Genomic DNA, 144,179 nt, shown 5'->3' with positions numbered 1-144,179 from the left:
GAAATGTTCGCAGATGTAACCACGCTTGTGCACAGACGGATGAAGAGGCGAAAGAATGGATAGATGAACCGACGGAGGGACGCATAGATGAGCGCATGGAAGAACGCATGGAAGAACGCATGGAAGAAGATTTGATTGAGCGAGCGTGCATGGTAATTACCGGGGCGCCTTTATAATGCTTGAGCAGAATGTCGATTTTGGTTCCCTTGATAGCAAACCCTCTAATAAGTCCCTCCTTCTGAAGCAACTCAAGTATCTGAACATTCAGAACGTGGAATGGGCACTTTTGTGTCATGGCATCAGTTCGTAGCAAAGATACTACCATTTCACATGCTCTCTGCATTTTCTCTTTTTCATGTATTATTAGCCAGAAATGAATGATAAAAATATGTTATTTGGCATATTTAAAAATAGTCTTAATTAAAATTCATTTTAAAGCGGTGTCTCTGTGTTGTGTGTGTGTATTTTGGGTAATCGTGAAGACCATGTATACATTAATATGGACCTAAAAGTGGTCTTGATGTGTTCATATAATTTAGTAGCACATGAAAAAAAAATAAAGAAAAAAAAATTGTGGCTCGGGATAAAATTTTAAAGATTCACAAAAATAAAGTAAAAGTTTATTCCAATTTTTTTTTTAAATTAACCCTTTGTCATAAAAAAAAAAAAAAAAAAAAAAAAAAAAAAAAAACTATATGTATTTCTGCTAGGTTCAGTTCAATTCAACATGTTTTAGCTTTTTTTTTTTTTTTTTCTTTTTCCACTTTCCTCGCACTTTTTTTGGGGAGGGCCATGTTCTATACAGAATAAAAATAAAAAGCGTGGAGTGTACTCCTCCCCCTTTCAGCACTTGATCTGTGGTTAACACTCTTTTCTTTACATATACTTATTTCGGACTTTAGATTTACACACGTGATGATGAATACACGAGGTTTGTTATAATTTGCATATAAATCCCATCTTTTTTATATTTCAAAAATGCCTTTTTTTTTTTTTTTTTTTTTTTCTACATATATGATATGAGCACAAGTTGGTCATTTTTATGTAATTTTATATCTACCTTACTTTCCTTGGGTTTTTTAATTTGTTCATTCCTTGGCTTGTTTTTATCAATGAGAAATAAAATGAGAATATTTTTTTTTCATACATATAATCAACCCACCACCACCATTTTCCCCCTACTAGCTGCTCCCCCAAAAAATAAAATAAAAAAGTACACGTGCATATACACAATGATTATGAACAGGATGAGAGAAAACAATTTAGGTACGTGTCAGACAGCGCGTTTACATGTAGCAACACATATAGTGGTAAAAATTAACTGCACCATCATGCTTGAAATTTCTACAATATAAATTTCAATACTGTTTGAAAAGTTCCGTTCCAATGGATTTGTTTTTCCATTGGGTTAGATACATCACCTTTTAATGACAACATGGTGATTTTTACATTGTTGAAGCTGTTAAAAGAGAGCGTTTAAAAAAAGGGTGACATATTCATCCCACTGAAGCGAAATTCATATCCTTCATATCGATTTCCTTGAAAGAAAAAAGAAAAAAAAAAAAGGGTTTTTTTTCATGCTCAAAAATGTGTTGTCTTTCATTGCAAAATTATGGATTTATACACATTGAGGATAATCCCGATGGTGCATTGATGGCAAAATATGTTTCCTATGTGTGTGCATGTTACCATGAAGTGTACCCCGCTCGTCTATATCCTTAACATAAGGAAAGGGTCTGAATGAATTACTGGTACTTATGGAACATATTTATTTCTCAATTTATATAACCTCTTCCCTGCCTTTCTTTACTAAACTTGAAAAAAAAAAAAAGTTTAAATTTGTTCACCAGGGAAAATATAAGTCCTTATTTTCTTTTCAGCGCTCTTTGCTGTCATACTTTCTGGCATTTTTCCTGGCGCCCTTCTATGCATGTTTTTTTTTCTTGAATTCTTTCTACTATAATTTCCCTGGCACTATTTCCCTGTATTTTCTCTTTTTGCTTTTTTCACATAAAAGTTAACTCATCAATAAAAATAAGCATTATTTTTCACAAAAATGTTAAGGCTTATTTATTTTTCATGATCATGTCACTATAATACCACACCGTTGCATGCAGAATAAAATTGCTAAAAAGGTGTCAACAAAATTTTATATATATATATATATATATATGTCTTTTTTTTTATTTTTACATTTTTTTATGTATACACATTTCTTCCCTTTTCCTGCGCACAATTTTGTTTACTCTAATTTTACAACATATATTGTAATATATTTTAAAATAAAATTTGTCTTTTTGTGGAAAATATAATTTTTTTTTTTTTTTTTTTTTTCTTCTCTTTTTAATTGCTCTTTTTTAATATTCTCAAAAATGATTTCCCAAATATTGCCTACAAAATGGTGAACCCGAGCAAGTTTTTCTTTTTTTCTTCTGTGTTGATTACTTATTTATTGAAGGTACAAACTCGTGTAGGTGAATTCTAGATCGAATTCAATTTATCTACTATATGTGTATGTAAATATATAAATACATGTATATGTATGTATGTCAGGCATATGAAAACTTATTTGTGCTGCTATTCTTTTTTTTTTTTTTCGTTTTTCATCAGAATAAAGCAGAAGCAAATGGAAAAGCGGAATATGGAAAAAATCCAAGGGTCGTCCCCTCTATGAAAAGTACAGAGTGAATGAAAAGTGATATACTTTTCATACTGAAACGAATGAATAAATGAATCAAAAAAAAATTTACTTTCTGAATGCATTAGCTCGATACACTGCAAAAATAATAAAAAGGGTTAATATGAGCAGTGGAAATGTACACACTTGTTCATTTATACAAATGTGTGGCTCTCACAAATAGGTGATAATGAGATAATGTAATAATGAGATAATGTGATAATGAGAAAACGAAAATTGTTACCACCCTTTTTTTTCCTTCCTGCCAGTAAATAATAACCCTCAAGTTAGCAAGAGCACAACTGTAAAATTAGACAACTCGAAATTTAAAAGAACCCATAAAAATATCCTCAAAGCGAGGAAAAGGGGAATTAATTTTGTCGCTTTGAATTTACAAAACATTCTGGAATTAAAATCGAATGACCCGTTAAGCCGAATAAACAACATTTACTCCAGAAAAAAAGAAAATTGTAAAATTTAAAAAAGCCATCTATAATTGTACCCCCAGTATATGTTTTCCCCTCTTTTTACCTCTGTTTTTTTTTTTTTTTTTTTTTTTTTTTTGTTTGCTTCGTTAGTTTCATAAATATATATCCATTTTTCTCCCCCCCTTTTAATCAGTCCTTTCCGCTTGTTACGAACATGGAAAAATCAAAAATGCGAGTGCCTGTAACAGAATTACTGCTACTAAGCAAATTTGTGATATGCCTCTTGACTTTAACCTGAACTATGTCTTTTCTGTCAAGGAGAACAACGACCTGCTTTCCAAATGCCTTGTAGACAATATTCCTGAGCATCGAATAAGAAGTTAAAAATTTTCCGCTGCTCTGAACCATTAACTGATCTATACCACTTCATGGAAAACCACGTTATGTCTTTTTCTCTTCCTTTCTTTTCTCACTTCCAATTTTCTAAGATAATAACCACGCGATAGTCGAGTCAGAAGATTTTTTCGATTTGAAGATTCTAAACGAAACGGTTCTCTTGAGAAATTCGATTATCATTACGGAAGATGCATGCACGAATAAAATAAAGGTGCGTAGTCCTTATTTTACATTTGAAAGTTCCCCTAACCCTTTTGGTAGTCCAATATTATACAAAGGCGAAGTAATTGGTACCGAGTTTAAAAACATAAAAGTGGAAAAGAATGTTGAAGGATTATTTAACGTATGTTCATGCCAAGTTGACAATGTATATAAGAATTATAATAATTGTGAACTAGCCAATAAGCATTACACACATATTTATACTCTTCGGGTTATTATGAAACCTACACATATTATTAATGTCTCCACAGGAGAAAAACTTGATATTACTTTTAAAGAGTATTATACACCATTCCCTATTAAAATGGCCTTTATTATTGATATGATAAGTGGTTACAATTGCAACAATATTAACGACAAATCTTTTGCTCAAGTCCAGGAAGATTTCTACAAAAACAAAAAAAAAATCAACTTTTATGATATTTTTTTGTACGAAATTGCTCCAAATGAAATAAATGAAGACATAGTTTTTGAAAATCCAGGAAAATATTTACTATGTTACACCTCCAGTGACAACGGGACTGTGTTCTCGGCTCTACTAGCCAATATACATGTTGATGGTTAATTTTTTGCCCATCTTTCACAATCTTCCACATCTAAACATTACATTTTCGTTGTTCATTTAGAAGCACGCGGTATATTTGTGTACTTGACTCTACCCGTGTGAAATCGCCTATGCATATACACCTACAAATACGAGTAGACATATACATGTACATTTGTACTTACCATTTATATTTATAATTATATCTACTATATATTTATGCTATATTGATACATATATATTTGCATTTGTAACAATGGTTTGGCCCCCCCCACCCCCATGCTCGCATCCCCAGGGTACAACTTAAGGGAAGTCAAATATTTGTATGCAGATCTTCATTCTGTGAAATTAAACCTGGGACATTTTGTTATCCTTGAAAGAAAAGGATTAAAAGAACCATTTGAAGTTGTTTTTAAAAGAAAAGAGGAAAAGAAATGCTCAGGAGAAACTGTAATTCAATCAAATATTATATCGAATTTTTGGCAAGACGAAGATGAAGAAGTAGCTATGTATGCAATACATGTATTAAATGAAAAATTAAATGAATATAATGAATTACTGGATATTTGTGCTAAAGAACATGATGAATATAGCTTAATTGGGCATGCAAAAGTAAAACCGTATATTTTACACACGTACAGAGATATCTCTTATTTGTATAATTTTAATGTTGTACCTGAGGATGTTAGAACATATGTAATACAAAAAGAATCAAGTTTCTTCAAATTCTATCCTTATATGTTAGAACACATAGAGGATCATAATATAGATGAGTTATACATATCCTTTTTATGCTATCCAACAAAAAATGAAATAGTTGCAACATATAACTTTGATAAAAACATGACACCCACATATTTTGCACATTTTAAAATATCTCATGCTTCTGGTTCTATATTGTATATTTCAGATGATGAACTGAAATTATACGTTTTAAAAAAAAATTCTCAATCCTTATTTGTATATGATATTAACCCTGAAAATGTAATGACAAAAGTAGAGGCTATAGATAAGCCTGTAGATGATTTATTTATGAATAATTTATTAGCATACTTTTGGGATTATGCTGATTTTGAAAAATGTGAAAATTGCTTTTCACCTATTATGATGGAACCATTGTATGATGAAAACAAAAATGTACAACTTATTTTTTTAGTAACATCAGATCCAGATCACAAATTAGTGATAATAGACCTAAAGTTTCATCCTGTTTACGTGCATGATTCTAATGCCGTAAAAGATACATTTGCAGAAATTGATGCATTAAAATTTAGTCTAGATGTTTTAAAAGATTCATCATACCTTATCACTAATATTTCTTGTGGAATTTTAAAAAATGAATCTTTTGATTGTTTCTTAATTGATCAAATGAATAATTCTGTAATAGCAGTACAGTATGTGAAAAAACAAAATGTGCTAATTCTCATAGATACTTTTCAAGGAGAAGGTAAAAGTGACATAAAGGACGAAAATGTTCACTTCCATGATTTTGTCTTTAGTCAGTTTAACACTTATTTGCAGAGACCCAAAAATGTAGTACCCTTTCCTTATGAAGACTCTTACATTCTATTCATTGATGAGGTTAATAGCATCTATGGCAGTATTTTCGAATTGTGCCAGAAAAAGAGGGAAACAATTGAATATTCCCAAAAGAGGAGTGTGAATGTATGCACAGGCGTGCTTTTTTAGCATATTATTAATTCTGTTAAAAATGTAAATTTTTTCTTTATGACTTAGTATGCACATCTATATGTGTATACATACTTCAATTTTTGTGCTTTTTTCACGTCCTGCCATTCCCCATGATTACAAACATACAGGATGAATCCAATGAAATAAACCTAATAGTGTACAGAAAAAACAAACCGAATAACAACTTTTCCTATATATCCAAAATAAATAACACATATATTGATGATGGAAAGGTGCACAAAATATATAAATTTTATGATCATAAAGAACTTTTTAATAGAAATGCACTTTTAATAGTAAAAGAGCACGAAGGAAATGTAGAATTAGTATACGGTCCCATACGAAATATCAGCAATATGACAGAATTAAAATATAATTATCCATACATTATACAAGATAATGGAATTCCATATGTATTAAAAATAAAATCAAATGAAATTAAAAAAATTAAATTGCTTCATAATTTTGAAATTGTTGTGCATAACGTTAATAAATCACAATATGTTACAATAGACAAATACGATGGAACTATTAATATAAAATTATCAGAATTTATTGGAGATCCAGTTAATTTAAGTGTTAAGGTCTATGGAGTTTTTATAGAATTAAAAATAGACATAAGTTTTAATGTAATTTGCGCCGATGGGATGAAAGCACTAAATGGAAATTGTATCCCTTGCCCAGTAGACTCATATAACAACATTAATGAATATACGAAAAATAAGAATATCTACGAATGTAGCAAGTGTCGAGAGAATTCAATTACTAAAAGTGAAGCGTCCACTTCTATGGCTCAGTGTTTATGCTTACCAGGATATGAATTAAAAAGCAATGGTATATGTGTTCCTTGTGCTGTGGGGACATGGAAATCAGAGCTTTCTAATAGCCCTTGTATTTTTCATTGTTATCCCAATTCGTATAGTTTAGTAAGGGGTAGTCGCAGTGAAGAAGAAAGTGAATGTAAATGCTTAAAAGGTTATTATTTTGTTTCTAAAGATGGAGTAAACTTTTGTGAACAGTGTGATATAGGTTACTTTTGCCCTGGTGAATACAAAGGCAATCAAAAAAAATGTCCAGAAAATACAACTAATGTAAAACAACAGAATTTTTCTATAAAAAGTTGTAAATGTGATATTGGTTTTGAGCCCTTTGATTCTTCAAATTTAAATGATTACGATTTTAGGAAAAATCCTATTTTTGATGATTACAAAGACTTCGAAAAAGAAATAAAAGGTTCTCAAGTGTGTGTGCCGTGTAAAATAGGATCATATAAAGATACAGTTTCAGAAAATAATTGTAAAAGTTGTTCTGCGCACGTATTTACAGATGCAACGAAGTCTACTTCTATATCTGAATGTAAAAAATGTGAAAAGGGATACTATTTGCATGCACAAGATTCTTGCTTGCTATGTCCAGATAATCATTATTGCCCAGGTTCTAATATAGAAGACCCAAAATATACAATTTATGAAAATCAGAAAGTTCCCTGCGATAGTAAAAGTTTGACAAAACCTCCAAATGAATTAAATGTATCACACTTAAGCTGTCTATGTAAAAAGGGATTTGAATATATAAAAGCAGAAGATAATGAATTTGACTGTTTAGAAGTACCGAAAAATTACTACAAATCTAATTTAAGCAACACAGAAAAGATCCCCTGCCCAGAAAACAGTATCACATTATACACACAAACACAAAGTAAGATTAAATGTATATGTATAGAAGGGCATTATTGGGATATTAATGAAAAGAAATGCATTAAGTGTCCTAAGGGATATTATTGTCCCGGTGGACATCTGAAAAACTGTTTTTTGAAGGACACTTTACATCTTTGCATACCTAAAAAAATAAAATGCCCTATAAAAAATACAACAACGAAAGCTGAGGGATCTTTAAGTGAATCCAGTTGTCTTTGTGATAAAGGATATACTTTAAGTAAAGAAGTACTCCGTGAATGCGTTCTCTGCCCAGTTAACACTTATAAAGATGTTGTATCAAATGCAGAATGCACTATGTGCTTAACTCCTTACACAACAGATGGACAAATGGGAAGTGCAAAGGAGGAAGATTGTACATGTTCAGGTGGTTACTATTTTTTTAATCACTGTTTGCCATGTAGTGATAAGAATACTTATTGCAAAGGGGGGAAAATGATAGTTAATAACAAAAGTAAAACTATTCATTATGCTCCATCAAAATGTCCGCCAAATACAGTCGTTTCATTTGAGACAGAGAGACCATATAACCAAAGTTTTTGTGTTTGCAAAAAAGGATATAAACATGTTTATACAGCAAATAATTATACAAAAATATGTGCACCATGTGAACCCGGATTTTTTAAGACCGTGATCGGGGATTTTTCTTGCGAATCGAAATGTAAACCTAATTCGACAAGTCTCATTGGAACGACGCATGAAACACATTGCTTTTGCTTAAAAAATTATTATTTCAAATATGGCATTTGTGTAAACTGCCCCGATGGTGCATATTGTGAAGGTGGCTTCCATGAAGAGACCTTGTTAAGCATGAAAAAAAATGAAACTTCATTGGACCACTCAAAAATAAAGCATGTAATGCCTGTTCCTAAAGAAAATTATGCACTTTACAAATTAAAGACTAATATATACAACATGGACTGGTTCATTGTAGAATGTCCAATTAAAGAAGCTTGCTTATATAATGAGAAATGCCATGAATCTATGACAAATTTTTTATGTGGGGAGTGCAAAAAAGGATACACAAATAATTTTTCTAAACTAAATTTATGCATAAAATGCAGTGGTAATATTACGAATGTTCTTCACATTATTTTCGTCAGTATTTTTATCTTATTGTTTACAGTTATTATGGCATATTTAAATGTCTTTACAGGAGACAACAGAAAATCTGTTCATTCTATAGTTATTAAAATCGCTGTTAATTATTTTTCTTGTATGAAAATTTTTTATGTCGTGGGAACAAGCGAATTATATTTTCCATCAAATTTTTCATCCCATATTAATTATATAATTCAAAATATTAAAAGATTGCTAAAAGCAAAAAAAAATTCTGGTCTTTACTGTATATTAACAAGTTATTTCGATATATCGCATTCAGATGCTTATTTTTATGGTATGCTTTTTTATGCCTTTAGGCCCATTTTGCTTGCAATAACACTAACAATTTTAGTGTATCTTATGGTAGAAATATATAAATTTAAAGTTAGGGATGAAACAAGAATAAAGTTAAATGTAATAGACAAAATCAAAGAATTAGGAAAAACGGAACTGTATGAAGAAATCATGAAAGAGCTAGCATCAGAAAGGGCTTTGGTGTTGTTTAGATATATACCCATACCTGGAGATTCCAAATTTAAAAGAATAAGAAATTTTCTTGAGGATATGATTCCAATGTATGTCACATTATTATTTTTTATTCACACGAAAACTACTCATTTTATGTTAACGCTGTTAGATTGTAAAGGAATTTACTACAATGATAAATTTGTAGAGCACTATATGAGCTATGTCCCTAGTGTGAAATGTGATTTGTCCAGGACTTATGCAAAATTCTTTATATTAGGCATGGGGGGTATAGTTGTGTGGGGAATTGGTATTCCATTAATGTCATATTTAGTGTTGTATAAAAATAGAAAACATTTACATTCAGAAAATATTTTGTTTAAATATGGATTCTTAAATAATGGTTTTAATTTTCAATTTTGGTATTGGGAGTCTATTTTCTTTTTAAGAAAAATTTTGATTTTGTTAATATCATCAGTTCCTGTTTTTAAAACAGCTAGAATATTTGGCACAACTATGTGGCTATTTACCGTTATTTCATTTTTTTTTCTTACAGTGCAGATGATACTTCAACCTTTTGACTCTAGAAATTACCACATCTTAAATAAATTTGAAACTTATAGCATGTTTACCTGGACCATGACTCTAATGATTTTTGTTTTTCTAACGGTGTCTAATGCTAATGCAGCTATAAATTTCTATGTCTTGTTATTTTTGCTATTTTTTAATTTTATATTTGTAGCTAGAGTTTTGATGGCTCTATGTTATTCATATATAGAAAATTTAAGGCACATAAAAAAACATGTTAAAATTCCATTCTTAAGTAAATTCTTTGAGAAAATGTCAAAGATTGCTGAAGAAAAATATTACAAGGAACCTATGGTCTCCCTGAACACACGTGACAACTCAGTTGAATTTATGAAAAAATATAAAAGATATCCTTTACGCAAGTATCGCTTATTAACGAATGAAGAAAAAGACTATTTTCTCAATGTTTTATCCAATTTTATATATTTTGGTGTGTCCAATTTAAATTTTACGGTTTTTCATTCTTATTTTATGGAATTTGTGTTAAGGTTATCAGTAATTAACAATGAAATACTTCACAAAAAGGAAAAAATCGGAATTTTAAAATTAATAGCCAAAGACCCCCAAAATATAAATGAGTGGATAAAAATTAAGGAATCAGAGTTGAGTAAAAGAACATTTTTCGAAAGACATAAAAAAATATTAAATTTATTTACAAAAAACATGTTTATTATTCAAAATAACATCAAAAGAATTATTTACAAAGGAGACAAGCACACTATTGTTTCTGATTATGAGGTGTTGATTAATGTCTTAAAATACGACGAAGATTTTATAACTGACTTTAAATTCTTATATGATGAAAGTACGGTGAAATCAGGATTAACTCTTTCTGACTTACAGTTATCCTTTACTAAAATTAAAATGAAAGATAAGAAGTTGATTATGCAGTTATTTTCACTATTTATTGCTAAAAAGAATATTGTACAGTTTGAAAGAGATATTCACCTTAAGAATAAAATTGAACAACTTAAATCTTTATACGACATGCTCATAAAGTCAAACGAAAAGAAAGAAATTACATTTAGAAAAAATTTTGAAAATGCTGTTAAAGCAGACCCAATGGATTATAGGACATTACAAAATGAATTAGAAATACTAAATGATAGAATAAATAACCTAATTGACAGTTATCAAAGGCTAACAGATGCCAGTCATAATGAATCCAATTCAAATGATGATATAATTATAAAAAATGACTCAGAATTTTTTGATAATAATTTAAAAGAACTCAGTTTTAAAGAACTTACTAGTGATGATGAACAGAAAATGGGAAATACCGAAGAAGGGGATATTATGCAAAATGATGAAAATACAGAAAATTTGAATTGTATAGATGAGGAAAAAAAAAATAAGATGGAAGAAGAATAATGAAGCTAACAATAAAAAATCCTCAATCAAATTAAAGGGTAAAATATTTAGACACAAAATGCGAAAAATTTTTATAAAATAAAAATTTTCCATTTTATAACAATTATGTTTTTAACAAATTTATAATTAAAGCGTATTTTTGCATTTGCGAATATGGATTTATAGCTCTTTTTGTGGAAAAGAGATTTCATATTTCCCTTTTTTTCATTTCCTTAAACTTGAAAGTTTTGTTCTTAAGCATGTTTCAACGTACATATTGCTATTTTGCTTTTTCATGATCATTGTTTTTGTTATCAATAAAAGGCTTCTTTCGAAATTATAGTGTGTTTTCGTAATTTAGTAAACTATATCTATACATAATAGTTACTGATTCTTACAGTACATATATAAAGGAAATTTTAAAGTATAGAATTTTGTTCAAACTACCCTTTTTTGAAATGTCTATAAGTTAAATAACATTTCAGCTCTCTAACATGTACATAAGGTTAGCTTCACCTCAACACTGCGTAATAAATATAATACATTTTTCAATTAGACAGTACATTTAATAAATTTTTTAATAAAGGTCAATTCTAACAAAGCAAAATGCTCAGTAATTAAAAATATTACAATTAAGGAAATTCGCACATGAATAATAAAATTTCAATATAAACTTCTTCGTCTTACATTTTTAAAAGTTATATTTGCTTCTTCTCTTTAACATGAATAATGCAAAAATAAAATTCTTAAACCTTAATTAAAGCACTAGAAGGCGAACGTCAGAAACAAGTATACGAATTAACGCTATTTATAATCGCATATACTTTGCAAATGTAAATGCTATATTTTTAATATAAGTTAGTGTGTGTACCGTTACATGCAACGTTTTTATCTGTAGCAAAAATAACTATACACGTATGGTCGTGTGTATTTAAAACCCTTTTTAAGTAAAAAAATTTATATTCTCTATTAAAAAAAAAAAGAAGTGTCATAAGGTTTTATTCTTGCTTATATTTACCTTTTCCCCTGCCATAATGTTCGTATTCCTTTAAAAAATTAAAAATAAAAGTATGTCAGATATGCAAAATTATCTATACAAAAAAATAAATTATTTTCCCTTTGTTGCTTATGTCAAATAATTTTTTCACTAAATATAATATTAATTTTATTTTCCCAAAAGAAAAAAGTTAAAATCTCATTTGTTTAAAAATATATATATATATTACAGTAAACTTCAAATTACATATTAATATAAACAACGTTTATTAAATAAAATTAAAATATATCTTAAAAAAGCTAAATAAAATAAATTATGTGTAAATATAAATAAAAAAGTTTTACAATTAAATATAAATATATGCAATAGTAATAAAATATAATTATTTAGAAATAAATATAATTACTGAATTAAATATATTATAAAAAATTAAAAATATAATTTATTAAAATGATATTAAAATAAATAGTTTAAAATTATATTATTATATTAAATTTAAATAAATAAAAAATAGTTTAATTAAAATTAATTAAATAATTAATTAAAACAAAATATGTTTAATTTAATAAATAAATAAATAATAATAATAATATATATATATATATATATATATATATATATATATATATATATTTTTTTATTAAAAAAACATTTATTATTCATTAAATTAAATATATTAACTAATAAAAATTATATTATAAGAAAATAATTGTGTATAATTAAAAAAGGATAATAATATCAATAAATAAATATAAAATAAAATATATGAAAAATTATAATAAACCATTAATTAATAAAATTAAATAAAAAATATCCATAAAAGTAAATAATTAATAAAAAATACTTATATATATGATTACATTTCATAAATATAAGACTAATAAAATATATTTATTTTTTTGTAATATAAACAAAATAGTAATATATATATTTATTTATTTAAATTTTAATTAATTAAAATAATATTTATTTTTTTTGTGAATTATATATATAATATATCTTCCTTTTTTTTTTTTTTTTTTTTTACTAATAAATAATATCATAAAAATATAATATTTATTTTAACAAATATATAATTAAATTAATTTAAATAATAACACGTTATACTAAATGGTAATTCTTAACTAAAATACATTTTATTATTGTAATTCTTAAATAATAATTTAATTGTGTATATAAAATAAAAAATATGCGTAATTAATAATTTTATTAAATAAATATAAAATTATATTAAAAAATTAATTAAATAAAATAATTAATAAAAGTAATTTAATTATTTTTATATTATTATATATATTATAATTTATGTATATTACATTTAATTGAAATATTAATTTATTATAAATTAACTAAAGTATGTAAGTATATGTATTTAATTTAATAATTATTTATTGATTTATTAGTAAAACGTTTTAAATTATTTAAATTAATTTAATATATTAAACCTTTAAATTAAATTAATATAATAAAATTATATATTTATATATTTATTTTGATGAATATATAAAATAATTTAATAAGTACAATAATTATATATTTAATTTATAATTAACATAATAAAATAAATAATAATGATATTATCACAAATTATTTTTTTTATTTTATTAAAAATTGTTATTATAAATTAAATATATATGTTTTTTAATTCAATTATGTTTATTTATATGTTAATTTTTTATAGTAATTATATTAATTTTATAAATAATTAAATTAATTAATATATTATTATATTTAATTAAAACAATTATTTAAATATATAATAAAAAATTAATTAATAAAGATATTTTGTTCAATTAAAATAATTTTTAATTATTTAATAATTAATATATAATAGAATTTTAATTTGTAAAATATATTTTAATTAAAATAATTTATTTAATTGAATAATTAAAAAAAAAAAAAAAAAAGGAATAATTGTTTATTTTTTTTGTTGTTAAAATATTGATTTTATTAAATTATCCATTTTAATAATAAATAAATTAATTTATTTAATATATATAATTTGATTAAATTAAAATTAAGATATAAATTTATATATTCTTTATTTGAAATTAAAATATTAAATACATTATTTAAATAATTATGTGGATATTATAAATTGCATTTATATATTAAAATATAAATTTTATAATAAATAAATTGAAAATATAATAATATTAATTAATATTATTTAATTTAATAATATAAAAATTAAATATTAAAATAAAAAATAAAAGAAATGAAATAACATTGCAAAATCCTTTATATAATATTTATAATTTTATTTGTTTTTGATATATTTCTGCAACATTATATTTATTCAATAATAGTCAAAACATATAAACAAATTATTATGTAACATATTTAATACAGATTCATATTATATATATTTTATTACATAATAAGAATTTTAATACAAAGAATGGATGTATTTTTGCATATCATTATTGTGATAACTGTAAAAACTATACAAAGAAATTAATGTTGCAAATAGACAATTATACTATACAAAAAGGAAAATAATTACACTAGAATATTATTTATTTTATGAATTATTTGATAATTTTTTTTTTTTATTCATGTGAGGATGATTAAATATGAAAGAAATAATTCCTAATATATATATATATGATATAAATATGGACGAACAATTTAAAAGTATCAATGAATTAGCATTATATAACGTGAAGATTCTACATACGTATTAAATTTTGTAAGAAAATATTGTCTAAAAAAAAAGACTTCTGCAAAAGCCTAATTCGGTACCTCACAGCGAATATTTGGTATATTAGTGTCTTGTAAATTTTGCTATACACGCGCATATTTAAACGTTTCTGTTTATATATTGTAAATGTTTAATATAGGTGAATTTTTATATTTTACTCATTCTCCTTTATAACATTTGTGGATTAAATATGCAAATTTTTAGAAAATGAATAATTTACAGTGCTGTGTAAATATCTATGCCTTTGATACACATAGAGCAAAAAGATTAACATTAGAAAGAAAAACAATAAACAGCTTTAAGATAGAGTAGGCCTTACTCGTTTACTTCCTTTACGCACTAGAAAATGATGCTGTACTACAATAAAGACTATTTTTGAAAATGAAATCTAATGATATTTCACAGAAAAGCCTTTCATATAAACATTATTCCTTGTATAACACATCCGAAAGAATAATTAATGTTAGTTTTGATTAAAAAAAGCATAATATTAAAAAAAAAAACTTTAAGGAAAAAAGTGAACACCTTTAAAAGTACATTGTCTTTGCTAACTTGAAATACAAGTCTTTTTTTACGCTTATATAACTTAAGACTTCAAAAATAAAGTATGATGTATTAAAATTTTATGAATCTTTGCTTGTTTATTTTATAACATGAAAGTTGTAAAATTAAAGATGTGGGACATTAGATTCATGTGGTCTTCTTCCATTAAAAAATCACCAACAAAATTGAAAGAATATGCAGATTATTCCCAGTAGTAACATGATAACGATCTCATTAAATGAAAGCATTTTTAACATTTTATTTTTTTATGCAAACATGAAAAGTATTGTAGAAAAACATAATTTCAAACATATTAACACATGAAATTTTGTGAAATTCTTTTATAGACTTTTTTGAATGTATATACTTAAAAAAAAAGGGAAGTGGAAAGATGTGGCAAAAAGGTTCATTTTTTTAGACACCACTATAATGAAAAAGGCATTTTTATAAAATAACTCATATTAGAAAAATCTTGTTTTCATATATTTCTATTTTTTTAATTTACAAAGGTAATATTAATTGCCATTTACCACCATTTTTAAATGCGTGTTTTTTTTCACCTACTCTCAATGGTATTAATCTAAGGCTATGCCCAAACAATTCATTGAGCTTTTGAAAGAATTATAGTTCTATTTGCAACAATAAGAAATATAAGTAAACACGTGAGTATATTACACAAATACATTTTATAAAAATCTCCATTTTTCATTGTCTCATAAAACCTTTGTAAGCCTTAAACAACCCCAGAGTTGAAACAATAAAATCTTATTTGTCAAGGAGATAAAAGAAGTAACACACAAAAGTGTTGTTTGCCTACTCTGAAAAATGCGACGTACACATGATACTTTAAAAAAAAAAATGTGGGGAATATGAAAATATCATTCTATTCTAAACACTATGTAAATCGAGTTATATAAGCACATGGTTATAAGAGCTAAAAAATATAAATATCTATGGTCTAAATATGGGGCATAATGCTTAAATTATGAAATCGGGTTATATAATTGTTTAATATTTTCAACTACTAAAAATGGACGAAAAAGGTAAGGATTTTCTTTTTTTTAGGTTAATGCCTATCCAAAACTTAGATTTACCATTCCAGAGTGATAGTAGTTCAAAAATAGGTGCATAAAAATAAGTATTTCAGCTATGTTAAATGTGATTTTCAAACATTTTTAAGAATTATGTTATGTGTCAAACTACGCACAAAGACAGTTTCATGCATATACTTTTTACATATATACTAGAGATGCAAAATATACAAATAAAGGTTAATATATCTTTCATGAGTGGTAAAACATTCGTTTCATAAATTGATGTGTTCGTGAAATATACCAATTTTGTGCTTACATAATCCTTTTTTTTATTTTATTCTGCTACTGTTCACAAGTTTGTGTAAATCTACAAAATTTGATCGTACACACAATACATGCTTATGTTGTATTCCCTAGGCAACATTAATAATCCTGTGAAGGAGGAACTCATAATTCCATAGTGTGGAAACAAATGAATAAAAAAAGCTCTGTTTAGTTTTTACTAGCCATGATCTCAGGTATTAAGTAATAATTCAAGATATGATGATAGAACGTCTGCCAGCAACAAAATGGTAAAATTGTCATTTTAGCATGAAAAAAAGTTAAAATATAGATGCAACCCCACACGAAATATATTAAAAGAGTTTTAAAAAAATTTGAATATTCAGAACATGAAAGAATTATTAAATCTGTTTTTTTTCTTAAGCAATTTATACATAAAACACTTTTTAAGTACTGAATTTTAAAATTTAATTAAGATTGTTGTTTTCGTTATAAGCAATGCAACAATGTAAAGTGAAATTTATAAAATTTGTACCTAAATGTTTCGTTAGATATATAGAACAAGTATATATATTAAATGATGTTGCTTCTTTATTAAAAAAAAGGAACAAAAGTAGTGGACGAAATAAAAATTTTAATAAAGAAAGGAACAATATTTTTTAGTTTTATGTCCTTCACAAATAATGAGAAAAATGCAACACTTTTCAACATGTTCGTTATATGTGCCATTTCAACATAAACAAACATTTGTAATTTTGTACATTCCTATAATTATAAAACAAAAATAGTAATTTGAAAAAATCATTTTTAGAACAAAAGAAAACCCAGAAACATTCAAAAGCATACAAAATTCAGAATTGAGTATTTTTTTCATCAATTTTAAGGACGCAAAATTTTACACCTTTTTTTCTTCCTCTAAAATTTAACAAATTGTGAAGAGCAAAAACAATGTGAAATAGAAGCAAAGATAATGGTAAATACTTCGATAGTTATGTGATTCTCTTACCTGTGCATACAGCACTTTTTGTGCCTTTATATATACATATACATTGTACTTTTTTTTGACAATGATGTTTCATTATTTAAAAAAATTATAACATTTGCTTGTGTTTTTATCATCATAAATCTAAACGTCTGTCACAATTGTTTTTCTATGTTTACATTTTTGTACTATGAATAGGAGACATTGTGCATTCTATTTGTGCTTTTTTTGATATGTATTTTTAAAGGAATAAAAGAGCATTAGCAAAAAAAGAAAAAAGTAAAGCTAATAAAAAATAATAATTAAAATGTGCAAATTCAGACATCGTTTTAGTGAATTCATTACTTTTCAATGACATTATCATTTTGTGCGTTGCTTCCATTAAGAACCCCCTTGTGCAACATTTCTTTTATAATAGTAAAATAAATTAAATAATTTTCTTACTGTTTTCATGCAAAAGAAAAATTTGCAATCTATTTATTAAATAATGTCTATTTGTTTATTTAATTTTCATTATTGTTACACATGGCATTCTTTGATACTTTAACATTTTCCTTGGCATGAGTGTAACTTTATTTTAAAAACGATAACAAATATGTATAATTTTAATTAGATCTTGGTGAAGCACGTATCTATGAATTGTAGGAAACACACACCATGCCACTTATTACTACACAAAACACGTCTACGGCTATTTTGACGATAATTCAAAAATAGAGAAATACATGTATTCGAAGTAATTCCAATTTTCTGAAGTGCATTATGGGAGATTTGCTAATTGTGAGTTATAATGAAGAATCAGGGATTCATAATTAAAATATCAGTATATAGTAAAATACACCTTTATGTTTGTTTTTACATTAATCCCATTCATAATGTTGTGTTTGAATACCCCTCTTATTTGGATAGCACAGATAACAAGAATCCATTAAGACAGCTAAGAGCTCAATTACGTTTTGAACAATTCATGTTTTTTCTTTTTCTGTTGAAGGATTTTCTATAAATTTAGTATTTTTGTTTTAAAAATTTATAAATTTGTTGATTATTTATTTATTTATTTTTTTTTTTTCTTTTAGAGCAATGCTAAAATGCACTACAAAAGAAAAGTTCTAATAAATTTCTTTTGGTGCAAAGAACCACACATTTTGCCATCTGTAACACCCAAACTACTTAACATAATAAGCAGCTGGTTTAAGGGTGCACAAATTTTAATATTTTAAAATTGTGATACCATTTTTTTGCATTACTTTTTGTACAAACAGATAAATACTAAATTAATTGAAAACTTCTGTATAATCGCAGTATTAAGAGTTAGTATTAAATTGGTCGGATTTTTACATAAAAAATGGTGAACTGTCTAAAATATTAAAAGGATTAAGTTAATAACGTCTTTCTTTTGCAGTGCAATCGAAGAGAACATTTCAAAGAATACTCGTAAAACACATATGATAGCACATGCGTAAAAATTATATATTATAAGTTAAAAGTACTAAACACGTAACATATTTACCTTTTAGAATAAAAAGGAGAATGCATGAAATTGCAAATTTTTTTACACGGAAAAAATGACATAATGTATTGGGATTTATGAGGAGAAAATAAGGATTATCAATGAAAGTTTAGAAAAAAATAGTAAATTGAATCTTCACACTTTTATTACGGAAAATATGTAATAACTACACAAATGTATTCTAATAAACATGTGTTATAGAAAAATACTTATAAAGTATAGCTCTAGTATGAATTCTCTTTAGCTTTCTTTTTTTTTTTTTTTTTTGCCAATATATATGTATCATTTTATGTGTAAGCGTGAAACAAATTTACTGGGAGCAGAGCTCTCCTATCCTACCACTTCTGTTAAAAATAGATATAAAACATGTGAAAGGTTTGATTCCCCCCTTTTTTATGTTACATATATTTCTCTCATAAAAGTAGCACTAAAATGTAATAATAAGTTGATGAAGAAAAGGTAAAAAAAAAAAAATCTTGTGCTTTAAAAAACTGCAAACATGTTAAAAAGCTGGGCACAACATTTTAAAACAAAACCAATTCAATAGACATTTTGTTTGTGCTACTCGCGTTGGTACTGTTTCAATAAAAAATATGTATAATAAATAAAAGACAAATAATTCATATGCTTTTTTATAAACACTGTGAAGATTAAAAAGAATGTTTTCACCTTATGCTTCATTTCAAGGGAAAGCAAAATGCATTTCCATGTCTACATATAGTGAACATTGCTCATTAAAAAAATTTATAACAAAATTTCACACTTTTAAAAGAGTAATAACAAAAGCTGTGATAATCTTTAGAAGAAATGTGTTCATTTAAAAAGTAAAAAAATGACGATATATGAAAAAACATCTCGTAAGGGCATTTTCAATGCATAACGTCTTTTGGGTATAAAGCGGTTACTTCTATTTTAAAAGAAATTAACGTTCAAATGGGTATTTTATTTTTGCAATAATTGTACTATATATGCAAGTAATAATTTTAATGTGGTAGAAAAAGTGTAAGCACAAAATGAAAAAGTGCTTTTTAGAAACATGTGATTTTTTTTTTTTTTTCCCCATTTTTCTTGAATTTCTGTGCAAGGGAAAAATAGGAATATGGAAATAAATAAAATATTTATAGATATATAGGCATATATTTATATGCTTGTAAATTTTATTGTATTTACTGAAAGAGAAATACGTACAAGTTTAATTTTAAAAACATTTAGACGAAACATCAAGAGCGTTAATATCTATATAAGGAGAATTACTAATTATAGAGCATAGAACATTGTTTTATTAAAATATTTTTTCATATCACATGAAAGTATTGAAGATAAATATTTTGATACTAGTTTCCTTTCTAAAAAATAAGTGCACACTGTAAAAGTAATATGTGCCCTAAAGGAGTTATATCATTATATAAAAATATGTATATATACATGCACTTATATATATACTGGAAATGACTTGTTGTACACACGCAAGGACAAGGAAAAAAAAAAAAAAAAAGTACATGTACTATTAAAGCTATTATTTTATTTTTTTTTTTATTTTGAAAATCTGAGCAAATTAAAATGTCTCAATTGTGCCAATTTCTCTGAATTGTGCTGTACTTATTTTTTAATTACGTTACCAGGTGTACCAAAACATCCTTTGTGAGCTCTAAAATTGTAAATTAGCGAGGAAATTTTTTTATTTTTAAAGACGTCCACTCAACATTTTTTCTTTTTTTTTTTTTTTTTTTAAACCTTTAATTAAAACTTTTATTAGGGAAATTATTTTAAAAGATATAAAAAACAAAATTATTTTAAATGTGCAAAGTTACAGAAGACGAGTTTTTTTTAATAGTCGTCTTAAAAGTAAAGCGTAATTTTCATTTTTAATAATGTTTAACTTTTTTAAAGTATAAAGATACCATAAAATAATTCATATTCAATTATATGTATTTTTTAACACATCACATGGAATTGTTTTTAAATGATTTAACTTGTTATACACATGTGTTAATGTGTTAGTGCATATACATATAAATATATGCATACACAGCACACGCAATTATACCTTAGTAAATCTTGTAAGCAAATAAAAAAATATTATATATTTATGCACATCTTTATGTATGCATATGTGTATATATGTATACACGAATGCATGTGTGCTCATGTCACTGAGAAAACGAAGCGGTTTTAGGTATTCTCTTGGAAAGTGTACTTAGTGAAAAATGCGTGTGTTACACATGCATTTTAATAACCTATGTTGTTTTGAAAATATTGTCCCCTATGATCCCTTCTGCATTTTTTTTGCATTGAGCAATAATCCGATATACTTGTGAATACACATCTTCAAATGAAAAGAACAAAATAGCATAAAAAATATATAAAAAAGAAAAGAAAAAAAAAAGTATATATTTTTCTTTAATTTACTACATGATAACTAAGCGTTTGTATTACCAAAAAGGTGTCATAGGCCAAATATAAGAGGAGAAAACAAAAGATATAAACAATTAAAAACGAATAATAAACGTTTAACACGTAAAAAAAAATAAAAAATAAAAAATAAAATATGCGAAACGATAATAAACACAGAGGACAGGAAGTTCCCCCCTATTTTTAAATACAGTGGGAGTGTCCACAAAATCTGATGCTTTTTGAAGTCTTTTTCCTTTTTCAAATAGTTTCCACTGTTGATACTAAATGTGTTTATTTGTAAGACTCTTTGCCTTTTGCATAAATTAATATACACAAGTTGGATGTTTTAATGATGTCCTCCTGGCGTCAAAATGGAAAGAGACACAAGTGATGAAAATAAAGAAGACAATATGAAAGATAATAGTAACAACAGTAATAACGGAAGCAACAGAAGCAGTGGTAACGACAACACTAAAAGTAATAATAGCGAAAGCAGAAAAAGCAGTAGTAACGAAAACAGTAAAAGCAGTAGTAGCGGAAGAAGCAAAAGCAGTAGTAACGGAAGCAGCAATAGTTGTAGTAACGGAAGCAGTAAAAACAGCAGTAACGACAAAATAGACGGAAATTATTTCTGTGATAGATCCCCCTCAAATTGCAATGAGGGGGATGTTTTAGATTCAAGAAACGAGTTCAATATAAACAATGCAGACCCAGGAAATTGCGAAAAAATACAAAGAGACAATATAAAGTGCACATACGCAAATAATCCACAATGGAGCTACGATAACAAGGTATTTAGACAAAACTATGACGTTATTTCATCTAATGAAATTAACGCGAATAATGTGAACATGTGTTTCCCCAATAATGGCATTATGAATTATCAACATAAAATGAACGATGGTAATAACAATTTAATAATACAAAGCCATATGGGTTACTTAGATTCGAATACACCAAATTCTAACAATGTCTATAATCTAAGTAAAGTTTATAATGAGCTTAATTCATTCGCTATCAGGACAAGCACAACAGATAACAATTTACTAAACATGAATTCCACTTATTTTAATAATGCAATGAAGTGCTCAGATTATAACAATTATAACAATTGCATATATCACAGTGGCATGCTAAATACTAGTGCATCAGAAAATCAGAAAAATAATTCGAACAATTCAAGTCCATATAAAAGTGATTATTTGAAATTTAATTTGAATTCTCTAAATTCTATATATAATAATCTGAATTTTTCTAATATATCTAACTCCAATAACGTAAATTACAATATATTTAATAGTAATGTAACAACACCAGTCTTGGATCCAATGAATTATAACATGGTAAACAACTCGTGCAATGTAAAATACACATCTAATATGTTCGATTTTACACCAACAGAAAATGTCAACTCATTAAAAGCAAAGGATTTTAATATTAACCATTCCAATAAGGCGTTTTTTCAGGAATCTGATTTATCCAATTATTCCTACAGAAATTTAAAAAATGGAAACTTATTATCAAACTATCCAACTCCCGTATATAATGTAGTCTCAAACAATGTTGATCCTGGTAGATACATTTCTTCCAATAATAGCAAATATTCAAATAAAAACAATTTAAACATTAATGTTTTAAATTGCAAGGATTCTAATTTACCTAAAGAACAAATGAATGCGTTAGTTTTATCTGATCCTGGCATCTTTTGCAAATATAAGGCGGAAATGTTAGCTAGGGGAAATGCAAATTATGAAGAAGGGATGACGAGGAAAAGAGTGGACAAATCGAATAGAGAGGGGACATTTGTTAGAGATGAAAAATTGGAGCAAATCGAAAAATCAGAACGAGAACAGGAAAGAGAAAATGACTTAAACATAAGGAAAGATGAACGGAGGGATAAAAAAAAGAAAATTGCACATTTAATGAGAAATCATTCTAGTACTCAAAAAAAAAAGCATAAAAGCAAAGGAAATTCACTGAATAGAGACACAGAATGTGTAAATTCAAAAGAAGTGTTTTTTCATCAAAACAAAGAGGATTGTTATGGTGGGGACAAATTAAGAGAAAATTACCATATAAGTGGAAGGAAAAAAGACTCAAAGAAGGACAATTTCGGCGTGCTTATAACAAAAAATCACAATAGTAGAAAAAGCCTAACAAATGAAAATCAGCTATTGATGGGTAAAGAACAGAAATTCGATTTTAAGAAAGATAAAAACGAATGCAGTTACAAAAAAGTTGAGAAGGAAATATCGTCAAAAAATAGCAGTAAAAACCAAATAGTTGTGAACAAAAGAAATAGTCAAGTTTTGACAAATATAATGAATTTCCAAGGTCCAGAAAAATATATAGAAGATGATATGGATCCCCATAAAAAGAAAAATAGCGCAAAGTACATAAAAGATGATAAAAATCCCGACATAACTAAATCAAACACGATAAAAGATAGATTGAGATCACGCACAGGAAAAGAACATATAGAAAAAAATAAATTATTACACGAGAATTTAAATGGGAAAAATCTGTCGAAATATGATTTCCTCATGAGCCGAAATATCCATATTAATAATGTTACTATAGAAAATAAAAAAGAGGGGAAAAAAAAAGTAACACTCATGAAAAACTGTGAAGAAAAGAATCACAATTCTACACAAATCCAGAACAATAATTTAACTGAAAAAAAAAGAAAGCATAAAGACATAAACCAAAACAAAAACACTGTAAAAGATGATCAAATTGCAATAGTGCTTCGAAAAAGTGAGAAAAAAATGAAAAAATTTGAGGACACCCCAAAATTGGATAATAACAGAATGTTAAATATTGTCGAGAATGGCGCCAAGAAGGGTGATTATAAAAGCAAAAAAAATGAAAAACTTAGGGAAAATGAAGCACAGGTTGATAAAGAAAAAACAGGGGAAAACAGAAATTGCACCAAATCACTAAAAAGGGAACAAGAAAATGTTAGCAATCAAGTAAAAGGAGAAGTAGAAAAAGAAGTGGATCACGTTGGAAAGAGAGAATATGACAAAAAAAACGAAACAGATGTGCTAAAAATGGAAAATCACAAACAGGATGATAAGAATACTGAACAGATGAAAATAAATGAAAAAGAGAAAAAGATTAGGAAGGAGAAAAACGACACACATGTTCCTGAACAGAAAAATTCATTATTTCATAAAATGAAAAAAAAGAACAGTGTAGAAGGAACAGACAAAACAAAAGAGGGAGAAAGTATAGGAAGTAATTTGGATAAGGAAGATAAAAATAAAGAGTTCTTGCAAGGAAATTTCTCAGAAAAACAGACAACTGATGCAGAAGAAATTATTCCCATTAAAGAGATCAATACAACGATTAGCAGTAGTGAAGGTGCTCATGAACAAAAGGAGGATCCTCTTCAAGCAAATTTTCCACAGAAGGAAATTTCCATACTGAAAGAATCTAACAACGAAACAGATAAACCAGTTAACCACACAAGGCACGAAAATAAAATAATTATCCAAATGAAAGAGTCAAGTAAGGGTGAAGACGAAATGATTGCAAATGATAAGAAAATGCTCACGAAAGAAGGAGATGCCTTTTTAGGAAGTGCAGAAGAAGATATTTTTCTAGATGTACTCGAAGAGAATAGCACAAAGGAGGATATAATAATAAAAAAAAAAGAGGAATTAAATGATAATAAACCATGTGACATAAAAAAAAGTTTCATCGATGAAGAGAAGAAAAAAAGAGTAAAGGACATTATGAATTTAAGACTAAATGCATATGCTAGTGATGAAAATCCTGTAAACAATGTGGCAGAATATGTAGAGATACAGAATAATGAGGATGCAGATATAAAAAAAAAAATTAGTGATGAGAAAACAAATATAATGGATGAAAAGGAGGATGCCATTGATAAAGACAGCTATAAAATTACTAAATCAGTGATTTATCCAAATGATACTAGTAATGCACATGTAAATTATAAAAAAAAAAACAGTGTGAAAGATGTAGCAATAGATTTAAATTCATCGTCAGCAGAAAAGGATTATTTAATAAATAATGAGAAAAAAAAACTGTGGTCAAACTTAGGATACATTAGCTATGTAGATAATTTTGTCGGGAAGGGTTCCTATGGAAGCGTAAGAAAGGCTTTGTATAATGTTGACCATAACAGTAAGGATTTAAAATTTTACATTGACAAAATAAATAGTTTAGAATTTGTGAATCTATTAATACAGTGCACTGCCAACGGTAGTAGTACTACTAGTGGTAGCAGTAGTAGTAGTAATAGCACCACTGGTAGCAAGCTGAAAAATTTTTTAGAACAACACAAGGAAAAAGGAACAACTAACTTGGACCCAAAAGAGGCATATAATAACTCTCACAATATGAAAAAACTGAGACCAATTTCTTTCTCCATAAAAAATGCAAGCTCTTCCATCAACGGTGTAAAAGAAGAAAAAAGTAGTGCTCAAATTGATAACAATAATTTTACAATGAACGGGAAAGAACAATTGACAAATAATTCAGAACACACATTAGTGGGAAATAATAAAAAAGAAGGCCAATGTTTTTGTTGCAACCATAAAGGCCATTTCGAATTAGCCATAAAAGAAATTGATGTCAATCGAAAAGGGAATGAATTTCAATTTGTAAGGGAACAGGAATTGCTATGTCATTTTAATAGCAATGTTATTAAACCTATAAGCACAAAGGATGGAAATTTAAAAGAAAAACGAAATTATGAAATATTAATGCATTGCGCTAATGGTGATTTAAGAAAATTACTTCAAAATTTAATATTTCATAGAAAAAAGGAATATGAAAAAAGAAAAAGAGTTAACAAAATTTTAAAACTAATACATATAATTTTTGGGAAAAAATACAAATGTTACAAAAATGAAGATGAACACACTTGTGTAGGTTTATGTCATCAAAAATTAAAAAAAATAAAAATGAAATTAAATAATAATGTAGTTGAAATAGAACACCCCACCTTTGATTTTATATATGATAACATAAAAGTATATAATTGTGGACTGACCGAATCAGAATGTAAATTCCTCTTCTTCCAAATAGTAAATGGAATTAGCTTCCTACAGACATGTTATCAATCTAACATGATACGTTTGACAGATATTAAATTGCAAAATATTTTGGTGTATACAAATGTACATAATATATATAATCCTTTGAAGTGGCATTTGTGTATATCGGACTTTGGCTGTTCAGCAATGGAATATGCAACTTTTCATTTAGAAAATTCTAAACATTCTACAGAAAATTATAAAAACATACTAAATCAATGGAAACATCAGTTTATTAATCAGTTGTCTTCTTACTTTCAAGGAACGGTATATACCATGGCACCGGAGGGATTATGTTATGACTACAAGGGAAATTTTAGACAATCAAAATATAATAAGCTGGTTCATTTTTATGAACAAAATTTTGGCAATATTGATGACAGATTTCAGGAACTTCAAAAGTCTTCAGTATGTGTTAAGAACTCATTAAATAATTTTAATATTGTAAATATAAACTCATCCACAAATTTCTGTTTTCTGAGCAAAGAGGGAGAAGAAGAACAAGAAGAAGAAGATGAACAACAACAGGAACAACAACAAAAACAAGAAGGAAAAGGTAATAGTATTAACGATTCTAAAAAAGAAAAGGAGAAAAAGAATGGCCAGAATAAGAAAGATATTTCAAAAAGAAAAAATTTAAATCATCAAAGAACCAATGTGAAAAACAAAAACAACGATGGAGTTAGTAACGAGAAATATGTGAATAACGAAAGAAACAAATCAAATGGGAAAATAAACTCTAATGAAAACAACAAAAAGACAAATAACAATTCAACAGAATATCTTCCTTTCGATGTAAGATGTGACAGCTGGTCTTTAGGTATCATTCTAGCGGATTTAGGGAAATGTGGGATCGGCTCTTATGAATATATTATATCAGAAAAATCGAGCGAAAATTGTATTAACAATGTGTGGAAAAACCAAAATGTAGACTTGAATAGCATAATACTGGCTGATTTGAATTTATCAAAAGGTGAAGAAGTTTTTTATTTAAAGTGCATAATGAATTACTATGACATTGTCACTTTGGAATGGGATAACGAATGCTTGGAGAATGAGAATTTAAAAAAGAATGGAGAAACAAAGGACACAGGAAATAGTTCGAAGGGTGAGGATGCAAATAACGAGATGAGTGATGATGCAGATGTTAATGTGAATGATCAGCACAATGATTTCAAGAGTGACAACATAAATGAAAATACAAACATTTGCAATAATAACAAATGTACGGATAAAGGACAAATAAAAAAAATAAGCACCTCCAAACAGTCGGGTGGTAGAGATATCGGCTCGAGACGCTGTTCTAAGGACCTGAAAGAAAAGGAAACATTACATGCAGACAATTCTAATGATTCAGGGAAGCAAAATAATAGAGGAAATAATTCATCAAGAAAAAATCATCATAATAAGGACGAAGAAAAGAATCATATGGAGAGTAACAACCGTGGATATGGGAAGAAAAATAAAAGAAATGACAATAATTTTAATAACCTAGAATTGTTTACATCCCATTATAAGTTATTCATTTTAAAATTCAAAGACTACATAAAAATTGACAAAGTTGCATATATAAAAAATGAGTTTGTGAAGTATTATAAAATGAATAAACACTTGATGAATAAAAAAAATATAGAAAAAAAAATTTTGTTTTTGTTTTTAATAATTAATAACAACTTGACATACAATTTTTACTATGAACTTCAGTCTTTTTTTAGAATTGAATTAACAGTAAAGAACATTGGTTCGGGTATATTCAAATTTAGAAATAAAAAAGAAAAGGAAAAATATTTACAGGACTTTAAATTAAATATACAAAAAGAACATATGAATGGAAATAAGGAATATTGGCATAGCAGATTAACAAATAAATATTTGGCTATTATTTTAAAAGATGTATGCCATGAAAATTTTTCTAATAGAAAAAAAAATATAAAAAAGTGTTATAATAAATTTGAATATCCCCTAAATTATAGTGATGATTACTGGAACTTATTGACAGATCTTTTGAATTATGTTCCATATGAAAGACTATTAGCCTGTGAAATTATTGGCCATGACTTTTTTTCAGAACCAAATGAAAAAATTAAAAATATCCCAATTGCTGAAAATGCCGAAGATTATGTGGACCTGCTTGACAAAAAGGAGTTTATGAGTACCATATGGAAGAATTATATACGAGAAAGGAAGGAGAAGAAATATATCTGCAACCCCTTCCACGAAGAATTCGAAACAGAAAAGGAAATTGAAGCAGGCATAGACTCCTCTGATAAGGAAACGAAATTGTATGAATTGGGTGGAGATAAAATGAACTCGCGCAATTGTGTAGCAAATGGAGGAGAAAAACGAGGTAGTACAGAAAAAGGAAAAGAAAAAGACATGTCAAAAACAAATAGAATGTCAGCAAATGAAAAAAATTTCAATCAACAAAAGAGATTTATAATGACCCTATATGATATTATCCTTAAAAATGTGAAAAATAGGTGCGATTTTTGCGATAGCATAAGTGACTGTTTAAATTATAAAAACATTTTAAAGAAGATCGACAAACTGGAAAGTTGCGTTTTAAATGTTAAAGACAAATGTGAGAAAAATATAAAAAATGGACTTATAAAAAAGGATGATATAAAAAAAAAAAAATTTCTGTATCCAAGTAACGTTTGTAATAACGTGTATTATTTTCTAAATGAAGCTTCCATTTTTCTTGAGTTCACAAATTTAGATGTATTTATGAACATGCATTTACCATTTGAGCATTTGTACCTACCACTATGTGATGAAAAAACAGATAAAAACAAATTCCAAGTAAACTTTTTTTTCAAGCCAATATACTTTTATTCATTCCCATATAAAATTATACATGCATGGTATACAGGCCCATTGCATATCTATTTGAAACACCCGAGTATTCCTGATTACATAAATCGTATATGTTTAAGGGAATCAAATATTTTAAGAAGAAAAGAAATTATCTTTTGGTTTTGTGAAGACATTATTCTGAAAAGTGTATCAAAAATTAAAAAACTTTTAAATTGTTCCAATGATTTTTTATGCACACCATATGTGTCACATATAATAGGAAAGCAGTTAATAATTAGAAAGCAATACCTTTTAAAATTACTTAATGGGAAAAGTGCTATTTAATTTTTTTCTTTTTAATTCAAGCTATTTAATAGTAAAATTTTTTACGTAACCCTAATGTTTCTGATTCAGTCTTTTTTTTTTTTTTTTTTCTTTTTTTTTCTTTTGAATTTAAACATTTTTGAAGTTATGAAGTTTTGAATATTTGCCTTTTTATTTAATGAACATTGTGCATCATATATTTATGTTTTAAAAAAAAGGATATATATATATATATATATATATATATATATTTTTGCGTAAAGTGCATATACATACATACACACACAATAAAACACACATATGCATGCATACATATGTGATATGGTGTCATCGTTTTGTGTATTTTTTAGTTTTTCCTCATATGTAGTCCCCTTTTATGTATGTTTTTCATTTTTTTTGATTTTTTTTAAAATGACATCATTGTGTAGATATACATAAAAGGCATTTTTAATTATCCTATGGGTATGCTTACTAACCGTAGTATATATATTCGTGAAGTGCATATTTAATGCATACATATGCGCACAATACACACCTTTTTAATTAAGTAGTTTCCGTAGTTTAACTATTCTTAATTTCATGAACAGCATTTATTTCCTTTTTTTTCTTTTTTTTGTTCACAATGTGTACATTTTTATGCAATTTTCTTTATGATACCCAAAGTAGTCATTAAAATGTTTTTCTTTAAAACTATGAAAAGTTAAAATTTCTTAACAAAAAGTATTGCTGCAATAATAAGGGGAAAAAAACAAAAAAAAAACAAAAACAAATGGGGAAGGAGCAAAAAATCATATTTATTGTTTAGTAAAATAACATCATATAAAGACCTAAAATTTTTATTTAAAATTGTGCGTTTTGAAAAATGAAAATTATAGACTTAATTTTTGAGTTCATTTTTTTTCTCCATTAAGTGTTAAAACTGCAATATTACTCCATATAAAATGTCCAAATGTCAAAGTTACGAAATAAATGTCACTGTCCCTAGCATGACTAAGCTATTTTTCCCATAAGCAGGTGTATATATATTTTTAAGCTTGTCACAAGCCATAAAAGAGATATGCGAGGAATATACACTTGTCTTAGCATTTTTTATTTAAAACAAATCCGCATTTTTGAAAAGAAGGGGATATATAAAGAAATGCTTGGAGGGGCATATCATTCTTTCCTCTATTTTCCATTTTGTTATTTAGTCATTTCTCTACCTAGCTATATATTATATATATATATATATATATATAAATATATATAATTATATTTTATTATTACCTTAATTGTTCAGGCAAAAAATTGCCCTTTTAACAGACCACGAGTTCTGCTGAAAGAAATGCTTCAAAAGGGAGGGGGAAAAAAAAAAAAAAAAGGTTTATATAGAAAAAAATTTACACACTTTTTATTTTACAATTGTGGTATATAATTTCTCCTTTTCTTTCCAAGTCTAAATTAAGACAAAATCTGCTTAAAAATGAGAAAAAAATGAATGCAAAAAATATTGAGATTAAGCAAAATGTTTTCTTATCGGACATTTTTTGCGACTCGGATAATTTAAAAGTAACTAAAAGAGGGTATATATGTACATGCACATATATAAAACACATATATATACAACATTTTTCATAAAATACAAATGCCGGAAAGAAAGAGCAAAGAGCGCTATAAGTACTGCAATTAGAAATACTTACATTGGGAATGTTTGTATTCATGCTTTGTTCTTTTTTTCTCCCTGTTCCATTTCCTATGAGATTTTTACATAAGTGTCAAAACATGAAAATGAAACTGAAACTTCTCACCCACAAATGCAGAATTTAATAAGAGTAAACCCTAAAAAAAGGGTACGGGAAAAAAACAAAGAAAAGAATTACTTGCCGGCCCAGCATTTTTCCTACGACAAAGAGGGTGATGATGGTGAGGGGAAAAAAGAAGGAAAAGTAGATAAATACATAGATAGACAAATATGTAGCTAAATAGGTGCCTAAATAGATATCTAAATAGGTGTCTAAATAGATAGCTAAAGAGATAGAGAGACAAGTAGGCAATGCAAAGCAGTAGATAATGAAACAGGTATATATCGCCGATAGCGGATAAGACCATTTTGCAATCACTCTTGTTTGCGCATCTCACTGAAAATAATACGCCATTTGTAAACTGTGCGAATGCAGACATTTTTAAAATAGAAGAAAATTACGATAGGGACTTTTCATCAAAGGAAAAAAAATGCAAGCTGTTCGTGCCATTCAAAAATAAAAGGGAAAGAGAACCTAGATTTATTACCATAGAAAAGGTAAAAAAGAAATACAAAAGTATCAATATATACGATGTATTGAATGATAAAATCAGCTGTCTCCATTCGGATGAAGTTAATTACAAGTGGGAAGACATAATAAACTACGAGGATTCTTCTTTTGATATATTCACAATTGACGAAATAGTAAAAGAATTGAAAGAAGAAGAGAATTCAGAGGAAGAAATAAGCGAAAAAGGTGAAGAAATAGAAAAAGACAAAGCGTCAAAAGAAGTAGATAATGATAATATAAAAAAAAAAAAAAGTATAATTCCATTTAAGGCAAAAGGAGTAATTTCACAAGAAATGAAAATTTTCCAAAGTGTTTTTGATGACATATATATATATGACTATGATTATGATTCGAATTTATTTACGGTAAAAAAGAAAACATCTAATGAATTTTTTGAAATTCATAGAATGCAATTTTTTTTTACAAGCGAAAACCCAATATTATATGTAGAAAAAATATTTAATGCTATTAAGAATAGATCTGCTAATTTGAAGAGAAAGGCGTACTATGCAGAAATTGATAACAAGTTTACAAACTTCAATTGCATAATGAATGATGTCCATGAAATTACAGAAAACAATTTAATCATAAAAAATTCAAATGATATTCAAAATATTGCAAACAATTTAAATAATTTCTGTAATATATGGCTAGGAAGAAGAATTTGCAATAATAAAATTTTTCAGTTTTCCGACAAATTAAACAAAAGGGGAAAAAAGGACATAAAATATTACAATTACGATTTTGAGAATAAAAAGAATATTATTAAGCAGTGTGTTCTCCTGGAAAACAAAAAAGTCATTAAAACCTTTTTGGATATAATAAAGAAATGTGCCTTGATTAAAATTCCTATATTTGACACTACTATTTCCAGTCCCTTCGAGATTAACGACTTTTTCCAAGCACAAAATACATCCGTTTTGAAGGTACATTTGGAGAAAAGAGCAAAAAATGAAAAAACAAAAAAAAAAAAAAAAAAAAATGAAGCAAAATTTAGATGAAGTAACTTTTGCAGTGAGATTCTAAGGGAGATGGGATTGTACTACACCACCAACATACCCCTACCCCAAATCACTAGTATCCTTTTATCTCACGTTTATAAACTCCCCATATATCCATCTTCTCACCCTCTTCGCTACCACCTCATAGTCCTTCGAGCAGGTTAACAACACCTGGATGGATGACATAAAATCGATCATAGAAGAGAACCTAAAAAATTGCACAAAAGGGAACTACAACTTGAAGGATATATCTGTAGAGACATTCAAATACACAAAAATAAGAATTTTTTTCAACATATTAAAATTAATTATTGAAAAAAAAATAAATGAAATACTGATTAGCAACGTGGACGAATTTGTAAATATATTTGTGCAAAATATCACAAGTTATAAGAACAACAAGAATTACATACCAATATTCGTAATTAATGTAACAAAAAAATTTGATTACTCCAGATTTATATTAGATAACAGTCCTATTTCTTTTTTTGAAAAAATTGAAGATCTCCTATTTTCAACATTGATAAAATATCAACAAATAGAAAAAATTGAAAAGTTAGTAATACCACAAGTATTTAAAAATGACAAATTTATTTTTTATAAATCCATGAAGGAGAGTGATAAATTCATATGTGAAAAGTTATTGCAAATAAAGCATATTTTTGACGAATCTAAAAACATCATAGATAATTATTTATCCAAAATTAACAAGCATTCAGACATTTTAAATTTTAATGTTAATGAAGCTATTAAAAACATTGACATAAATACAAGTGTTGAGCATATTCAAAATATTATAAACAAAAATGTAGACAAGATACAGAACATCAATGAGACCATTGAGGATAACATCAATTTGGGTATCTTCCGTGTTAAATGTAAAGATATTAAGCTTTTTATTATAAGTGAAATTAATAATTACATTAAGGCCTTGATCAATATTATTGTTCAGAGGTAATGTTCACGCAAAGTAATCTAAGTAAATGGGATTGAAGCGGGATGCCCATTAGAATACATTTCCTTTTGAAATATACTTCCTTTCAACGTTTACATAAAGGGGTAGTATATTCTATAAATACAGGTGGAGGGGGAAGGGATAGAGAACAAAAAAAAAAAAAAAAAAAAAAAAAAAAAAAAAAAAAAAAAAAAAAAAAAAAAAAAAAAAAAAAAAAAAATTTAAAAAAAAACTTATTTTAAAATTTAAAAAAAAGGGGGAGAAAATTCAAAAAAAAAAGGGGGGGGGGGAAGGGAAAAAAAAAAAAAAAAAAAAAAAAAAAAAAAAAAAAAAAAAAAAAAAGAAAAAAAAAACTAATTTATAATGCATATCCTAGTTTTCCTACCTATGCAATCTTTCCTCTTCACCATTATTTGTACTATTATCCCACTCCTGCAGATACAAAGAAAAATATACTTCAAATCTAATGTTTTACAATTCTATCATTGTGAGACTAAAAAAAAAGACAAACATAATTCAAGACATATACGAAAAAGAGGAGTATATAAAAGACATGAAAAAAAGTCTTGATTTTGTTTCACATGACATTAAAGAAATAAACATACTCTTTAACTGTTTGGATAAATTAAATTACAAATTTTCAAGCGATGATTATTTGTCCTATTGGAAGATAATAAACAGACCCAGCAAAATAGAAAAGATGGTGAAAGAAGTTAATGAACATATAATTAAACAAAAAAATGTTTTATTAGAAGAACTAATAAATGACGAATCGAAATTTCAGAGCAGCATTGTTGACATGAAAGAAAATGTACAATCCATTAAAAGTTTCAACGATGAAACTAACTATTTAAGTATTAATAAATTTATCTTGACAGTACAGAATCAGCTAGCTGTTTTGATAAAAGAGTCCAAGGAAATTAATTATCGAGAAAAACTCTTCAATATAGAAATATCCGATTTTTCGATACTTCTAAGAATTCAAAATGTAAGGGAGAGAATGGAAAGGGGGAGGGAGAGAAGGAGAGAGAAATCAACGCACGTTATTTTGTGTGTGTACAGTAAAAACTTTTGTGCATACCGAGGGATGACGAGTCAAATAAAGTCAGGTGATCACACATATCCCTAACAGTTCAACGACTGTCGATTCTGTTACCATAGTAGTTCACCTAGATTAAAGAACGAAACATAATAAAAAAAAAATAAAAACCACAAATACACACTCATCATAAGCCGCAAACACACACCCATCATAAACCACAAACACACACCCATCATACCATAAAATTTCTCTCCTTTCCCAGGAATTAAACCTATACTACACCTTTTGGCTGGTATACAAAAGCATAAAATCTATGGATGAACGATTTGACAAAAAAATAAATTCCTTGAATCATAAAAAAATAGAAGATGATTTTAACTTGATTCTTAAAAATATGAACAAAATTAACAAGCATGCCAATGAATATTATAAAAACAAAAACAGTTTAATAAAAAAAATGAACGAGAAATTAACATTCTTTAATTCATACGTTTCGCTGTTAATTTCTTTGAGAAATCCAAGTATAAAAGACAGACACAAAGATCAGGTAAGCCATTGAACAAGTTAAAGCTGACTTTTTTTTTTTTTTTTTTTTTTTTTTTTTTTTTATGCACAGTTCATGTAAATATACAGGAACAATGAACATAACCAGAAAAGTGTATATAATGAAGACTAATGAACACATATACATTCATTATACCCCTATTTCCATTTTCAGATAGCTCAAATTATTGATGAAAAAAACAGCATTGATTTCAACACGATAACATTTAACGAATTGTTGAAGTTGAATATAAAGAACAAAATAACTAGTATTATTAATATTTGCGAAAAGGCAAACAAAGAAAATTCTATTGAGAAGGTAAAACAAACAATAAACATTTATAGAGGAATTTGACAAAGGGGGATAAATATTTCTCATCTCGCGTCTAACCATAGAAAGAGAATATTCTTTCTCTCCATTTCCATTACATATAAACATATCTGTGGCTTTTTTTTTTTTTTTTTTTTTCTCAGTTTTTGGGGAAAATAAAAAACAATTTCAACAAAATTGAGTTTCAAATGAAACAGGAAGAAAACAACAAGATATACATAATATCCAACATGAATGAAATATTAACAAAAATAGAGGAAAATCTGGTCTTAAATCAGAATCTTCTCATAATAAACATTTACGAGATTTATCACATCGACATAATTAATAACCAAAACATGATGATAAATGCAAACAATATTATAAACACACTGAAGAAAAGCCAGAACCTGTTTTTGTATCTCAGCAGAATTTTTGTACTGACAGACATATCAAAACAACTGGCAAATGAATCCAAAAAGTGAGAACATCTAAATTGTGCTTATCGATTGTGTTGCCCGAAGATAATATGTGGCACCATCTTGATATGCAATTTTTTTTTTTTTTTTTTTTTTAATTCCATATTGAACGTGTAATCTAACTAGAGTTTGTTTTTTTTTTTTTTTTTTTTTTCCCCCTCTCCCCGCACAAAACGGTCTCTCCCTCAGGTACAAGCTAATTTACAGCAATTTTCTTAACTTGTACAAATTAATCGAAGAAGACAAAAAGTTAGAGAAATTTTGCGCAAGAAAAGATACGAAAGAAAAGCTAGCTGAGTTATATAACAATTTAAACCTACTTCTAAAGAGTATAAATGAGTATCTAGACCTGAAAAGGGAAATTTTTAACAGATTCTATTTCCTAAGCACAGATGACTTAATCAATTTGATATCATCAAATATAAATGATCAAATTAATACTTACCTATTTAAAATATTTAACAGTATATACAAACTCGTAATCATAAATGGACACATCGTAGCTTTTCAATCACAGAGAGGTGAACAGCTGAACCTATGTAATGAAATTCAAATAGAAAAAAAAGAGATTACACAAATATTGGTGCAAGTGGAGAAAGAAATGTTTTTTAGTGTGAAAAAACAAATATATGATAGTATATTAGAATATAAAAATTTGATAGACATAAAGGAAGATGATTTTTTAAAGAGTAATAATGAAATTAAGAATTACGCAAAATGTAATTCAGATGATTACAATTCTGCTGATTCTTCCAGTACCTTTTCCTCTTGTGACAGTTTGTTGAATGAAGCTTCCTTTACTTGGGGGGAGGATGCACGAATGCACCCCAATATAGAGAGAGGAACCATCCATGATAGGAACGAGACACATAATCGAAATGCATCATGTGAGAAAGCTACAGAACATAATAAGACAAACACGGAAAGGAGACAAGCCCTAGCACATTCATATGAACACGTGAATCCCCAAATTATGTTTTCTCTTAACAAGAATAGTCAATTCGTACTGATAATAAAAAACTTGTTTTGGTCTAACTTAGTAGAAATGTTCTTAAAATATAATAACTTAGGAAAATATAAAAAGATCTTGAATGAAGAACTGTATGAATATATAAATATAATAAACAAAGTAGACAAAAAAAAAAGTGTTCTCCTCCACACGTTAATTATATCATTAGTCCACAATAGAGATATATTAGAAGAATTAATTAAAAAAAGAGTAACAGATGTTAATAACTTTAATTGGTTAATTCAATTGAAATATTTTTATTATAATAAAAATTTATATATAAAATATTTAAACGAGTCCTACATTTATGGATATGAATATATTCATAATGATAATAAAATCATCTTGACAAATTTAATAAATAAGTACTTTATTTCTATATTACATTCGTATAGCTCCAAATTGGGAATATGTTCTGTAGGATTAGCAGGAACTGGGAAAACAGAGACCACCAAATATTTTTCAAAATTTGTAGGGAAATTTTACTTTGTATATAACTGTAGTTGTAATATAAATTTTGATTTTTTGAAAAATTTATTTTTTGGAATTGCAACAAATGGAATATTCTTCTGCTTCGATGAATTTAACAGAATATCCATTGAGGCACTCAGTGTCCTCGCTCAGCAGTTATGTAATTTGTTCAGTGCCAAATCTAAGAAGTTTGTTATGAACAGCTTTACGAGGGGGGCACAGAGCGGAAGCTTTGGACAGGATCTCGAACAGATTGGAAATTCTGAAAACACCGTGGGTGTTAATAATAACAATGATGATGCCGATGATGACGATGCTGATGATGATGATGTCGATGATGACGATGATGACGATGATGACGATGACGATGTCGATGTCGATGATGACGATGCTGATGCTGATGTGGATGAGAATAACCATAGTAACAATGAAAACAGTGAGTTTGGAGAACAAGGAAAAATACCTAAAACACACAATTTAAAAAAAAAAAAACAAGAAGATACTGAACCCAGGAAGATGTTGTCCCATCGAACAGGAGGAAGAAAGTACGCCAAAAAAAACTTGCTTTTTTTTGAAGGCAAATATATAAAAGTTAACGAAGAATTTAACATTTTTATTATAATAAATCCTTTTTATAAAGGTAGAAGTGCACTGCCAAACAATATCAAAGCCTTGTTTCGATTTTTTAATTTTATTAAACCAGACTTTTTTACTATTGTAGAAGTTATGTTATACTCCAAAGGGTATAAATATAGTAAAATATTGTCCAAAAAAATTATCCTATTATTTGAATTTTGTGAACATAATTTAAGCTATCAAAAACATTATAAATACGACTTGAGAACTGTTAAAAAAATTACCTATGTTATGGGGAAAATTATTGTAGATAAAGACAACAATAATCACAATAAAAACATTTTCTATGAATATAAATTTTTATTCATTGCTATTATTGAATGCATAATGCCTTCTATAGTAAAAAATGACATTTATATTTTCCTTACTATACTCAAAAATATTTTCTATGAATTGTATGCCTACAATCAGTCTCTCAACCCATCGAAAAAGATTCACACTCCTATTGATTTAAAGCATATCTTGTCTAGTAAGAGAAACAATGATAACAGTATTCTCATGTATTTGAAAAGCTTTTACTGTAATATGACGAATGATCAAAGGGAAGTTACAAATAAATCTAACAGGGGAATCAATGGAAACGAGAATGGAGAAGCAAAGTTCACACAATACAATGATGGTGATGCAATGGAAGAATGTCAGACTATGCAAAATAGAAGAGATGATGTAAATGGATTCGGGATGGAAATATCAAATGAAGTGTCCATCTATACTGAGAAGGGAGAAAATGAAAATGATTGTAATAACAAAAATAGGATAGCAAAAACAGCTCTTGAAGATAATGATCGTAAAAGCGAAAGGACCCTTTTGGGAAACACAAGGAAGGAAGAAAATTACAAATTGAGCAAATCATTTTTAAGCAAAAAAGAAATAGTTGAAGATTACTTAAAGAGAATGATAAAAAAGAAAATGTTAGAACTGAATTATGTATGCACAGATAGATATGTAAGTAAACTAATTCAGCTATATAATATGATAAAATTTCATACAGGGATATTATTTCTTTCATATCCCTTATCCAAGACAACATCGTATAAAATTTTAAAGAGAACAATAAATACCATCAACGATAGAGAAATAATAAAAAGGAAAATGCATGACTATGTTATAAATGCAAATGTTATGCGAGAAATGGACATGCTTGGATTTTATGAAGAAGTTTCAAATAAATGGGTTCATGGAATTTTAACAAAAAAAATATTAGAAATAAATTCAGAATATGATAGTAACGATTATCTTAACATTATATATTTTGATTGTTATTTACATTCCCTATGGATAGAAAATTTAAATTCTGTATTAGATGAATCAAAAATTTTATGCTTGTCCAAATGTGATATTATCCCCATTTATGAGCATACCAGGTTTATAATGGAAACATATGATTTGAAAGACATAACAATGGCGACAATAAGTAGATGTGGTTTAATAATTTTAAATAATTATGATTTGAATATTGCTTCGTATATCTGTTCATATATAAATTCGTTAACAAACAACTTTGATGTCATTCATAAGCATATTTTATTAAATTTGTTTATAGTATTTTTTTACAAGGCTTTACTATTCATAAGTATTAATAATTTGTTTATTTACACATTTAATGAATACTATTATTGTATTTCTTTCATCAAATGTATCGACAGTTTGTTTTCCTATTGTTCATTTGAAATTAACGATTCAAGTAGGAATGAGAGCTTTCAAAAGTACATCACATCTATTTTTATATATTCTCTTATTTGGAGCGTGGGTTCTAATACCTACAAAAGAGGCAGAAAAATTTTTAATGAATTTTTGTGCAAACATATTTTAAGACATAATTTGAAACTAACTTTCGAAACACTGGAGGGAAAACTTATACATATTCGCGAATTCAATGAAAGCAATAGTATCAACTCACCGCATTCATCTCAGAACACCAAAACAGCTCAGTCTTATCTGAATAATACCTTGTCTACATCTATCAAAGAAGCAGGAAATACCAAAGCTATGAATGGGGAAAATTCCAAATTTCTCAAATTTATCGAGACTAATGGTGCAGATGGTGGAGGAATCACGGGTACTATAAAAACAAATACCATCAAGAGTGATGTCACAAATGAAAGGGGACAAGACGAGACTCACAATTTACATGCACATGAGAACGATGGTAGTAGAATTGGAAATTGCAGCATAAATGATAGTAGTGATAGCAATAGTGATAATGAATCTGATATAGACATATACAACGAGAAGAATGAATGCGTGGACAAATACTATGAAAATATCAATAACATATATGACTACTACCTACGAACTTATAGAAAATGCAGGAACTTGTTTAAGAACTATGATTTACGTATAGAAGGGGAAAATGATTATATGTTTTCCAAGTGTTATGGAAATTGCAGCTCAGATTCTAACTCAAGCAACGATGAGAGATACATGAAAAGGAAGAGAAAGAAAAAGAGAAAAACTTGCAATAACGAACATGCCTCAGGAAATGTGGATGACATAATGAACAATGTAAGTTACTACAATGATGTGTACAGATTAACAGAAACAGTAAGTGAGAGTAGAAGTGGATATATTTGCGAATCTCCAAGTGGGAATAGAGAAGCGAAACTAGGATTGAACTTATTTGATTTTTACTTCAAATATGAAAAGAACGTCTTGAGTCATCTGAACAGCAAGGAAAATAAATTTACCATGATAGAGGAATACATGAATAACACAGAGATAATGATCAAACAGAAGAAACACATGTCGATGCTGTACAATATTGATATATTCATGAAAAACAAGAAGAATGTTATAATATCTGGTTGTAGCAATATCGGGAAATCTCTAACTGTGGATTATTACCTAAATAAGGTAATGCAAAAAGATAGGTTTTTTACTGTTGATTTTTATTTTTCCAATAGCACCACGAGTAAACATGTGAGAAATTATATCGAATCAAAATTGACAAAGAGAAGAAGTAATTTCTACGGAACGACCAATAACAGAATTTGTGTTTTTTACATTGATGATATAAATATCGAAACAGAAGTAGGATCTATAGAGAGAAGTCATTATTTATCTTCTCATGAATTTTTAAGAATGTTATTTAATTATAAATTTTTCATTGATCAAAATTTGAACGTAAAATATGTAGAAGATTTAACATGTCTAGCTACTATGAATAATGCATACACAAATACCACCCCCAGTAGTAGACTGTATAACAACTTTAATATTATTTACTATAATAATTATAATTATAAAGAAATATATCACATATTTTTTAGTTATTTGAATAGCTTATTTAGCGCATACGACATTAGCATTAAAAGTTTAGCGAACCATTTAATAGGAATGCAAATAGATATTTATAAACTTGTGAAAGACATGAAATATAATTATTACTACTACAATGTGGAAGAAAATAATGGAAAAGAAATTTTTTTACATTCTTTTAGTATAAATAATATTAAAAATATTTTCAAATACATTAACTATTTATCTAAAAATATAAATACACGAAAAGAACAAATGTTACTTTATTTTCTGTATGAAAATAAATCTCTTTACGTGGAAAGTTTTAAGTCCAAAAATGCTAAAAAAAAATGTGAAGAAATTATTAAAACAATTTTTAAAAAATATTTTTATGAAGATGAATATGAAAATTTATTTAAAGAGTATGATAATAATCTCCTTTTTTGTAATTTTCTCAATCTATACCAAAGTGTGTATGAACAAGTGTACGATTTAAATGATCTTTACAACTGTGTGCATTCTTATATATCTGAATATGGCAATAGTGAAAAAATAAACCTCATTCTATTCGATAATATACTCACATACATATGCAAAATCACCAAAACATTTATGACAGAAAATTCGCATATACTATCCATTGGTATAAATGACTCTATTAAAAAAAGTGTGAACAAAATTTGTGCCTTCATAATTAATAAAACGTTGGTCTTGTCAGAGTTAAATAAAACTAGTAAATCTGTAGCGTTTATAGAAGAAATTAAAAGATGCTTATTCGATTGTGGTATTTATGAAAAGCAATGTATTTACTACCTGAGCGATGAAAATAGTATCCTAAATTTCATGTTAGAAAATTTGAACAATATTTACAATTATGGAGATAGCTACCTCCTATACAATGAAGACAATTTAAAAAAAATTTACAGTGAATGTAAAAACAAATGTGAAGAAGAACACCTCGTTAGAAACTTAACAAATATTTATAGCATTTACAAAAAAAAAATTCGAAAATGTTTTCACGTAAGCTTAAATATTTCCACCAATAGCTCAGATCAAATTCTCAAGTACCCCTACATTCTCAAAAATTCTAGTATCATTTATTTTGAGGAAGATAACAATGAAGGGCTACACATTATTACAAAAAATTTCTTCAAAAATGCTGAGGAGGTGAAGAAGGGCCAATTGCAAAATGAAGATAAGCCCATGGAGAGGGTGGAGAAAGAAGCAGTGGTGGAGTGTGAGGAGGGAACTGATAGAACAGACCCAACTGATGGAATGCACAAATCAATTGGCGAGGGGAGAATCGAGGCGTGTGAGAAACATCGCCTTGAGGGTTGTAATAGGGATTCAGGAAGCAACATGCTGCAAGAAATCGATCTGGAAATGGTTAACCACGACAAAGAACTCAAGTGTGTCGAAGGAATAATAGAGAGTAAAGTATTTATCCGAATCCATAAGGAAATAATTAATTTGGCAAAGAAATATGAGGAGGAAAAGAAAGTACGAATGTGCATAAATTCGAACAAGTATGTTCATTTTTTGCACTACTTTGACTATTTCTATAATTTAAAGAAAATGGAATTCGATAAGAATATTGACCTGTACAGTAAGGCATTAAAAAAACTACACAAGTGCGAGCAAGATATAAAGACAATGAAAAATTATTTATTAAACATGCAACCTGTGTTGAATAGCACAAATATCGAAATGAAAAAAAAGGTAAACGAAATAGAAAGAAAATCAAAGGATGCATATATAAAACAAACAGAAATTAAAAAGAAAGAAAATGAAATGAAAACAAAAATAATAAGTATTACAGACTTAAAAAATGAAGTAAATGAAGAAATATCAAAAAGTTTTGCCTTGCTAAATGATTCATTAAACAATTTAAATAAATTAAAAGTTGAACATTTAAGAGAGTTGAAAGCATTTGTTAATCCACCTGCAATTGTCGTTATGGTCATACAATGCATTTTAACATTCCTAAAAGAAGATGAAAAATATTTACAAGGAAAATTAATCAGACCTAAGACACTAAACTATTGGGTTCTAGCACAAAAAACTATTTTCAGAGATTCTAAAGTTTTCCTAGATAATCTGAAACATTACGACAAAAATTTAATCGAAGAAGAAATGATAACCAAGATTTCTCCACTAATTAAAAATAAAAACTTTAATCCCAAGTTTGTACGAAAGGCATCAAAAGCCTGTGAAACGATGTGTCAATGGATTTTGGCCATCTATCATTATTTTATTATTAATAAAGATTTACAACCAAAGAAAGATGAAGTTGTTACATTAGAAAAAGAAATAAATAAGGAACTAAACTACCTAGAAATTTGTAAAGAGGAACTGAGCATTGTCAACAACAATTTAAATATTATCGAAAAAGAGAAAGAAGAAATTATGATAAAACAAAATGAATTAGTAAATAAGATAGAAAATATAAAACAGAAAATTACAAGATCAAAAATTATTCTCTCTTACCTTCTAGAACAAGAAATAAAATGGAATAATAAAAAAAAAAATTTCATAAAAAAAAGGGATCTACTTGTTGGAGATTGCATAATTGTATCGTCTCTCATCAATTACATGTCTTATTTTTCTTATGAATACAGAGCAATTATTAAATTAAAAGTTCAAAAAGTTCTAAACATGCATAACGTTGAATATACAAAAGGAATTTCCATTTACAAATTTCTAGAATCCAAAATTAATATAGAAAAATGGATATCTTATGGATTAACTAATAGCAAGTTTTATTTCGAAAATATTGTCATAATGAATAATAGTATCAAGTACAATTTGTTAATAGATCCACATTTCATAGTTACCAATTTTTTAAAAAAATTTTATTATAAAAAAAAAGATGTACAAATTTTGAGAAATAATAGTTCTAATTTTATTGAAAAAATAGAAAGATGCATGCAGTTCGGGAATATCATCCTTTTTACACATTACGACGATGACTCCAGCGTTCTCTTTAGTTCCCTCTTTAATTACAAAATTAACAAAAGTTTAAAATGTTTTCAAAGCGAGAGCAATGGAGGAGAAGGAAGGGGAGACGAAAAGTACTTAGGCAAGCGTACCACTTTTGTCAGTTCTCTCCAACCAAATGTGATGAGAGCAGAATGTTTAGACACATCAAACGGAAAAATCAATAATGCAGAGGTTGTAGGATGCACAAACGAGACAGTTGAACCGCACATGAACCTCACTAACAAATCTCCACCAGAGAAGAACAAGGAAAAAAGGAACAAGAGTGCAAAAGACAATTGCATAAATTTTAACAATAAAATAATAACAGTAGATAGCTCCTTTAACATTTATTTTATCGTTTATGGAAACAGCTGTTTTGATGAAAACACACAGAATCATTTAAACATAATCGATTTTAACATTAACTTAAGAATATTAGAAGAATATTTCTTGGAAAATTTAATAGAGAAATTATTTAAAAGTTCCAATGAAAATAAAAGTGCATTAATTCATCAGATTCATGATTTAAATAATGAAATGATAAATAAAGAAAACGAAATTTTACACATTTTAAATTATAAAGAAGACATCCTAAGTGACGATGATATTGTCATTAGTTTCGAAAATGCAAATAAAATATTCCATGAAAATGAAAAAAAAATTAAAGAGTATAAAATCAACAAGAAGGAAATTATGAAAATAAGAAAAAATTACATTAGTATATCAGAACATATATCTGTCATATATCATTGTATAAACAATTTAGTTACACTAAATACTTTATACAATTTTTCAATTATAACCTTTGTGGAATTACTAAACATTTGTATTGACAAATCGGAAGAAAACAAACTCCTCGATAAGAGAAAAAAAGACATATTAAACATTTTTACGAAAAAAATACATTATGAAATTTCTAGAACCTTATCTGAAAAGCATCAGCAAATTTTCTTTTTCTACCTCGTGTGCATGATAAACATATATAAGGGAGAAATCGAGTATGATGATTATTTTTTCTTTGTGTATGATGATTATCCACAAGAGTCTGGTGTCAGAAATGAGGTAGTCCTAATGGTGCAAACAAAATGGAATGAAAAATGTAAGGGAAAAAATGATTTAGGAAATACAGCTGTAGTGGATCCTTCCATTTTGAAGGATCCATGTGATAGTACTATTAGAGGGGAAGAAGAACCCAGCTCTGACGAAGATATGGAATCAATGAGTGAAAATGAAAATGATATTCTGCTGGACAATGTGTCTATACATAGTCTCGAGTCCAATGTATACAATTTTGAGGAGGAGGAGGAGGAAAAATTGAAAAAATGCAAAACAGGAATCGGATACAAGAGTAAAAGGAAAATAATAACAGAGATGAATCCTGGTGATCTCAAAAATAGTGTCATGGAGGAGTACCTTTTACTTCCGAAGAAAAATTCAAAAGATGATTTCCTAAACTTGTGCGAAGATAATATATTACTTGAGAAAGGAGCAAATGTACACAATAATGAATCAGATGAACGGTTTGAGGGAAGATTAGATGCTGAGGGAGGAGAGGTAGCAAAATTTACTTTCAATTTCGAAACGAAAAATTTGTCTTGGTTAAATGCGAAAGAATATATGAGCGTGAAGAAATTAATAAAAAAGGAAAAATATTTTTTATTTTTTAAAAAGGTTTTTAACGAATATGAACATATTTTTAGAAATATCAAAACAGATCACACAATATTGCAACACAAGGATATCAAAAATTTACTAACAAATTTCGAAAAACTAATTATTTATAAAATTTTTCGCTTTGATATACTCAAACTGAATATGAATAATTATGTAGACACATGTTTGAACATAGGTTCACAAAGTAATCCAAAAGATTTGTACAAATGCTATGAACATTCATCTAAAAATAAATTAATTTTAATTTTGTCTGAACATCGTTTAAACACAGCTAGCGAAGTTATGCTACTAAGTGAAAAAATTACTGGAAAGAATAACCTAATAATTTATAACAAAAATGACAAAAATTATTTGCTTCAGATATTAAACGATGCTATTAAAAATGGATTCTGGGTTCTAATCGAAAATGCACATCTGAACATTCACCTCATATTAGAAATTGAAAAATATATAGAAGTATGCAACATTCAGTATTCCAACCCAGACTTTAGGATATGGATAAGTACTAGCTCTGTCAAACATTTCCCAGATTATCTGCTCAAGCTATGTGTAAAAGTTACCTTTGAAAATGTGCACAATTTAAAGTCCGGTTTGTTGAATATTTACACGAACGTGGCGCAAGAGCTAGAGATGGACGATGAGGTGGAGGAAGAAGAAGAAGAAGAAGAGGAAGAGAGAGAAGTTGAAAACGAGCAGAATGATGAGGAGTATCATGGAGAGGAGAAAAACTATATACAAGAGGATCAGTTAGAGGTAGAACGGTGCGATGGGGAATCTTCGCAAAGTAATAACGACAACGAAAATAATGTTAATGTGGAAACATCGTGGAAGAAAAAAGATGAAAGAGAAAAATTCGTAAACCATGGAGGAAGGAAAAAGGAAAAAGGGGTAGTTCCTAGAAGAAAAATCAAAAGGAACACAAAAAGAAGCGAAAATGAAAACATCTTGATGAATAAGCTAAATTTCAGTTTGTGTTTTTTCCACGCATTAATACAAGAAAGGAGTAAATTTAAAAGCAAAGGATTCAACAATTGTTACGAATTTACAGACATAGAATTAAAATTATCTAAAGAAAATATAAGCAAATTTTTTAATAATAAAAACCTAGACATAAATCTGTTAATATATTTAATTGGAAATATTATTTATGGTGGAATAATAATAGATGTAACAGATCAAAGATGTTTTAATATTATTTTGAAAAAATATATAAATGAAAAAGTTATATATTCAAATAATGAATATAAATACAATAACTACTACTACTGTCCTCACAGTTCAAACAAAAGTATTTTTTTAAGGTATATAAAGTCATTAAATTTTATCACTGATTTTTCTATTTTTAATTTACATTCATCTCTAAACTCTTTATATTTACAAAATTATAATTTAAAAATCCTAAAAAATCTAGAAAAATTAGAATATAATGTAACAAAGGAGAAAACAGATATCCATATATTTTCCATTATTGATGTGTTAAGACAGATTCTACCTCCTTTCATAGATTCGAATACATTAAATGATTCTTTCTTAAACAATTTAAATTGTTCTATTATTACATTTTTAAAAATGGAAACAGATAAATATAACAGTTTACTCAGAATAATTTACGATGATTTGACTAGTATAATTAATTTTGTAAAAGGAAAAATTAATTTCAAAAACATTTCTCACACGTACAATTCTATATCCAATTTGTGCGTACCTAAGAGATGGATTGATAGTTCCTTTTTTACCAACCTGCAGTTATTTCATTACGCAAAATTGATTAGACAGAAAGTTTCCTACGTAAGCAGATACATAAGCAACTTGGACAACCGGATCTTTAACTTGGCTGCCTTCATGTCCCCTAGGGTGAGCACAGCGATAGATTTAGCAATAGGTGTAGCGACCCGTTTAGCAATAGGTGTAGCGACCCGTTTAGCAATAGGTGTAGCGACCCGTTTAGCAATAGGTGCAGTTACCCGTTTAGCAATAGGTGCAGTTACCCGTTTAGCAATAGGTGCAGCTACCCGTTTAGCAATAGGTGTAGAGACCCGTTTAGCAATAGGTGTAGCGACCCGTTTAGCAATGCGTTAATAAACGTGTTTCACGTGTTCAGCAATATACTTTCTCGTGTGGAGGGTTGACAACCTCGTCGAGGTCTTGCATGCCCCTCTCTCTTAACGCTGGTGTAACGGATATGTAACAAGTGTGCACACGAGGCCGTATACATGCTAAATTACACACTCTGTTACACACCATTTCACTTTAGAGCCTAATGCTAGCCATTCGACAAAAAATTTGCAATGAAATAAAGATGGATGCAAATAAAGTAAAACTAAAGTACGAAATTTCTTCATACTACAACGAGGAAGATATAAAGGAGGAAGGGTATTTTGTTGGTGGATTATTCATAGAAGGAGCAATGTTTGATGTCACTAATATGATCATTAAAGAGTCTACAAACAAACACCTCTACTGTCCCATGCCTTATATCAAAATATATTTCCTCACGAGAAAGTCGTCTATCCTTATGCCTGTCACCAGGTACATTCACAAGCCTGCCGCGAAGTCTGCTAATAAACTTTGTGTTAAAAACAGAAACCACAGTTCCAATTTCCACATTTTCAAGTGCCCCATATATAAGAATATACATAAAACGGGTAAGTAAAAGCTCATTGCATGTTCGTCTTCTCTCTCTCTCGTTCCATCCCCACCATTATCTCCAACTATTTATTAATGTTAAAAAATGGGTGTTTTATTACTACATATCCACAAATGCTTATATATACGTGTGTACTTTACAGATATATACTACACCCCCTTTGCCTTACTCTTCAGACAATCACCTAAATAACAGCGACCCTGTATTCTACTTAAAATTAAATTCGAAGGAGAGAAAGGAAAAATGGATCGAACGAAATGTATCCGGTGTTTTAATATTAAAATGAGAGATGTGCTGAAAAAAAGAAAAAAAAAAAAAAAACACATGTGGAGATAGGTAGATTTAATAATGTGACAATTCTAAATATCAAGTAATGTGGATCATTTTGCATTGTGTCCCAGTTATTTTCCTCGTCTTGTAAACCTTGCGGGTGCCGCAATGCAGTTATGTAGTGGTGTAGTAACTATTTTTTTTTTTTTTTTTTTCCATTTCTCCACCCTCCATTATGTATCCCACAGTATGAACTTAACCCTTCTCCATGAAATATAAGTATAAATTTTATTCACGAATGTGTATCTTTCTGTATTTTCGAGATATTGGAAAAAAAGGGGAATTTTTCTTCACTGTTGTGCCTTTAAAAAACATATGCACTGATTTTACAAATTCTCGTTACAATGATTAAATATACACTTATTGGACTAGTGACACAAAAATGGTCAATTCTCCAACTATACAATCGAAATAAACTTTCTTAATTTATATCTCTTCACTTTTTGGAAAGCATAACAAATTGTGTAAATCATTACAACACAGCGCTTCACGTTTTATGCAAAGTAAAAAGACCTACAACGGTGATACCATTTGATAATTTCATCAAAATATTGACTACTATTAAAAAATTTCCAAAAATGAAACAAAATTGCAGAAATATTCACATGCACTGGTTTTGAAAAGTACCTTTTTGTAGGACTTATCACCCGTTGGGTTTTTCAAGCGCTAAACCCTGAAAGAGGAAAACAAAAAAAAAAAAAAAATATATGTAAATGAAAGCCTCAGCAGGTGGCACAAATAAATCCTAGTAAATTACGAACCAAAATAGGTAAAAAAAAAAAAAAAAAAAAAATTCATACATGTTGATATGCATTATCCCGTAGCAAGAATACTCGAATTGGAATAATATACCCATGCTTAAGTGTAAAAAAATTTCCTTTTTCTTTTTTATTCTTCACAAAAAAAAAAAAAAAAAAAAAAAAAAAAAAAAGCAAAAAAAAACTTGGATTGACGAATTTAGCAAAATTACCAGGTCTCATATTATACCAAAATAACACCACGAATGGAAAACAAATTTTATGCAATGACATTGTGATATCGTGAAAATGTTTTCCCTTTAAGAATTAACCATATGTTATTTACTTAACTGCACAGAATTTTACCGAAATATACAATGTATATGAACAGTAGATGCATAGCACGTAGGCCACATGTAGGTCCCAAATACATGTACGAAAGAGGTAGAGCACCCTTAGTTACACTACAACTTTCCTTACAGAGCAAAGAAATGAATAAAATACCTAAGCTGAACAAGGGAAAACTTACATTGGTTAATAGTAAAAGAGAGTTATCCCATTTTAACAGTGTGCTTGAAATAGGTGGTTGCTATTATTATGACCCCTTTACCAAATATAGCAAAAATGAACAAATAAAATGTTACAAAAATATAAAGAGAAATATAGGAAGTTGTGTAGAGCATCAGAACAATATTTTATCAAATAAAAGGAAAAAATATATATACCTTTATGCCTTAATTTTTACTGGTATGTTTGGATATGCTACCCTAAAATGGAACGAAAAAAGAGACATTAAATATTTCCTGAACGAAATGAAAGAAATATCAGATGACATTTTTGATAAACTAGATAACATTGTGTTATTCGTGTTAGATAAAAATAAATTAGCTGAAGAAAAAAAAAAAATTCAAGAAATTAAAACTGAAATTGAAAAACTAAACATTAAAAATATTAATTTCCTCTACACACATCATGAGGAAAGCAAAGATTATGCATGCTATTTGTACAAAGGAAGACGCAGGAGAAACATAACTAAGGACGAGTTTAGTGTCACCTCCATTAAGGACATTGTTGAGCCCTTTTTTACACCACTTAGTGAAGACTACGAAAAGGTGAATGAGGGAAACAATGACAATTTTCCAGTATGCGTAACACATGATACGTTTGAAAAGGAGGTAGGTAGAGAAGAAGCACTTGAACTTGGAAAGAACCATTTAAAAAGGAAAAAAACAATGTCAAGTGGGGGAATTACGTTTTATGCGCTATCCCTTCCCTCGTATCTTTAACTTTGCACATGTATAGATATATTTAAATTGTTCTTTCCACCCCGCAGATCATTGAAGACTCGAAGAAAAATGAAATACTTCTGGTTATGTTTGAAAATACCTGCTTCTTATGCTTTCTATACAAGCCATTTATAAATACTCTACACAAATTGTTTAAGGAGAACAATGTAAAGTTTTTTTATGATTAAATGTTTTTTTCGGAGTTCTGTTTTTTCCCCAATTATGAAACATTTTATTTTTTTTTTCCATTATTTTATTATTATTTTTTTCTTTTTCCTTTTTTTTATTTTATTTTATTTTTTCTTTTTTTTTACTTGGCTGTTTGTAGATTGAGCTAAAGCTGAAGAAGTATAATATAGAGAAGAATGATTATGCGCCCAATATGATAATCTGTAGGGGGACTCCAACGTTTTTGCATTATCACAAGTATTAAGCTTTACCATTAATCCATCTTCACGTTATGCTCACCAGCTTGCACAATGCACGTATTTATGCAAGTGTGCATATGCATATTCATATGTATTGCACGCACAATTGTTTATTTGCGTGCCCCATTGCTTAACTCGTTTTCATTACACCTACTCTGCAGCGGAAAGGGGAAAAAATTGGATGAGTACAAACCAAATGATTTAATCAACAAAATAGACCAAGTAAGTTCTCCCGTCTTCGCATACACTTTTCTTTTACGTATACAAATTGAATTACGTTATTTTAAACTTATATCCATTATTTGCAGATTATTAAATCCCCACAAAACATTAAAGAACAAATGATTGCGAAGGCAGAGTTAATACATGCAAGGATGCATCAGTTTGGTTATCTAACTATGTGGTATGTTTTTGTCACAACGTAGTTATTAACTTTTTTCTTTAAAAGTAGCACACACATGTTCAGTGCGTATATTTATATACATTCATACATGTTCAACGTCTTTTTTTTTTTTTTTTTTTTTCCCATCTTTTTGATAGGATGACCGAGTCGAAAATTATAGAAAATATGCTTATAAGAAGACACATAAAGGATATGCCAAATGTATAAACTATCTCTAATAGAGAACATGCATATACCATGTATTTCTATATATATATGTGTGTATATGCTCATTTGGAAGGTGGTGTCCCATTGGGGAGGTCGCGCAGCACGAATTTATATTCATTAAGTTAGCGAAAAAACATAATCTCATGCGTTACAAGCATTACATAGTTGTGAAATTTTCTTTTCTCTCGCAGAACAATGATGATGATATCGTTTACAATGAAATACTAACGGCCCTTATAGAAGAAGATATACAAAGAAATGATTTAATTGAAGATAGCTTGGATTATACCAAGGAGAAAATAAAAGCAGCTGAGAAAAGTTGCTTTGTAGCAGCTATGGTAAGTTTTGTTAGCACGCTTCATATGTGATTGAACTTATATGTATACAGATAGGGTGCATATACACATAAGTATACTTATATAAATCTGTGCAACTGATGAGGTCACAAATAAACAATGTACATGTATATGATAATTAATACACTTGTATGGGGACAATTTTTTTAATTTTTATTTTAGATGATGGCCAATGAATTAATTGATGAAGAAAAAAAGAATTATAATGTGAATTAAATGGTTTTATCTGTTCAGAATTTTTTTTTTTTTTTTTAACAGAAATTATGCACAAAAAAAAAAAAAAAAAAAGATAGGTAATAATAAAAAATGATCACAAAAAATAGAACATTAACACTCGAAATAGTGCCCCCCCCCAAATTAAATGTACCAGTTACAACTATAGATTTGGCATTTTTTTTTTTTCTTTGTTAATTCAGTAGCAAGGCTACACACATTTAAAAATATAAAAAAAAAAAAAAAAAAAAAAAGGATAAAATGCATGTACATTCAGAAGGTTATTTAAATATTAAATAGCTATTTTGCTATATTTAAAATTTTTTAAAGTGTGTAAAAAAAAAAAAAAAAAAAAAAAAAAAAAGCAGCTTAATTAGCTTGTTTTGTAGAGTGTAAATATAGAACAAGTTTGAAGTCTTAGATCAAATAGTTTGCGTTAGTTCCAAGTATGTTTGTCAAGAAGCAAAAGGTCTTATTATTGCTTGCATGTATACAGACACATGTGGAACCTATGAGGGGGTTATTTTTAGAATTTTGAACAAGATATATGTATGTATATATATACATGTTTATATTTTACTCATCCACCAATTTTAAATTCCCGTTTTGCTTTTCTAACAACGTAGCATTTATTCGTTATTTAGACAGAGGTGGGGAAAAAGGAAAATATATATTTTCATGTTTAAAATTTTTTTTTGCGTTTTTTATTTTTTGAGTAGATTTAAATTTAGTATACTTTGTTCCCCTTTTCAGTCTCTATGTTTTAAACGTAGTTTTTTTTTTTTTTTTTTTTCTTTTTTTTTGTTGTTTTAGTTTTTAGTTTTATATCAATTTTTCCTTTTATTATTGTCCCCATATTTTTATATTTTTATGCCTTTTATTATTTCGTTTTCATCGTGCTATGGTGCGCAGATGCTTTGCATTTACCACCTTTTGAATTTTACACGTAGATATAGCTAAACAAACGTTTAAATTTCTTTTGTCATTTTGAAGCCGGACATATTCCTGTACGAACCTTTGTTTTACAACGCTCTTAACTGCCAATGCAAATGAGAAACGTTTGATATTTTTCTTCTTTTTAATTACATAACTGATTTTGTTTAATTAAGAGGTGTTTTTCTTTTTTTATTAACGCAAATCCATGTTTTATTGGTGATGTTCCAGAAGATTTTTGATCGAATGAATTACTTTTGGGCATACCATAGTTGGAGTTAAACTGGACAATCAATGATGTTACATGCGCAATGCGTGAATATATATGCATAGCACACACATGTATGCACAGTACACACATATACATAGTACTCCAACACACATTCACAAAAGCACTCCAACACATATTCACAAAGCGCGCACGCGTACTCCCAGAGCTATTGAGACCATCTACAAAATGGGGAAGTCCAAAAAACTAAAGGACCTAGTAAAGAATGTTCAGTTTTTCGTCAAAAAATGCAGAGAAAAAAATAAGAAATTGCTATCCATGAGTAGTCTGGATGAAAAAGATGAAGAACAAAATTCTGGAATTTTTACGGATGACAAAGCAAATGCTAATAAAAGTTATAGGGAAAATTCAACTGAAAATATTTCCAAAGGATCAAGCGAATCGAAGTTTGATATGCACACAAAATTAGGCAGTTTGTATAGCAGGGACTTGAGAAGAACACAGACACAAGGCAATTTTCATAGCTTATTTGACTATTTAGACAAAACAAATTGTAATAAAATCATCAAGTTGAAAGCAGATGGAGGAAAAAATGGAGTCGAAAAAAGTGAAGAGAATGTTTTTAAAGGTTTACCAACCAAAGATGAAGAACAATTACAGGGGGAAAAAAGTGATATCAGCAGCGTAGAAAGTAAAAAAGAAAAATCAAAAGACAAAAAAATGGAAGATGTAAAAAATGAAATCATGGAATATGATTTACACCTTTTGAATATATACAAAAAGTTAGAAAGGGGGTCGAAAAATGGAAAACTATTTGGAAAAAACGGAACAAAGAAATCAAAAAAGAATACGAAAATGAAGACGAAAATAAAAACAAAAACGAAGAAGAAAACGAAAACAAAAACACTGAGGACCTACGATTCGGAAATTTTGAATATAAAGAATGAATTTAATTTGACAAGGGGCACGTCCCATGGGAAGGGGAAAACGATGAAACTGGCTAGTGGAGGGAATGAAGATCAAGATATGGACAAGGAAGAGATGGCCCGTAAGAGCATAACCCTAAACGGACGAAAAAGCAGAGGTTTGAAAAAAAAAAGTCACGAACAACTAATTGAAATAAAGAACAGTTTCTCAGGAAATAGCGTAAAATTCGACTCTAGATGCTCCTCTTTAGCACATGGAGAAGAAACCTTTTCCAAATATCTTCAGATAGGTTCTTCCAAAAAAGCGTCCGATGATTTTTATTTTTTTCAAGGATTATCAAACAGATTAAACAAAAGGAGTAATACGTCCTCGTATGATATTGGGTGTATGTATATGAACAATGCTGCAAGTACAAAAAGTTCTAAAGAGTTGGGTAAAAAAAGACATCCTAGAGAAGTTACTACATTGCTGAATAGCTCGAAAAGTCTTCATCGTTTTAAATTTTTAAATGATAATAAAAAGAACATTGAATATTATAAAAAGATGATCGATAGTTTAGAAGGAACAGTTGCGAAATCGAAGAAGAGAAGTAAGAATAAAATCAATAGTGCTACCACTAGTGGTACCAGTTCCATAGACAGCATTATTAAAATAATAAATTGTTTGCTTCATGATTATGTACCAAAACTGATTGATAGGTATGAATACTATATGAATACCCTGGATGACAGAAATAAATTATTGAAACAGAAAATTAAAGAATCCTTAGATTTTGGGGATATTCAATATGAAGAAATTCGAGAGTTAAAATCTCAAGTAATGCAAAAAAATCATGAAAATAAAAAATTAAGTGATAAAGTGGAATTATTAAAAGATAAATTGACATACATTAACGAACTGGAATTAAAAAATGCAGAATACCTCGACGAAATTGTGCTCATGAGGAATAGAGTAACCTATTTGGAAAAATTAATAGAAGAAAATGATCAGTCAAAGGAGTCACATGAACTTCGAAAGATGCGTCGTAATTTAAAAAATATATATGATAGAATGAGGACCGAAATGAGACACATGCATACATTAAAATCGAAATATTTTAAGAGGTACAAGAGGAGGAAATTTTCTATTAATAAGTGGATGCGCTTGAAGGCAAAAATAAGCAAACAGGATTTGTGTTTCTTCACGAGTGATGAAGGGGTTAATTCAACCATTACTATCCTTACATCGAAGGAGGGTGAGAAGTGTACCACTTCTGAACTTGTTGAAAAGGATACTCATACTGAGGGGGAAGAGGAGAAGAAGAAGAAGGACGACGAATCATCAGAAAAAAAGAAAGACACTCAAAAACAGTACGCAGATAAAAATGTAGACACCAGTGATATGCAGAACATAGTTACTTCGACAGATGGAGTAAACTGCAATGTGCTATGTATGCATACCCAAGAGGCAATAAAACTTAAGAAAAGCAAAGTCAAAACAAAGAATAAGAAAATAAACACCATTTTAAGCAACTACACATTTATGGAATTACTAATGAGGGAAAAAAAAATGGAAGCGGAGAAAAGAAATAATAGAAGTAATAATATTTACACCTTAATACCAAGTGAAAGTTATCCTTACTATCATTACTTCTACAGCAACGTTTTATCTGCTTCGAAGGTTAGCGGTAATGCTGATAAATATATCAAAATGTTCCCTAGTTATGATGAAAAAAGATTCAAGTTTGTTTCTCCTGATAGGGTGACACTTTCACAGGAAAATTATTTGTCCCTTTGTGATAAATTGAAAGAGTGTTTCTATGAGACATATTTTCATCAGTGTACCAATGAACCATGTAATAGTGGAAATATTAATAGTGTACTACTGAACGAGGATGATCCGGACATTTTTGAGAAGAGCCTCCTCCATTCATGCGATGTTTCACCTGACCAGGAAAGGGAAAATAGAAAAAAGGAGAAACCAGGAAATGATTACTACGTTGGAGATCAAAGTCAAATGATGATGAGGCCAAACAAATGGAGAAGCCTTTTCTGGAGTGAAGGGGTAAGTAAAAGCGATGATAGTTCCATATACTCAAGGAGGAACATAGGGAAGAATAAATGTTATAAACTACCTTTCGATTGTTGTGTCAGATTGAATAAAATGTTGATAAGGAAAATGAAATGCTCCCCTTGGGGATATAACAATTTAACGGAAAATGAACGTAGTAACAGTTCAAATAAAAAACATAGTGCTAGGAAAAAATCGAACATATCAAATAATTCCTCCTCAGAAAAAAATGATAAATTTAAAATGACAAAAATTGTAAGAAAAAACAATTTATTCTTACATAAAGATAGTAAGTTTAGATCCAAGAATAAATATTATTATTCCCAGATTGGTAGTATGAATGGTGGTGTAATAGGAAAGATTATACAAAGTGTTAAAGGTGGCAACGGTAATCATAGAACTGAGAAAGAGAATGAAAAATTTTGCTGGAAATTATGTAAAAACGGGGAGTTTCCCACTGACGAGATGCATCTTGTATGCGATAATCATATTGACAATGGACAGGAACACACTAATGCAGAATCTGTCAAGGAAGGAAATACAAATAATTTATACATACCTAAGGAGTACATTATGGAGAAATGCAACAGAAATGTTGAAGTGGAGAGAAAAAACATTATAAAAGACAAATTGTGTCGGAATATATATGAAAAAGAAAGGATAGATAATTTTAAAAGATTCTTAAATATTTACAATTTACACTTTGAACGAGATAAGGACAAACAACTAGTTGAAAAATTTGAAAATGAACAAAATTATTCCACGTCTAACATAGTTAAGTACGAGAAAAAACTGTTTGCATGTGTAGGGGGAGAAGGTACTGATAAAAAATATACAGAGGGTAATAAATGCAATGACAACACTGCGTCGTGTAAAAACGAGCAATGGTTAACAAATGATAACCCTAATGGAGCGAACAAGGAGAATAGCAACCATAGCAACCATAGCAGCGTCTATCAAATTAACAACTATTACAACTACTGCAGTGTGAGTCCTCATTACAGGGTATGTCGTTCGAATGAAGTTTATAATGCGAGTAACAATTTAGTAATCGATGTGCGGGGTAAAAGGACGCGTGCCGGTAGCACTTGCAATGGCATCAACGTCGGTACTAATGGTATGAACTTTGGCACTAATGGAGTGAACTCTGGTACTAAATGCAACAACTTCGACACTCGTGGCAACAACTGTGTTGTAAAAAATACAGAACAAGCGGATTCATGTAATATTCCGAATTGTAATAAACGTGTAAGGATTGTCAGCAAAATGTCTCAAAATAAAAATATCTCCCCCGAGCAGTGGAATCCGCATCTTCATAGAGTCCAGGAAGATTTTTCATATACCCACCATGACGATTTTTTTCAAAATAAAATTATAGCCAAAGATAGCGAAACACTTAGATATAAAAATTCATTCAATCAATGTTTTGACATAAATACGAAGAATTTTGAAACCATTAATAAATACCTGCATGGTCATGTTTTATACACATGGGACGTATAAACGGAAAAAAACAGGGAATGAAGCGAGCGTGTGTGTGTGTGTGTATGTCTTGGTATATCTTAGTCCCCTGAGGAAGAAAGAAAAGTAGGAAACAGTGCATCCAAAAAGGGTGTGCATATGTAAATATGTACACATACGCATGCATGAATATACATATACATACACATATACATGTATACACCTTCTTAGCTGCCGTTTTACAGTAGCACCTTGGCTATGATACATGTTCGGGGAATTGTACCACGTATATATTAAGGGGAACATGACACAGCGACGTGACTATTTTTCTTCTTCGATTGGGGTAATGGTGATGACGGCATGGTTAGTGAGCGATGCGAATCACACAAATGTTCGAGTTATATGATTGTCTATTTTGTAAATTTCGGATTTTCTTCCTTTTCCTAATTGCAATGTGCTTCGTGAAAAGGGTGCGATCGATGATGGGTGATGGTGGTGAAACCTTGGAGGATACACAACCACAAACGGAGTTCTCTATGTTCAGTTGCAGTACTTATGTAAAACTGGCAAAACTAGTGAAGTAATAGAAGCAGTGACGTAATAGAACTAGTGACGTAATAAAACCGGTGAAGCCAATAAACTGGTGGAACTTCTTTTGGCTTTGCATATACTTCAAATGGATCAGTTTATGCATTCATTTCGCATCACATGGAACCTGAACACATTTTTTCCGAGTTACCCACTTGAGCAATTCTAACTGAGTATGCTATATATGTTTTATCGTTTATGTACTCTATCCTGCTTAATATGTAGAGGGGTGTAAAATCGATATGAGCTTCTAGCAGTGGTATATTTCTCTTTGAATACACTTTTTTTTTTTTTTTTTTTTTTGTTTTATTAACAATTCCATATGTTCTTACAGTTAAGAAACATCTGTCTCATACATTTCGAATGAGCTTTAATATTAAATAAAAAGATCATTTGTTTATGCCTTACATAAATGCGAAGCATTTAAAAAGTCTTTCGCCTCAGTTTATCAAAATTTATAAATTCTTCTTGAGGAAGTGGTAAGAATGTTAATTTCGTGTGTAACGGAGAAGGAGCTAAGGAGAAAAATGGGAAAAACTAAAGATTTTTTTTTTTTTATTTTATAAGTGTAACATCATACAAACAAGTACAGATTTGTGCACCAAAGACAAAAGTGGGGGAAAAAGGAAGGGACGTTGTGTATAACAAGGGCACACATAACAGTTTAGGCAGGAATGTTCAACACAACTATATAAGAATTTCGCAAAATATAAGAAAAGAATTCGTTTTGCTTGAAGATCATAGTGACAACGTTTTTTCAGATAGTCTGACGTGCGAACAGAGATTATACACTAATGATGAACTCAAAGGTTTATCCCATTTCCTCCCCACCCCCCTCCCTTTCCATGTTCCTTTTATATTTTGAGTCAAGTATTTTTTTTTTATTTTCATTTTTTCTATTAGGGGAGAATCGTCACGACATATATGCGGCCTGTGTGAAGATAATGCTTTTTTCTCTTAACTCAAAAATGTATGTTTTTCTGAATAGACCCAAAAAAATGATTTAGAGGGATCCTTGTTTTTAATTTTTTTGAGCCATCAATTTGTTAACATGTGCACAAGCACATGGGTTGTCACTCGACCCAAGATATCACACATACAGGTTATTTATACAGCATATATATGTACACATGCGTATTAACGCATGAAAAGGGGAAGACGATTATTATTTTTTCAATTGTGCATGGATAATTTCCCGGTGCCCTTATGAAGTACAGGGTTACCCACACCAATTGGGGGAATTAAAAAAAAAAAAAAAAAAAAAAATAAGTGAATCATCTATTTTTATATTTAACTACTTAGCAGCTTTTAGAAGTAGTTGTATGAAACAGTTAGAAGGAGAAAATATTTGGGCACTTTCTTCTCACGTTTTATTTTGTGTTTATTTTTATTTATTTATTATTTTTTTTTTTTTTGCATTTATTTTGAATAAAGTATAAGAGGGGAAGAAAAGAAGGCAAAACAAAAATAATATTGAATACAAAAAAAAAAAAAAAAAAAAAAAAAAAAAAATTAATAAATAAATTCTTTCCGTGAAGGGTTCATTTTGAAGTATCCTAGTTTTGAAAAACGAGATTCTACTCGATTAAGAAGTTCATTAGATTTTTTTTTTTTTTTCCATTTTCGAAAAGGAAAAGAAATCGTAAGAGAGGTTGGAGAAAGTACTTACATGTACATGCATACGTGCATACATACACCAGGTAGGAATATACATAAAACATTGATAGCACATTGTATATCTGTCAGTAAATCAAGAGGCGTGTACTGGAGCAGACGAGAAATGGTGCTTGATATAAACCTGTTTAGAAAGGAGAAAGGGGGAAACCCTGAAAAAATAAAGGAATCAGAAAGGAAGAGGTTCCATGATGAAACAATCGTAGACAAAGTGATCGAATATGATGAGAAGTGGAGGAAATGCATATTCAGGTTGGAAGAATTGAAAAAAAACATAAATATAGTGAATAAAGAAATAGGGAATAGAAAAAAAGTAGATAAAAATGCAAATGTTGATGATTTAAAAAAAAAATCCTTAACAATGAAGGAAGAAATACCTCATTTACAGAATGAGGAGAGAAATATGTTAAGGCAGAGAAATATATATTTGAATAAGGTGGGAAATCTAGTTAATAAAAATGTGGTTACTTCAAATGATGAAGAGAACAACAAGGTTATAACCACATGGGGTGTGTGTAAAAGGCTTGAAGTAACTACGGATGACGTGATTGAATGTGATAAAAATAGTAGTACTTTTCTTAACAAGAATGATGGAAAGCAAAAGAGAGAAGTGGAAACCGACAATGTGAACAACTCTGATGGAATAACCAGCGGAGATACTGGAACTCTTCCCAATGAACCCAAAAAGATAAGCAATAGTAACAGCAGCAATGGAAAAAAGAAATATTATTATCACTTCGATTTGCTAAGAAAAATTGGAGGAGCTAATTTCAAAAAGGGAATCCAAGTGGCCGGCCATAGAGGGTATTACCTGACGAGTGCAGGGTTTTTATTGCACAATGCAATTTTACAATATGCCATAAACTTTTTAGTGGGAAAAAATTATACTCCTGTATATCCACCACTTTTTATGAAGAAAAGCATAATGGAAGAATGTGCTGAATTGGATGATTTTCAAGAAACATTATACAAAATTGCTTCATCTGGAAGTGCAGGTGCTGAAGTGGGAACAGGTGCTGAAGTGGGAACAGGTGCTGGAGTGGGAACAGGTGCTGGAGTGGGAACAGGTGCTGGAGTGGGAACAGGTGCTGGAGTGGGAACAGGTGCTGGAGTGGCAACTGCTACCGCTGTAAGTGTTCATACGAGAGAAAACAAATCAGACAAAACAAACCCCATCTCCCATGATCAACTTAACAGGGATGATTTGTTTCTCATTGCTACATCTGAGCAGCCATTGTGTGCTTTGCACAAAGATGAAACTATAGAATCGAAACATCTTCCATTGAAGTATGCAGGAGTTTCTTCTTGTTTTAGAAAAGAAGCAGGAGCACATGGAAAAGACATCAGAGGAATATTACGAGTTCATCAATTTGATAAAATTGAACAGTTTTGTGTGGCCCTACCACATAAAAGTAGTGAAGTTCATAAAGAAATGATAAAAACATGTGAAGAATTTTATCAATCATTAAATATACCATACAGAATTGTAAGCATAGTGTCGGGTGCACTTAACAATGCTGCCTCTATCAAGTACGATTTGGAAGGGTATTTTCCCTCAAGTAATCAATACAGAGAATTGGTATCCTGTAGTAATTGCACAGATTACCAGAGTATAAATTTAAATGTGAAGTATGTAGATTCAAGTGTCAAAATGACTGAAATAAAACAAGATGGAAAGAAAAATATAAATAATCAAGATGATGAAATTGGAAGTGATTATGAACAATTTTTACAAGACTTTCAAACAGAAAATAGAAATCATGTTCATTTGCTTAATGGCACTATGGTTGCTGCTCAACGATTTTTGTGTTGCCTTCTGGAAAATTACCAAAATGGATATGGTATTGTCGTTCCAGAGAAGCTTCGCCCTTATATGAACAATACTGAGTTCATCCCATTCATTGAATGAGCAAGTGGAAGTTGCATATGGTGGTATATTAACCGTATTGTTTATAGGTTTGTTTCACATGCACGTCACTATCGCACGTTGACACACTTGCATGATCACCCATACTCGTATTATTATGGAACTTCATTTTCGATATGTCTATTTTATTACGTCTTATATAGCATTGTGTATGCACACGGTGAGCACGTGGGTGGGGAATATTTTTAAACGAGAAAGCCTTTTTCATAAAAGAAGCAAAAAGAAGCAAAAAAAAAAAAAAAAAAAGTGATCTGTATAACGGTTACATATACGCACTTATATGTACATATATATATTCATGTTCGTTCTTTATTTCCCATGTTAATATTTTCCATGTCAGTAGTTCCCATGTCAGTAGTTCCCATGTCAGTAGTTCCCATCGTCAAAGTACCCATCGTCAAAGTACCCATCGTCAAAGTACCCATCTTATGGCATCAGCCTTGAAAAAAAGAGGCCCTTACCTGAAGCATATGTGTGTGTCCCCTATCTAAGTTTTAGGCTATCCTCAGAAAAAAAAAAAAAAAAAACACACACACACACGTGCATATATGGATGTTAATGCACATAAAGACAATCACATTCATAATTCCAATCAGAAGGAATATATATTTGTGCATATGTAAGAAGGGGCATAGACAGTTAGGCTTATATATAACGCCATTATTTCATGATAGCGCAGCAGATTACATTTTTGCAAATATATGTATATTATTCCCTACTGTGGTTATATGTGGGTGTAAAAGGGAGGGTGTAAACTTTGGCTTTTTTACTCGTTCCCACATTTTCCCATACCTGATTTATTCTCGTACCTACGTATGTAGCTTTCCATTTAGATGTCTGTTTATCTATCCATGTTGCTATTCATTACTGTTGTCATTTTTTGGGCCCCTAGAAAAGGGTAGAAAAGAACATGAACTGATAAACCTAACAAGTTAAAAAACAACAACAAAAAAAAAAAAAAAAAAAAAAAATTGTGGCATAAGTTTTATTATAGAAATTTACCAATAAAAAAACCAAAAAAAAAAAAAAAAAAAAACGGCATGTTTAATTCAATCCATAGAATACAGAAAATAAATGTGTGTAATAGCATACCTTTTATGCAAAATAAATAGATGGAAATGATTGTTCCTTCCATTTAACCATTTGAGTACCTGTTCATGCATCCTTGTTGATACACACATATGCGCAAGTATGTACCATTTTGTGTCATTCTGTTAATATATACAATACATATATCCGTGCATGTGTTTACTTGGTTGTGCAGTGTTGGCTTGGGGTAGCATACATGGTACATATGCACACGCACACTATTTATTTATTTAATTATTTAATTATTTATTTATTTAATTATTTATTTATTTATTTAATTAATTATTTATTTATTTTATTTTTATTTTATTTTTTTCTTGCGCGCACTTGTGTTAACAGGAAGAGAAGTAACCAAGGCACTTCATTTATTTGCGTTCTTGAGGGGTTGAAACATTTCCGTTTTTGTGTATTTTCTTGGGGGTGATCATAATTACAACTAATAGTGTCGCATGATTGTAGCAGGTGATTATATAACATAATTGTAACGCATGGTTGTAATGCATGATTGTAACGCATGGTTGTAACGCATGATTGTAACTCATAATTGTTGCACATAATTGTTGCACATAATTGTTGCACATAATTGTTGCACATAATTGTTGCACATAATTGTTGCACATAATTGTCACATTGAATTGCCACATGGAATTGCCACATGGAATCGCTACACAGAGTTGCCACGCCGAATTGTCCTCAAAACTGGTCATGGCCATCTCAATTTTAACTGTAAAAATTAAAACATTTTTTAAAAATTGAAAAAAAAAAAAAAAATTTCTAGCCTGACGTTTTTTCACGTGATTATTTTTTTTTTTTTTTTTTTTTCACACTTTTTTTAAAAAGAGCAAGAACAGAAGAAATACATTTCTCATTGTTTGTGAAGTGGATTTTTTTTTTTTTTTTTTTTTTTTTTTTTTTTTTTTTTTTTTTTTTTTTTTTTTTTTTTTTTTGTTTTTTTTTTTTTTTTTTTTTTTTTTTTTTTTCTGCTTCATCTCCTTAAGGGTCTACTTTTCGTATGAACATGATATAAGCACACACACTCACAAACCTCCCCTCTTGTGTATGCTGTTTATATATCTTGCATACTCTGTTAAAGTTCTTGTTTCCATGTATGTGTATGTCGTAAAAGTCAAAAATCGGTACGCACCCACCTTCACACATACACACAGGTATATATATATACATATGTATACATATATATATGTATATATAATGGGGTAGATGCCTTTGTAGATATCTCCTATTTGTGCCATTACATGTGCTTTCCACACCTCCTTAGGCATATTTTCCAGTTACCTTCCACACATGTCACCTCGCCCATTTTCTCTCATTTCTTTATTTGCTCACGTTTCTCCATTTGTGGAGTATCCAAATTCCCGAATTACACAGTTCTATCTTTGACTTCCAAATTCTCGTGCCCATATCCACTTTGTTAACAATTCCCTTTTACGCTACTAACATATATGCTTGGAACTAACTCATTCATACATCTTACAAAACTTACAAAAAAAAAAAAAAAAAAAAAAAAAAACATGTGCTCGCAGTGTTAGGGATGTAAAAATGATCAATTCAAGTGAGTGCAACAAGTGCACCAAAATTTCCGAGTATAAAGGTACGAAAGGAAGAAAGGGAAGTAAATATTCCAATTTGGAGTCGAAGTTGGAGTCGAAGTTGGAGCCAAAACTGAAGTTCAAAGTGGAGCCTCAACTGGAGCCGAAGTCGAAGCCCAAATCCAAGGGGCGTGTAAACACCGGTCAAAATGACCATTATGAAAATAAAACACAAGTGATAAAATTAAAAGAAAGAAAAAGTTCTACAAATAAGGGAGTTATGATACTACCCAGCGAAACCAAGGAAGAAAAAAACAATTCCTTCATAACACATATAAAAAGTAATTCAACAAATAAGAATAATATTTTTATGAACAATGAAAATGGGAAAAAAGATATACAAAATTGTGAAAATCATAATTTGAAAAAAATGTTTAATGGTATTATAGGTAACCAAATGAAACATGCAAAAAATGTCATCGAAGGAATGAAAGAACATTTAAAATGTACAGCAAAAGAAGCTACGAAAAATATGAATTATCCATTTTGCAAAGCTCCATGTAACATTGACAATTTTAAAAATACCATTTATATAAATGAAGGAGAAATAGTTATTAACAAAAAGTTTTATGAAAATCTATTTAATAACAAAAAGGGTAATGACAATGATGATAAGACTATGGATAAAGCGAAAAATTCAAATCAAGACATTTTTACATGCAACACAAATGATATAATTATTAAGGGAAATTACAACTTTGGATTTCACGTGCAAATTATTTATGAAAATGAAGAAAATAAAATTATTGCTTATGCTTATGACAAAGAGACCAAAAAAAAAATACCCTGTATATACCGTTGGAAGCGTGTCTATTCTGATAAGCGCTGTGATTTGGTTGATAGAGATTTTGGGGCTGAATACACGGTTGGTACCGGTGCTAATATTGATAACATTGGGAATTATAGACGAAACTACACTAAGAGATCCAAGTATGGCAGTGAGTATGAGCTGACATGTGATGATATAGGACTTAAAATTTGTGTAGAATGCTCCTATCTCAGTGAGGAACAGTTGACAGAGGAGCGAACTGTGTCTTCTTATCCCTGGAACGATTCACAAACCTCTGAGGGTAGCCTCCCCCAGAACAGCGAAGGAAGTGACGCAATCGTGGAAGGAAATGTTCTTGGAGGTAGAAGTGATAATCGGTCTGACAAATATGGTGATAATCGGTCTGACAAATATGGTGATAATCGGTCTGACAAATATGGTGATAATCGGTTAGACAAATATGGTGATAATCGATCTGACAAATATGGTGATAACTGCATCGATAACCACTTCTACAACGATGCTTCATCCTTTAAGAGTATCTTCACAGAAAATAACCACAGAGGCACATCGAGACTGAACCCATTTCCCCAAAATAAATTCAGATATGATGAAGTATCTAATGTTCCATCAAGAACATCAAGCCGCTTCCGCTTAAGAAGTAATCATCACCATGTCGAAGAAAAAGAAAAAGAAAATCATTACAATGACAAGAAGGAATATTTAATTTCAAATTCATGTGAAATGTCTAATAATAAGAATAATTCAGTAGATACCACTGAAATGAGAGGTCATATCGAAAGCAGCTACAGCGTTAAGACATATAATACAAATGAAAAATATCATGGGGTGGCAGAAGCAGAAATAGGTCCGTTCTTCCTAAATGAAAAAACGAAAAAGATGCTACAAGTAATTATACATAATGATATTATTAGATATCCCATATACATTTTGAAGAAAAGAAATCGAAAAGAAAGCAACACCATGCACGATTATGCAATGAATGAAGGTAACACCATACCTCATCCTTTTGAAAATAGAAAAACTAACCTCTTTGATTCAGATGAAGATGATGATTATAATAGTTTAGATAACAATAAGGCTAATTTGAACATGGATAATGAACACACTGATCATATTTATATGTTATATATACATAAAAATGAAATAAATATTGTGAATCAAAATAATGTAGACAAGCAAATGTGGAACCACAAGTTCAATGACATTTACCCCTATGTCGAATTTCTGCATCCAAAGGGGTGTGATAAAAACCTCTCCATTTGGAAAGGTCCACGGAGGAGTTGCAGTAATAGCAGTATAAGTGGAAGAAGTGTCATCAATTCAAATTCTGATAGTAGGAATCCCAATATAAGAACTGAAAAAGAAAGTGGAAGCACAAATGATGATACAATAGGAAAGGGGTTCTTGTTACACACGAAAGATTCTGAATATTACGTCTGTAAATGCATATACAAAAGACACCGTGATTTAATTACCATCATTTTAAGATATATGCATGCGAATTTACACATTCTTAACGATTATATTTTTAATAACATTAATGAAAACTTCCAGAACACACGTGCTAAAAATATATTTGATAATGTAGATGTTAATTCTATCTTGGAGAATGTCAACAAAGAGCTGCTTATGAATAGGAAACTTAATCAGAAGTATATTCACAAAATAAATAAATTGCGTGGTGAGAAAAATATGCTGGAGGAGGACCTCAAGAATACTATAGAGGCTTTTCAGGAACAGCTAGGTAATAACAACTGCATTCTTTTTTTTTTTTTTTTTTTTTTTTCTTTCCCTTTTTAAATCATTTCTAACGGTATACTTTTGCTACACATGCTACTTTTTTTTTCTCACGATTTGATATTCTTATTCAACACATGCAACAGACACAGTGAAAAGGTTTAAAGATGAAAATGAATTAATCAGAACAAACGAAAATCTGATGAAAGAAATAAAAATTCTTCAAGATAAATATAAGAATGTCGACTTGTTTTTTAAAAATAAGGTAAAAAAAAAAAACGAATATAAAAATGGAAATAAAAATGAAGACGAAAATGAAAATAAAAATAAGATGGATTTTCCCTTCCTGGGCCACCATCATTTGTGCACATTTCGACGTTTGCTTATTCGACCTTTTCCACACGATTTCTCTTATTTTATTCATTTGCTTATATATATTCATTTATTTTTATGTGTGCACTTGCTCATATATGTGCATTTATTTGTATGTGTGCATTTTCTCATATATGTGCATTTATTTTTTTTATTCTTATTTTTTCGCCCTTGTCTTACGCACTTTATAGTATAAGCTCCTCCTGAATGACATCCAGCGGTACAAGAAGTTGGTGGAAGAGTGTAACCCAAGGGTAATCCTAAACCATTCTCGCTTCAATTTATCATATTCATTTGACCCTTGCAGTTTATGATTGTTATATGTATCTATACTACACATCGTTATGCTTTCATTGTGACAATAATTCTCACATTGATTTGCATGCTCATTCGTAGGTCAATTCAAAAGAAGCAGAACAGTTACGTGAGAAGTTACAGATCATAGAGCAGGAAAAGGTAAGATGAAAAATCACTGAAACCATGCATGTTCCACACACACCCACACCCACATACAAAAAAAAAAAAAAAAAAAAAAAAAAAAAAAAACTCCATATCGAAATGGCATAATTAACATACATTTACACATTACAGAAGGATCTTCTAAACAAGAACATCAAAATGAATAACATTTATAATGAGGAGAAAAAAAGCAAAACTGAGTTGGAAAAACAACTAATGGGCTTGAGTTTGAAGATGGAGAATCTTAATAAATCTCTGGAGGTACAACAAAAAAGCATGAGTGTGTTAGAGATTTGTTCAAAAGTATTTTATTTTTTTTTTTATTTTTTTTTTATTTTTCTGTTCTCGAAATGTTCATTGAGGACACAGCTGGAACACTGCGACACGATGTGTACACTGTCGATCGTTTTATTACTTTTCAAACTTTTACAAATTCCAACAGGAAGAAAAAAGCAAAGGGAAAAGAAACTCTAGATACTTGAAAGAAATAGAAGAACTGAAAAAGAATAACATTATCATGCAACAGAAAAATGCAACAATGTCGGATCAGGTAAATATTTTGGTAACGGAAAAAAACAGACTCACCAAGTTGGTTGACTCACTAACGAAAGGTAAAGATGGATGAGGAAAATAAGAGGGAAATGAGGAGCAGTAAGAAGTAACATGACATGAAAAAAAAATCTTCAAACTTTTCATCAGATTGGAAAAGCATATCCAATGGTCAGACATTAATGTGCCTAATTTTTACTCTCTGGCCTCATTCCACTCTCATTCGCACGTTTTTTTTTTTTTTTTTTTTTTTCTTTTCTCAGATATTGAAAAGGCCAAAACTAGTGGAAATATAAGGAGCGCGGAGAATCAAAAGTACGAATCAAAGAAAGAAAAAAAAAAAAAAACGACATAGTGTGGTACAAAATGACATTACACAAAGATAGAAACTAGTTTAACCGATATGCGTTAATTTCCATGTATAAGTTAGAAAGGACATTTTAAATGCCATTTGTTATTTTATCACGTTGCCCACTTGTTATTTTATTGCTTTCTCCATCTTGTTTTCAGAAAATTCCCCAAACCCCAGGCAAGTAATAATCTGGGTGAAAGGTAATTAAAAAAAAAAAAAAAAAAAGAGCACTTTATTTCTTTTTTTTTTTTTTTTTTTTTTTTTTGCATATATTTTTTTACCCATACCCTAGCAAGTCAAATTTTTGTTATTTTCCATCCCACAGTATATAGTTCTTTTGTATATATAATTTCCTTTTTCCCATGACACTTTTTTTTTAGCGATGAGAACGAGAGGAAACTACTCAAAGAAATAGCATCCTTAAGGGATGAAAACGAACTTTTAAAAAAAAGAATAAAAAAATTTGCAAAATATAATGCTGTGCCATAGTTATCCAATTGTTTGTTCAATTGTCTGTCCTATTGTCTGTCCTTTTGTGCATCTGTTTTCTTGTTATTCTATTAGTAAATATAAAAACACGTGCAAATGCGACAAATTCAAGCGCAGAACGTGTATACATAAGCAAATCATATGTGCAGAAAAAAAATATAAAAATACACAAGTATAAAAAAAAGGGGAGAAAGGATAGAAGCGTAACATTAGAATTATACTATATATCTGTTTTAATGTTTTTCACGACGTAACAATTGATTATTTTTTTGTTTTTGTTTATTTATTACGTTGTCTTATTTATTTATTTATTTATTTATTATTTTACTTTCTTTTTCTTTTTTTTTTTTTTTTTTTTTTTTTTTGTGTTTGTTTTCCTAATACCACTTGTGTGTTACATGTCCCTATATTATCACTAAATTGAAGAAGTTTGTGCACCCTTTTGAAAAAAGTAGGTATGCTAGAGTTAGACATGTGAACGAGAGAAAATTTTGTCATAACTACAGCAGCTACTTTACTTCCAAAGACTATTCATTATATTTTTATCTGCTTTTTTTTTTTTTTTTTTTTTTTTTTTTTATTTTCAATTTTCAAACTTGTTTGTTTGTTCATCATTATATATAAACGTTTGTTATATGTATTTTGTTTGAAGAACGGAACTAGAGAAAAAAAAAAAAAAAAAAAAAAAAAAAAAATTGCAAATATGAAAAATGGGAAAGCCATGAATGGTTACATTTTTATGCATGTAATATCAAATCGGCAAGCGTAAACAGAATACTCAAAAGTGAGAAAAAAAATATGACTACGAAATATAATGAGGTAGTCGATACTACAATATCTCACTTGTGTTCTACTATCTCTTTATAAATGCCATATTAAAGCAAAAAAAAATTTTTTTTTCTCTTTTTATTAATATTATGAATAGGACATAAAATAGCACATGAATATGTGTGTATATGTCGCAGGGGTATATGCTCAATAATTTACATTTAAAATAGGAAGGAAAAAAAAAAAAAAAAAAAAGAGTAAATGAGAAAGAGTAAATAAGAAAGATTAAATAAGGAGTAAATAAGAAGGAGTATATAAGGAGTAAATAAGAAGGAGTAAATAAGAAGGAGCAAATAAAAAATAAAATAAACGGAAGCGAGTCGATATCATGCATGTCACTCCACCCACCGTTATGGCGTTGGATATGGGGTACATGTCTATCCTTACATAATGATCGAACTAATATAAGGTTCATTTTTGCATGATCTTGTATTTTTTTTTCCTTTTTTATGGATATCTCTACTCTAAAGTTAATTGGTTAATTGAAAAACTTTTATTAAGACGGTTATCCACTTCATTAGCAAATTCGTCATCTCGTAACTTCTTATCTCCTAATAATTGCACATCTTGACGAGCATATCACGGAACTCCTTAAAATCGATCTCACCATCGTTATTCTGATCAACTTCCTTAAGCACCGTCTTCCAACAATCAGAACCAACATCACTTAAACCAAATAACTGCGCTAATTCATTGGCTGATATTTTTCCTGAACCATCTTTGTCAAAGAGCTTAAATGCTTTCTCCAATCTCTCAGTGGAGAGAAGTAACTTTCTATCAATAGCAACAGTTAAAAATTCAGAGTATTCAATGTAACCATTTTGATCTAAATCTATGGAACTTAGAATTTGATCTACTTCATATTCTATAGCTGCATTATCCAAATCACTCGTGTCTTCTCCTTTTAATTTTAGTAACTCTTTATATCCAATTATTAATTCATTTCTATCTAATTGTCCATCTCCATTTTTATCCATTCGTTTAAATATTTTTGTCAATTCTTTTGTTTCATCTATGGTTGTTAGTTTTGATCCCATATATAGTAGGGCCGCTTGTGCTAACTTCTGAGTGCTTTGAAATTGTCTTATGTTTGTAATACTTAGTTCTAGGGAAGGAATATCAATATTTACATTATCCTTGCTGGTCATAAGTTTAATCCATTCATGTTCCAATGCATCACGTGCTGATATCCTCACTGCACTAGTGTACATGAGCATCTTCCTGATAAGGTCCTTTGCTTTGTCACTTATTTTTTTGAATTGGGGAAGGTCAAAGGTGTACTTTCCCGTTTCTACTTTTTTCAAAATGTCGTATTCGTTCGATCCGTTAAAAGGGGGGCACCCTGTGATGTGTGAAGCGGCGGACGAAGTATAAAATTAAGTGACGAGCAAAGTATAAAATTAAGTGACGAGCAAAGTATAAAATTAAGTGACGAGCAAAGTATAAAATTAAGTGACGAGCAAAGTATAAAATTAAGTGACGAGCAAAAGTATAAAATTATGTGACGAGCAAAAGTATAAAATTATGTGACGAGTAAAGTATAAAATCAAGTGACGAGTAAAGTATAAAATCAAGTGACGATTAAAGTATAAAATCAAGTGACGAGTAAAGTATAAAATCAAGTGACGAGTAAAGTATAAAATCAAGTGACGATTAAAGTATAAAATCAAGTGACGAGTAAAGTATAAAATCAAGTGACGAGTAAAGTGTAGAATCATGAATGAGCAAGACGAGGTGCAGACATTAGGGCTGGCTAGCCAAATGGAGTCCTTACCTGAAAGCAAAATGTAAAGAATAACTCCACAAGACCAAATGTCGCACTTCTCATCATAGGTACCGTGTAAAACGTCTGGGGCAATATAATAAGCTGTGCCTATTTTGTCCTTCATCTTTTTGCTATATTCAAAGTGAGTGGACAAGCCAAAATCGATAATTTTTATAATCATATCCTCTTTATTTTTGGTTTCTAGAAGAATATTTTCCGGTTTCAAATCTCTATGGACGACATTATTTTTATGCATATATGTTATACCACTCAGGATCTGTTTAATTATTCTTGCTGCATCTACTTCATAGAATCTCTTCCTGCTAATAATTTCATCGAATAATTCTCCCCCAGAATATACATCAGATACTAAGTAGTAATAATTATTATCTTCAAAAAATTCATATAATTTCATAATGTTTATGTGGTCTAACATCTTTAGCAATTCTACTTCTCTCAGGAGGCTTTGCTTATCTGTCTTTCTTTTTACATGTTTCTTACTTATTACTTTAATTGCATATTCATGTCCTGTATGTTTATCCCTACTTAGTATAACTTCTCCAAATGATCCTTTCCCTAAAATTTTGATTCCTTTATACTGTTCATTAAACACTACGTTACTATTTTGTATAAACATGCCAGGTCTTAATTTGCTATTGTTAAAACTGTTTTGTACAATTTTTTTGGACATTTGCAAATTGTTTTCTTTTGGGTCTCCTTTCCCATTATTTCCTTTTAAGTTCTTTTTGTTGACTCCCTTGATATCTTCATTTTTTGTGTCGTTTGGAGTGGAGATTTCTTGCCCCATCGTTTCGTTAAAAATGGTGGTAACTTCGTAACTCCTCCAGACGAGGCAGGTTAGAGGATAATAAATGTTTGTTCTAACTTAAGCGGAGTGAATCAGTAGAATAAAAATGGCATTAGAAGGAGTAAATGAAAAAAGTAAGAAAGGAAGAGATATTGGGTGGAGGATGGAGGGGGAATTGAATAGCTTTTCTCCCTTTCTCTCTCCGCACTTGGTATTTTCATTACTTTTCCTTTCCTTTCTTTTCTTTTTTTTTTTTTTTTTTTTTTTTTTTTTTTTTTTTTTTTTTTTTTTTTTTTTTTTTTTTTTTTTTTGTTATTCTTCTGCTGCTATCGTGTAAATGTACACACAAATACTTATGTGTATAATTTTTTTATGAACTGGTCAGAAAAAAAAAAAGGCAAAAAATGGTAAAAAAGGCACAAAAGAAGAAAAATTTCATGTAACTTCACAACAACTTTGCAAGAGTGATGTTCTTATGCCTACTTAAATGGGGCATGAACAAAACAAGAGCAAGCACATGCGCGCTTAAATATTTCGTATATATATATATATATATACATCAATTTGTGCCATACGTGAATGTATATGTTACACAGGTAAATATGTGCAGTTTACTATTTTCCCTCGGACACGTGAACATGCATGGTGTTTAAATTTCCTTTCTCTATATTTTATGCCTTAAATTGTCCATAGGACATAATGTGCCTATCTCGTTTTCACACTCCCCCTCTAACTCTTCTCACTTAGTGAAGCTTTTTTTTGTAACCATTTTGTAATAATTTCGTAATAATTTTGTAACAGTTTCGTAATAATTTCGTAATAATTTTGTAGCAGTTTCGTAATAATTTCGTAATAATTTCGTAATAATTTTGTAATAATTTCGTAATAATTTTGTAATAATTTCATAATCATTTCGAAATCATTTGTAATCACTTTGGCAACTTTTTCAGTTTTAGCCGTTTTAGCAGTTTTAACAATTTTAGCAACTTTTGCAGTTTTAGCAATTTTAGTAATTTTTTTCAATTTTAGCCGTTCTCATCACTTTAAGGCTTTACCCATTTTGGCTAGTTTTTTTTTTTTTTTTTTTTTTACCTTGTGTGCATGTCCCAAAAAAGGGAAAGGAAAACATGCACAGGTAAGGTATTTTTATGGTTACATACAATTAATAAAATATCATGTAAAAAAAATGTGCCACACAAATACTTGTATATGTTTAAGCTCATTTAAGCACATTTTCATCCTTGTTTAGAGAAACTATCATTGTGGATAATGTGGACGGGAAAATGGTACATAGTACGTTTTCTCATAATTTTATTTCCCATTTCGTGTTATATTTGGTACATTTTTTTTTTTTTTTTTTTTTCAGGAAGCAAGTATTTCTGTTATAGAATGTTTTGGTTACCTTGTGTAACAACTCTCTGTGAGGTTATTATTGTCTTTTATATGTTCTTTCCTTTATCTATTTAGTGTTCAAATGGAAACCTGATATAAAATATCGTCTTAAAATGATAAGAAGTGTGAAAAATGTAATTTTTTTTTTTATAAAATTATAGGCAAAAGTTATGAACAAACCTACCAAGTGTGAAAAAAAAAAAAAAAAAAAAAAAAAAAACTTGGAGGTAGCAGTACTTCAAAATGGAGCTACTCTTCAGTTTAGGATTTTGAAAGGAGTGGGAAAAAAAGAAAAAGTACCTTTCTCATTTGCATACTTGACCTCGATCGTCGTTCTTTAACTGCTTTTTGTTAAATATTAATTTTCACATATATATAATCTTGATAGGAGAAAAGTTATATGTGGAGTTAAACTTTACTCTTTAATATATCTTGTGGAGGATTAACTTTGCTTTGTTTCACAATGCTCTGCTTCATTTTTCTCTTCTTCACTGTGAAATTTTATTTATTTTTTTCATTTTTCTGCACCCCCTCAATGATACGTTTCTCATTGTGCACTGCGTTAGACAGCGTTTATTGGTAAAATGCAAAAAAAAAAAAAAAAAAAAAAAAAAAAAAATTAACCAAACTCTAAAATGAGCATATATCATTTCACAAAAATGTTATTCAAACTTTTGCATAATTTTACCATTACTTCAAAATGTGAGGGATATAGCTAAGTTCCTTTAGCAGTGTGTGGGAAGGAGTGTAAATTCTTCATGAACATCATGATTTCTATATCCCCTACACACACAAGCCCTTTTTTTTGTGCATTTTGTGTGTGTCTTTTATGGAAAATAAAATATATCAACATATTTTCTTAAAACCAATTTACAGTTCCTTTTGGGGGAGAAGCGCGAGAAGTGAGAGGAGGTTTCAATTCAAGTGTTAAATGATTAAGGGAAGTGTGTATTTTGCCCCTTCCCTCAGGATTGTAGAAATCGATGAGGAGAGCTACACAAATTGAAACCTTTTTTTTTTTTTTTCTTTTATTTTCTTTTCCAGCATCTTTGCTTCTTCCTTTCTCTTTGGTATCACACCTTTTGGATAACTTGCCAAAAGTTTTACACAAAACTTCGTTCACTCATTTTAGCATTTCTATTTTTCTATGAAAAGTTAAAGTGAAAGCAAAAAAATAAACTAGTTTACCAGGGGAGAGGGGGAATATAATAACAAAATGGGATTCATTCAAATGATTCCATTTTTTGTATACCACAATGAGAAGTAACGAAAGTGTATGATGAGAAAGGGTATATCTTATTTTTGTTTTCTTTTATATATGAATGCACAATTTATGAGGAAAGTGCTATTTTTTTTTTTTTTTTTTTTTTAAAGCATGAGCTGTATTTCTGCATATTCTAGCGCTTCTAAAGCCCAATAAGGTAATTTATCCCTTAATTCTTTTATCATTTCTTCCTTTTGACAATCGGTTAAGGTATTACAAGTAGGGGAATTTTGTCTTGGTTGAGTATGGTCATTTGTGCAGGTTTCATCATCATTAGTCAGTTTGCAATTCGCTAATTGTATTTTATGTGCATCATCTATGGGTTCATCTTGAATGTTTTTCATTTGTGTCTGGTTTGTCCCGTTGGATAGGGAATCCTCATTTGGAATGATGTTTTCATTTTTAGTTTCTGCATGAGGCGATCGTCCACCTCTCCCTATCGCATCTTTATCATTGTCTGGTACCTCATCACTCTCTGAAACCTTACCATTGTCTGGTACCTCATCACTGTCTGATACCTTATCATTATCTGGTACCTTATAATTTCCATTCCTACTTCCAATAACAAAGTTGTTGTAGAGGAAAGTCGTTGCGAATTGATCAATTTTATTGGAAAATATAGAAACTCGTAATAAGTAGCAAAAGTGCAAGGTGAAATAAATGTTATGAATGGTCAGCAGAATATTTGCAATTGGGTTCTTTTTTGATATAAGTAAATGTAAAGCTGATTTTGAAAATTTTGTGCAAACATAGCAATGGCAATTCTTTACGAGTGGGGAAAAGTCATACAGATATTTAGCTTGTTTCAATTTTAAAGTTCCGTCATAACTTAAGGCAGTATTAAATCTAGCTGTTCTAGATGCATATACACAATCGTACATATCATAACCCAGAAGGGAACAAAAAAGAATATCCATCAGATATCCTATCCCCATAATATATCTACACTTATTAATTGGTAAATAATTCCATTTTTTATTTTTTTCATTGGAACAATGATGAACTATGTTAATAAAATTTTTTTTTTTTTCACCTCCGCAAAGTCCTCCTATGGCATATCCATTCAGTTTTTGTTTCAATATAAATTCCATTGATTCATTTCTTAAATTTATGTGAAGTCCTCCTTGAATTATTCCGAACAAACTCTGTTCATATTTTCTACTGTGAGATTTTATGCACCTCTCCAACCATCTATTAGTTCTATGTGTTGCTTCTTCAATTTTTGTTACATCTGTTTCTGTTGCTGATCGTACATCATCCAAGGCCATTATAATATCGCTTCCAATTTCGTTCTGTAGTTTTATAGAAGTTTCAGGAGTGAGTAAAATCTCTTGACAGGATGTATTTGCATCATTTTCTGTTGCATTAGATTGGTGAGTTCCATTTGCTTTTTCCACCTCTTTGATACACACTGTATGAATATTTTTTCGAATCACTGTATTGTCATATATGTTATCAAAGAGAATTCCTTCCTCTAATATAGTTATGCGTTTGCTTAAGGAAACCATCTGAAAACCACCTGAATCTGTCAGCATTGAATTTGGAAATCTAATAAAGTTGTTAATATCTTTATTCCTTTGAAAAGTAGAAATGTCATAAATGTTCGACAAATGATATGTATTGCTCAGTATTATGTATTTGCATAAATTCTTCACCTCTTCTTGTACCAATCCTTTAATGCAACTTTTTGTTCCAACAGGCATAAATATTGGGGATATAATTACAGTGTTTTTCTTCTGCTGAATATTTTCATCATTTTTATTTACCGTATTCATTTTATTCTCCATTTCTTCTATGTACTTTTTCTTAATTACTATAAGATTGATTCTAGCCCTTTTGTTCTTTTTTATATTTATAAGCTTTAAATTTTTTCTGTATATTCCTTTTTTCTTGAGTTGGGAAGAATGATCTTTTTCTAGATCAAGGCTATGTTCATCACAATTTTCATTTTCTTCATCACTTGAACTGCTGATAACATTGGACAAGTAAGAATTCCCTAATTTATCTCCACTTTTCAGTTTTCGAATTTGGATATTTACATCTTCCATGTCGATATATGAAAAATTCATTTCACAAAAATTTACAAACTTGTCATACTTTCTATATTCTTCATTTGTTATGAAATCAAACGGTAGAGGTTCTTTATAGCTCTTGATACTATTGTGAGTGTTCTCTGTTGTTACCATTTCATTTTCCTTACTGTTTCCTTCGTTTATTATTTTTATTTTTTTTCTCTTTCTCCTTTCATATTCGCTCATTGGAGTTGCATTCTCTGGGAATAAGTCCTTTTTTTTCTTTTTGTTCGGTTTGTTTTTAGATTCCATTGGAAACAAAATATGGATTTGTACAATGGGGTAAATGATTATAATAACTGCTTGGTTCACCTCTATGAAGATACACAAAAAATGTGAGACTCAGCAGGTGAGTTTTATTGGCAAGAGGGAGAGAAAATAAAATAAAAAAATAAAAATAAAAAAATAAAAAATAAAATGATACAGCTTCGTTTCTTCTCTGAGTTCTCCTTCTATGCCATAACAGAGTAGTGATTAGTTAGGTCGGTTAAATTTTCCCGGAGCTTTTATCTTCACATAATTTGCGCTTGTTCTTTGTTGCATAAATTAAGTTCATACAATGTTCAAATTAATCACCATTGCGTTTGAGGTGTACAAGACGAAGGCGAGAAAAAAAAAAAAAAAAAAAAAAAAAAAAATACACAGTTTACGGGTGGCGTTATACCACCTCCTTCATTTCACTCCCTCCTTTGTTATTTTCAAAAATTGATTAATTGTTGTAACCAGTTGGGAGGAAGAAAAAAAAAAAAAAAAAAAAAAAAAAAGAGCTAGCCGATCTGATCTACCGATTATAGATGCAATTTTATTGCATTATTTTATTTTTTTCTACAAAATTTTTTTTTTTTTTTTTTTTTTTTTTTTTTTTGCGATACAGGGAGTAATGCTTAAAAAATACTTATCACACATACACAACACCTATGATACAATTGTAAATTTAGGCATATTTACATAACTTAAATTCATGAAAAAAATATTCTCGAAAATGGTATCAAGGAATTATACCACTTTTTCTCCTTAATTGAAAAAAAATTTAATTGGGATAACAAATTCCTCATTCGATGAATGTTTATACTTCACCTGTTTCTATCACCTATCTGTTATGCAAAAAGTAATAAATGTATACAAGGAAAAAAAAATATATACTTTTTTTTTTATTATATGAAGAACTACTAAAAAAATGGGGCGAAAAAAAAATATCCCCCTCTACACACAAACACACACACATATATATATATATGTATATGCATATAAAAAAGGAGCCTGCTTATGCATGCAACCTTGGAGGGAATGTTCATATAACACATGAATAGGTCGTGTATATAAATACGTATTCATTTAAAATTTATCCGCTGGGCTGATTTTCCCACGAAAACTAGAAAAAGAGTGGTTCATTCTTTACATCCTAATTTCCATTACTGTAATGAGGTACTCATAGATTTCTTTTCTTATCCAAGGGGTGGAGACAAATGGATCATAATTTTCTTAATTCCTAATATGTTTATCGATTTGTAATATACCACTTCAGGTATGCACCTTCATCGGTGTTACAACTGTTAAGGTTATCACAGGTATTTTGTCATTCTCCATTTCTCAAGTAGGAACATTCATTTGAAGTAGAAGTAGGGATCAATAGAGCCTCTTTAAGTTATAACACGACTTTAACGGATTCCCAACTGCAATTTTAAATAAGGTCTAGGTATTCATCTTGCAATTCGACAAATCGCTCGAACTCGTTCTGTGTCATATCTTGTTGTAGTTTTTGGGCCTCTACAAAAAAAAAAAAAAAAAAAAAAAAAACATTGTGGAAAAAAAATAAAATAGCGTTGTTTTATGAATGATAAGGAAAAAAAAATAAATAATAAAATATATATATATATATATATATATATATATATATATATATATATATGTATATGTATATATGTGTATAATTAAATGGGGAATTAAAGCAGTGATAATGAGACAAGACATGGTAAAAAGTGGAAAATTTCTCTCATAAAAATGCCCAACTAGATCACCATAATCATAAACACGTAACCCTAAACACATAACCATAAACACGTAACCACAATATTATCAACACCACCACACACAGCCACGGTTGAAGCAGGACGTGGTGAAACAGTTCCAGCTCGTTTACATACCCATGAGAGAAAATTCCTTGTTAAACTTCTCTATGAAAAATAAAGGCATCTCGGGTACATCAATCTTTGGTGAGTCAATCAATCCTTTATCATCTACTGCTATCTCTTTGGAGGATTTATCTACTTGATCCACATGGTCACTTTTATTATTATTTTTTTCTTTACTATTCATAATAATCACGCTATTGTCATTTTCCTCATCGTTCATTCGATTAACCGTTCTTGTTGTCACAATGGAATTATTGCCCATTTTTTTGTTTGCACTATTTTTGCCTTTCATGTTCATGCAAATTTTTATTTTTTTATCTGTTCGTATTACACTGCTGCACGCATCTGCTGTAGTTTCTTCATTATTCGATTTCTTATGTTCAACGGATTTCCTTGAATTCTCTGCACAAAGTGAGGGTGGGGGGAAGGATGGAGAGTAAGTTGATGGAAGTCACAAGCTTAGGCGCGTAAGCAAAAGTGCCTTGGTAAGGAAGTTACAAATCGGTTAGGAAGCAGTTACAAATCGGTTAGGAAGCAGTTACAAATAGGTTAGGAAGCAGTTACAAATCGGTTAGGAAGCAGTTACAAATCGGTTAGGAAGCAGTTACAAATCGGTTAGGAATCAGTTACAAATCCGTTAGGAAGCAGTTAGAAACCAGTTTGGAAGAAGCTACATATCAGTGGGGTGCACCAATCTGTTATGGTTTTCTTCTCTTTTGATGCATTCCCAAATTGAGAAAGAGACAAATGCTCTCAGAGTGTGTCTGCACTCGTATATGGCTTACTCTGCGAGACCAAGGAAGAATTATTCGTGAGAGATAACTCAGAAGAATTGTTTGTTACGGATCCCTCAGATGAGTTATCTGCTGCAATCGAATTCAAAGAATTCGGTGTCATTTTACTGAATTTCTCTGTGTACAAAGGGATAAAGTAATTCTTCAGTTTCTCCGTATGCTCCTTCAGAATGTTTAGATATTTTGTATACCTATTGTATATGCGATCGTTGCTACTTTCATCCTTATCCTGAAAATGAATGTAGTGTTGTTCAAAGTTACATCAGCGCTAAGACGTCACATCGAATGAGCAGCGTCACCTTAACCACGAGACCCCACATCAATGGTGAAACGTAGTTTCCGCAGACGCTGGGTTGTTCACAGTATACAGACACCTTTGCATGCATCTCTTTGAAATATATATATATTCCTCGCTTACTCTTAAATGTGTTTTCACTTACAATTAGTTCAATTTTATTATTGCAGAAGCAAAGAAAATGAGCATCATATGAATCCAAGGGGAGTAGCTGCGCATCTAGCTGTGAGTATGTTACATTACAGAAATTGCAAATATAGACATCGTCATCACTTCTTTTTTTTTGTAATTGTAATTCCATCTGTTTGATTCTGAAGTCAATCACATATACAATATAATTGTTCAGGCAGTAGTACATCTGGTAGCTAGAACCCCTTTCATTGCTTTTATATTTCTGAACCTGAATTATAAATTTCTCCTTTAATAGTTTTGACAATATACTTCTTATTTTCTGTTCATTCATATTTATGCTGTTAATTATATCTCTTTCTAAATACAGACATTCGTTATGAACGAATAAATCAAATATTACTATTTCTTCATCATTCATGAAAAACCTACTTACATATATCATAAGGTGTTGAAAAAACCTTTTTTCCTTATCATAGAATATTTCTTTTGCCTTTTCCATTTTCAACTCACCCGAATACGCGCATGCGTGTATACATGTGCCTGTACATGCATATGTGAATGTGCCAACAAGTGAGTGAGTCAATATGTGCATATATTTACATATTTATATGTACCTACGCACCTATGCACGTATATATATATATTGTCTCTCTGGGTGGGGGTAAAATGGAAAGATCTGGTGCTGTGTACAAATTTTTGAAGGCACCAATTGTTGGTTAAGCTTTTAATATGGGGAAAAAAGGAGGTGGGACGAATCATTTAATATAATCATATTTTCTAGATCCATGTTGTGTGATATTTTTTTTTTTTTTTACATCCAATGCCCATCAGCATTTGCTTCTCCTCATCTATGAAAGTTTGTAGATCTACATATGTATTTTCATAATATATCTGTCTCATCGAAAGCGCACCTACAGGAAATTATCTCTAAAATCATATTCCACTTGTGACTCTTTCATATATGCGATATCCCAATGCCCATATGAGATTCCCACTCTTTTTTTTTTTTTTTTTTTAAGTTCATCCGAGCGTATCCATGTACCGTTATGTGTATACGTACATTTGTTTATATATATATATATATATATATATATATATATACTCCTGTTTCACTTCTACAAAGGGGTCCTTTCCTTCTTCTCTTCTCTAGTTCTTATTTTTCCTTTCTTCTTCTACTGCACTCTTTGGTTCGAAGAAAATTGTATGCCGTTTTCTTCAGAATGTGTTGAAAATGAAAAACAATGGATGCAGAAATTAAAGCACATAAAAAAAAACTGTCATATGGAGCGGCCGTTAGATTTGCAAATAAATTATGTATCGTCGTTGCGAAAATCACTACATGGTTAATATGGTAAAAACAGATAAACCATAGTTTGTTATTTGTTGTGCTTGACGGAGAGAGGGGGAACATATACTGCAGAAATGATTGGGAGAAACGAAAAAAAAAAAAAAAAAAAAAAAAACAAGCAAACAAACAAGCAAACAAAGAAACAAACAAATGAGCAAGAAAATGAAATAAAAAAAAAAAAAAAAAAAAATTCCTTGGCACATTTTACCCTTTGGATGAACTTTAAAAAACACCACTGTTCATGTGCGCGCCTCTAGTACCGTGATACATGCAATTGCCACACGCATGTGAAACTTGTTTTTTTTTTTTTTTTTTTTTTTTCTCAGGTTGTCTCATTTTGCATGAAGAACAGCGGGGTTCCAATAGAGAAGCACTTGAAAGGTTGACATGTTGGAAATTTTAGTATTTTTTTTTTTTTTTTTTTTATTGCATTATAATATATCTGTGCTTGTTTTATTTTACCACCAAAAGATAAGAAAATAGTTTGTTATTTAGAGGAGGTTTTTTTTTTTCTTTTTTTTCAAGTGTTGAAAATTTCTCCTTTTTCATGGTACTGGATTTCCTTCCGTTTGTCTTTCCCACTTTTCAATTTTTTTTTTTTTTTTTTTTTTTTTTTTTCATTCATGCAACAGATGGCAGTACTTGTAATGCTGCTACTTTGTCACAATTTAATTGGGTCAGAAAATTATTGAGACAAAAAATGATTGGGACAAAAAATAAATTGGTGAAAAAATGATTGAATGTGGTATAAAAAGTGCCAAGAAATGGGGGTGGTAGCAAAAACTAGGAGTCAATTTATTCATGCACATTTTTTTTAAGCATATCTAGAGGGAGGAAATTTTTTTTCCCCTTTTCCATATCCATGTTTTATTGAAAAAACATACTAATCTTAATTCGTTATGTGCACCGATTACAACTTAATCTATCACAACTTTATAGTTTTCCTATCTTTTTTTTTTTTTTATCACTCCCACAACCACCTCCAAATTGGTAACCCCTGGTGATACGACAAAAAAGGAGCAAAAAAAGAACAAAAAAAGGGAAAAAAGAGCAAAAACAGAGCAAAAACAGAGCAAACACAGAGCAAAAACAGAACAAAAAAAGGGAAAAAACAGCAAAAACAGAGCAAAGGCAGAGCAAAAACAGAGATGATGAGGGACCCTACCCCAACCAAATGTACTTCCAAATTTACCGAGCACAATTTAGTTGCATTTCCATGAGTTTGCGATGGTCCAGGTAGAGCATCCCCTATGTGTTCTTTCACACTCAAGTTCTCCCAATCATCTAATTGTGACGTCTTCAACCTTTCTGTTGATTTTTTTTTTTTTTTTTTTTTCTCCCCATTTTCCCCAAATTAATGGAGTACACACACTCAGGGGAAAAAAAATTCACCTTTTTGCTGTTTTTTTTTTTTTTTTTTTTTTTTTTTCAAAATTTCAGAGAAGTGAAAACGATGTGATGCCTACTTTTCCGCTTCGATTACCTTCTCATTCATGAAATCTAATAAGTCAATCAAATAACCTTCTAGTTAGGTTAAAATTCCCCCATCACTTTTTATACACCTTACTGTGGCACAAAAGTTGCCTGAACGGTTAAGGCAGTGTGGGAAAAAAAAAAAAAAAAAAAAAAAAAAAAAAAAAAACCACGGGCCATTTCTTCAAGGGGTAGCAATAGATCGATTTGCACACAAAACTGGGACGGAGATATACACATATATATATATATATATATATATATATATATATATATATATATATGTGTATATGTGTGTGTGTGCGAAACGCACTCCTTACGGTACGAATGACACACACGATTCTATCGAAAATATCGCAACAATTTGCAGAATATCGAAGCAATAGCTTACGGACGTCTAAGCAGTGATATATCCCCGTGAAAGAGCAGAAAATGAAAAAGGAAGGGGACGATAGGAAATTGGAGAAGGAAAGGGAAATCATACTACTCGGAATTTTGAACATTGAAAATGTGTACGGGAAAGAGTGGATAGAAAAAAAAAAAGAAATAAAAAAAGATATCGAATGTAAAGCTACAAAATTAAATCAAGCCTTTCAGTACCCTTGGATATTTCACGAACATTTTGAATTCCTTTCGATAGACGATTACAATCGTGTAAAGAATAATTATATCTACAGTGCTATACTTATATTTAACCCCAATTTAACAGGGAACCATGAAAATCAGAATAACACAAAGGACAATAATATCTCCAAAAGTCATTACCTTATTGAGGAACAGTGGAAAAAAAAAAAAAAAAATACCACATGTGTAACAAACTGTGAAAAACATGATGTTGTAAAAAACACAGATGATATGAATATGGAAAGATTGACTAAAAAAAAAGAAAATGATAAAATGAACTGCGAGAATTATGCACAAGAAAGAGTAGAAATGAAGAATGAAAAAATAAAACTCGATAATACACATATATATGGACATAAGTCATCGTCTGATAATAACATTTCGAGGGATGAACAAAAAGTTATGGATGTCAAAACAGAAACGAAAAAAGAAGGTATAGGTGTTTTAGTAGTTACATGTAAAAAAATAGAAAATATAAAAATCAAGCATATCTTAGTAAAGATGCTAAAGAAAGAAATAAGAGTCGAATCAACTCTCCTTAAGTGCAAAGATGGAAAATTTTCCACTTTTTCACACATTCCCCATGAGGAAAAAGAATCAAGTGCTAAATTAACCGAAGTTAAGTATTTAGACAAACCTTCAGATTCCTCAGATGTGAGCCCTTCCTTTGTAAACATAACGAAGCCGTTTAATGTACAAAGGAATAATTTTTTCAACACAACGGCTTATTTATATGGTAAGAAGAAAAAAAAAAAAAAAAAAAAAAAAAAAAAAAACATTGCCTACCATTTCTTTCTTCCGTGGGTAGTGTCCTACGTCTAATACATACCTGATAACACTCCCCTGTGCACGAGATCATTTCGACTAATTTGAATCTCATTGGGGAAGATTATTCCTACCAATTTGACGATCCAATTTCATGACCCAATTTTGTTTCCACTTTAGGGTCTTCCAACATTTTGACGAATACCAGTTTGATACAACGAGAATATGGAGACGAGGAATGGGCTGAGAGACTCAGACGGATGAAGAAGGTAAAGGAGAAGGCGGTTGGGGTTCCGTGTACTGAGGGACGTGATAACATTAAGTCGACAGAAAACGGATTCATCAAGACTTTCACAGCGTTGTTTAAGAAATGATCCCGTGGGCGCGAAGTAATCATGTCAAGCCAAATAACCCTGTCACAAAGAATTATGAACAGAAAAAAAAAAAAAAAAGAAAACCTATCAAATTGCATCAAATGTTTCTAACTGTGACAAATGCTTCTAACCGTGTCAAATGCTTCTAACCGTGTCAAATGCTTCTAACTGTGACAAATGCTTCTAACCGTGTCAAATGCTTCTAACCGTGACAAATGCTTCTAACCGTGTCAAATGCTTCTAATCGTTCTTCATTTCTTCAAGACTTTTTTGACGTCAAAATATTTCGACATTTCCTATAAGTGGGAGATAAAAGGGAAGATTGTACAAAAATGGGTACATAATTTGGTTCCACGGAAAATGGAATTTGTTAGAGTTCGTCTAATGCAATTGACATAGATAAGTATGAATATCGGATTGCTTGTCTCAGTGCTCCATGTGATTACACCCCATGTGATTGCACTCCATGTGATTACACCCCATGTGATTGCACTCCATGTGATTACACTCCAAGTGACTTCACACCAAGTAGCGTCGAACCAAGTGGTGTCGAACCAAGTAACTGCACCCCATGTGAACTCACCGTAACATCGTTCAGGTAAATTATATTCTCGTATATACTCGAAGGGATAAACGGGTAGAGGATATAAATGAAGAGCTTGAAGGCTAGAGAATAATTGAAGAAATATATAATTTTCAGATTTTTGAGAAATTTTTGAATGACTTGGAAAATATCCTTGAAAAGCGACAAAACATTTGTAATTTGTGTGGAAATATTTTCAGAAAATATGAATAGAAGAACAAAATGATTCCTCATAAATGTGTTGAAGTAAAATAATAAATAAAAAAATAACAAGTGATAATTATAGTTCACAGGAAAATTAAAGAAATTGATAACAACTGTATTTCTGCCTAGTTCATCGGATCCATATTCATACATAAAAAGACCATTTTTGAATTCGTTAAATTTTTTCTTCTTATCATACATGTAACTCAAGCGGAGGCACCATTCCAGATTCATCATCATGTTCTCTTCATTCTTATTTATCTCACGCAAACAGTACAATTTTTTATGGCTTTCACTTTCCGTTTTTAAGTTTAAGAACTCCCTGTCTGCTTCTTTGAATATGTCAGATGATGATGACGATGATGATGGCGATGACAGCGGTGAGGATGATGGGGACGGTGGGGATGATCTCTGCACGTGTAAATTTCTCGCTTCCTCAAGGGACGAGGACACTAAATCCACTGGGTATTCACACATCGCAGGACGTATGCACATTTCATCCGATCCATATTCCATAGTTTCACCTTTTCTCCCACGCAATGATTTTTCATGGTAACTGTTATCCCTGGTTTTAGTGGTTCTACCAATGCAACTTTTCTCGTCCGTTCTGTCTGCATGATTAGGACGTGTACTTGTATCGTCATTTATTTGTTTTTCCAGTTCATCATTCGTCACATTGTTCTTTGGTCTGCCCTTCATGCGACCTCTGGATTTGTTTGAATTTCTTTTTCGTTCAACCCTTGCACCACGTCCCACACGACGCAGAGTCTTGAAAATCCGAATCCCTCTGTTTTGCACATCTATGGATCCATATTTATTTCCTAATATGGCTATATTGGCAGAAAGGTACATTTCCTCATTACATCGTGGAAAAAATATAGAAACATATTTCAAAAGTAACATGTATAAATGATTGGTGTTGGTAACAAGAATAACTGATCGGATGTTGTTATAAAATTGAGGTAGTAGTAGAAGGGAACGTAGGCTCTTTAAAAATGTAATTAGAAATATATTTATTGGAAAGAATAAATTAAATGATATTATAGGGACAGAAATCGAATGAATTTTTTTGTCAAAACATGTGTATAAAATTTCTTGAACACATAAATTCATTGTATTGTGAGTAGCTAAAATATACTTACTATTATATTTGGGCAACATCACATGCAATATATATTTATGTATGTTATCATAGCTATTTGTCAGATATACTTCCCCACTCTTCTTAGATTTTATTTCTAGTCGGTCTTCTTCTTCCAACTTCATCAGCGTCGAGGAATATAAATCATCACATACATTTTTAGAATATTTATAATTGTGATTTGCAAATAGCACGATCGCGTGACTATCCACTTGTGATATGTCTCCATTGTAAACTTTAATTTTTTCATTCACCTTTTCGTGGATCATGTACACTTTATGTCTCAGGGAGAAGGCGTACGCCTCGTTCAGGTTCCCATCTGTGTTCTTCTTCACCCCTCGCCTCTCCACCCCTTGCCTCTCCACCTCTTGCTTCTCCACCTCTTGCTTCTCCACCTCTTGCCTCTCCTCACGAGTGGATCCAAAATTGAAGAGCGCTTCTCCCTCTTGATCAACGTACCGATTTATGCTCGATACCTTTGTATACACTCTGCTCAAGGCTTCATATGCCTCTTCACTTATTTGAAAATTTTGTTTGTATTGCTGATCATCACTATAGACATAGACTATATCTGTTGTATCAGTTTCCAGGCTGCTTAAACTGCTAGCTCGATCGCGATTGGAATATTTTATACTGTTGTGAGAATTCTGGACATATGGAACAGTTATATATGGTTCCACGGTTTTATCACATGTTCCACCAGAGATGAAATAAAGAAGAAAGTTAAAATAAGCAACGTCAATTGCATATATCAATGGATGGAACGTCAAACTAGGAGTGAATTTCCTTTTAACATAAAAATTTTCTGCGTCAAAATTAAAAAAAAACTCATCATCTTCGATAAGCAACTTTTCATGAATTTTATTGTACATACGTATATAATGGAAAACAGAATAATTCAAGTCATTCCATCCTATCAATTTGTTACTGTCAATATGTTCTTTTATTTTGTGATACCCTCCCCCCTCTTTATCTTCTCCATTCAGATCCAATTTTTCTGTCCCATTTATGCTTCTTATCGTATTGTTCATCTTTGTACATATTTCACTCACGTTTAATTCACTTTTATCAAGTTCTAAATCATTTATTAATCCATCGAATTCTTCCTTTAACCAGCAGAAAGCTTCATTTAGTTTATCTCCAACAGACATGTTGGAAAAAAAAAAAAAAAAAAAAAAAAAAGTATTGGATGATAGGTAGAGCTATTCGGATGGCCACACAAATTCTAACGATAAAAAAAAAAAAAAGTATTCTCTTCCTAACCTCACTCTTTTTCACGCTCGAACATGCATTATGCAGATTCACATTTCCTTTTAAAATGGTCAAGTTTTGACTAGACCATCCCTTATTTATTATTCCTCAGCGAAGCAACACATCTGTGTGTCATAAAGAAGAGTGTATTTCATAAAGGAGGGGAAAAAAAGGGGAAAAAAAGGGGAAAAAAAGGGGAAAAAAAGGGGAAAAAAAGGGGAAAAAAAAACGGAAAAAAAGGGGAAAAAAAAACGGAAAAAAAGGGGAAAAAAAAACGGAAAAAAAGGGGAAAAAAAAACGGAAAAAAAGGGGAAAAAAAAACGGAAAAAAAAACGGAAAAAAAAAAAAAACCTTTATTTTAAAATCATATGTATTACCGTGCTTGTATACATTCATAAACGTATCAACAATCTCTCCTCCATCCCAAAATCCCTGTTTAATGGGCCCTCTTTCAAAAACATTTCAGGAAAACATATTCACTAATCTGTTTCTCCCCCTTGCTTGTAAGCGTAAAATCCTTCGAAATCGAGGGGGAACGTAAAAAAAAAAAAAAAAAAATAAAAAAAGGATATGGGGCAATGTCAATCGTACAAAATCAGCAGCACAAGGTCAGGAAAACGCCGGTGGAAATCCAAAAGAGTAGTGGGGGTGGGACGACCGTCCGTCCATTTCTACAAAAATTGAATTTTTTTTTTTTTTTTTTTTTTTACAAAAGATATTTTCGCACCCCCTGAATATAAATACGCCACAATCATTTTGAAAAAAAAAAAAAAAAATAAAATAAAAATAGGGGTATTATTTCTGGGCCAAGAAAATGTTAACCATTTTAAAACATATTTAAGGAAAATGTTCTTATTAGAAATAGCAGAGTGTTTCAGATTAACATAATACAATGTAAGGTTTCGGTTAATCAGGGTTTCGCAAAAAAAAAAAAAAATTTTTTTTTTTTTTTTTTTTTTTTAAACATGATTTTATATGCGTTTGTAGGTTAGGTCTAAGCAAAAAACATTTATACTGTTCATCACAGACTAGGATAATTTTCCAGGAGTTTTGCTACTCGAGTGGAGGGAAGATAAGTACATGTGCATGATTCTGCTTCCTATCTGTTTTAGTAGTAGAGGAGATGGGGTAAAAAAATGGAATGTGTAAATATACAAAATTGTTCAGGTGTATGTTACACACATGTTTGATATATCACGACGTAGATATTTCACACCAATGCTAGTGTATATATATGTATATATATATATATATATATATATATATATATATATATATATATATATATATATATATGTATAAATATTCTGCACATGGGAAAAAGTGGATAAAAACAGATATGCAAGGCAAGTTTACTACGGAAAAAGCCAATTGGGTTAAAAAAAAGTTAACATTACCGATTCGTGAAGAAATTCCATTTTTTGTAGATTCAATTCAGAGTAGATAAAAATGACCTGACAAAGGATGGAAATGAAAAAAAAAAAAAAAAAAAAAAAAAAAATATTGCTCATTTATGCATGCTGCATATGAGACATAGGCGCGTTTATACATAATGTATGCATGTATGTCTAAGCTTATTCTGTATTTATATTTATTTGCACCACTGATATGGTTGAATTCTACTGATTCGGTAGACCATTATGAACTATAAAAGGACTTACAGAGGATACTAGCATAAGGAAGGAGAGCAGCTGTAAGTTTATAAGGTTCAAATTCTGAATAAAAAAAAGAGAAGAAAATGGAAGAAAATAGAATAAAATGGAAGAAAATGGAAGAAAATGGAATAAAATAGAATAAAATGGAATAAAATAGAATAAAATGGAATAAAATAGAATAAAATGGAATAAAATAGAATAAAATGGAATAAAATAGAATAAAATGGAAGAAAAAAAAAAACAGGGATATAAATATACACAAGCGTTCTTACACCCCATGTGTGTGCCACACACATATACACGCAGGTGCAAATCAGTATGGTTTTAAACCTTTCTCGCCGATGCACTAAAAGCAACACGTGTGCTACTCTTTTCGTTCTTTATGCGAATATGTATCCCTTCAAATTTAAACACTTTATTGTATATTTACCTTTAGCAGAAGAGAGGAAAATGCCGAAGCGCACGAGTACATGAGCATTTTGACATAATCCCCTTCTGAATCTCGATAAAATAACTTGTTCTGTTTATGCCTTTGGATTAGGTAAACCAGGTAGATCCCTGACTAGAAGGGGGTGGTGAAAGGTGTGTTCAGGGTTCAGTATTATATCAACATACGCAATTTGTATGTGCGTTCAGCGTATGTATTTCATCCATGTGCATTTGTACAGATTCCGTTCGTGCGTTTTTTTTTTTTTTTTTTTTCATTTACACTTAACAGGGATGGTAAGAAGATGTTATTCTCCTGAAAAATGGGTGTACAGGTAATAGGTTATATATGCAATGTAAAATGTTGGGAATTGTTCAAACTGTGTGGGATAGCAAGTGGTTAAAAAAGAAGCTTGTCTATTCATACTACTGGGTGTAAGCCTTTCTAACCTTATATATAAAAAGTGCCAATGTGCCTATTCCGTTGGCTCCATGAAGGAAGGCACTCTGCGGGATGCGAAAAAAAAAAAAAAATAAATAACATAAATAAATGAATAAATAAATAAATGAATACATAAATAAATGAATAAATGAATAAATAAATGAATAAAAAAAAATGAAACAATAAAAAATGAAATAAAAAAGGGTGCGTCATCGTGTGGTACGCGAATGGTTCTATTCTACACGATGGTCGTTCGCCTTAGTGCGTTGTCACACCTACGCACGCAACCAGTATTACCATCGAATTTTCATATTTGAAAAGGGTCCCATATAATATGTAGCAAAAAAAAAAAAAGAAAAAAATGATCACCGATTCAAGGGGTATCTACAAAGGGGGTATATATAGTTTGTCGTTAAAAAAGAAGACATAGCACTTTGTTGTCTTATTACCGAGTGGAAGGAAAAAAATAAAATAAAAATAAAATTTCACGCAGGGATATACGTACCGAAATACTATCATCCGCCTGTACGTTCAGGTAAACTAAGAGGTATCCAGAGTACAACAGCTAGCCAAATGGAAAAAAAAAAAAAAAAAAAAAGATAAGACAAGACAAGACAATATAAGATGAGATGAGAAAAGCTTATATAGAGCACAATTTACAAAACACAATACACAACTGAAGCGTGTGTAATCGACGAGGCTATACTCAGATACGTTCCTCAAACGTTCTAGTGCCATCGAGTTTGAGATTGTCTTACATTTATCAAAAAAAAACTGCACAAGGAGAAGAAAATTCTGCATGTTTTTGGAAATGAGAAGAAAAGAAAAAAAAAAAAAAAAAATAAATAAAAGTTAATGTTCAAAAGTTAAAAGTTTAAGGTTAAGGTTAAAAAATTGCATAGAACAAAGTCATTTTTTTACACACTCCAAAAAAAAAAAACAAAAAAAAAAAAAAAAATACATAACTGAAGCGTGGCCGTAACATGTGCGTTATCATCTTACTGGGGTATTATTTCGTTTAGTATGGATGGGTTTACTTCTTCATCTGCAAGAGGGAGGAGAAAAAAGAAAAGTCACTCGGAAAAATAAATGATTAGATATGTAAATGCTTACATAACGGAATTTTAACTCAGTTCATTTCTACGAAGTTTGTCCAGAAAATTGTAACTCAACTAAAGAACATTTCAACCTCGCACGTGTATGTGAATTGGACTAAAAAAAAATACAAGTCGCACATTACACATAGGAATACATGTAAATATAGCTGAGGGGCATACCTATGAGTTCCTCGTTGGTGACACTTCTAATATATAGGTAGCAGCTGTACCTGCGTGGAGAATGCAAAACATGTATAATGGTTTCATCCATTACAACGACGATGGCCAACATAGGGATCGATCAACACCTGCATAAATAACACCATTGGAGTAATCGGCATGACCACACGCCCCAGTCCTAACATTCTCATCTAAATACCAAACACACGTGATAAACTTTATCATTTTGCTTCCTTACCAGCTCATGAAAAAGAAAAACAAAATAATAAAAAAACCAAGGAAAAAAATCTGAGGGGGAAAAAATATGCATATACACATGTAGACCAATTTAAGCATCATTCTGTTTCTCCTTTTCAATGAGGCATCTGCACGTAGCGGATCAAGAAGCTACGAGTTACCACTTCCATTTGTGGGAGATGGAGCTTTGTACATAGCTGTGCATAAACTGATACACAGATTAGATGTATAATGGTTCTGCAGTTACTACGCGTTGTGATGTTGACTCACCAAGAATGCCACATCGGATGATAGATGAAATAAATTCCGAATGCTAAGGAAGAAAAAGAAACACACGTGCGAAAGTTTGAGAATCCAAATGGCATAGTTATTGAATATGAAAATGTTTATCCCATCTTTCTTCGTTCTCTCTTCTATTAGATTTTCTCGCAGCTGTGTAGTGTGGAATGAGTGAAGCGTGTTCGTGCATAAAGGAGTGTGTCTACAAGATTAATGAGTTAATTTTCAGGCTTATGAGAAACCCATGAAATGTTGACAACACGAGGCATGCAAGAGTTCTCTCTTTCGGAGTGTGTTCCTCCCGTTAATTTTCAAAAAAATAATAAAATAATGGCAATAATAGCAATAATAAAGTAATAGCAATAATAAAATAATAGCAATAATAAAATAATAGCAATAATAAAATAATAGCAATAATAAAATAATAGCAATAATAAAATAATAGCAGTAATAATAATAAATGAAGTAAAAGCAGTGTTCTTCCCCGATCGATACAGATGAGACGTATCAATAATTTTTTTTTTTTCCTAATTTTTTCTAGTATATCCACTCCAATGTGATTAATCAAAGAAATGCATAATTAGAGTTGTGCAGTTGTGGTAATATTTTTGAGGAGAGGTGAAAAAAGGAGAGAAGATTTGGTCATCTAATAATGATGAACCAGTTGTCAAGGACACGCAAGATGAACATGGTAAGAGGAATTTTTTTTTTTTTTTTTTTTTTTTTTACCATTTTATTTAATTTCGGTTTGGGTGATGATTCTGGGAAGGGGATGATGAAATGAAGAGTGGTATGTTGTAGGTTTCAGGTCCCAGTTTCAGGTCCCAGTTTCAGGTCCCAGTTTCAGGTCTCAGTTTCAGGTCCCAGTTTTAACTCTCGTTTTTAGGGTTCAGGTTTCATTATACATAGGATCTTGTTTTTTTCTCGCAAGTACTACATAATGTGTATTTTTATTACGTACATATACATACTTTGGGTCTACACATTCTGCAGTTTCTGGTTTTCATCAGCCCCCCTTGAAATGGCTTAGAAATGAGCTCTTATGCTTTTTTTTTTTTTTTTTTTTCTTTTTCTCTGTGTGATAACTTTTTCCTGGATCCTTCTAATGGGCTTTCACGTTCCAATAAGGGGAAAGGAAAAAAAAAAAAAAAAAAAAAAGCAAAAACATGCAAAGCATAAAACTCCAAAATGCTGTTGGCATAAAATCAATTTAGGTGTAATAATCCATCCTTTAACCAATTCATAAATTGGTATAAATCCACCAATCAGCGCGTGCAAAGGTGTGACTTGTCGACCTCAAACTGTCCTTCCATGAAGTGCCACAAGAGAATAATATAAGCACAAGGGAGGGAGATGGAAGAAAAAAAAAAAAAAAAAAAAAAAAAAAAAATTGGTCACGTGGTGCAAACCATTGTGAATGGTTAAATCGACACTCTGCTGAATATAAACTTTTTACTTTTAAAACTGCCTATGGGAAACTTTTATAAAAGCGATGCTGCAGACACAGAATGGAGACTGATCCACAAGCAAAAATACCATTGCAAAATTAATAACATGTTGATGATGGAACCAAATAATGATGTCAAGGGGATTGTGTATGAGGGGAATGTACTATTGTCATTTTTGATAATATTACAAGAGTGGTAAAGTATGGAAAAGCATCGCAAAGTATCGCAATGTGCCGTAAAGTATCCAAAAATGTGTTCACTATTTTCCAAAAGGAGGAAAAAAAAAAAAAAAAAAAATTCAACTATAGTTGCGAGGAGCTATGGGTTATATGCTCGCGCAAAACAACATAAGGGAAAAATTTGCATGTTCATAAAAGTTCCATTTTGCCTATGTCGCTGCCAATCCAAGTGAACAATGCACATCTTCATATACATATTCACATTTATATTTATATTTATATTTACGTGTGCTATATATCTAGGGCTAGATTTAGCGAAAGGGTTTTATTCTTACGGAAGGCACAGAATAGAGCCTACATGGCAAAAAATATAATTGCCCACAGAGAGTTTAACCCCCAACCCCAAAAGGACATGTTCCCTCACGTGTTGTCAGATTCTTTGAAGAAGAATTGCCTTTGACATAGAGAATAACGTCTACATATGTGTGGTGGGTGTGCAAAAAGACATGATGCATATTTATTTCTTTAAAAAAAAAAAGTTTTACAACAAATCCTTTAAAAAAAAAGGTTACAAATTGCAGGTTGGTATTAAGTGCATATAAAATTATCAACAGGTGGGTGGACAAAGGTGTGGAATATTCTTCACACCTGTCATACGTATATATAACACATATACATAGGTATATACATATATATATATATATATGTATGTGTGTGGAGGGGTGAGATCAGTAAGGTACATACAACTTGATTCTTACATGAAACATATAACACTTTTTAAAAAGGGATTCCAAATGGGCACAAAAGTGAAGAAGCATAACAAAGAAGCATGGCAAAGAAAGGTAAAAAAGGAATTTAAAACAAAAAGGTCTTACAAAAATGCTAAAAAAAAATTGCTTATACAATTATATAAAAACAAAATATATATAAATATAAATAGCACGTATATGTGTACTTGCACATATATGTACACTTAAGCAATGGCGTATTTTCACAAGCAAGCAGGCACATGAACATATGAACATATGAACATATGAACGCATGAACACATGAACATATGAACATACGAACACATGAACGCATGAACACATGACCCATGTGGGGACGCAGCCCAACCTACACAATCACCTTAGGCCGCCTAAGGAGGTAAATTTTCTCCATCAGAATTAACAAAAATTCGTTGTAGGAATATATGAGAACTCCAAGGATACAAAAAAAAACTGAAAGGGAGGAGTGGAAATTCAGACACTGCTTGGAATCATATTTACAAAAAAAAATATGACTGAAAATAAAAATAATAGCGACTTTAAGACCTTTTAATATTCCAACAGTGAGAGATCCACTAATTTTCATAATATACCAAAGGGTGGAAGATGTTACAAAATTAAATAAAAAAAGCCCCAAAAAGCTTAGCCAAATTATTTTAATATTCCCTTGTTTTTTTTTTATGTTTTCCATAATGAGATGATCAAAATTTGGTAAGGTCCATATGATTGTCCATAAAAAAACAAAACAGAAACTGAATATCCCCATTAAACACACAATATTTTGCCCTTCCATTTCGCCCATATATTTTTCATTTAATACAAATGTTAACCCCATTAATATATTGCTAAGAATAATTAAAATAACACCAATAATTTCTTCTTTATTTATTTCAAATTTTAAATTATTTGATTTAATAGCTATGCCAAATGTTATTAACAAAATACCCAACAACTGAAATTTATTCACTGTTTTATTTAGCAACAATTTTCTCCACATTGCTGTAAATATTAATGTGCAACTGTCTATAATTATGTACAAAGCTGAACCTGCATATATTAACCCTATTTTTTTCAACACTTGATTTACTAAATCTAATAACGACACAAAAAATATTTTCATCCATTTACATTCATTTAATTTCTGCTTTTTTGGTAAAAACCCCACAATTATCATGGAAAAATAATGTGGAAGCAAAAATATAAACGTACTTGAGTTTCCACATCCATTGTATTTTATTATATCAATTAATAAAGGTTGGAAGCAGTAGCTAAAGAGGAACAGAATAAATGTAGTTCCATATAAAAGTTCATTTTTCATTTTTTTTTTTTTTTTTCACGATACTTAAAAAGCCTCGACGTTAAAGTATAATGCATTTATGGGGTTCTCTATTCTTCCGGGGAAATATTAACCTTTTTTGGGATCGAGTGAGGGGGTAAATGATTGGTAAAATAAACCATACAAATGATGTGAAATATATTTTTTTTTTTTTTTTTGTCTAACTCTAAACTTGGATAATAATCGATCGATATGTTCTCCTGTGCCGGTACCCTCGAATGTGAAGAAGCTTATGGATACAGTCTTGTGCATAAAATTGGTTATACATGTTCTTATACATGGAAATATATATGAACAGAACCATATATATATATCTTGGAGGAATAAATAAATTTATTTTTAATGCACCTTTTTTGGTGTTCCCTTGGTCGCATATACATGGGTAGATGGGTGTACTGTGATAGGATCTTCTCACGCGAAAAGATATATATATATATATAATGCTTCTTTTGGAAGAGTCTATTCCAATGTTCCAGATTGGTCGTTGGTTGCTCTTAATGGTGCTACTCTATATCTTGCTTTTACTATCTAACTTGATACTGTTTCAACAAGTATGTTGTTTTTCTCGAAATGTAAGTAATTGATCTACTCCTCCTTCATGTAAAAACTTTAAATGAGCTTTTCATCTAAATAACTCATACGTACATACAAGCACATGCTTATTCACTTGAAATTTTTTACTTTAATATTTTATGCGAAAAAAAAAAAAAAAAAAAAAGGGAACACAATAGATATGTCGTATATCAAATATGACAATTTGTCAACATGCATACGTTCAATCTATTATTTTTTTTTTTTTTTTGTACCATTGCTTATGGTCAGAAGTGATAAATGTTTAACTTAACAGCACAGTGGGTATGAGGCAATATACATGCATATATATATATATAATTAAGATAGACAAATTTTTTTAAAAAAATGAAAGAAGACTATAAGATTTAATAATAATATCATTAACAAATTTGTGAAACATTCAAAATACATTCCAGTTGGAGGTAAATAAATGGGGAATAAAATACGTGAAAACGTGTATATTCAAAAAAAAAAAAAAAAAAAAAAAAGGGGGAAAAAAATGAGAGAAAGAAATGTACTAAATGTTTTTAGATCATATGACAAATTTTCATACACAAATTTGGTACAGGTTCGATTGTTAATAAGGGAATGTACAAATTTTGTAAACGTATAAACAACAAATGTGAATGAATACTTTCTTTTTGTAATCTGCTAATCAAGTATTTATTTAAAAATTACGCTTTAGTTAAACATACAAAATAACTCTGGTAGGGTATTATTTGGGTGGTGGAATCAAAAAAAAAAAAAAAAAAAAAAAATTTACAGCATAGATAGATGATTAAATAAATAGATAAATAAATAATTAATTAAATAGCTAAATGGCTAAATAAGAATACGTAAAAATAAACAAATTGGCTAGTCTGTGTTCATCAAGAATGACTAAAATGGAAATTAAAAAATTGAAAAAAAAAAAAAAAAAAAAAATCTTGTTACTAAGTGGCTTATGTGCCTATGCAACAAAAAGAGATGATATAAAACCGATGGTGTTAAAAAAACTGATACAAATGGAAATTATGTAATGAATTAGTGATATGTAGACAACGTGATATGATTGGGGAGCACCACAAGAAGCAAATAATTGTAGTGCGTATTATACATTCAAGCGTTTGTGTATCATGTGTATAGGTATGCAGAATGATGTAAAGTTATGTGGAGTTAACGTACACTGATGTATGATTTATGTATATTTATGTAAATTTATGTATAATTATGGATAATTACGTAAATTTATGTACATTTATGTATATTCATATGTACCTTGGGGGCAGGTGACTCTGGGGTTTATTAAAACTATGCATACATATGGTAATGCGCATAGGCAACTGAATTATGTTCATGTACAAACTGTAAACAGGGAGACACAAACAGAATAAAGGATTTTCTATCTTTAAATGAAAAAAAAAAAAAAAAAAATTGACATTTACTACTAAATATGTATATTCTCATATTATATATTTTGCATATTCTCACATGTATATATATATATATATATACATATACATATATTCTCATATATATATATATATATTCTTTTTTTAAAAAATCAAATATTTTCTTATAAAAATTTTGTTATTTTTTAATATGTCACTATAGTTCTCTCTCCTCTAGCCCCCTACAATATATTTTTAGGATATTTTATATATAAAATATATATATTTACAAATATGTAGTGGATTCAATTTAATATATATATATATTTTTTCCCTTTTTTGAACTCTCTTTCAATGCAATAATAAAATGTATTTTTTTTTTTTTTTTTTTTTCCATAATAGCAAATCGTATTTTTTATGCGGCATTAAAATGAAAAAAAAAAAATAGAAGTTGGTGGGTGGTATATGGATATATCATCAATCTGGTTCGTAACAAAAAAAAAAAAAAAAAAAAATATACATATATATATATATATTTTTTTATTTTTTCTTACCTATTATTACATTACAATATTGGTATTTTTTATCGACACTGAAGAGAGAGATTCATCGAGGCTTATATAACCACGGTCGTGATTACCTTATCCCCAGGGCGGGGAATCAATTCGGTTCGAGCATGTATATATAAGTATATATTCCCATCCCTCCCATGCTCATATATACATTTATGAACAATTATTGCTACCTTTTTGAAATGTTATGAGTAGTATATAATTTTATATATAGACCTAAAACACTCACAGGATATCACAAGCAAAAAAATAAAATAATAAAATAATTTCATATAAAATAATATAAAATAAATAATTAATTAATTAAACGACCTAAACAAAATTAAAACCACAATTAAAAGACCGCCCAAATGAGAAGCAACACATAAAAATACTGTTCATATTTTTTTTTTTTTTTTTTTTTTTTTTTTTATTTATCCCCTACATCCCTTTGAGGTCGTTAGGAAAAGCTACCTGTAAGGGTCGATGGGCACAATGACCAGGGGATGAAATGGGTGGAAACATGACCCCTAGAGGGGTAGATATATATGCCCTAGCCATAAATATACGTTTATATATTTTACACGTGTAAAACATTATACATGTGCTATATACATATAATACATATATGCTATACATTTATATAAATAGCATAGTACTATATGTGGTGCATCCGAGGGTTACAAGTAGGGGAAAAATCACACAAAAATTATTTAAACGAAAAAAAAAAAAAAAAAAAAAAAAAAACACTTAAAACAAGGCGAAATAAGAGAAAAAAAAAAAACAAAAACCCAAAACTGCAAATAGGAGAGAGGAAAAAGCAGTGAAGCAAAAAAAAAAAAAAAAAAAAAAAAAAAAAAAAAAACAAAATAAAATAAAATAACAGTAGTAGTAGTAATAATAATAAAAATAAAGTAAATAAATAAAACACAGCCCCAAGATTCCCGAGCGGAATTGTATAGATATAAAATACGTAGAAAACTTTTGAAAAAGAACAAATTTACAGAACGTAAAATCTACTTGGGACATGCGTGAGCCAACAGGTCCTTTTTTTTTTTTTTTTTTTTTTTTTTTTTTTTTTGTAAAAAAGAAATTCCCTCACCAGTGATTGTTCATCTGGATTACACTCGATCGTACCTCAGAAATCTCCAATTGGCGTGAAGGTACGTACTTTTATATTGTAGCCCTACCACACTGCATGTGTTCATTCGTTTTCATGCCTGATTTGGGTGTTCGGCTTTCCCCCTGAGCGTTATTTTTCCACTCACCCTCTTTTTACTCCCATCATATGATACATCCATAGGTATAGAGAAAATGACACAAACGATCAAGTGGAAAAATTAATTGGATAATTTATTAATCATACAGATATAATAAGAATAAGTAAACGAAAGATAAGCATACTCCGTTTATTGAAACAGGGGAAAAAAAAAAAAAAAGAAAAAAAAAAAGAGATAGATAGATAGATAGATAGATAGATAAATAGATAGATAAATAGATAGATGGATAGATAGAGAAAGAGTCAAAGTTTGGAGAGACTGTTAAATCAGCAAAAGTGTGTGAAAATATAGCTAACTGTCAATCTTACTATAATTGTTCTGTATATTTGTCAGAATACACGCATATACTGTAACAATTAACACAAAGTAATATCACGAACACTCTTTCATACAAACAAAGGAGTTAATGAGCTTCAGGAAGTGTAATAAAAGTAAATACCCTGAAACAGAAAATAAAAATTTCATTTTATTTCAAAAAAAAAAAAAAAAAAAAAAAAAATATAATTTTTAACCATGAAGAGAAAATATTTATGTGGACATAACCGTCCACTGACACATGTAAATACAAATTACGATGGGGATTTACTTTTCACAACAGGAAGGGTTAGTTTAAGTCAAGGAAAGCGAGAGGAAAAAGATAAAGAGGGAATAATGGGTAGTTCCCCAACAATCACAAAATTTATGAAAGAGAGAGAATACATATAATTACATCATGTTTTCTTGTTCATATATGAGATAGTCAAAAATGAGTGGCACACTTTTTTTTTTTTTTTTTTTTTGCAATTCTAACTGATTCTCCAGATGAAATCTTCATTTCTTCACGAATCATTTTTCCTTCTATACATATTTATCTGTGCCTCGAACAGTTGCATGCCTCTACATCTGTGCGTACGTTTTACCGTCCGCAGTACTTAGTAAAAACTGTAGACATATTCATATATAAATATATGAGAATTATGTACGGACAATATGCACATGTCTCTTTTGTTTTCCCCATTTCCCCTCATAAGGATAAAAAATTCATCTTGTGGAGACTAGCCGATGGAAATCAAATAGGTAATAATAAATAAATGTTTTATGAAAATATTTCCTGTTTTGCTTACTTTTTTTTTGGAAAAAAAAAAAAAAAAAAAAAGATCATGCATTTAATTTCTCGCCCTTTTTTTTTTTTTTATTTTTCTCCTTTCATAGGATTGTATGAATGTAGTGGGGCTGTATACAATTCCGACGTGACATACGATAGCAAACGAATCGCATGTTCATCAGCAGCAAACAAGGTGTACATATTTGATGTTTACACTGGAGATACCTTAAGTGTAATGGAAGAAAATGGACCCGTAAGATTTGTGGAATTTAATAAAAACCCATTAGATCAAAGCAGAATAATTGTAGCAACTGATAGACTAAAGGCAGAACATAAACGATTCATTAAACTTTATGATTTGAAAAGTAACACAGTGATATGGAAACAAGAACATGAAAGTAGATGTACACAAGTTAGATGGTGTTTTTTTGACAAATTAATTTTATCTGCACATGAAAATGGAGAAATAGTCATATGGAATGCTGAAGATGGACATCAGATTAGAAAAATACAGGCACATACAAAGGAAGTTACAAATTTGGCATTTGACAAAGATAGAATGATTATGTTAAGCTCATCTTCAGATGGAAATGCAACATTAAGAGATGCAATTAATTTTGATATTATAAATGAGTATAAGGCTGATAGGCCATTAAACACTTGTGATATTTCTCCCCTTTTTAAAAATGAAAGTAATCCAAAAAATCATATAATCTTAGCTGGTGGCCAAGCAGCAGAACATGTTACAACTACTGCCACAGGAGAAGGGAAATTTCAAACGCTTCTTTATGATATTATACATGCGAACGAATTAGGTAGTATTAAAGGTCATTTTGGTACCGTACATTCTATAAAATTTTTGCCTCATGGAGATGGTTTTGTCTCTGGTGGAGAGGATGGATTCGCAAGAATTTACCATTTCGACAAGGACTACTTTATTGGAAAATACGACTAGTTCTGCTGTGGAGAAAGTGAGGATCAATTATTGTGAAAATTTGAGAAAATACTACCCCTCCCCTCATGGATTAACATATACATAGTACCAATTTCCCCCAGTGAATCCAATTCAGGAAGTGTTCTAGTGCTCAGCCAATTCGATGGTATGACTAACTTGGTGATTTGCCTAACTTGGTGATTTGCCTAACTTGGTGGTTTGTCTAACTTGGTGGTTTGTCTAACTTGGTGGTTTGTCTAACTTGGTGGTTTGTCTAACTTGATGGTTTGTCTAACTTGATGGTTTGTCTAACTCGGTGATTTGTCTCAGTGCGGGCGTTACATTTTTTTTTGCCTCCCTTTTTGCACCGATATTACGTTCTCCTCAGTGCAATACTAAAAAAAAATGCGGAGCAAACGTGACACAACATTTACAGTCCATGTCGATGGTAGCGTTTGTTTTTGCCAACAATTCATTCATTGTAAAAATGTATAGCTTTTTTTTTTTTTTTTTTTTTTTCGAGAACGAACATGTTTTTATAAACATTTTATCATCACGCCCAGGAGTTTCCCTCATTGAATTGTTTTTTTTTTTTTTCGCCTGATTTGATTCTATATGAGACCGTGAGGGTTCAGAAAATCTGATAAACTGAAAGAACCCTGCACTATATATTACTTCTATAGCTTGTTCATGGAGATCCATCCATTTGACCATAGATTGACAAGGAACCCAAGATATCGTCTCCTCTTTTACAATTTTGAAAATACTTAGCTGGTCTCCCATTTGGTATATCTGTCCGAACGACAATACTCTTCTTGTGCTTATAATCGTTAAGTAAATAATTTCTACTTGCATTAAATAATTGGTGTTTATCAACACTTATACTCTTCTTCACTATATCATGCTTCTCCAGCTTTTTCACTTTATTAAGGATTCTCTGATAACAGTACTGGAGCTTGCAAAGATTCATTCGGATGGGTTCTTTCGTTATTGGGTTGTCACAAAGATGTACAAAATAGCTAGTTCCTTTCTTGGTTGCCATTTTTGCCGAAAGTAGTTCTATGAACCGCTTCATTTTACGCACCATGTGGGGACTGAAGAGGTAGAACCGCATATCTGCATCTGCATAATATGTGTTCATGACGATTAGGAAACCTAGAAGTTTTCTTCCCGGCCTAATTGGGTATGCAATCCACAGGTGTAAGAACATCTTTAGCAGTTCTCTCTTGAATTGTTTTTCGCTCAAAATCAAAAGTTCATTGTGAAGGAACACCTGGGATGGGGAATTTTCTCCTACAACTTTCATCTGGATTTTTCCACCTCGGCATGGTTCGCCATTCTTATGAAAGTCCGTTCTACCTTGTCCTTCCCCAGGAAAAAGCCGACATATCAAAAGCTTATAATAGTTCCGTTCTGTTTTTTTAAAATATATTAAAAGGAAATCGTACAAAGTTCGTTCCTCCAATGTGGTAAAGATATTTCTAAAAACAAAGTTGAAGTATGGAACCCATGAGAAGACGGTCCTATTATTAGCTCTCCTTCCTCCTACTCCTTCTCGATAAAGAGTTAATAAATAAAGTGTATAATGATGTCTCCGTTTTTGCCATAACTTGTCTTCTTTCTTTTTTAAAATCATTTTGATTAAATGATGAATCAAATTATTGTCTACACAATTTTTATCTTTATATATAGCCATAGTAATTAAAAATATGTAGTCTATATACACATGTGGAAAATGTTCAATTGAGAGTATCTTTTTGTACATCTCATCACATATTAGCTTGCTTATCAATTTGTGTGTGTCTGTATTATCTACTTTGTTCCTATCGAATATTCCTAATAAGAAAAGTATTTCTCTGTATGAAAGTTGAGTAAAGACTTCATGGCAAGTGGGGACCAATGCAGATAGGAGGCATATAATTGTATTTTCTACACCAGTGTAAACGTGGCTAGCTATATTATCAGTATATACATAAGTAAGAGAATCCGTTTTTTTTTTGCATACACCATTTGAGTGTGCCTTTTTTGAGATATCATTTTTTTTCACGATATAATGTGATTTTCCTCCACATGGCCACACATAGTGCGTTTCACAATTGTATTCATAACTTTTTAGAAGAAGTTTTATCAACTTTATTGCATTTTCATTGAAAATTTTGTGTACATTGTTTGCATAAATTTTGAGAAATGGAACATAATGAAAAATTTCAAAACATAGTTGTGATATTGTTAAGAGGCATTTCATATCGTGATGAGTTAAAAATGCATTTTCAAATTGTGCTTCATATATACCGATTCTCTCCTTCAGGTGCATCTTATTCTTGTCTAATTGATCTAAACAATTGAAAAGGTGGAAAATTTCTGAACATTCATGCAAAGTTGTGTCAAATGACATTTTAAAAAAAATTAAACTTATTTTATTTCCTAAAAGGGTAATCTGTGGGTGCGTGTCCTTGTACAGGGCAATGTACTTAAGAAGACTTAGCACATTTCTCCCGCTCAGTTCTGCATACTTTTCACACAGTTGGTAGCGTTCGTGATTTTTGTGATTTTCCCGACATTCATTGTTTTTGTGATTTTCCTGACATTCATAGTTTTGGTGACTTGCACCACCACCCCTCTTCCTCCTCCTTTGAATTCGCCTTTTCCCGAAAAATTCTGAACGTTCATATTTTTTCACATAATTACTGCGCCTGCTTAAAAACGGGGGGTCCTCCCCATTTGTCCCCTCACAAATGAGCTTCTTATCACCTTCGCCCACCCTTCCTGGAGACACTTCAAAAATGTAAAAAAGAAAATCATTCCAAAAGTGGACGAATGGGTTATCTTTCAGTGAAAAAAAACAAAGTGATTCACAAGTAATGCCAATATCGTTTAGAGAAAAAAAATTGACATTTTCTGAACAGTGCAGGGCTAAGAGGTTCAGAAGGTTTTTCTCTGATTGGATTATTTTTTCCTTGTAGGGATGTTGCTGAACTAGCGAAGTTTTGGCGCGCCCATGATGGTCATTGTGTTTATAGAAAATGCTGTCATAATTTTTGGCAAAAACTTGGTCATAATTTTTGGCAAAAACTTGGTCATAATTTTGGGCAAAAACTTGGTCATAATTTTGGGCAAAAACTTGGTCATAATTTTGGGCAAAAACCTGGTCATAATTTTGGACAAAAACTTGGTCATAATTTTGGGCAAAAACTTGGTCATAATTTTGGGCAAAAACTTGGTCATAATTTTGGGCAAAAACCTGGTCATAATTTTCGAATGAGGTTCTTTCTTTTTTCTTCTCCATCTCTTCTCCCATGCATGAAGTCCCTTTTGCAATTTTTCTCCACCCTCGATCAAACTTATCACATCTTGATGGAGATGGGAAATGCTCCGTTACTTCCAAATGGCGGAAAGTATTTTTGGTCAGGATATGGAATATTTCGAGAAAATGTCTAGGTTCCATATTTTTGTAATACTGTCTTAAGTATGAGAAAATAAAACTGAACAGAATGGCATTTCTTTTGTTTAACTTTTGCATAGCTATGGCCAAAAGATACACATTCACGTGGTCAAAGTATTGGTTATATGGGGTGCAGCTGTCTTTGCTTTCTTTGTTTGTGATCAGTTGTTTGGCTTGTCGATTTTGCGGGTTCTGAAGTGAATCTTGATTTATACCTTGCTTCGTTTCCTGTTGTGGTGGGTTCTGAAGTGGAGCAGTGGCACCCTTTTCCCCCTCGTTGACGAACCTCAAGTTGAAACTGAAAAGTATCCGCTGTATATCATCCCAAACACAGTCATTTTTAATTTTTTTTTTTATCACTTTTTTTAAAATTTTACTAATATCCTTTTCGTGTAACAAGTATTCCTTTTTTTTAAAAAGCAAATTACGCAATTCTCTATTATCTTTACTTACTTCATTTTCTGTCACTTTGAATAACTTTTTGTTTTTTTCGTATACTTTTTTCCTTTTCCAAGCCAACCCATTGTTGTTACTAATCTTTTTGGGGAGATTCCCTTTATGTGAAATTTGTAGTGCCCTGACACTGCCTCGAGCGATGTCCGTGATGTGTTTACATCGTTCAGATAGTCGTGACATGGGAGAGGAGGGGAGGAGGGCTTGGAGTAGATATGAGAAAGAGCAGAAAAAAAAACACTGTCCAAGCCACTTACTGATGGGGAAAAAGTACTAATATGACAAACCACTGATATGGAAAAAAATGCTGACACGGGGAAAAAGAACAAAACACAGTTACGACTATCCCGTTTCTACTTTTCATGTTCCGTCTGGAGGAATCCATTCAGGAAACCCTCAAGTGGAGTTGCCCATCCATGAGCTCTACAGTTGAGATTCTCGTGTAAATCACAGCAGGAGTAGATGCAGTAGAAGTAGGAGAAGCAATAGCTATAGTAGCCATAATATGACAGAGCCGAAGGAGAGATGCAAAAATATTCTACTTGAGGGTGCAAATTTATCGGACGAAAAGTGCCATAAAAACGGAAAAAAAAAAAAAAAAAAATTGTAAAGTTTTATACTGCAAAGTGTGAGTCATTTTAAACAAAATAGCATAGTGCAAAACCCCACGTTTGTGAAAGAAAAAAAAAAAAAAAAAAAAAAAAAAAAAAATGTTCAGCACTTTTTCAAAGAAAGGAACATATTTTAAACTGCATTTTTGCTTGAAAGGAGTGATGTTTGTGAATCACTTGCGAGAGAAAAGTTTGAGCATTCCGAGTGGGACCACTCTAATGGAGTATATGTATATGCATGAACAAATCTAGGCATGCAGATATTGTAACACAAAGGCATAATGCAAAAGCATAATGCAAGGGTATAACGTAAAGGCATAACGTAAAGGCATAACGCAAAGGCATAATGCAAAGGTAGGGAAAAATGCAGAGACCGCAATGATGAGGGTAGATTAGCCAAATGAGAACGGATGAATGAAACAAGAACTAACGTATAGTTAGTCGTCCTCCACAAGGATGTGGCATGTGAGAGAGAAAATAAAGAGTTAGAATATTTCACGTGGTTGTGTGTGTTTTCCCTCCTTGATCCGGTATAACATTCGCGAAACGGATGCAATTTGTGTAGCCAAGTAATGGATTTCCTCTGGTGTATTATAAAAAAAGATTGAAATGCGTGCACAGTTTGATATATGCAAAAATTCCTTAAGGAGTAAAGAAGCACAGTGATGACCTGACCTTATACATACATTTTTGAAATCAAGAAATGTTACTAAATCGAAGGAAGTAAATTTGTTAGACCATAGTGGAACTATTGGCACTTTCTTTTGTCCAACTTTTCTACTATTATGAACGTAAATTTTGAATTCACTAGGTTCTTCATGGTTTGTCCTTTCCTCATTTTCACTAAGCTGTTTGTCCAAAGGGTTGTTGGTATGGGGTAACTGAACCAAGTTTTGTTGCAAATTTTCATGCAGATAATAAATGAACAAATCGTAGAGATACATCTCGTAAAGGTAGACAAATTTAGGGTTCAGGTTTTGTAAAAACTGAATGGCTACTCCCATAGATATAATACCAGCAATATTTTGCGTTCCTGATTCAAATAGGTGAGGAGAAGAGACAAATTCAGATTTATATTTATCGACATTTGTTATGATATTACTTCCATAGAAAAGTGGCCTAAATTTGTATCTACGTGTTAAGGTTCTTTTTATGTAAATAAAGCCAGAACCCAAAGGTGCACAGAATTTATGACCAGAAGCAATTAAAATATCTGGGGACGAATTATTTTCTTCCATCTTTTTTATATTATATTTTATATGTGGAAAACTTTGAGCTGCATCTATGATTATAATTATGTCTTGATTTATTTCTCTGACTGTTTTAATAATTATATCCAATTTTTGAATATTTCCCAAAACGTTAGAGGCATGGCTTATTGAAATTATTTTCGAATTTTTGTTAATACTTTTTTTTAATTTTTTTATATTTATGTAACCGCTTCTCCTAAGTGGTATATATTTTATTTTTCCTTTTTTTTTCTTATGTATTCCTTCTTGCCAAGGAATTATATTGGAATGGTGTTCTAAGTAAGTCAAATGAATTTCATCTTCCTTTTTTTTTATAACCTTATCCATCATCATGTTGCATATTAAATTCAGGCCATGCGTTGTTCCACTTGTGAATATAATTTCTTCTTCATTTTCACAGTTTATGTAATTCTTCACAACACTTCTCACGTTCTCGTAGTTCTTTGTTGCATCTAAGCTCATCTTATAAATACCCCGATGGATGTTGGCATTTTCCTTCGTGTAAAAATCGTTCAGTTTCTGGGAAGAGGAGGAGTGGTGGCGATCAAAATGGAAATCACAGTAGCACTCGTAATGGCAACTGTTGTGATGGAAGGACACAACTTTTCATGGTATTGGGAACGCCTCCGAGGCAAAGGACTGAACAACTGGAGAGGGAGAAAAACCAATTTCTGCCTCAATTAACCAGATGTGTTCTAGCGACAAGAGAGTGCAAGAAAAGTAATTCCCAAGAAATGTCCTCGCTGGAGTGATTCCCCATGTTCAGTAGCTACGAGTAGTTGGGGGTCATCAACATTGACGTACATCTACATGTACGCACTCGCATGTTCGCACACACATGTACACATTGCACAGCACGTACATCAGGTGTATTTCATACGACACACAATTTCATGCACAGTAATTCTCACCCGAATAACACAAGAAGGTTTTTGTGTAGTTGCTGCATTGTCGAAGTATATTGGACAATTTTCTTTCTTGAAAAAGGGGAAATTTTCTCGAATATTTTTAAAATAATTTACTATATCGGTATCAATTGGGGGCTTTTTATTTTCATAATTTAACTTTGTTATTCTATTAGAGACCTTAGGTATGAATAAATCTCTTCTACTGTTATGGTACGTGTATCCTGTGGATGTTTCAATTAATATTATCAGGGAGAAGCAAACGGTGCAAGTATGCCGCATGGTTGTAGAGGCTTGTGGTTCCCTTGCTTATTTTGGCTACTTTGCTTATTTTGGCTATTTTGCTTATTTTGCTTATTTTGGCTATTTTGCCTGTTTTGGCTATTTTGCCTGTTTTGGCTATTTTGCCTATTTTGACTTTTTTTTTTTTTTTCTTTTTTTTACTGCAAATTTTATCAAATGAACCCATTTGCCACATACTGAAAAAAATTTACAAAAGTGAAAGGTCTTTGGCAATTGCACAGAAAAGAAACTTTCGATGAACGGTTAAAATAGAATGCATAATTTCTTTATAGTCAATGTTAAAAAAAAAAAAAATAAAAAAAAATTCCAATGGAAATGAAAAAAAAAAAAAGGGGTGTGGGGTGGAGGTAATATGAAGAGCGGTGTAAGATAGGGTTAAACATATAATCAAACAAATTCTCGAATAAAATGACGTGCCAAAAGAAGAGGTGATGTTGATTGGTTGAAAATGAAAAGTTTGTAAATGACAACGTTGGCTGGAATGGGTGGTGGGGAGAGGAATACATTTTTATCCTTCCACAAGGGGAGAAAAAAAAAAAAAAAAAAAAAAAAAAAAAATACATCCATGAATACTACTTTATATGTTTATGTATGCACACAGGATGGAAGTTTTATTATTATTATTATTATTTCACTTCATTTTTTCCCCTTTTTTTATGGGCAACTACACCGCTTCGCTAAATTCCTTGGCCTCTCTGAGGCAGAATTCCAAGTTCCTGAAAAAGTAGAATGTCCAAAAGATCTTTACCCTTGTGCATTTTCTGTTAATTATTTTCTTGTATTTTTTTTCGTGATATTTATTAATGGGAAAGATGTTGTGGACATTGCTGATGAGCTGCGAAGGAGAAAGACCAGAGGGGGTGTATGTCAACTGGTGAAATTCACATATTGCATGATTCGAAACGGAGAACAGGTACAACAAGGGGAGTTGTAGAAAAAGAAAAAAAAAAAAAAAGAAACACAGTCATATCAAGAAAAGTGTGGAAGAAGGAGAAGATCATATTTTTTTCGCATATTATTTTCGCATATTATTTTCGCATATTATTTTCGCATATTATTTTCGCATATTTTTTTCGCATATTATTTTCGCATATTTTTTTCGCATATTTTTTCCCCATTTTTTTCATTACCAAATCAGGATTTTCTTGCACACCTAGAACACTACGAAGGAACCATTTTATTTCTTCGACGGATTTCTGTTCGTCCCTTTCCTTACTCATAAATCGAAGGCTTAAAAAAAAAAAAAAAAAAAATGCTTAGATGATGTGCATCATTCGGGAATAAAGCACATACACATATCGCAGTTGCACATATCCCAGTTGCACATATCGCGAATTTGTCACTCCCGAAGGGGGCTGGGGATGAGAGAAAAATTTCTATGAGTCGGTGCAAATGAAGAACACAGTTAATTATTACCTGGTCTCGTAGAAATCCTCTTCAGGCGTGGATTTCTCTGAACCCTTTTCTCCAAATGCATTCAACAAATCACACCGGGTGAATATGTTACGATCATACAACAAGGAGATTAGATTATTCTGTTTGTTCCGTTTGAATAAGAGGAGGGATTCCTGCGATGAGGGAAGTGCCGTGTGCAAGTGGTGGAAGTGGGAGGGGGACAGAAGGAACATGTAAAGGCGGATAATACCCCTATAAGGTGGAAAATTGAACTTACGAGCGAATGAGAAAAAGGTAACACATTTTTTGAAAAACAAACATTGGAAATTCTAAGTGTGTGAGAATGGAAATTGCACAAATATTTTCTAACGAACATGTCTTTTTTGTTGCCTTCGAATTTGACATTCTTCAAAAATTTTCTTAGTTCCATTGGGTTCAAACAGAATATGATTTCGTTACATTTGATGATCTTCCTTCCAAGAGTCACCTATAAAATTGTTAATGAGAAGTTTGCAATTTGGATCAGGACATAAGGTTGGGAAATAATGGTTTATTCGTTATTCTAGATATATGTCTGAATTACCACATAGAAACGGGGGGGAGGAAAAAAAAAAAAGCCAACTCAAATGTTGAGGCAAAGGATATATATATATATATATATATATATATATATATATATATATATATATACATGTGTGTGTGTTAAGATACCTTCACTCCACGGCGCATGCATCTAATCCGTAAATTCCCTGTCTTAGATATCACACTGATATTGTTGCATAATTCTAAGTGATCCTCAAGTTTTCTAAAACAGTGTGAAGGAAAAAAAAAAGAAAAAAAAAAAAAAACAATATCTCGTATATGTAATTTTTTGAACACATACTCTCATTTTCTTAGATGTAAACATCAAAATTTTGTAGAAACGCTAGATTTTGTCTCATTTTACAATCATCTTTTTTATTAATATTTTTTTTTTTTTTTTTTTTTTTTTTTTTTTGATGCTCCATGGATAGTCGAAATTACTTTAATAATGTCACGTTTCCTTTTCGAAATTTCACAATCTTTTTATTTTTAGTAAAAACAGGGTTATTTTTTTGGTTTACTGATCGGAGTGCGCTGATGAGAGAATTTCCTTTTTTCATTTTTTCCATGAAGTTTGGAAAGTGGGAACTGTACAAAAAGATTGTAACATGTGGCACGTGCAGCAACTGTTGCGGCTGTTGTTTGGGTAAAAGGTATCCAAGTGAGGAATAATGCATCGAAACTGGCAAAAAAAAGAGCCAACTCAGTTGCAAACGTGGCAGATGTGGTAGACGTGGCAAGCATGGCAATCCTTGCAAACGTGTCAAACTACCTGCACCTTACCTCATCAACACATCCTTAGGAGGGTATCCAAAGTAATGGTAGCAGTACGGGTGAATTACATCTTCGCATATTTTAGAATCCAAACGTTTTGATAAAAATGAGTCCAATCGTTCATCCTTAGGATTTGGGAAAGAATGAAGTGAGTGACACGACATGCTGTGCAAATGAATGGGAGGCAATAAACGGTGACAGTTACAATGTAACACGATTACCATTGCACCGACAAGAAAAAAGAGAAAAAAGGTTTTCCCTGACACTCGCATTTCTCACCTTTGAGATGGGGACAGATGAACCCCAAAAATGATCTTTCAAAAGGTTGAATATAATTCTAACCAAAAATTTGTTAATTCGATACATGCTTCCACATTCGTCCATGTAGGAAATATTGTTTGTGTACTTGTTGCTTTGAATAACTGGCATAATGGTAGACGACGTGAAAAAAAAAAAAAAAAAAAAAAAAAATTTTGACATAATTTTATGTGTTTTCTCAACTGCTAGGAGAGAGTAGTATACCCACATTGGGAGTAATCCCAGTTGTGTGTTCTAATTGGCACACAAAAAAGCATGTGAAAAGAGAGACACACACACATTTCCTGCTCGAGTAGGGTCATAAATATGCATATGTGCATATATACTTCTATAAACACGTGAAGATATACCGACATGTCAGAGTTTTCATTCAATGCAACAATTAGTACGCACTTTACCTTCGTCCTGTGCATCTATGGATCGAAGCAGCTCCTGGAAAAGAGGAGACGTGTCGCTCCAAGCAAATGAGTAATAACTTCCATTTTCACAGATGTTGCCATAAGAATAAGACGTGTTAATGAGATTACATTTTTTCTTAATCTTTAATAAGTTGATGATCCTATGCTTGTTTTTCGATAAGTAAAAACTTAAGCACATGGAATCGATACCGCCACCTACTATGCTAATTACATGGTGTGGGTATTTAATAAGGGAATGAAAAAATGTTCATATGGATTTGGCACAGATTTTGCACGGATTTGGCACGGATGTGCATTAGAGTGTGTCATAATATACACGTAACGTTGCACTGGGATGAATTCACTCCCTATATGTGTAGACAAAACATAGGTCGCTGCCATCTAACATCATGATTGACATGACTCATATATTCATTATGAACATGCCTTCTGTCACTACATGACTGATTATATTTTATCTTATTCTGCTTTATTATGTTAATTGTACACACAACAAAACTCGTTAACTCATCTGTGACTCGAAATGAGGAAATGGGTTTTATAAGTATCTACACAAATACCACTTTTTTTTTTTTTTTCTTTTTCTTTTTTCGAACCATATGTTTTTAGTAGCCTTAGCCATTAGCCGTTGAGAACTAGGGGGAGGGCGGCGCGAATTCGGTAAATTTGCCAGGGGTGTGCAAGAAAAGAAGAAAAGAAGAAAAGAAGAAAAGAAGCGATGAAACGGTGAAGCGATGAAGAAATGAAGAAATGAAGCAATGAAGAAATGAAACAATGAAGAAATAAAGCAATGAAGAAATGAAACAATGAAGTGAGGGTAACACGAACGGAAGTATGCAGATATGGCTGAAACAAAAAGATGTAATGAAAAGCGAGCTGAAGATTCTATAACTTCGAAAAAATTTCTACTTTAGGTGTGCGTGTTCCTAACAAGTGTTGAATACACAGTGGGCTAAGCTAGAAAAAAAAAAAAAAAGAATCATCCAAGAGAATTTTTTTTGATGTTCAATTTTCATGAAGTTAATTTTCTTCTCCATTTTTCCCACTTGAAACTTCCTACTACTGACATTCCCACTTCTCAGCACCACTTCGCAGTACCACTTCTCAGCACCACTTCTCTGCACCACTTCCCAGTACCACTTCTCATTCCGACCTGGTGCAAAGAATGGGCAGGGCTAAAATTCCAGTTCGCCCTGCAGGCTGCGGAAGAACATCTCTTTTCCATCTACCTGTGAAAATGATGCACATTTTAAAACAACCATGAAAAAGTAGAGAGTAAAAAAAAAAAAAAAAAAAAAAAAAAAAATTTAGGAGATATATCATGAATTTTTTGTGCATTTCTACAATTCAATACTAATTCGAATGTAGCAAACCTTCATTAGTCCACCCTTCAGTTTTATTTTCCAATTGCTACTTGCATTTCTGCGCCCACAAGGCTTCGTTATCTTCCACGATGGGGTGGGGAAAAATGGCCGTAAAATTGAGCAGTAAAATAGAGCAGTAAAATTGAGCAGTAAAACAAAGTAGTAGAACAAAATAGAATTAACAAGCTCATAATACCCAAGACAAAAAGTGGCTCTCTCAATTTTTGATTAGTCAGCAGATTCGCATGAACATTGTGTACATATATACATATACATACAAATACGCTCCTGCAGATGTGCACACGCAGGACCAACCTTGTCACAGATTCCAACAACAACGTTTGATGTGGGGGGATCTACGTCACTTAGGTCACTTATGGTGATGTTATCCAGTTCGCTCAGCTCGTCTTAACAGGGAGAAAATTTTGGCACCACGATTTGCAGAATGATTGCAGACAAAAAAATAAAATAAAATGACACAAGCATATCGGATTCATAAATTTTTCAAATGGGAGAGATGGAAGGGTATGTGAAATGCACTACCTGCTTCGTCATCCCGGATATGCTCTTCGAATTCCACTATTTCCTTTTCCTCAACTTCAGCATCTTCGAATTCATCTTCATCAAAGTCGTCTGCAATTTGGGAGAAAAAAAAAAAAAAAAAAAAAAAAAAAGTTGTGCGGGGGAGGGTTCGTTTTTTTCTCTTGTATATAAAATGGGAGACATGTTGTGTTATGTAATGTATATATATCTTGACAGTTTTTTTTTTTTTTTTTTTGCACTTCCAAGATATTCCCTCTAAGTGTGACATGAGGATATTAATCCAAGGGAGGTATATACACATCCATGGAATGCTTATTTTCAGTTCTCACCATTTATGTTAATCTGTTCCTGATCATGTTCTACTTTGGACTGTACATGACCCAGTTCCTTTAACTTGAGTTTCTGTTCATATATTTTCATCCATCTTATTTTAATCGCTTCTAAAATACGAGTATTATAAAACTGCCCACACTTTTCAATTGTGGTGTCAATTATATGTTTGTGCACTTGTTCTAAATCGGAATCTTTTAGTAAAGACATTTTTTTTTTTTTTTTTTTTTTTTTTCCCCCCTCCTTTCTTCGAGGTTGAATTGTTCAGAGAGGTTAAAAGTTTGACGTGTCTCGTTCCTCTACCACCAATTTTCGTCCTATAGGGTGTGTACTAATTGTGTGTTAATTTATGCTTATATATGGTTTTTCATATGCCACCTAAATCTGTTTTGAATCTGCTTCTATTCTTCTGCTACACTTACGTTCACAACTTCCCCTTTGGATATTTTTTTTTTTTTTTTTTTTTCCTGTCTCGCGATGAGCAAATGGGAGAAGTGAGAAATGTATGGATGATACACTGGCGAATTTGTATCCAAAAGATCACAGTAACACATATCACTTTGTTTCTCTAAGCTTTTTCATAATCAGAAAAAAAAAAAAAAAAAATATTATGTTTTAAATAATACTAATGTTTAATGTTCATCCCCTGTTAAGGCTTTCTCAAATAAACGTGAAAAATGTAACTATAACATGTGAACCACTACTTCTCAAAAATGATATTTTTGAATCACAGAATTAAAAGGGGGAAAGTTATTCAGTAAACTGGGCTGTGCAAACATGACACGATTTTTTTTTTTTTTTTTTTTTTTTTTTTTTTTTTTTTGTCACGTATCTAAATTTGAAAATATGGTGGACGTGAACGATGGCTTTGTTATGATCGCGTCGGTATTTTGAAAAGGAAGTACTGAAACAAAAAATGAAGAAAAATGAAGCAAAATAAAGAAGGGAAAAAAAAAAAAAAAAAAAAAAACGTCGATAGAATAAAACCCAAACCTGCAGGGCATCACTTATTTCATTCACATAAATACACCCCCTCACCATAACAATATATCTTTCCCGTGGAAAAAAAAAAGAAAAAAAAAAAAAAAAAATTCCCCTTAAGAACGTAAAGAAAAACACAAATTTCCTAAAATTTCCCAGGAGAGCTTAAAATATGCACGAAAGCGTGATTATCTTTAATGACTAATCTAATTTAAAGGGCTTGACATTCTGAAATCTGTAAAGATATGAGGGTTGCCATTTTCAAGAGGAGATAATAAATGGACATGTAAGTTAATCTGACTTGTGAGTGGGTTACAAAATCTTTTTTTTTTTTTTTTTTTTTTTTTTAAAAAAATTATTAATATAATACAAAGTTGATAATTTAAAGTTTTTTTTTTTTTTTTTTTTTTGGGAATAAATATGGGTGGGGTATAAGAAGACAAAAATGAAAGTAATACATAAATGCATCTTTTGCAATGTGTGTAAAAAAAAAAAAAAAAAAATAATAAAATAAAAGTAAATGTAAAAGTAATACATAAATGCACCTTTTGCAATGTGTGTTAAAAAAGAAATATACATATAAAATTGTACAATATGCATACAAAAGAAATGAATTCGTATGCCTGTATTCATTATTGCCACTGGTGAAATGAAATATATATGTTTGTATTTCAACCACGTGTGTTATAAATGAGATATGCTGACGTGTTTCTCTGTGGGTGATCACCCAACTGGGTTTCCACATGAACAAATATCCAATCAGCTAGCTAAACAACTCATCCAACCAGTTTTTGCGTGCCTGCAACAGGTGAATGAACGCATATAACAAGTGCTGGAGAAAAAAAAAAAAAAAAAAAAAAAAAAAAGTAGACACCTTCGTATCGATGACTAATTGCATATTTTCACATGTTCACATTATCACATTTTCAAACTGTCGCACTTCCCGAGTGACCATACTTTTCAGAATCTGAAAAAAAGAATGAATATCTTGATGCTTGCAAATGTAAAGTGTATCGTCCAGGAGATTCAGCTTCCAACCGTGACATGGAGAATGGACACACTGATGATATGGGTTGTGTGGTTAAGATTTCTTCCCTGTTGTGTTTCTCGTTCTTATGAAAAAATTTCTTCATAATTTGTGTTGTCTACTACATTGGTCAGAAACGAATAAGTGATTGTGTCGCAGATGAAGTTGTTGTTGTTGCTGTTACGTAGCATCTGGAACATCTGTCTGTTTATGATTTCATTCCTGAAAAGGTAGCAAGAGAAGAGGGGAAGGGAAATAAAATCGTGAAAACAGAAAAAATGGGAGAAGGGGAGGGGGTATATACATGCACATATCACCACAGCTGCATTCACACATCACCACAGCTGCAGAAACATATCACCACAGCTGCAGAAACATATCACCACAGCTGCATTCACATATGAGCAGCGCTTTGCAGGCTCAGAATACACTATGGAGTAACTCACTTCAACAAATCCTTGGATATAGACAGGAGAGAGGACTTTGGCTGTAAGGCACAATTGTTATTCTTCAAAAACAACATGTAATTGTAATCCAAGAAGCACGTGTCCTTGTTGTCTATATTGACAAAAGTACACTTCTTATAACTGTTACATTTGTTTTCATCATTTGAAAAGTTGTAACATTCAACTTTGTCTTCACTATTCATCTTAATATCATCAAATATTTTCTTTGATAGTTCTTCTTCACTCATGGTAAAAATGTTTTCATCTATGTTGTTCATTTCGTTCGATGAATTATTTGATTCTGCAAAATTGGAATAATCTTTGGTAAGGTCATGTTGACGAATTCCCTTTTCTGAACCCATTTGGATGTTATTTACCTCACCTGTTGCACTGTCAACATTTTCATCTGAAGTGTTCAAAATGGATTCTAATAAATCTTTATTCTTCTCATCAACTTCACCTTTAGATTCATTTGGTACATGCATTTTTATTTCTTGAAATGAGCTCTGTTTATTTAAATCTTCATCGTTCAGTAAATCATTTCCTTGACTTATTTCTTCCAATACATATACATTATCCCCATCTGTTAAAATAATTTTCTGCTTCTCTTCATTTCCATCGATAGTATGTGAAAAAATTCCTTCTATGTCATTTTGGTTGTTTGCACCTTCCATTACATTATCTAAATTTTGCACAACATCTTCACTTACATTTCCTATCCCATCATGCATCTTGATATTCTTTTCTGAACTTGCATTGTTCTTAGATTGCTTGTCCGTTTCGATACTTTGGTTAGTCTCGGTTCCAGCAGTGCTTATGTCACTTGGTTTGACAAATGCCTCAACCTCCTTAGCCTTCATGACCTTTTCGCAAAAAAATGGAGAACAACTTTCCTCAAGCTCAATCTGAAATTCATTCTTATCTGTCTTCTCAGAATTTAAATTTTCCAGAAAGCTCAAAGTGCTGTTATTAACCACATCTACAATGAATTTGCTGTAAAGATCAGATAAAATTTGTTTCTTTATAAATTCCTTATTTTCTTCTAAAAATTTTTCTCCCATGAAATTTTCTCCTTTAAGGTTCTCACTTCCGCTTGTTTCATCACCACCATTCCCACTTTTTAAGAAAGTCTTTAGTGATTCATTAAATTGTGTATCCGTATCGAATATGTTATTCGGTATACTTTTCGAACCTAAGTTCATCCCTGTATTTGTTGCAAATGATGAGACAGGAGAAGAATTGGGATTACCTCCTTTTACCATATCAATAGGTTTTACATCGCTGGCATATAACTGCAATGTTAAAACTTTATTTTTCAGCAGAAAAAGGGAAAGAACTACAGAAAGCAGTGTATGCGTTGATCTGGTCTTCATTTTCATCCTTTCTGCTTCGCACGTTTTATTATTTCTACTTGGCTTGTTTTATATATTTTTTTTTTTTTTTCTCAGTTTTGTATTCCTCTGATCTATTAGGTTCGTGCTTTGAGTACTATACACAGCTTTTCCTTTCGACACGTGTGTTCCAATGTATTCTCTGTTGTGTTATCTGTATGTAAACTTTGGCACTCGGTGTGTATGTTCACTTGGTGTATTCCCGACGATGGGACATGCATAAGCATGTATATGCGTGTACATATATATACATATATATATATATATATATATATATATATATATATATATATAAATATGTGTGGTTCACACCAGGTGAATAGAAATAACAAAGCCACTTGGGTTCCCCTTCTGGGAATTTAAAAACAAGTGCACTTTTACTTTTCAAAATGCTGACGAAACCACAAGCTTTTCACACAACTCAGCAAGTTAAGGTCAAAGGTATACAATTTTCTCTATTTTCGCTTTGTTTTTCTTTGCTTTTTTTTTCTTTATTTAGAAAATGGGAAATAAAGCGCGTAAATGAATAAAATATGTAAAAGTAAAAATGAAGAGGTGAAAAAGAAATAAAAAAAAAAAAAAAAAAAAATTTAAATTAAAAAAATAAATGATGTTATTAACGATGAGAAAATGGAAAAAGGAAAAACTGTTCACAATGTGTTCATAAATATGTACGCATTTAAAAAAAAAACAAAAAAAATGCACATGTAAACTTTTGAATGCACAACAGGAAGGGGAAGTAATGATGATGGGATATATATATATATATATATATTTTACTTTAGATAATTTCGAATTTTTTCACTTTTTTTGTTTGTTTTTTTTTTTTTTTTTTTTTTTTTCTCTTTTTTTTGAAATCTGAGTGTGAGAACCACCCTAGGAATGTACCATTTAAGGTTTGTTTTTTATTTTTACCTACTTATTTATTTTTTCTTCTTCTCTGGTTATTCTTGTAATTGCATATATGTTATGCACGCACGGACGCTTGTATGCTGTTAATATAAGCACAGGGGCGTGACGTTTAAGAGGATACACATGCAAGTATAAGAACGTAAGAATGAAGTTTAACTTGTAAAAAAGTACAAGTGCATTTACATTTATGTGCTTTTCACACATGTGCATACAGTTGGTGATTTTTTTTTTTTTTTTTTTTTTTTGCCTCGAGAAATTTCTAATCCACACAAATGTTTTTTTAATATGAAACATAAACACAAAAAGTGAGAAAAAAATGAAATGACAAAGTGGTGCGTCCCAACAAATGAGAATAAGCCTCAAGGAAAGGAACAAAAAAAAAAAAAAAAAAAAAAACATTCGTTCATACTTGTAAATGCTTTTTTATCTGACAATAGATATGAAATATAGTTAAATTTGCTTTTCATTTTTTTCATTTTTTTTTTTTTTTTTTTATTTCCAAACGGGGTTTTCTTTTCTACACGCGACCGTTCTCTGTGGAAGAGAGAGGATTCCCCAGGTGTGCAAAACTGTAAAGTCAAAAAAAAAAAAGAAGAAAAGAAAACATACATGCATGCATACCACATACATATATGTATACATGTATAGATTTTTTTTTTTTTTTTTTCTTATTCTCGCCATTTTCCCCATTCGATCGAGGCGCATTTCCACTTGTTTATGGTCCCGTTTTGTAACATTTTCCCACCACCTGTTATTTTTCTTCTTAGCCCTATTTTTGTCGCATGAGATAATTGTAAAACTTAAAAATACCACCCCGTCAACATTTGTTCAACACAAAAATAAAGGAACAACATAAGTACGATTATTGTTCTTGTACTTTTTTTTCTGCTGAACATTGGAATCGGGCCATTTGTATAAAGTGAAGTGTGACAAATTTGTTGAATGCATGAGAATAACCACGTAAACGTTTAGGTTAGTGTTAAGATCAGTAACATCTTTTCTTAATCGGAAGACTTGGAGGGAAAAAAAAAAAAAAAAAAAAAAAAAAAAAAAAAAAAATAAAAAAAAAAAAAAAAAAAAAAAAAAAAAAAAAAAAAAAAAAAAAAAAAAAAAAAAAAAAAAAAAAAAAAAAAAAAAAAAAAAAAAAAAAAAAAAAAAAAAAAAAAAAAAAAAAAAAAAAAAAAAAAAAAAAAAAAAAAAAAAAACCACACTTGGGTTGCATGAATGATGCACAAATAAATGTGAATAAAAAAAAAAAAAAAAATTCAAAATAAAAGTTTTAAAAAAAAATTCAAAAAAAAAATTCAAAAAAAAAATTCAAAAAAAATCAAAAAAAAAATTCAAAAAAAATCAAAAAAAATCAAAAAAAAAATTCAAAACAGAAATTGAAAAAAGGAACAGATTCAGGAAACGCACATGTGGCTCCTCTTTGCCCAAGCTGCATTTACCACGGCTCGAAATTTTGTTTTCGGTTCATGATAAACCTATCAATTTCATGCGCAACCATACGTTCTACCTTATTGCCCTGCATTTCATTATGTTATCTTATCTTATCTCATCTTATGTTTTTTTTTCTCCTTTTTATTTTGCAGTTTTTGAATATATATGCACAACCTCCTGATACCAAAAGTCTTGCAGACACCAACTTATTACTCGGCCTGCACAGATGCATACTCCTGGATGTACCTACTCGTGGTCACTCCCCTCATTTGTCTCTCGCGAACATTATTTATATCGTACATGTCGCAATTGTTTTCACAAGTATACACAGCAATGTATGAAAATTTCAAATTCGAAATGAGATTTTGATCTGCGTGTAAATTTTTTTTTATTCTTAAGAAATTAATAACAGTTGACAATACTTGGAATTCGAAAACTTTTGCTTTTTTGCATATGTGACAGTGTGGAGGTAATGTTCCTTTACAGCATTCAATAGGGGTGTTGGTAATGGATGAGACGTTAGAAGAGGAGCTGGTTTTTCTTTGCCCATCATCAGAATTACAATCATTATCCCGTTCATATATATTATTCCTGTTGCAATTTTGAATTATGTTTGATGAGAGCAACACTTGCCCCTTGTATGAATACCGAATAAACTGATTAGGAAATCTCTGTATTTTTGTCAAATATCTTAAAAATATTTTGTCAATTTTTCTGATCGACAGCACATCCTTTTGAATTTCTTCGAATGCTTTCATTTCACTGTCGTCTAGCTCATCTTCTTTTACATCTCCAACAACCTCATCCCTAACATTCTCTTTATTATGATTTAACTTTATCTCAATTGTATGTTTTTCTCCCATAGTATCACACGACTCGTGGTTTTCCCTGTTTTCTATGTCCTCATCAGATGAGCTTCTCGAACCGACACTGCTTTCCTCACAGTCCTCTTCGTCACTTATATATATTTTTTTCTCTTGAAATATGGCATGTTTTTTTTGTATGCATTTCTTATGCTTTCCACTTTTGTCTTCGCATGGTATACCACAGAATTTACAACAAAACAAGTATTCCATCTCGGGGTCGAATTTATTTTTATCTTCTTGTATTAACAGGGTCAGGTAGTTTGCGTTCTTTTTCGTTACCATTTTGTCAAGCAGTCTTGTCGCATCTTCTGTGCTACTAGATTCAATCTTTTGGTTGTTACATTCTTCTGCACCGTTTCCTGGAGCGAGAAAACCTCCGGCAGTTGAGTCATTCGGTTCGTGAGCGATGGTAATGCCATTCGATTGGTATGGAGTGCCATCCCCATTCGATTCATATGCGGTGGTAGCCCCATTCGATTGATTCAGGATGTTCATCTCTTTGGTTTTGCAAAGCATCACATTGATCTCAGTAGAAAAATTCTCCGAATGAAGATGGACACTTGAATGAGTTAAGTTTCCTTCCATCGAATATCCTTCAGTTGTTTTGTCATCATCATTAGTTTGGCTCATAGGTTCTAAGTCTTCCCCAGATGTGTACTCAGAAGTGGGTTCAGATTTATGTTCAGATGTATTTTGCGGTGACGTGCCCTTCACGGGTAAGTCCCCATCTGAAGAACTCGTCTCCTCCGCACCTTCAAGATTGTAGTTATAAAATGGATTGTTTCTAGGTAGCTGGGTTCTAAAACATTTAATCTGATTACCACAAGGCAAACAAATAAACAGGTATATGCATCTATGAAAGCAGTTCCCCACATTTTCAATGGGTGCATATATTTGTAGCAAAAAGGACATTAAATTGTTGCAAATTACGCAATGAAAATCTTTTTCTGGATGTACATTGACCCTGTCTAGCCAAAAAGGTTTTCCACCAACTTTAGAAATAAATTTTTTATTTATTTTTTCTTTGTTATGCAGTTCATTTTTTTCACCCTTCTCTTTTATGTATCCGAGCAAAACGTGAACCATTTTTTCAGGTACCAGTAGTTATTCTGACGTCCTGATGGACGTATCTAGAGGGCAGGAAGTAACAAAGAAAAGGAAAAAAAATCTTCAGCTTCGGGCTTCAACTTCGACTTAACTTCAGCTTCAACTTTTTTTTGTTTTAAAAGCACTATAAAAAGAATTTCAAGTTCTTCTGAAATGTCGCGACGGACATACAGATTTATCTAAGATCACAACCAGGTCTATGTGATATCAGGACCAGGTTCATAAAGTTTGGCAACTATTTGATTTCGATAACAAAAAAAAAAAAAAAAAAAAAAAAAAAAAAAAAAAAAAAAAAAAAAAAAAAAAAAAAAAAAAAAAAAAAAAAAAAAAAAAAAAAAAAAAAAAAAAAAAAAAAAGGTCCTCAACTTGGAGTACACAAATTAGAAGGAAAAGAAAGAGCACATTAAGAGATCCGAAAATTTTTAAGCCATTTATGAGGTTCTTCTTCTTCTCCTTTCTCATCANTAAAAAAAAAAAAAAAAAAAAAAAAAAAAAAAAAAAAAAAAAAAATAATAATAATAATAATAATAATAATAATAATAATAATAATAATAATAATAATAAGGTGAATGAATGCGTAGACAAATGAATTGGTGAAATGTAATATGACGAGCAATCTGGAAATGTGGGAATCACGAAGTACTGAGAAATGCAGAGATAGGGACGAGATTTCTCCTCCCTATGGTATGTAAAAATGAAAAAGGAGATTGTTAAAATTTTATCATCCGTTGCTGTGTTCAGTTCTTGTTCACTTTTGCAGATGTAGATGCATGTGTATGTACATTCCTTGTTAGGAAGCACTGGAGTTACTCTTCAACTTAGATGTGCATATGTCAGAAGCAGACCGAAAAGGTTCCACGAGTTGCGGTAGTTTATCACGGGGAAAACAAAGCAAGCTAAATATTGCAGCAAAGGGACTAAGCATAATAAAAAAAACACTTAAAATTCCTCCAAAAACTTTTAAAACCGTCCCAAAAACACTTAAAATAACTCTATACAGACTTGAAATTATACCAAGCATGATGGGCACAACTGGGAGCAAATTCAAAGCAACGTCAAAGAGAGGGGACATGAAATACAGCAAAAAATGGAGTAAAATAAAAGCGTAGAAAATAAATGTAACAATATGCACAATAATATACGTAATAATATACCCAAAAGTGTGCCCAAAAATAAATGCAAAAAAAAGAAAATATAATAAAAAATAACAAGGGAATAAAATGGGATGACGCTTAAAAATGAAACAATTTTTCTTTTCTTTTATTTTATTTTCAGTCCTTTTCTTTTTCTATCTAATTAAGCGATAAAATGGCAGCGTATTGTCATTCATTTTATTTAGCATTAAGCTTATGTTTGTATTTACATACATGTATATTTTTTTTTTTTTTTTTTTACCAAAATGTACAAGCCCTCAAGGTTGATAATTTTCCCATTTGTGTATAAATTTCTTTTTATTTTATTTTATTTTATTTTATTTTATTGTTTTTTTTTTTTTTTTTTTTTTTTTTTTTTTTTTTTTTTTTTTTTTTTTTTTTTTTTTTTTTTTTTTTTTTTTTTCCTGTTACGCAAGGTATAGGATTATAATGGAACGTGGTTCATGCCATTTTATGCTTAATGAATTTTTTCATATCTTTTATAAAAATGGGAAAACATAGAATATTAATAATTTAGAAAATTAAATAGAGGAAAAGGTTCATGCATGAAAAATAATATCTCTCCTTCTTCGGGGTAGATGAGATGGATATATATAAATATATACATATATATACATATGTATAAAATATATTTGAACAAATCCAAGCTCAAGTGAAAAATGGTGGAGAGTTTGAAAAAAATAAAAAATACAAATATAAAAAATGCAAATATAAAAAATACAAATAAAAAATTTGAGAAAATTCCAATACAAGAAAAAAGGAAAAATCAAAAAATGATCTTTTGAAAAAAAATAAAAAGGAAGTGAGAAAGAGGAGCAAGCAATTGAAAGTAATATACATGCAAAGTCCCAACAGACGTCTACGACAAATGGTTCAATCGTTGGTTGCTAATAAAGGAAAAAGCATACCACGAGTGAATGAAAGAAAAGAAAAAAAAAAATAAACACGCATGTGTACGTACATACATGTATATAAAACACGTACATCTAAGCCTTTTGACCTACGCGGGACATATGCATACTTGTTTGCAAAAACGAACACAAAAATACCAACCCCATAGTGAATTCATTTTGAAAAACTAGAGAATTTCTACATCTATACTCCTTGCTTGTTACCAATAAAAGGAGAGAAAAATCTGTGGATATAAATTCATTTCCACACCCCTTGAAGGAAAAAAGGAGAAAACAAAAAAAAAAAAAAAAAAAAAAAAAAAAAAGAACTCTTAAATGCTTCTCATCATTCAGGGTTAGAATGGGTGAAGAAATTGTCAAAAGATGTTTACAACCACACATTGGAAAATTTACCTAGCTTACCAGTCTCCCCCACACACATTTCACCCCTGATATGGTTAATCAAATTGGTGGATATTAATTTTACCTGCATGTTCATAATTTTTTTGACACTTTTTTGTAAACTTTTTCAATAAAGCAAACATGGAGGCTAAGCTGAAAAAAAAAAAATTTCTGAACAACCTTCAGCACAATATTTGTAAAAATTACAAACTCTACCATAACGACTTCTACGAACAGTTCGACAAATTCCTTTTCAATTACAGTGTGGTTTTGTTGAATCCTTTTAAGAAGAATGATTTGTTTTGCCACCAGCTTTCATTCTTAAGCTACACAGTCCGATTTTTCTGCCCCAGCAAGGAGACAGGTGGAGGTTATGCCGATGGAATAGAAGATGATAATGTCAGTGAAGAGGAAGATGGAATAGAAGCTAGTGGCAGTGAAGAGGAAGATGGAACAGAAATTAGTAACAGTGAGGAGGAAGAACTACTGAGCTTGAATCTTGCGGAGAAGAGAAAAGAAATATGGGAAAAGATGAAAAGGAAAGAAGGAACAGAAAGAGACCCCAGAGGTATTAAAAGGGAGGAGAAGCAGAAGATGAACCCGTTAATTCCTCACGAGGATCTAAACGAATACCTAAATGGATTAATGATAACGAGAAAAGAAGAAATAAATTATGCAGAGGAGCTATTTTTCCTAATTAGTCAGCTAATAGTGCTTCACAAACATAATTTATACGTCTCAGTTTTGTTAAGCATACTGAAAACAATTAGACAAATAAAAAGGTACATAGATGTGATGAGTTACTTACAGGTTCTGATATTTTTAAGTGATGTGAAACTGAGCAGAGTAAAGATTATACTCTTCAAAAATGTTATTGAGATAGTCACATACATAAACAGAGGTCCTAAGAAGGGAGAAAAAAAACTCCCTAGTGAAACGTTGGGAGATCTAAAACTGAAAGATGAAATTTTACATCTTTTGCATGAAGCATTTATAGAAAATAGCCAAAAAAAGCGGATTCAAAAAAAGTACTCGAGTGGCATTATGGCAAGAAAATATTACCTAACCAATGTACAGTTAACAGAGAGTTTCAACAATTTTGCATGCAGTGTACTAATTGAACTAATTAAAAAAAATATTTACGTAACAAAAAAAAATATAAACTTCATATGTGAAGGGGTATTTTATAAAAATGCCAAAATTGTGAAATGTGTTTGTTTTGCCTTACTAGGAAAATTAGACAATAAAGATTTTGTGGTTAAAATGGCCAAAGAAAAAATAGATGCAAATAAACAAATCGATAATTTAAAAAACATAAGTAATCAAACTCACCAAAAATTAACGAAATCCAAGATTAAGAAGTTACATTTGAAAAAAGAAAAAATTATGAACCAGATTTATAATAATAACCACAAAGGGGAAAATTCATCTGACGATGATCAAGGAGAATGTAATAATGGGAAAATAAATAAAATTTCAAAAAACGCCAATTATACCTTTATCGATTTTTTATTTGATGCGCACACATTTGCCTCTAACATATTCAATTTAATTTGTTCAAAATATCGATTCAATCATGGATCAGTTAAATTGCTACTTCTGAATATTTTATGTAGAATTTACCAGAGGAATAATATTATTGAAGAAAACTTTTTTCTTTATTATGAACATGTACTATTCAATTTAAAAAATAAAAATATATTGCCAAAATATTTATCCATATTTATTCAGTGTATTCATGATTGCATTCACCCACATTACATACAACGAATTGTTAATGTGCTGATTAAAAAATTTTTATGCGAAAATTTATCAGAAGAGTTTGTTTATCTAATTATTAACACCATTATAGAAATTGTTATCAAATCCCCAGGATGTCTAAATGAAGAAATATTTGAATCCGTTATTGTTTTTAAAGACTACAAAAATAAAAATATATCTATTCTCATTAAACGATTCATTAATCTTTGCAAAAATATCAATCCGGACGTTTTGAATAAAAAATTTCTCGATAAAAAAACTGCCTTGCTTATGCAGAGGAGAAAAATTCTTAGCTCATCAGGCCATGGCACAACAGTACCGGATGCTGGTTCGATCTTGCAATATTCATATCTCCTGCATGCGGCGCGAGAGGCCACAGATGTGGAAGAGGTGGATGAAGCTGCAGGAGCAGAAGTTGAATCGGCAGAAGAAGCTGGATCAGCAGAAGAAGCTGAATCAGTAGAAGAAGCTGAATCAGTAGAAGAAGCTGAATCAGTAGATGAAACTGGATCCGCAGAAGAAGCTGGATCAGTAGATGAAACTGGATCAGTAGATGAAACTGGATCAGCAGAAGAAGCTGGATCAGTAGATGAAGCTGGATCAGTAGATGAAGCTGGATCAGCAGAAGAAGCTGAATCAGTAGAAGAAGCTGAATCAGCAGATGAAGCTGGATTAGTAGATGAGGACAAATCAGGAGCTGCACCAATGAATGAATCAAAGACCACCTTACAGGGCGCTGTGAATTCGCAGGGGAGGGGCAGAAGCAGCAAAGAGGATAGAAAAACGAAAGGGAAAGACACAAAAATAAAAAGAGAACTTTTCATCATGGAAAAGAACGAACAAGTATTGAGTGAGCGAATTTTAACAGATGAAGATTTTAAGAAATTAAAACGGATGCGTGATTATATTACAAACAATAAGAATGTACACATGTCCGATTTGCAGGATATATGTAACGCAGAGTATAGCAATGAAGAATCGGATAGCAGTAATGAAGGAGAGGGAAGAGAAAAGATTATAACAGATCAAGATCTAGTGCTTAAAAAAAAACTAAAAAAACATGAATTGATGAAAATGAAAGTAAAAAAAAAGGGAGAAAATGATAATCGTTATAAAACGAATAAGGAAAAGGAAAAGAAAAAATCAGTTATGATGTTGATGCAGAAATTAAAGAGGAAGAAAAAAAACACAGTTACTCAGTATGGGAAACTTAAGAAGAAACTCAAGGGAAAACTTGCGGCTAGAGCAAAGAAGAGGGGAATTTTACAAAAGCGAATTGCTAAGAAGTTGAGTAGGAGGCGTCGTTGATACGGAGTGGAGAGAACATAAAAGCATGAACCAAAAAAAAAATGGAAAAAAAAAAAAAAAAGTGTGCCATCCCGACCCATTGGAACGTGCTATAAAAATAAAGAGGTAAATAATGCGAGAGGAAAACAGACATTGAATTTTTTTCAAATGGTAGGAAGGTAGGAAGAAGATCCATCCAAAAAGTATAAGCCTATGAACTTGTTCTAGAATGGAAAAAAAAAAAATAAAGGTGAAAATAAAAACTTTTATTGTGTTTACAATTTTTCACGTTTTTTCACGCTTTCAATTTTTACTCTTCGCCTCCCCATCCCCTGCGCGTTTCGTCGTCTGCTGGAGGTAGTATAGCCGAAGAGGACAACATTTGTAGTGAAAAATAATTAACTTTCACAAAATTGCATGCGATCCATACATACACATAAATCTGAGTGACAACGAGGGAAATAACTTTCTGCAGAACTCCACTTGTTTATCTTAATTTTTTTTTTTTTTTTTTTTTTTTTTTGAAACTTTTATGAATCTTTCTAAAAAGGAGAAAAAATATAATTTAAAGATGTTTGTGTTTTGTATGTGTACAATAAGGACATTTGCTTGAGGGAAAAAGGGAAAAAAAAAAAAAAAAAAGGGAGAAAATATGAACAAGCGGCAATGGAATAACACAAGGGCGAAAAGGATGCGGGAAAAATAATAAAAACAAAATAATAATAGGAGCTATAATGGTAGTAGTAATAATAATAGTGGTCGTGCGGTTCCTACTTAACGGAAAAGCGAGGTGAATGAAAAGGGAGTGGTGTCATGTCATATGTCTTTTTTCAGTGTAGTGAACATGAGGGTTACACATTTTTTTTCTTTTCTTCTTTTTTCATTTCATTTTTTTTTTTTTTTTTTTTTTTTTTTTTTTTTCTTCGTCTCTCCCCTCCCCCCTCTTTTACCCTTTGACAGGGTGGATAAATTCAAATTTTGCACGATTTCCCTAACGTTTTTTTTTTTTTTTTTTTTTTTTTTTTTTTTTTTTTTTTTTTTTTTTTTTTTTTTTTTTTTTGTTTGCTTCGTCTCTCCCATCCCGCCTCTGTTACACTGTGACAGGATGGATAAATTCAAATTGTGCACGATTTCACTAACGTTTTTGTTTCTATTCTATTTTGTTTTATTTATACTTCTGCACGAGTGGGTGATTCCTATCCATATTCTCATCTAAATGACACACTCAAAGGGGGCGCGCCTCTCTCCCTCTCTTCTATTCCTCTTCGGAGCAATCAGAGTAGGTAAAATTTCCCATCTTTAAATTCAAATTAAAGAGTGACGAATGGCTTTTCTTGAAGTTGTACTTGACATGCTTAAAATTTTTCATGAGAAATTTTTTTTCACTATAATAATTTGCCTCGATTATACTTGCACCAAATTTGCGTCCGCTTAATTCCTTCCTTGCTTTTGTCGCTCCCTCAATGTTTTCGAAATAGATGAATGCACACCCGATCGATGTCAGATCATAGTTCAGATGTGCTAGGTCGTCTTCCACTGGTTTCTCATCGCGCCTATCACTCCTTTCGTCACACGTGCCTTCAAATGCGTCTGCTTCTGCTTCCACATCTGCTTTTACATCTGCTTCCACATCTGCTTCCACATCTGCTTTTACATCTGCTGTCACATCTGCTTTTACATCTGCTGTCACATCTGCTTTTACATCTGCTTCCACCTCTGCTGCCACATCTGCTACCACCTCTGCTGTCACCTCTGCTGGCACCTCTGCTGGCACATCTGCTGTCACCTCTGCTGGCACCTCCGTCTGAATCGCCTTACGCATTAAATAATCAAAAGTTTCTTTAGAAAATACAGGCAAATCAACCTCAACAATGGATCCGAATTTCTGACACTCAGCTTTTATATCCTCAAGGATGTCCCTATATTCAGTAGGATCTGAAAGTTCATCAAAGGTGGCGATTTTGCTAAGAACGACAACCCTTGTTGGGATTTGTTGTGACATTATAGAATTCTCAGATTTCATGTATTTCTTCTTAATCAAACTATTGATAAGAGGATCATTTACAATTTCATACTCAAACTGAATTTTGTAACTAGTATTTTGATTTAAAATTTTATGAGCTTGTATAGCATTTTCAGGTGTAGCATATTCTACGAGAGAAATATAAGTATCTGAATTCTCATCTCCTTCGAAACATTCAAAATTTTTAAGTTCACCAAATGCTTCCAATAATTCTTTGATTTTACTTGTTTCGTTATTTTTGGCTATATTAGACACACACAATTTTTGTAATTTTATCATATTCATTGGTAAGTAAGCATTTTTCATTTTTTCTTCATTTTGACAAAATATAGAAAAAGCTTTTAGTCCTATCAAACCTTGAGACAAATAGTAGTTATCTATCGTAGGAATTGTTGCAGGTGGTATAAGACTTGTCAGTTCAACGGGGAAAGTTTTGGGTCTACCTATTCTTAAATTGTTACCATAAAAATTTATTCCATTTAAAAGCATACAATTAGATGTATCTTGTAAATTTCGAAATTCTACAAATGCATAATGAGTATCTCCTCTGATACATGCCTTCAGACATATATTTTCATTTTCATTCTCATTCTCTTTATTATACAAAATCAGTAGGCACATATTTAAAAATTTTACAATCTCCTGAACATCTATATGTTGAGGGATATTTCCTACATATAATTCTCTAGCCGTTTTTTCCGCCGTTGCATCTAAGGATGACAAGCACAATTCGTTTATTCCAACTGCATTTTTACACAGCTCCTGCAAGGATTGGCTGCTTAATTTTAGCTGTCCGTTCAGAAGCATATTCAGATGCGACTGATTCAGACCCAACCCTGCCAATCCTCCTACTATTTCTACATTCACTCCTGATGTTCCTGTTCCTTCCCCACCGTTCAACTCTTTGTTCTTCTCTTCTTGGGTTCCAATATTTATTTCGACCTTTGAAGGATCACTTAAGAGTACACCTGTGCTCAAGTTGCTACTTAAAGTGTTCAAGAGATTGCTACTTGGTGTAGATGTTTTACTGCTCCCCACGTTTATGCTGCTATTCAAGGTTTGAATCAAATTATCAATATTGCTGGAATTGGAGCTCTGGTTCCTGGCAAAATCGGTTTTCGTCTGCGGAGTTCCTCCATTACAGATTCTATTATTAATGTTGCTGTTGTTACAGTTGTCATTACTGATGTGGTTACTACCGACGTGGTTACTACCGATGTGGTTACTACCGATGTGGTTACTACTGATGTAATCATTACTGTTGATATCATTGCTACTATCATTATTAGCTTTAGTAGTAGCATTATTATTCGTATTATTATTATTACTAGTACCCTCGTTGTTACCACCTCTGTTAGCACTACATAACTGTTCTTCACCACCAGTTCCCACTTGCATATTTTGAACGCTTGACGAAAAGTTATTTTTTGCCTTTTTTTTTCTCTCTCCTTCATCAGCAGACTCCGGTGGTGAATCAAATTTGTATGTTTTGTGACGATCTCGTTCTCTCCTCCTTGAGCTACTTCTCCCTCTCCTTGATCTACTTCTCCCTCTCCTTGATCTACTTCTCCCTCTCCTTGATCTACTTCTTCCTCTCCTTGATCTACTTCTTCCTCTCCTTGATCTACTTCTCCCTCTCCTTGATCTGCTTCTTCCTCTCCTTGATCTACTTCTCCCCATCCTCCTCCTCCTCCTCAGCTCGATTTGTCTTCTCTCACTGCTCCTTCTCCTATCTCTTCTAATATGTCCTTCGAAGACACTTCTCTTATCCAAGATGCTTCTCCTTTCCTCACGTCTCCTATGCATGCTTTTACTTCGCCCTCTATGCTCCCTATATCTTCTCCGTACAGTATCATTTCTGCTACTACTGCTGTTGCTCCTACTACTACTATTGCTTCTACTACTGATATTGCTCCTATTACTACTATTGCTCCTATTACTACTATTACTGCTGTTGTTGCTATTACCTCTTCTATTGCCGCTACTGTTTTGTTCATCCTCTTCTGATTCATCGTATTCCCTTTCCTCCTCCTCATCCCTCTTCAACATCCTTCTCCTCCTCCTCCTCCTCTTTTCAATTTGTTTCTCTCTTTGATCACTTTCCTCTTCAACACTTCTTTCTGGACTCTTATATCTATTTCTGCTTCTCATACGTATTTCTACATTTCTATATGATATACCCTTAAGTTTGTATTCGTCTCTAACTATATCACGTTTTGATTTTAAAATTTCTGGACTTTCTCCTCTACTTCTTTTTCTCCTTCTACTTCTTCTTCTTCTTCTCCTCTCTTTGTCATGGTTCCCATTATCATCACTACTACTGTTGGAATATCTCTCACCATGATCATCTGGTTTGATTATTCTCTTTTTGTGTTTCATCCTTTTTTCACGCTTCTCCCGATTGTGGTGTACACTACTACTACTTCTTCGGCTGTTGCCACTATCACTGCTATCATCGCTTTCACTTTCCTCCTCCTCGTCCTCTTCATCATCATCATCGTCCTCTTCATCATCATCGTCCTCTTCCTCTTCATCATCCTCTTCATCATCCTCTTCTTCTCCCTCTTCTTCCTCCTCGCTGCTATCCACCATTCTTCTTTTCCTCCTTCTCTTCTCACTTTCGACACTTTCTTCTTGTCTTCTTCTCCTTCTTCTTCTACTGATCACATTTTCAACATCGTGCCTATGTTCCTTCATCATATATCTTCTCCTTTCACTCAACTTCTTCCTCTTTACCATTTCATCATCGGAGGAACTATTCTCCTCTCGATTGGATTGTTCGCTTGAGCTATGATACTTCTTCTTTTTATCATATGTTCCCATTTTTCGTGTAGTGGCGGGTTCTGATTGGCAGATTCGTAAATTTATTTACTTTTTTTTTTTTTTTTTTTTTTCCAGTAAAAATTGGCTAGCTACGATTTTCTTTACCATAGATAGAATGCATAATTTTTTCTCAACTTTGTAACTTCTCATAGTATTTAATGGCCCATTATTTTTTTTTTCTTTTTTTTTTTTTCTTTTTCTTTTTCTTTTTTTTTTTTTTTTTTTTTTTTTTTTTTTATTCTCTTTCTTTGTCGTCCTATTCTTCCTCCTCACAAGTTACTCATTAATTGAATATAAAATTTAAAAAAAAAAAAAAAAAAATGTGAGGGGATAAAAACACGGGAAGAAATTGAAAGAGGAAGAATAATTGTTCCTATGTATAGTCATAATATATATAATAACATAATGTGCATATTTTATATATGTGTGAAAATATATATATATAAGCATTTTTTTTTTTTTTTTTTTTTTTTTTTTCTATCACCTGATATATATATATAATATATACAACGACAATGCATGTATATATAATTTGTGGGTTCCGAATCTATGCAATTGTTGGGCACTGCCACATTATTTATTTTTTATTTACTTATTTTACTCTTTTCTTGATTGAATTTGATTACTACTGAATTTTTCTTCTCATCCTTCCCTCTATGGATGAAATTGGGAGGGGGAAGTTTCAATATTTTGAGTGTCATGTCACCTGCGTACTGAGTAGATATATATTTGCAAGTATTTCTGCAGGTGTTTTTGCAAATATATTTCTTCTAGTATTTCTGCACGTATTTTTGTGCGTATTTAATCTCAGTATATAATTCAAGTACATTTATACTCCTATGCCTTGTGCTTGGAAATGAAAATGCTCGTTTTAATTTTTATCTATTTTTTTTATTTCGCCTTATTTTATTTCGCCTTATTTTATTTCGCCTTATTTTATTTCGTCTTATTTATATCGCTTTGTTTATCTCGCTTTGTTTATTTCGCTTTGTTTATTTCGCTTTGTTTATTTCGCTTTGTTTATTTCGCTTTGTTTATTTCGCTTTGTTTATTTCGCTTTGTTTATTTCGCTTTGTTTTATTTTATTTTTATTTTTTCCCCCTTTGGCTGGGTAAACAAATCGTGTTATCTCACGAGATCGTCTGGTGAACTAATGACTTGTCATACAAAAAACACGACATAACAGTAACTAATTTAACCATGTTAAGCGTTCTTAGAAAAAAAAAAATATTTTTTTTTTTAAATTCATCACTGTAGTAAGGATAAAAGAAGAAAAAAGTGTTTCCCATTCGGTCCTACATTCATATCGTTCTTCCGCTATTCCGCTATTCCGCTATTCTCTTATTCATTTCAGGATTTGTTCGCTTCTTCATTTTGTGATTTCTTCCGCTTCATTTCATTTAGTTTTTTTTTATTTGATTTTATTTTTTTTCTAAACCCCCTCCCCAGACACCGGCTAACTCCGTTACTCCTGAATAATCATATTCCACAAGAATAAATATGAAATTTATTTGCAAAATTAATACTAAAGATATAATATGTATACATAACGCATATATACAATGGAATGAAGAAGGGGAGTGGTGGTGGAGAAAAATACACTTTTTCTAACGATAACCTATGCTTATTTATTATTTATTTATTTTTTTTTTTTTTTCCATTACACATATTCTATATCTTACTATGTTTTTATCCATTCTTTTTTTTTCAATTTAAGAACAAAATGGGAAAAGGAGAAATTGTCATTATTTTTATTTTATTTTTTTTTGGGGAGGTATGGTGGGACTCTCTTTACACTTTCGTTTATTCTTTATACAATTATGGATCTCTCATTTTTTTAAACTTTTCTTGTCAATAAAAAAAGAAAAAAAAAAAAAAAAGTAGGACAAGTGGCTATAGGAGTACTACTATTTCGAATAAAATATATCACTTTGTCTTTACCAACCTTTTACATTTTTTTTTTTTTTTTTTTTTTTTTGAATTTGTTAATTTGTTATATTCTTAACTTATTAATCAAGAATGGAAATTCTATGAATGGGGAATGCTTGTTAAATAGACACACACATATGCATGCATAAATAACCAATTACTGGGATTTTTAACTTATTTCGGTGCCCTCGTCCATACTTTTTGCAAACGGGAGAGAGGTAAGAACTAGACGGGATTGTTACTTTGGAGATTTTTCATACGGGTAGTATAACATTTTCTACTAAAATATTTTGCCATACGAATAGTCTTTGTATGTGTGTTTGTTTTTTTTTTTTTTTTTTTTTTTTCTGTTTTTATCGACCATTCAAATTGACACATATGTAACATTCGATCTGTTACTTCAAAATTGTTATATGCAACTGAAAAAAAGAAAAGAAAAGAAGAGGATATACAGAATAGGTCTTTTATGAATGAAAAGAAAATCGTGCTTTTCTAATTTTTTTTTACTTTTACACCCGATCTGTATAAAGACAATTATTACAATGGTATTATTTTATTTTACCTTATTTCAATTTATTTTATTTTACCTTATTTTACTTTATTTTATTTTACCTTATTTTACTTTACTTTATTTTTCCTTCACTTTTTAAAAACCCATTTTATCCATATCTGAAGTAGTTGTAACTGTCTTTCATATTCTCTTATCTATAAATATATACACACAAATATATTCAAAATTCATTTATGAAAAATTAGGTAGCTAATTCATATGGGATACAAAAAATGATATTCCCATTTGGGGTGTGTTTTCACATGCACATACAGGTAGTTGTATTTGCTTTTTTTTTTTTTTTTTTTTTTTTTTTTTTTTGGCAGGGGGGAAACAAATAAATAAAAAATACATATACGTGTACATACGCATGTACATACGCATGTACATATGCATGTACATATGCATGTACATATACATATACATATACATATATATAATGTTTATGTATCACACCAATGTTCATAGTGCCCCTCTGCTTGGCAACAGGGATTGCGCTTCATTTGGGTAACCAAGTGCAATATCATGTTCTTCCAATTTAATGCTCTATGGGTGCATTATTGAATACCGAAATGCTGACAAATGTAATGACCCATGGAATATTCAATAACTTCTGATTCATCCTTACGTTTCAGTAGAAAGAAATCATCTCTTTTCTTGAATATGTAGACAATGTCGTAACGTGTTTCTAACATATTGGATATTAACATGTCAGCATATATAATTCTTTCGTTCGACTTTTGTAAAAGTTTCTTTTCATTATCTTCTAACTTGAAGATGCAACATTTCAATAATGGAAAATATTTTTTTGTAATTTTATAAAATTTGGGGCATAACTTCATGTGAAAGGAAGGGGCAGAATTTCCATCGCTGTCTATTTTGTGATCGTTCAATTGGAAAAACGGAATGTAAAAATCGCTAGCTGCTGCACAAAGGACAACGAGGTGTGACGTGCGTTGGTTCTCCTCCCGCTGATTCTCCCTTTGCTTCACCGTTTGCTTCACCGTTTGCTTCTCCTCCCTCGGTGGATTCTCGTTTACCACGGGGTCAAGTAGTGGAAGTATTGCTTCTGCCTCAATTTTGGCTATGAAGAATCGAACTAGTGGTATTATCCCTTCTCTGAAATCTGCATCTAACCATATACTTCTATCCCTTCCAATAGAATCATTCAAAGCGTTAGTAACGTAAACAAAAAAAGATTTCAAATGGATTAGGTAACTATTTTCTGGTGCCTCCTTCACACATCTGAAATTCAGAAAAGAGTTCAATTTGTTTAGCAGGTCAGAAATACATCTATCGTTTGGGAAATCAGACGAGAGAGTTGATTTCTTAGCTTGGTTCAGAAGATGCTTCAAAATAGATGTAGCAACAAATTCGGTGTTCAAGAGTGATGTGTCATCGTCTGGATAGTAATTGATCACATTGGGATGGGGAATGTTTATATCTCTCAGTTTCGAATATTCATTTGGAATTCCTATGGCGTGCTGAGAGCCAGGGGCACAGAATTCCTCCCCCATGCAGTCCTCATGAAGTAATTCGCAAATGGCAGTAAGATAAAATCCATACTCAAAAATCGTTTCGAAAGAAATGCAAAATAAATTTTCTCTGAACTCTTCATATGCTTCAGCATCATTTATGAGAGCTTTGCTAACTTTGTCATCCAATTTTAGTGAAATATTTCTGTTTACAATTTGTATATTATCAATGCTGGATACATGTTTTAAATGGCACTCGAATGGCATAAAAGTACCCTTTCTATAAAGAAAAATTACTTTTTTTTTTTTTTTTAAAAAATATTCACAAAGACGTGCTCCTCGTTTTCCGGTTGAAAAGTTTTCTATATTTCTGATTTGTACCTTTTCAAGAGGAACTTTTGTTCCTCCTGATGTTATAAGAATTATCTTATTCCCCTTGATTCCTAGGAATTTATTTTTTATCTTTTTCAGAATTACATCTAAATTTTCTGGCTTTACGGCGTTTGAGAAAAATTCTCGATGTTCCTCCAAATATTCTTTCTTCATCTTTTTTTCCAGCAATTCGTGCGTTTTTTTCCTTCCCCCTCCTCTCCCCCCAGAGAATTGCTATTTATTTATTTATTTTTTTTTTTTTTTTTTTTTTTTTTTTTTTTTTTTCCTAAATCACATGTGACTTTATTCGTAGGATATAAAAACAGAGAGGCAAGGGAAAAGGTATTCATTCAACGGGATCATCACTTCTGTTGATCTTTTTCCATTTGACATACACGCATGCCATACATACATACATACATACATAAATATATACACATGCACTATTATGCATTACCATGTGGGAATAAAATATTTATGAAATTTTGTGGGCCACATCTTTTGTAACGCTATTGAATCAAGAACACGAGAGGTGGGGATAGGTATTTACCTTCTTCCATTCTGCTTACACTGATTTTTTACATATGTTAACGGGTTATGTTGAATGCCGAAAAAAAAAAAAAAAAAAAAAAAAAAAGTCTTATCAAGAATAATCCCATATGTTCATAGAAACATTTACATGTATGCGCTTGCTTGTAATATGTTTCCATGTGCACCTATATTTATGTAGCTATGCACGTATGTATATTTTCACTCGTATATGTTTATATGCATCTAAATATTTGCTACCGCTGCAGTTTCGGAATTTTAAATTGCCCTTCCCTTGCAACTACACTTCAGCTGACAACATTCTACTCGAAAAAGGAGTTAGAAAAAAATATAATTTTTATTTGTTACATTTCCCAATCCAGGTGAACTCACAGAAACAGTATTGGGGGTGGTGGTGCCACAGGTCCATTTTATGGATTAGAAACATTTCTACTAAGAGCAACCCAATTGACACATATCAAAATGACAAAGAGGTTTGTGGACGAGAGGGGAGAGTGCATCCAACCATAATCTTATGTTCCATTTGCTGTTTAACAGATTGACAATTCCCTGTGCTTACAGCATTATTGCCCTACATATACGCATGTGTTTCACAGGAGTGCATTTTATGCTATCGTGAAAGTTACGGCTTTTCTATCATTTTTTTTTTTTTTTTTTTTTTTTTTTTTTTTTTTTCCCCATTCTCCAAGTCTTCCCCTACATCTCCACTTATCCAAATCTCATCCACGCAGCAACTTTTTTTTCACGATTTATCTCATCCTTCTTTTTTTTTTTTTTCTTTTTTCACCATTGTCTCGTCTACTTTTCCTCCCGTGAAAGACCATGCATTCAGGGGATCGAATTGACAACCGGCACTTTGACTATGTACTCCCCGTGCATGTCGATATAGATCAGATAAATGAAGTAAATAAAACTTGTATATACATTAGTGGAAACACGAATCCCTATGTATATTGCAAGAACACGAGTGGCAAATTAACAAAAATATTAGGTGGGTCATACAATTATGAGGTGACAGGAAATGATGGAACTTCAGATGGTGACACAAATAAGGAGAATAAAATTAAGAGGATCATTAAATCGGATGAAATATGTGGAGATAAAACATTGCTTGGAAATGGTACAAATAGTGTAGTAGCTACAACTCTGATTGGGCCGATTTTAAATAATCAAATGTTCAGCAAAGGCATTGAATCAGCTCAGTTCAATATAAGAATAAAAAATATACAAGGATTTCGTAACAATAGAGAAAAGATATTCGAAGAAATTATTACAAAAAATTTTGAAAAAATAATTGATCATGGTTCATATAAATATCAACAATTTCATATTCGAGTGCAAATTTTACATGAATGTTCATACATTTTATCCAGTATAATAAATTCTATAATTCTTAATTTTATTCACAACAACATAAGTATGAATTTTATAGTTAACTCTATAAATGTTGGGATTGTTGACAAGACAAAATTTGGGGCTTATGTAGCAGAACTTTCGCATAGAAAAAATTTAGCACATAATCGTACGAATGATCAAATTGCCTCAAATGGGCCCAAAAATGAGATCAAAAATGATCATGTTTTTCCGAACAGCGAATTACTCACAGAAAAATTGTTTTATTGTCTGCATAACAAAACATACATCCCTAAAATTATATTAGATCCACTGGATGAGGAAGTTCAGCTCTATTGTAGCAGCGCCTTCTGCTTCATCATTGCACCTGATTTCCACAAAATTTTGTCAAATATTGTTATAAAAAATTCGATAGGGATATCGAAGGAGGTCTTTACCCTCTCCAAGTCGTATGCTCTTCAAGTGTCCAAACTCTTGCACAGCAGCATCAGAAGCAGTTACATTTCCCACTTGAGGCAGATGGAGACATGTCTCAACACTAACTACTTCTCCTGAGCTCATGCCGTGCGAGCGGAAAGGAGAAGAAGAGAGTAGAACGGAGAAGAATAGAGTAGAAGTGAGAAGTGAGAAGTGAGAAGAAGCATGTAAACACAGCTGACGTTGCTCCCTTCTGGACGATACAATTTTTTCTTTTTTGCCTCTCCCCACATTAGCATGAACAGAAAGGACATCACACATAGGCATATTTAAATGCACAATCTGAGTCGATGCTTTGTGTATACATATTTTCAATTTCTACTCCTCCAAGGGTCTCTGATGCATTGCACGTTTTTCCACTTCGGGTTTCTCACCCTTTTTTTAACTCACAACTTTTGCAATTGCTTCCTTTGCAACGCTAACACACGTGCACGTGCAGATGCTTGTGAATGTACATGTGTATATATATATATATATATATATATATATATTTTTTTTTTTTTTTTTTTTTTTTTTTCTTTCCCCGCACCTGCACGCCCCTACCCCATCAGAGCGAAATCTAAAAAACTGATTGATTGTGAAAGTTAAAAAAAAAAAAATAAAATTAGGCCCATTCTCTACCTCCGCATTCTTTGATCCCAAATATTATGCGTGTTCACATGCTCCTTCTCGTTGTGAGGTAAAAGTGAGCAGAAGCAACAATAGAATAAAAAATTAAAATTCTGATAAAGTCAAAAAAAAAAAAAAAAAAAAAAATGACAGATTTAGTGTGAAATTTGCTTCCAACACATTTAGATTCCTTAACTTTTAATTAAAATTAAAAAGGACCATGATGTGGACCCAGTGGAGAAATCCCATCCGTGGGTGGAAATACGAGAAACCTGTAAACCGTTGTTCTATTTTGAAGTTTTATTTTTCTAGCTTAAGCGCTGGCGTGAGTAAGGACATGCTCAGAATCACACACACTTTAAGGATTGGAAGAGGCTACAAATACTTATCAATAAAACCATTCATATGTGAAACCCAAAGCAAAGATACCATTGCAGGTTATGCAGAATTTGCAAAATTGAGCCACGCTCCTTGGATTCAAAGTTCCTGCATAGTAAAAGATCTAGGAAGAGCAAATGGAGGAGAAAAATTAGCCAAATTGATGAACGATAAAATGTGTGAAGAAAAATTAGCCAAACTGATGAACGATAAAATGTGTGAAGAAAAATTAGCCAAACTGATGAACGATAAAATATGTGAAGAAAAATTAGCCAAACTGATGAACGATAAAATGTGTGAAGAAAAATTAGCCAAACTGATGAACGATAAAATGTGTGAAGAAAAATTAGCCAAACTGATGAACGATAAAATATGTGAAGCAAAATCTTCTTTCTCTTTTCCCAGGGTTGTTATGACCCCATTGAACACTCCAAATGGTTGTAAACAGTTTAGCACAAAAAATATTAGAGGGAGATTATTCTACAAAAGGAGACCGAAACAAATCCCGAAATTAAAAAAAAAAAATTGGAGATCCAAATGGCTAGAAGGAGCACCACAAAAAAGAGGCATCTGCTTAAAGGTTCGGGTTCAGACACCAAAAAAGCCAAATTCAGGACTAAAAAAAATTGCACGAGTTAGATTATCTACAGGTAGAATCGTTTCTGTATATATTCCAGGGATTGGTCACAACTTAAATACTCATAGCATTATATTGGTTAGAGGCGGTAGATGTAAAGATATTCCAGGTTGTAATTACAAAGCTATTAGAGGTGTCTACGATTTGTTACCTGTTAAAAACAGATTTCGTGGGAGAAGTAAATATGGGGTAAAATTATCAGAAGAAAAAAAAAAACATTTACTTGAAAGGTATAATTTTAAGCATATTTCTATTGAAAAAGATATAGAAGAATTCAATAAATTTAAATGGTTTAATTATGTCGATAAAGACAAAAACTTAAGACAGAAGCCGCTTGCTCCGAATGAACCTGTCCCCATAAATATTTTCCACTTTAACACGTATTACAGAAATAAAAAATTCCAGCAATCGTCAGAAAAGTGAGGTGTCATTTGTGAGTGCATAATCAAGGTGAGCAAATTTTTTCCTAAACTGCGTTGTGCCAAGAAGCGAAAATGTAATAAAGCTCTTTCCCCAACATGGATCCTTTCCATTTTATCCAATTTTTCATTTGTTTAACTTTTTCGTGAACACAGGAAAAACGTATTTCTCTCCTTATGGATGTATTCTTCAGCAAAGAAGATAATGTACCCACTTGCCAGTCATTGATGCATGTGAGAGTGCTGGCAAGGTTTGTGTTTCACCTCCTACTGTTTTGTGTGCTACTGTTATGGTCCCTACTGTTTTGTTTGCTACTGCTGTTCTTGCCGGCGTGCCCACCGTTCTTACCCTTGTTCCTACCTTTCTTTCATTTTTTCATTCTTTTGTTACTCAAGTTGTCAGCACAACGCATGGGGATACCCTAAAAAAAAAAAGGGATCCACAATTTGTAGAGTGCATTGTTGCACCCCTTCAGTTGACAAGAACTTTGAAAATTTAAATAAGTGTGTGCGTAAAAAATTTATATCATTTTTTAATAGCTTCATGTAACTTTATGAAGTTTCAAAAAAAAATGAAAGCGAAATTATCCTGAATTTAACACTTTGTTAAATGACTGAAAAATCGTGCCGGGGGGGTGAACAATTGTGCATGCAATGAACAAGTTGCGAAAAAAAAAAAAAATGAAATAACATGAACAAGAATAAAATAGAATAAGCTAAAATGTGCTGGGATTAGACTAAACTGGAGCTACATGAAACTGAGGGATGTGTAAACTATAATTATACACCTCCCCAAAAAGGAAAGAAAAAATAAGTAGCATGGATTTTCTCACTTTTTAATAAACAACAACAAGACGACAATGTCCT

General features: G+C 30.8%; 27 protein-coding genes across 27 annotated transcripts in view; 12 read left to right on the top strand and 15 right to left on the bottom strand.

Annotated features, from left to right (window-relative positions):
- The window catches only part of PGO_031270 (30S ribosomal protein S8), a gene marked incomplete at both ends in the record, with an annotated part of 799 nt that extends 456 nt beyond the window's left edge, over positions 1 to 343 (bottom strand). Inside the window, one exon of the mRNA XM_028686111.1 lies at positions 161 to 343. Coding sequence (XP_028541912.1) covers positions 161 to 343 — 183 coding nt within the window. The remainder of the gene's footprint in view (positions 1 to 160) is intronic.
- Positions 344 to 2,398: 2,055 nt separating this feature from the next.
- PGO_031260 (cysteine repeat modular protein 2) lies at positions 2,399 to 11,199 on the top strand (the record flags this gene model as incomplete). Its single annotated transcript, XM_028686110.1, has 7 exons — positions 2,399 to 2,458; positions 2,611 to 2,677; positions 2,947 to 3,147; positions 3,299 to 3,484; positions 3,594 to 4,283; positions 4,563 to 5,848; positions 6,088 to 11,199. The coding sequence occupies 7 exons, from the start codon at positions 2,399 to 2,401 to the stop codon at positions 11,197 to 11,199; spliced, it is 7,602 nt and encodes a 2,533-aa protein (XP_028541911.1).
- Positions 11,200 to 21,995: 10,796 nt separating this feature from the next.
- Positions 21,996 to 29,834, top strand: PGO_031250 (protein kinase domain containing protein; the record flags this gene model as incomplete). Its single annotated transcript, XM_028686109.1, has 1 exon — positions 21,996 to 29,834. The coding sequence occupies one exon, from the start codon at positions 21,996 to 21,998 to the stop codon at positions 29,832 to 29,834; it is 7,839 nt and encodes a 2,612-aa protein (XP_028541910.1).
- A 1,452-nt stretch (positions 29,835 to 31,286) lies between these two features.
- PGO_031240 (hypothetical protein, conserved) lies at positions 31,287 to 49,373 on the top strand (the record flags this gene model as incomplete). Its single annotated transcript, XM_028686108.1, has 11 exons — positions 31,287 to 31,361; positions 31,613 to 31,715; positions 31,970 to 33,030; positions 33,254 to 34,059; positions 34,499 to 35,048; positions 35,365 to 35,649; positions 35,821 to 35,964; positions 36,120 to 36,436; positions 36,624 to 48,294; positions 48,695 to 49,085; positions 49,264 to 49,373. The coding sequence occupies 11 exons, from the start codon at positions 31,287 to 31,289 to the stop codon at positions 49,371 to 49,373; spliced, it is 15,513 nt and encodes a 5,170-aa protein (XP_028541909.1).
- A 1,158-nt stretch (positions 49,374 to 50,531) lies between these two features.
- Positions 50,532 to 53,050, top strand: PGO_031230 (thioredoxin; the record flags this gene model as incomplete). The annotated part of the gene is made up of 8 exons (XM_028686107.1): positions 50,532 to 51,329; positions 51,488 to 51,607; positions 51,769 to 51,866; positions 52,030 to 52,090; positions 52,177 to 52,271; positions 52,409 to 52,472; positions 52,670 to 52,816; positions 52,997 to 53,050. 8 exons carry the CDS (start codon positions 50,532 to 50,534, stop codon positions 53,048 to 53,050), a joined length of 1,437 nt encoding a protein of 478 aa, XP_028541908.1.
- A 1,387-nt stretch (positions 53,051 to 54,437) lies between these two features.
- On the top strand, positions 54,438 to 58,688 carry PGO_031220 (hypothetical protein, conserved; the record flags this gene model as incomplete). Its single annotated transcript, XM_028686106.1, has 1 exon — positions 54,438 to 58,688. The coding sequence occupies one exon, from the start codon at positions 54,438 to 54,440 to the stop codon at positions 58,686 to 58,688; it is 4,251 nt and encodes a 1,416-aa protein (XP_028541907.1).
- Positions 58,689 to 60,903: 2,215 nt separating this feature from the next.
- Positions 60,904 to 62,817, top strand: PGO_031210 (serine--tRNA ligase; the record flags this gene model as incomplete). Its single annotated transcript, XM_028686105.1, has 1 exon — positions 60,904 to 62,817. The coding sequence occupies one exon, from the start codon at positions 60,904 to 60,906 to the stop codon at positions 62,815 to 62,817; it is 1,914 nt and encodes a 637-aa protein (XP_028541906.1).
- A 3,084-nt stretch (positions 62,818 to 65,901) lies between these two features.
- On the top strand, positions 65,902 to 70,282 carry PGO_031200 (hypothetical protein, conserved; the record flags this gene model as incomplete). The annotated part of the gene is made up of 9 exons (XM_028686104.1): positions 65,902 to 68,068; positions 68,208 to 68,326; positions 68,625 to 68,687; positions 68,830 to 68,889; positions 69,025 to 69,153; positions 69,335 to 69,503; positions 69,705 to 69,756; positions 69,952 to 69,993; positions 70,174 to 70,282. 9 exons carry the CDS (start codon positions 65,902 to 65,904, stop codon positions 70,280 to 70,282), a joined length of 2,910 nt encoding a protein of 969 aa, XP_028541905.1.
- Positions 70,283 to 71,661: 1,379 nt separating this feature from the next.
- On the bottom strand, positions 71,662 to 73,683 carry PGO_031190 (calcium-dependent protein kinase 4; the record flags this gene model as incomplete). The annotated part of the gene is made up of 2 exons (XM_028686103.1): positions 71,662 to 72,452; positions 72,885 to 73,683. The coding sequence occupies 2 exons, from the start codon at positions 73,681 to 73,683 to the stop codon at positions 71,662 to 71,664; spliced, it is 1,590 nt and encodes a 529-aa protein (XP_028541904.1).
- A 2,760-nt stretch (positions 73,684 to 76,443) lies between these two features.
- On the bottom strand, positions 76,444 to 78,525 carry PGO_031180 (queuine tRNA-ribosyltransferase; the record flags this gene model as incomplete). Its single annotated transcript, XM_028686102.1, has 1 exon — positions 76,444 to 78,525. One exon carries the CDS (start codon positions 78,523 to 78,525, stop codon positions 76,444 to 76,446), a length of 2,082 nt encoding a protein of 693 aa, XP_028541903.1.
- A 1,567-nt stretch (positions 78,526 to 80,092) lies between these two features.
- PGO_031170 (hypothetical protein, conserved) lies at positions 80,093 to 82,263 on the bottom strand (the record flags this gene model as incomplete). Its single annotated transcript, XM_028686101.1, has 4 exons — positions 80,093 to 80,178; positions 80,556 to 80,945; positions 81,329 to 81,566; positions 81,778 to 82,263. 4 exons carry the CDS (start codon positions 82,261 to 82,263, stop codon positions 80,093 to 80,095), a joined length of 1,200 nt encoding a protein of 399 aa, XP_028541902.1.
- A 2,754-nt stretch (positions 82,264 to 85,017) lies between these two features.
- On the top strand, positions 85,018 to 86,348 carry PGO_031160 (hypothetical protein, conserved; the record flags this gene model as incomplete). Its single annotated transcript, XM_028686100.1, has 2 exons — positions 85,018 to 85,945; positions 86,155 to 86,348. The coding sequence occupies 2 exons, from the start codon at positions 85,018 to 85,020 to the stop codon at positions 86,346 to 86,348; spliced, it is 1,122 nt and encodes a 373-aa protein (XP_028541901.1).
- Positions 86,349 to 86,599: 251 nt separating this feature from the next.
- PGO_031150 (hypothetical protein, conserved) lies at positions 86,600 to 89,427 on the bottom strand (the record flags this gene model as incomplete). The annotated part of the gene is made up of 2 exons (XM_028686099.1): positions 86,600 to 86,644; positions 86,932 to 89,427. 2 exons carry the CDS (start codon positions 89,425 to 89,427, stop codon positions 86,600 to 86,602), a joined length of 2,541 nt encoding a protein of 846 aa, XP_028541900.1.
- Positions 89,428 to 90,555: 1,128 nt separating this feature from the next.
- Positions 90,556 to 94,575, bottom strand: PGO_031140 (hypothetical protein, conserved; the record flags this gene model as incomplete). The annotated part of the gene is made up of 13 exons (XM_028686098.1): positions 90,556 to 90,630; positions 90,925 to 90,981; positions 91,189 to 91,242; positions 91,613 to 91,744; positions 92,059 to 92,115; positions 92,348 to 92,434; positions 92,556 to 92,615; positions 92,809 to 92,845; positions 93,053 to 93,095; positions 93,328 to 93,377; positions 93,566 to 93,615; positions 93,835 to 93,996; positions 94,573 to 94,575. The coding sequence occupies 13 exons, from the start codon at positions 94,573 to 94,575 to the stop codon at positions 90,556 to 90,558; spliced, it is 867 nt and encodes a 288-aa protein (XP_028541899.1).
- A 2,011-nt stretch (positions 94,576 to 96,586) lies between these two features.
- Positions 96,587 to 97,555, bottom strand: PGO_031130 (transporter/permease protein; the record flags this gene model as incomplete). Its single annotated transcript, XM_028686097.1, has 1 exon — positions 96,587 to 97,555. The coding sequence occupies one exon, from the start codon at positions 97,553 to 97,555 to the stop codon at positions 96,587 to 96,589; it is 969 nt and encodes a 322-aa protein (XP_028541898.1).
- A 4,305-nt stretch (positions 97,556 to 101,860) lies between these two features.
- PGO_031120 (eukaryotic translation initiation factor 3 subunit 2) lies at positions 101,861 to 103,386 on the top strand (the record flags this gene model as incomplete). Its single annotated transcript, XM_028686096.1, has 3 exons — positions 101,861 to 101,950; positions 102,358 to 102,403; positions 102,539 to 103,386. 3 exons carry the CDS (start codon positions 101,861 to 101,863, stop codon positions 103,384 to 103,386), a joined length of 984 nt encoding a protein of 327 aa, XP_028541897.1.
- A 667-nt stretch (positions 103,387 to 104,053) lies between these two features.
- PGO_031110 (hypothetical protein, conserved) lies at positions 104,054 to 107,443 on the bottom strand (the record flags this gene model as incomplete). The annotated part of the gene is made up of 1 exon (XM_028686095.1): positions 104,054 to 107,443. One exon carries the CDS (start codon positions 107,441 to 107,443, stop codon positions 104,054 to 104,056), a length of 3,390 nt encoding a protein of 1,129 aa, XP_028541896.1.
- Positions 107,444 to 108,356: 913 nt separating this feature from the next.
- PGO_031100 (cysteine desulfurase) lies at positions 108,357 to 110,308 on the bottom strand (the record flags this gene model as incomplete). The annotated part of the gene is made up of 2 exons (XM_028686094.1): positions 108,357 to 109,640; positions 110,033 to 110,308. The coding sequence occupies 2 exons, from the start codon at positions 110,306 to 110,308 to the stop codon at positions 108,357 to 108,359; spliced, it is 1,560 nt and encodes a 519-aa protein (XP_028541895.1).
- Positions 110,309 to 110,993: 685 nt separating this feature from the next.
- On the bottom strand, positions 110,994 to 114,439 carry PGO_031090 (hypothetical protein, conserved; the record flags this gene model as incomplete). The annotated part of the gene is made up of 10 exons (XM_028686093.1): positions 110,994 to 111,164; positions 111,460 to 111,559; positions 111,746 to 111,897; positions 112,002 to 112,211; positions 112,436 to 112,529; positions 112,748 to 112,894; positions 113,090 to 113,205; positions 113,360 to 113,502; positions 113,797 to 114,020; positions 114,414 to 114,439. The coding sequence occupies 10 exons, from the start codon at positions 114,437 to 114,439 to the stop codon at positions 110,994 to 110,996; spliced, it is 1,383 nt and encodes a 460-aa protein (XP_028541894.1).
- A 553-nt stretch (positions 114,440 to 114,992) lies between these two features.
- On the bottom strand, positions 114,993 to 116,264 carry PGO_031080 (transcription initiation factor IIA subunit 1; the record flags this gene model as incomplete). The annotated part of the gene is made up of 5 exons (XM_028686092.1): positions 114,993 to 115,046; positions 115,191 to 115,262; positions 115,497 to 115,588; positions 115,725 to 115,814; positions 116,054 to 116,264. 5 exons carry the CDS (start codon positions 116,262 to 116,264, stop codon positions 114,993 to 114,995), a joined length of 519 nt encoding a protein of 172 aa, XP_028541893.1.
- A 1,884-nt stretch (positions 116,265 to 118,148) lies between these two features.
- On the bottom strand, positions 118,149 to 119,881 carry PGO_031070 (hypothetical protein, conserved; the record flags this gene model as incomplete). The annotated part of the gene is made up of 2 exons (XM_028686091.1): positions 118,149 to 118,284; positions 118,509 to 119,881. The coding sequence occupies 2 exons, from the start codon at positions 119,879 to 119,881 to the stop codon at positions 118,149 to 118,151; spliced, it is 1,509 nt and encodes a 502-aa protein (XP_028541892.1).
- A 2,579-nt stretch (positions 119,882 to 122,460) lies between these two features.
- PGO_031060 (hypothetical protein, conserved) lies at positions 122,461 to 124,203 on the bottom strand (the record flags this gene model as incomplete). The annotated part of the gene is made up of 1 exon (XM_028686090.1): positions 122,461 to 124,203. One exon carries the CDS (start codon positions 124,201 to 124,203, stop codon positions 122,461 to 122,463), a length of 1,743 nt encoding a protein of 580 aa, XP_028541891.1.
- Positions 124,204 to 126,811: 2,608 nt separating this feature from the next.
- PGO_031050 (protein SDA1) lies at positions 126,812 to 129,739 on the top strand (the record flags this gene model as incomplete). The annotated part of the gene is made up of 1 exon (XM_028686089.1): positions 126,812 to 129,739. The coding sequence occupies one exon, from the start codon at positions 126,812 to 126,814 to the stop codon at positions 129,737 to 129,739; it is 2,928 nt and encodes a 975-aa protein (XP_028541890.1).
- A 1,234-nt stretch (positions 129,740 to 130,973) lies between these two features.
- Positions 130,974 to 134,564, bottom strand: PGO_031040 (RNA-binding protein; the record flags this gene model as incomplete). The annotated part of the gene is made up of 1 exon (XM_028686088.1): positions 130,974 to 134,564. One exon carries the CDS (start codon positions 134,562 to 134,564, stop codon positions 130,974 to 130,976), a length of 3,591 nt encoding a protein of 1,196 aa, XP_028541889.1.
- A 3,036-nt stretch (positions 134,565 to 137,600) lies between these two features.
- PGO_031030 (phosphopantothenate--cysteine ligase) lies at positions 137,601 to 139,064 on the bottom strand (the record flags this gene model as incomplete). Its single annotated transcript, XM_028686087.1, has 1 exon — positions 137,601 to 139,064. One exon carries the CDS (start codon positions 139,062 to 139,064, stop codon positions 137,601 to 137,603), a length of 1,464 nt encoding a protein of 487 aa, XP_028541888.1.
- Positions 139,065 to 140,261: 1,197 nt separating this feature from the next.
- PGO_031020 (hypothetical protein, conserved) lies at positions 140,262 to 141,347 on the top strand (the record flags this gene model as incomplete). Its single annotated transcript, XM_028686086.1, has 1 exon — positions 140,262 to 141,347. One exon carries the CDS (start codon positions 140,262 to 140,264, stop codon positions 141,345 to 141,347), a length of 1,086 nt encoding a protein of 361 aa, XP_028541887.1.
- A 1,084-nt stretch (positions 141,348 to 142,431) lies between these two features.
- Positions 142,432 to 143,316, top strand: PGO_031010 (30S ribosomal protein S12; the record flags this gene model as incomplete). Its single annotated transcript, XM_028686085.1, has 1 exon — positions 142,432 to 143,316. The coding sequence occupies one exon, from the start codon at positions 142,432 to 142,434 to the stop codon at positions 143,314 to 143,316; it is 885 nt and encodes a 294-aa protein (XP_028541886.1).
- Positions 143,317 to 144,179: the final 863 nt, after the last annotated feature.

Source organism: Plasmodium gonderi (assembly GCF_002157705.1).
Source record: "Plasmodium gonderi DNA, contig: Chr03, whole genome shotgun sequence".
Lineage (NCBI taxonomy): Eukaryota > Apicomplexa > Aconoidasida > Haemosporida > Plasmodiidae > Plasmodium > Plasmodium gonderi.
The sequence above is the reverse complement of the archived record's forward strand: the minus strand, read 5'-3'. Positions and strand labels throughout refer to the sequence as shown.